The sequence below is a fragment of the Trachurus trachurus genome, assembly GCF_905171665.1.
Source record: "Trachurus trachurus genome assembly, chromosome: 24".
In the NCBI taxonomy this organism is placed as follows: domain Eukaryota; kingdom Metazoa; phylum Chordata; class Actinopteri; order Carangiformes; family Carangidae; genus Trachurus; species Trachurus trachurus.
In genome coordinates this window covers 28,889,337-29,027,678 of record NC_139910.1, presented here as the reverse complement: position 1 = coordinate 29,027,678, position 138,342 = coordinate 28,889,337, and the positions used below count along the sequence as shown (strand labels likewise).

At 42.1% G+C, this 138,342-nt stretch overlaps 3 protein-coding genes across 6 annotated transcripts in view; all 3 read right to left on the bottom strand.

Moving 5' to 3' along the window:
- Positions 1-19,295: 19,295 nt before the first annotated feature.
- On the bottom strand, positions 19,296-45,942 carry LOC311007293 (gamma-aminobutyric acid receptor subunit rho-2-like; the record flags this gene model as incomplete). The annotated part of the gene is made up of 9 exons (XM_084000419.1): positions 19,296-19,610; positions 19,704-19,912; positions 21,151-21,303; positions 26,334-26,474; positions 27,896-27,978; positions 28,125-28,348; positions 32,520-32,587; positions 42,866-42,972; positions 45,821-45,942. The coding sequence occupies 9 exons, from the start codon at positions 45,940-45,942 to the stop codon at positions 19,296-19,298; spliced, it is 1,422 nt and encodes a 473-aa protein (XP_083856545.1).
- A 6,207-nt stretch (positions 45,943-52,149) lies between these two features.
- On the bottom strand, positions 52,150-101,789 carry ube2j1 (ubiquitin-conjugating enzyme E2, J1). Its single transcript, XM_084001122.1, has 8 exons — positions 101,301-101,789; positions 80,995-81,068; positions 79,671-79,802; positions 79,038-79,122; positions 70,237-70,342; positions 61,222-61,351; positions 60,752-60,883; positions 52,150-54,281 (listed from the first exon to the last, which is right to left on the bottom strand). The coding sequence occupies exons 1-8, from the start codon at positions 101,329-101,331 to the stop codon at positions 53,994-53,996; spliced, it is 978 nt and encodes a 325-aa protein (XP_083857248.1). The 5' UTR covers positions 101,332-101,789; the 3' UTR covers positions 52,150-53,993.
- Positions 101,790-123,275: 21,486 nt separating this feature from the next.
- Positions 123,276-138,342, bottom strand: part of lbr (lamin B receptor) — a 16,321-nt gene continuing 1,254 nt past the window's right edge. For 3 of the 4 annotated variants that reach the window (XM_084001012.1, XM_084001011.1, XM_084001013.1), the window contains 13 exons: positions 132,502-132,676; positions 132,195-132,410; positions 129,890-129,988; positions 129,573-129,759; positions 129,019-129,215; positions 128,243-128,297; positions 127,642-127,836; positions 127,409-127,512; positions 125,295-125,420; positions 125,020-125,188; positions 124,727-124,807; positions 124,168-124,290; positions 123,276-123,724 (listed from right to left, as the gene is read on the bottom strand). In XM_084001012.1, the coding sequence (XP_083857138.1) occupies positions 123,564-123,724; positions 124,168-124,290; positions 124,727-124,807; positions 125,020-125,188; positions 125,295-125,420; positions 127,409-127,512; positions 127,642-127,836; positions 128,243-128,297; positions 129,019-129,215; positions 129,573-129,759; positions 129,890-129,988; positions 132,195-132,410; positions 132,502-132,672 (1,884 nt within the window). In that variant the 5' untranslated portion in view covers positions 132,673-132,676 and the 3' untranslated portion in view covers positions 123,276-123,563. Of the gene's footprint in view, positions 123,725-124,167; positions 124,291-124,726; positions 124,808-125,019; positions 125,189-125,294; positions 125,421-127,408; positions 127,513-127,641; positions 127,837-128,242; positions 128,298-129,018; positions 129,216-129,572; positions 129,760-129,889; positions 129,989-132,194; positions 132,411-132,501; positions 132,677-137,241 lie in introns of all 4 variants that reach the window. The other variant, XM_084001010.1, reaches the window with a different exon arrangement.

Sequence of the window (138,342 nt, the reverse complement as noted above, 5' to 3'; positions counted from 1 at the left end):
TTTTCAGAACAATAAAAAAACAGACACTAGCCTGCTAACGGGCGGCAGTGGCTCAGGTGGTAGAGCGGGTCGTCCAATGATCAGAGGGTTGGCGGTTCGAATCCCGCTCTGTCCCGGTTGCTGCCGTAGTGTCCTTGGGCAAGACACCTTACCCACCTTGCTCCTGATGGGTCGTGGTTCGCGCCTTGCATGGCAGCTTCCGCCGTCAGTGTGTGAATGTGTGTGTGAATGGGTGAATGTGATGTACTGTAAAGCGCTTTGGGTATCGTTACAGGTATAGTAAAGCGCTATATAAATACAGGCCATTTACCATTTAAATTTGTCACTTTTAAAGCCTACACCACTTAAAATTACAATGCAACAAGACGTTTAAACACATGATTTTCAAACTTCACACCCAGTCTTAACGCATATTTTCCATTACAATTATCTCTCCCTGATCAAGCATAGATAACCCCTGAAAGTAGGCTGGGACAAGAATCTGGACAAGAGGACGCCTCCACTCCCACTTTAAAGAATCTTGGCTTGAGACCACCAGAACCCGGGGGCAAAGCCAGAAAAAGAGCAACAACCCAAACTGGGCCTTTGGGGCATCCAGAAAGTTCTTGCAGGGTGAAGAAAGGCATCACAGGCTAGGTTTGTGAGATGGAACGTAATGAAAGGCCTTGTCAATTAGCTGTTTCTTAAAAAAGGGTATGCGCTTTGAACTGATGTCAACAAATTGTTTTAGTGTGACCGTTACATGCCTGAGATAGGTGTCTGTCTTTTTATAATTTGTTTAAACCTGCTGCTGTCATTTGTCATGTGTGCCTATTTGTCAGATTTTGTTTATATTTTTATGTTGTCAGACACAATAATTGAATTGATTTTTGATCCAAGAATGGTGACATCTGAGTAAGTCCGTGACTCTCTCTGCTCCTACAGCTGCATCCCCCAAGCCACAGGGATCAGATTGGGCCCTCGTCCTGAGGAAAAAAAAGGTGTGTCTGCAGCAACCTGGATGTTTCATTCCTCTTCTCTTTGTGCTCTTCCTAAGATAATGGCTTTCCATAGAGTGGAACTAGATATTGGAGAAGGGCAGAATACTGTATATGCAGCGAACCTGTCACATCACGATTCTGTTGATATTCCTCTGCAAACACTAACACACTTTATTCAGCCATATAGAAAACAAAAGCATTGTCTCATCCTGTGAGTCAGTGGAATGAGAGCTGATCTAAATTGTGTCACGCTCACCTTAGGGCTTGTTCTGATCTACAAAGCAAAGAGCCATGAAAAACCCATATAATATGGTTACCAGTATTGATTTCAGAGTGAGAGGATAAAGCAGAGACTGGAGGATGGTATATGTGGAGGGTACAGTATGGGAGAAATGTAGATTCTGATAATAGATGAAGATATTGTGTCAGAGTATGGAGTCTTCAATATGCCATGTGTTATAGTGGTAAGGTATGGAGTCTGAAATGTGCCATAATTATTGACTTGACTGTTTAATTCTAACCAAGGAATTGTTTTAATCATTAATAAAAAATTAATTAATTAATGAACCAAACTCATGAATAAAATTGTAATTTAAGGAATGCATTACAAGCTTACACAACTGTCACCAACTGATGACAGCTGGCCAGGCAGGCTCCTGCTGCTATTTTCTGCGCATTTGACAATACCGAGAGCTAGTCTTTATGCCACATCCTGAGTTTACCACCATACTTACTGCCAGCAGGGCATTAATGGAAAGAAAGGAAGGGAAAGAAAACAAAGCTTCTAAAATGTTGAGTATTTCTTACACTGGCTTATTCATATGAAAATAGCTGCCTTAAATTTAAAGCAACCACAAAAAGGCAAATACAGAATGAACCATGGACTTAAGTAAATAAGTAAATAGAAAAATAAAATATTTAGTTCAAAAGACTTTCTTTGACTAAAAAGAACAACAACAAAAAAACATAATTTAAATGTAGACTTACAGCTGCCAATATCTGTAAACACAAAAATATGCTGCCCCAATGCAATACTGTATATGGGTTTCAACTCCACAAATATTCAAGCAGAGACAAGTGAAACCTGATCAGTGTTGTCTTTAACCTGGTGATCCCACGTAAAACCCAGAGTCATTTGTCAGCTGATGTCAACAGCTTTAGTTGGGCCATAGTAACCTCGCTGAGGTAAAAGTGCTCATCTTGGCCACTTCACTGGCTCCGATCTCTGATGATCAGCTGACAACTTGTGAACAAAAGTAGTGAAGATGTTTTTGTTTCTCTTGTCTCAAATTGCAGAGCAGAAATCTGATTCTACATTAGTTACTACAAAACCTTCTGGTTTGGACGCTTGAGTTTTGCAAGAGGAAACTTTCAAAATAACGTCACCTTCTTCTGAATGTGATACTTCGCATCTGACCTGCTAGTCAACAAAACCCTCACAAATTTAGATAAAGCTTGAAACTTGAGGACGGGCAGTCATCAATGAGGAGGGCATGCAAAATCATACAAGCAGGCAACATTTGAGTCGTGATTTTGGCTTTGTATAATGAGAAGAATATGATATATTATATAATGGCTTCTGACACGGGCCAAACAAAATAATTTGGGTTGATCTTTGGGGAGCTGCGGTGTTGCTACATGTGCACTCTGTAGAAACAGTTCAGAGCTGAAGAGGAACAACAGAGAGAAATTTAAGACACCTGGCCAGAAGGCGAAGAGCTAATTGCTCAAAATGGATCGTCACCTCGGGAAGTGATGTCAAGACAATCACGTGTCTGCTGCACCACAAAGCAGTAGTTCAACCACCTGAAAGAAAACCACATACTGCAGTATACGTGAATTGTACACAGTCAGCTCTGAGTCCTCCTGTGTCTCACAACAGCTTCACACTTGGCCATGGAGCGATGTGTCTTGCAAAGTTTCCTGCAGTAGCACTTGACCTGTAACATCCCTCTCCACCCACTTTTTTTTCCTGGCGGTCATTTGTTTTTCCAGAGTCACCAAAATTCAATTAAAATGTACTGCGTGATGGGGTGTTTCTTTGGTTCATGGGTTGTTGTGTCTCTTTCTTCTTTATATTCTGGCATTTTCTACCATAAGTATCTAATTAAGACACATTAAAGCATAAGACTGAGGGCTAAATTATAATTTTAAGTGAAACAGGCTTGAAAACAGCTGACACAGAAGTTCCAAAATGCCTTTGCTGCTTGGTTGCTGCGGGGCTTAATTGGCCACTTAGTTTGCCTCTGCCAGCTAATGCCTGCATGACGACATCCCATAAATCTGACAGAGCTGTATTTTCTCTTTGAGCAGAGGAATGTCCAGATGTTGAGTTCATGGGAGACCCAGTCAGCAGCACTCTCTTACAGTAAGTCTGCTCTGGTGTTTGCTCATACACATGTCAATAAATAACATATTTATTTTAATATTTAGTGTACAAGCAAAGATAGATTGAAGCATAGCTAACTTGTTGTGATGGGGTGGAATTAATGTTAGAGTTATAAGTAGCAAAATATCTCACAAAGGTAGAAAGGTTTAATTTACCAGAGAATGTGTCACAATTGCATCAGTCTCAAATAGTGTGGTAACCACACGGTGCCATCATGTGGTGAGACAAGTGAATAACAATGCTGCAATCAGATGCTGTGCAAGGATTACATGTAGCACTTACACCGAGACACTTTATGTTTATCTATTCTTATTCAAATTGTATTGAATGTTACGGGAAATATTTCTTCTTCAGTTGCGTTTTAAACCCCAATGCTGTTCTTATCTGTGAACAAGCTGACACACTCATCTAGCATTTAGACTGCCCTTCTGCACCCATTCTCCTTCCACTTAGCGGGGACACTAGGGTGTCTTACTGCATTGAAGGGTCAGTGATGTCCCTCACTATTAAAGCAGAAGTGAGTGATCCGGTCGTTTTCGCTAATGCTGCGTTCCAGGCAGGCTTTTGAAATCGTAAATTACAGCTTCAAGTCACAACTTACGATTTTGTAAGGCAAGGCAAGGCAATTTTATTTGTATAGCCCGTTTTTACAAACAGTTTGTCTCAAAGGGCTTTACATGGCATCGTAACAACATCCTCTGTCCTTAGACCCGCACATCGACTGAGGAAAAACTCCATGGAAACCCTTTTAACAGGGAAAAACAGGAGAAACCTCAGGGTGAGCAACAGAGGAGGGATCCCTCACCCAGGACGGACAGACGTGCAATAGATGTTGTTACAGACAAGAAAACAGTTTACAGTTTGTCACAGAATGTGCGGAATATGGAAATGTTAGCAGGGGTTGATGAAGGCAGTCTCTAGTGAGGGGAGGGGGGGGGGCAGGGAGAGCCGGTCAGCTCGATGGGAGGACTGGGTGGCAGACTGGTCCATGGGAAGGGAGGGGAGGCCGGTCTAACGGCAGGGGAAGGGGTGGGATGGGGGCGATGTAGGCGGCGGCTGGTGCAGAGAGATGGAGCTCCGGTGGATCTGCGGAAACACAGAGAGAGTGCGAGACACCAAGGCCAAACTACAAAGTACAACAGAAAATGACAGTTCAAAAATATACTGAGGAGAGGAGAGGAGAGGAGAGGAGGGGAGGGGAGGGGAGAGGAGAGGAGAGGAGAGGAGAGGAGAGGAGAGGAGAGGAGAGGAGAGGAGAGGAGAGGAGAGGAGAGGAGAGGAGAGGGCTCTGAGTAACCAGATGTGTCCCCAGCAGTCTAAGCCTATAGCAGCGTAGCTATAAAATGGTTCAGAGCTACCTGAACCAGCCCTAACTAAAAGCCCTGTCATAAAGGAAGGTCTTAAGTCTAGACTTAAATGTAGTTAGAGTGTCTGCCTCTTTGACCCATGGAGAGAGCTGGTTCCACAGTAAAGGAGCCCGGTAACTGAAGGCTCTACCTCCCAGTCTGTTTTTAGAGATACTGGGAGTCACTAACAGACCTGCATTCTGGGAGCGGAGTGCTCTGGTAGGACAGTAAGGAATGATTAGTTCTTTCAGATAGGTTGGAGCTTTATCATTAAGAGCCTTGTAAGTCAGCAGAAGGATTTTGAAGTCTATTCTAAATCCTACAGGAAGCCAGTGGAGAGAAGCTAAGGTGGGAGAGATGTGCTCTCTCTTCCTAACTCCTGTCAAAACTCTCGCTGCGGCATTCTGGACCAGCTGGAGACTCTTTAGAGAGTTTTTCGGACATCCTGACAGGAGAGAGTTGCAGTAGTCTAGCCTAGAAGTGATAAATGCATGCACTAGTTTCTCAGCATCACTCTGGGAGAGAATATTCCTAATCTTAGTGATACTGCGCAGATGGAAGAAGGCGGTCCTAGTCACATGTTTTATGTGGGAGCTAAAGGAAAGGTCCTGGTCAAAAATGACTCCAAGGTTCCGCGCGGTTGTACTCGGGGTCAGGGTGATGCCATCTAGAGTAGCGATCTGATCAGAGAAAGTGTCCCTGAGATGTTTAGGTCCAAACACAATGACCTCAGTTTTATCTGAATTCAGTAGCAAGAAGTTAGAGGACATCCAGGATCTAATGTCTTTCAGACAGTCTTGCAGATTGATGAGCCGGCTTCTGTCATCTGGCTCCATGGACAAGTAGAGTTGCGTATCATCCGCATAACAGTGAAAATTGATTGAATGCTTCCGGATGATGCCACCTAATGGGAGCATGTAAAGAATGAAGAGGATTGGCCCTAAGACTGAACCCTGCGGTACACCATGCGTAACTCTGCTATACTCTGAATGGTCGTTATTAACATTAACAAATTGAAACCTGTCAGATAAGTATGACTTAAACCATTTCAGGGCGGGCCCTTTAATCCCTATTTCATGATCTAGTCTCTGCAGCAGGATGCTGTGGTCGATGGTGTCGAATGCAGCACTGAGGTCCAAAAGTACAAGAACAGAGACGAGACCTCTGTCTGAAGCTATAAGAAGATCATTAGAGACTTTGACAAGTGCTGTTTCAGTGCTATGGTGTTCTCTGAATCCAGATTGGAAAGCTTCAAAGAGCTCGTTGCTGTGCAGATGTTCATGTAGCTGCTCCAGGACAATCTTCTCAAGGATCTTAGAGATGTAAGGAAGGTTGGATATAGGCCGATAGTTGGCGAGGACATCTGGGTCAAGAGAAGGTTTTTTAAGTAAAGGGTTAATGACAGCCACCTTGAAGGCCTGTGGCACGTAGCCTGTGGCTAAGGAAAGATTGATTTGGTTCAGAAAAGAAATGTTAATTAAGGGAAAGACATCCTTAAGTAGTTTTGTCGGGACTGGATCCAGCAGACATGTGGCTGACTTGGAAGAAGTAATTGCAGAAGTTAAGTCTGACAGGTCGATGGGAGAGAAGCTGTCCAAGTGTGTACCAAGTCTGCGAGGTGCTTCTATAGGTACCGTAATCTGTGGTCCATTACTAGCAATTTTCGTTCTAATATTAACTATCTTTTCGGTAAAGAAAGTTAGGAAGTCGTTACTGCTGAGAGTTGGAGGGATGGATGGCTCAACGACACTATGGTTCTTGGTTAGCCTGGCCACAGTGTTGAAAAGGAACCTGGGGTTGTTCTTATTCTTTTCTATTAAAGATGAATAGTAATTGCTTCTAGCATTACGGAGTTCTTTTTTATATATTAATAAACTATCCTTCCAGGCTTGACGGTCTTCCTCATGTTGGCTGGAATGTGTTTTCCTTTCCAGCTGTCTGGTCTTCTGTTTCAGAGCGCGCAGATTTGGGCTGTACCAGGGAGCTATTCTTTTCTGATTGTAGCGTTCCAGGCAACCCACTCGTGTTTTTCCGACCTGTTTTACCGGTGAAAGTCACTATAACGGCCACTCGTAACTTCCGACCGGTGAACTCGTACCAGATCGAACTGGTACCACTTCACGGTCGGAAAAATACGAGTTTCCTTGAACGCACCATAACAGTCCTCGTCGCTACGTCACCACATTCACGGCGTTCCTTGGCTGCACACACAGCCCTGCATGCCGTTCTCTCTCCTCATTGGATAAAAACTGTAGGATACGATAAATGTTTTCTCTTCGGCTCAGAGCAGAGCAGAGGGACTGAGAGACCCGTGTTTCAGACCAAACACTCTATGTAAGTGATTGCTGTCGGAAGATATAACTATTTAAGACTTATATTAACACAAATATATCACTCACTTCTGCTTTAAGTCTCTTTGGATAAAAGCATCTGCCAATTTTTGTTGTGTTTTGCACTGCACATTGACAACAGAAGCGTTCTCCTCCATCTCTAAGTAGATAAAACCTGTACTTTAATGCAGTACTTGACAATATATTACCAAGGATGGTTGTAACATGGATCAGTTTTAACACCAATTCCAGAGTTATGGTCGACTCTATAGCCTGCTGATTTTTAATCTTTATTTCACATGTGAGGAAGTATAGCACCCTGTGGCAGATAGCCTACAGTTTTAGAAGAAATAAAGAGTTTGAAGGAAGAAAGTTCTTTTTTTAATGAATTTTATTTTGTCACAGTACCATCTGCTTGTAGTAAAACTACTTAAACTGGGTCATGTTTGTTGTGAATCTATGTTCACAACTGCCAGTGCTGCCAGTGCTAAATGTTTCACCCATAGACTGTATATAAAATAGCAAGGAAAGCTACTTGGCTACAAAAGAGGCCACAACACATGTGCAGGCACACATATGATGACCATGTAAACATGTTTTGTTCTGTTTTTACATAATGTCACATTTTGCCCCAAGATATAGGCTACAACTAACCCAGACTATGGAGTAAATAGTCACATTTCAGTCCTTGTTGTTTGAAACTAAACTGTGCATTTGCAGTTGTTTCAGAGATAATGTCTACACAATCTAACAACTAGTTTTTATTAACTTTTGTATAAACTGGTCTAAAAGAGTGCCAAGATAGATACAGACTGCTGTGTCTAAAAATGCTATCTGCGGTCTCCCTCACTCTGAAATTTAAAGAAACTGAGAATAACCTTTGGCATTTCTATTATTCTCCACAGTTTTGTTTCATATGTTTAACTTTTATTTATTCACAAAACATTGGCTTGAGTCGACACATTTGCCACAAGGCATAATGCTTGCTATTGTGAGGTGCGAAGGGAGCAAAAGCACAATATCAGTGATTTTTTCTACCCCGAGTCATTTGGATCCAAACCAGCATCGCCTTTGTCAAAAAAAAAAAGATTTTACTGAAAACAACCTGAAAGCATGACTCATAATCTGACATCCTGAATCATTTGAAACCGCCCGCAGAGGTCTTGCCACTGACAGATACACTGATGTTTTTTTTATTGCATCACTCCACCGCGTCTTTCTTCATCAGTGTTTCTCAGCGCATGCAACGGTAACTGATTGGATGCTTGATGTGGAGTGACAGTTTTTTTCCCCCATTATGCTTTGTGTGTCACACAGCACACGCTCAGGGACAGAGGCTGTCTGCAAAATGTTAGAGAATGTAGTTCTTCAGTCAGCTGTGACATTCCACTTTAAGACTTCCTCTCTCTTTTCTCACCGACAGGTTTTCTTTTGTACGCCTTTTAAATCATTAAGTGGATGTCAAGGGGAAAATAAAGGTATGATGAAGGAGTCTTTTTCATCTGCTTTTCTGTTTTTCTACAGACTATGAATTAGTGACTGACTCTGCTTCTTTGACTGACATTTAAAAAAAAAAATTGATTCAGGGTTCCAACTGTGAAAGTGAAAATGTGCCCAGACTTTGGTTAAATCATCATGTCACTAGTCTGTCTGCCTCTGCTGTTCATGTGAAATTGATTGCACAAGAGGATTTAGAGAGGGCGCAGCTATAAATACTTCAGCAAAACCAGCAGATGTCAGCAGAATACTACACCAAAGCCAGTAGGCTATAACCTGTCAGTAAAGTCCCCCCCTCACATACAGTAGTTTAGGTCATAAATTGAATTGATTGGTTGCTTGGTTTATGACATGTGATATGTAGCTGTAGATACAACAATCAGTGTTTTGTATATTAAATTTGTCATGTAAATTTAACTGTCACACCCTTCAGCATTTGATGCAAGTTTGAAGTGGTTGTATTTCTGTAGTCTGATGTGAACATCCTCTGTGGTCTTTCTCCAGTTGTACTGGTTGATGATATTTGAGTCCTTCCTGGTCAAAACCATTGAACTATTCACCATGTTAAAGCTCCAAGGACCACTGCAAACACATTATTATGATGACCCTGATTATTAAGGTCCCCTATTTTAATCCACACATCAAACCTCAACCATGGTCTTTTAGTGCATTCACTTAACCACTGCTATGTAACATCACAAACAGTTTTATGTCTGAAACAATGTTGAAGCAATGCTGTCTCCTTGATAGTGCTGTCAAATCGCAACAACGCACATTTTGTTGTATAATTTAGAGAAACTGTCAAACAGAGAATCATTGTGAATAATTATTATGCCCTAAAACCCACACCTGCAGTCTGTAGAAGACAGGTACCTGTCTACCTGTCTTCTACAGACTGCAGGTGTGGGGTAGACAGGTGTGTCCCCCGTCTTAAAAATGCTAACACACACACACACACACACACACACACACACACACACACACACACACACACACACACACACACACACACACACACACACACACACACACACACACACACACACACACACCTGACTCAGACGAAGCAGCATTCAGAGATAAGTATATAAGATATGTTACCACTCTCTAAAAGTCCAATTTACTGCAGTCTACAAGTAAAGTTGGTGGAGTGGATTTTAGTGATAGAATCTCTGTGGTGATCATTATCACTAAATATCAGCAAATTATTTTTCTTGAAGTGGCAATCTCTTAAATATTTCAGACCTGATTGATTTGGTGACTGTAATTACAGGTGGTTTACAGTTGTGATTTAATACCGTAGGTCACAGAACTGTGAGGGCAGCGAAACAAACTGTTGTTTTAATAAAGAAGTCAAGCAATATTGTTTGCTCTCTTACAGTAATAAGAGCCCTAGGCTGCAGATATACATGCCAATATGCAGTTACAATCATGATACCACCTACAGTCAACAGGAAATTACATGCTTTACACTTGATTGATTGATTGATTTATTCGTCCATTCCACAAAACATTAACATACACAAACAAGTCAAAATTTCATGATCAATATGGGCGAAAGGGCGAAGGCAGAAGCAAAGCTTATTAATGCCTACCCTGTTTACAGGAAGAAAAATTACAATAACAAAACAAAACAAAATTTGTAGGAAAATTACACTGGAAGAGATTAAGCAAAGTGAATAGTATCAAAACGAAACAAACAGAACCACCATTTAGTAATACTAATTTTCTTACTTTATGCTAGTGTTAAATATTTATTCAATACATTGATTTTAAACATCATTTTAAATTGTGCATGATTTTAATTCATTGTCAAGGCTATTCCATAATTTTACTCCAATAACAGAAATGCATTTGGCTTTGGTATTTGTCCTTGCTTTAGGTTTGTTTAAAATGCAGGTCCCCCTGAGGTCATAATGGGACTCTAGTTGAGAACAGCTTTTGTATGCAGGGTGGAAGTAGGTTGTTTATTGCTTTATAAGTTACAGCAGTGTTTAAATTAACCAGGTCTTCGAATTTCAATGTTTTGGTACTGATGAAGAGCGGATTGGTTGGTGCTAAAATCCTTTTGGTGTATGATTCTAATGGCTTTCTTTTGCAGTATGAAGATAGGATTTGTGATTGTTTTGTATGTGTTACCCCATACCTCCACACAATATGTTAAGTAAGGACACTTTGTCGTACTCCTTTTATAGCTGGTTCACCAGATTCACCTCTGGTTTGGTCAGAAAATCCTCTGACCAAAATAGACAGAAAAATCTTAAGATCCATTCATCCATTCAATCTTCACAGCTCATGGAGGATCATAGGAGGAAAGCAACAAACAAACAAAAAGGAATTCCATATCAAATCAAGCCAAACAGTAAAACCACAATACTCATTTGCATTTGCATACAGGCTGCAGTGATGGTGGTTCCACATTCAAAATGAGAGTCTGATTAGCTCAGTGTTGGTTTGGGCTGAAATAATACCATTTACAGGATCAGATACGTACATACATCTGTATATGACATTTCCTATTACAGATGAACATTTGGCTGGTGTTGCAACATCTTGGGATTTCATGCAGCAGCCTCATACCGTCATTATAAGTCACAGTGAGTCTTTGTATCAGTTCTTTTAATGCCACAGGTGGTGCACACACACTCACACTATCTAGCCACCTGGCCACAGAGCAAATCTGGATGGTTTCACACACAAAAAAACATGTTGTAATCCAAAACCATGTAATTAAATCTTTTGAAAATTTCCCACTGGGTAGAAGGTCAGCGTGAGGTAATAGTGCCACCTAACTGTATACTTGATACTTATATCTATACTTACAAATCAGACTACTTCTGTTAAATTAGTAAAATCCATAACATTATGCATGTTTGCATGCTCTGTAGTGCCACATGTGGAGACAGGAAGGGATACAAGATATGCGGTACACGTTTCATGCAGGTAATAACCCCCATTTTCAAAGCAAAAATAATATTCTACTTTTTTTTTTTTTGAGTGTTCTACAATCTCCTGTAGCTGACTGTAATACTGCATGGATGAGTCTACTGTATGTTTTTGCTTGTTATGTTGACATTAAGTAAAACAGCATAACACTTGAGCTCAGTCAAGAGACATCTATTTGTATTTGCAAGAGCCAAAGGACATGCTTATTAAACCTGCAACACAAACACAGTCTTATCAGACTCTTGATAACCACAAATACGAGAGTAGAAACTTTGCAAATACAAGTGTGGATATCTCATCTCATTAAAAAGCCCAGATGAACCCAGTGTACTCTACACATGTCCATCACCATGCCCATCTGTCTCAGGAGCTGGTGAAATTCAAAGCAAACACCAATCAGCTGGACACAAACACAACCCCAAAGGAATGATAATGCTGTTAACACACCAACATGTTAACCATTAGTAAGTGGATAGTTTTGAGCTTATTGCTGTAGTTCACCATAAGGACTGGACTGCTGCTGAGAAGAAGAAGACATCATTATGAAATCATATGTGACACTTGTGGGGAAAACCATATCAGTGAAAGACCCTGGACTGTCACGGATTCGAGGGGGAATGCAGGACGCAAATGTACACAACAAAACAAAACAAAAATCCATGAAAAAAAAATCACAAACAGGGAAAACAAATGGGCCTCCAACCAAAAGCACTAAGACAACTAAAGGAACACCAAAAAAAAAACATAAGGAACTCAAAAGATAAGAAAACCTAAGACTTCAGAGGGGGCAACGAGGTGGAAGAGACAAATTGGCAACAGGTGAGTGGAATAGGAGGAGTATACAGAGACAGGGGGAGGACAACGAGACACAGGTGACAGATTAGGGCGGGGTAGGTGGTGATTGCAGGTGGGTAACAGGGTAACACAAGAGGGCAGGAAGAAGACACAGGGGATTTTCAAAATAAAGCGGGAAAACTCAAACTAAACAGGGGAACACATGGAGCATGCCGAAGATGGCTGTTTGTTAACACCAGACCAAACATTCACTACATTCATGAGAGTTCAGTTCAGTGCAGTTCAGTTCAGTTTTATTCATATCCCGAGGGAAACTGGATTTGCAGCAAGCATTACAGACACAAGACAAACAAACAGCATCCAAGACATCGACATGTCACTAGCCACAACATAGTGCAGTAATACATTAAAAAACAGTACGAGTAATAAAAACATACTACTAATAAATTACTGTTGATAATAATAATAATAATAATAATACATAATACATAATGCTCTGTGCAAGTAAGAATGTAAACAGTCTACACAATGCATTAAAGTGCATAGTGCTGCAAGAATTGAAAATTAAAAAAAAATAAGATAAACAACACTTAAAGCAGAAGTAAGTGATATATTTGTGTTAATATAAGTCTTAAATAGTTATATCTTCCGACAGCAATCACTTACATAGGGTGTTTGGACCGAAACACGGGTCTCTCAGTCCCTCTGCTCTGCTCTGAGCTGAGGAGAAAACATTTCTCGTATCCTACAGTTTTTATCCAATGAGGAGAGAGAACGGCATGCAGGGCTGTGTGTGCAGCCAAGGAACGCCGTGAATGTGGTGACGTAGGGACGAGGACTGTTATGGTGCGTTCAAGGAAACTCGTATTTTTCCGACCGTGAAGTGGTACCAGTTCGATCTGGTACGAGTTCACCGGTCGGAAGTTACGAGTGGCCGTTATAGTGACTTTCACCGGTAAAACAGGTCGGAAAAACACGAGTGGGTTGCCTGAAACGCTACAAAGTCGTAAGTTGTGACTTGAAGCTGTAATTTACGATTTCAAAAGCCTGCCTGGAACGCAGCATTAGCGAAAACGACCGGATCACTTACTTCTGCTTTAACACACAAGTGCATTTAAGTGCAGAGGCCTGAGAGTATAGTATTCAAAGGTCATAATGACAGGAGGAGGATGAAGGAGGGCAGTCTATCTTTAAACAGACATACAAATTCAATTACCCTAGCTGTAAAAATCTATGTGATACAATCCAATAAAAAAAATTCTCATATTTTGCATGGACTTTTCTTTAAGGTGATAAGTTGATTTTAATGGAGTTTTAGTGAGAGTCTTAAAGTCTGTGTTGCTGACCTCAGTCAATATTATAATATACTTCTAAATGATTTCTCCTTAGTGAAACAGTGGGACGTGACATGAGTAATGACTAAATTACAGAAACCATTCTTTTTTAGTGGACCGGTGAAGGCAAAGTAGAGACATTTATTAATGACAAAACTACTGAGCAAGCAAAAAAAATCCCAAATCAAGCTGTGATTAGTCGGCACGTCCACATTTGGGCTGGGTTTGTATGCACAGAACAAATTTTCAGAGCAAATGAGGACATCACGAACATAATCAAAGTTGTGAGGCCACAGGAGGAATTGTCTCACTAGATTTGAGCAGCACTAGGGCTCGATATGCTCGCAGTCTTCAAAGCTGCTGAATTTTCAGTTCTGGCAGTTTGGATCCCTCACACACAAACTCCAGCCGAGAGCAGAGTAGCCTATTGGATTTGGCCCATAATGAAGTGTCATTCTGTTAGGTTACATCAGACTACTTCCCACTTAAGCCCCATTGTCTTTTTCATGTGTCTAAAAGATTATGAAACAGATTTGACGGTGCGATCTGGGTATGGGAATCTCCTTTCAAAGTAAAAGCTGTTGCCAAACCCCCCCCCCCCCCTGTTCTCTGCTGACTTACACATTTGTATTTGCACATCAATTACAGTTTCAAATAACAGGTTGACATTTTGTGAGATGTGAAGATTGATGTCATTCTCACAACGGTGTGTTAATGTACAGAGAGCTGGAGTCAGGACATGCTGTCTTAGCTTAGCATAAGCAGGGGGCACAGCTACATCACAATGATGTAAGCCATGAAGTCACTGGTCATCTTTCCCTCACAAGACTTAACATTCAAATTGAGCTGCCATGCTGATGAAAGCCTGGATCAGGGCATCAAATGAGCATTGTCATTCATGTCTACTGAGCAATGATTTAAAATTAGATTTTTTTTTTCAACTGACCAAAAACCCAGATATGGGTCATGCTAAGTTCAAATCAGATCCTTTTTCCTTCCTGCTCAAATCCGACCAAACTACCCAGGAGCACTGGCTTTGCGCACGCAGGGATTTGTAAAACTATTTACATCCGTTTTGGCTTTTCAAAGAAATTTGTGTGAATAATTATTAATTCATCCCAGAAACAACAAATTACAAGTCACAGTGCTGACTCTGATTATGGACAAAGTCCTCAAGGATCTGCCAGTGGGTATAAACCGCAGCCAGACATATTAGAGCATGAGTCAGTGTATTACCTTACAGCAGCAGATGCATTAATAAACAACACAGATGATAGTGTGGGATCAGTTGCCTTACTACAACACTGAGTAGTGATGGCATAGGTAAATCTGACATGATTTGTTTATTTGGGGATTAGATGTGCCCAGTGTCCTCTCTAAAATCTGGATTAAAGATGGATGTGCGTCACACGGGAAGATTGTGTCTGATAGATTATTCTTGGAAGTTATGAGTGTTTTCAGTAAAGTTGTGTCTTAGCCATCGCTCTCATGACAATACAGAGTGGAGGGAGCTTTGTGACATTGCCGCAAGTCGTCGTCAGATTCTGTCGACTCAGAGTGTAGATATGTTAAATCTTCAAAGCAAGTAACTCAGGACTCATTTGAATGCATGAAAGAAAGACTTTATTTATGAAATTTGCTGTGAAAGCATTACATTCTGAACATTTTCTGAGGATGACGGTAAAAGTGATGTCTGTTTGGAAGCGGAAAGATTTGCAAACATGCTTCTTGTTTTATGATTTTTCACTGATAGATAATCTGATTTGCTAACCCCAAAATGATATGCATGATTAAACAAAAAACAAAAAACCCATCACATTTTCCCTGAAGCTAAAGCTCAATTGTGGATACTGAATGCATTTTGAATCACTATGAAACCTTGGTTTTAAAAGCGCACTAGGTAGCTACAGTTTAACATTTGAGATGGACATGAAAAGAGATACCACTCTCATAATGTGTAGGTATGAGGCTAGTGTTAGCCAAGCTCAGTGTTATCCTGGAGGCAGGGGGACACAGGCACCGCTACCCTATCAAATGTCTCTGCACAGTGATGCCGCCTCTCCTGGTCAGAGAAACATTGCACTATAATATATAGTAGAAGTTCATTACGTCAGAATGTAGTATTTAGTTTTCCTTTCTTTTTCAAGACAAGAAACTGTTAACAAACAAGGTATGAGAAACAACTTCTTGTCTTGATAAAGAAAGGAAAACTAAATTGCACTATAATCAAACCTAATCTGTAGATGCTGTTGTAAATCATTAACATATATAATTTAACTTAAAGGCCCCATGCTGTGCACTTTTCTCTGGGTTTATTTACCTGCTGATATCCTTAACAAGATGTATAATTGGTTTTGAGTACCTGTGATCTGCTTAATATCGTTTATACGGCCCCTTTCTGTTGCCTCTTTCTGGAGATCTAGCAGGCACAGGTCATTTGGCCAATCAGAAGAGAGAATGAGAACCTCTCCTCTGATTGGCTCACTGTTTTTGAGTGGCATGTGGTCGGGCCAATCACAGGCAAGTAACTGAAACCTAAGCTGCATTCATAAGAATTGAAAAAAAACAACTGGTCACGGTGGGCGGAGTTACCTTGTGTGTGACATCACAGAAAGGAGGAAGTGCTATCCGCTCGTCTTAAAGAGAATGTTCCTACAAATGGGCGGTGTGCGTTTCTCCGTTTATGACCAGTTTGATGCATGGGGCAGTATATACGTGGCCCAGAGACCTCCCCAAGCACAAAAAAATAACCAAAATCACATTTTTCATGCCATGGGGCCTTTAAAGCAGAAGTAAGCGGAATGTTTGTGTTAATATAAGTCTTAAATAGTTATATCTTCTGACAGCAATCACTTCTATAGAGTGTTTGGTCTGAAACACGGGTCTGTCAGTCACTCAAACTTTCCTTGTATCCTACAACCTTTATCCAATGAGGAGAGAGAACGGCATAAAGGGGCGGTCCTCTCTGTGTGTGCAGCCAAGGGATGCGCGTGAATGTGGTGACGTAGGGACGAGGACCAATAGATCCATGACGAGGGCGGGGACTGCTAACTCCATCGGCTGACAAGAAGTTAGCCAAAACCACCGGATCACTTACTGAAGCTTTAAACTGATGTTTTTATATAAATGTAAAACATATTACCTGCAGTTTGTTGAATTCAACATAAGGCATAACTAAGCCTAAAACTACTCTCTCCCCAAGCGTTGTTCTCACGTTGCTGACTGAGTGCTGATTTTTTTTTTTAAACAATATATGTGATGTGCTAATTAGTGAGCTAATTAGGAAGCATTAAAAAGTCTGGTTGGTGCCATTTCCCCCTGCATCCTGTGTTTTTAGATAAGCTTAGCTAATTGCCCCTGGTCCAGCCTCTGTATTTCATATGAATAGACAAGAATTTGGATACATACTTGCGTGCAAGGGGCTAATCCGCGTCCCAGAGCCTACACATGAAGCTGCTGTGGGCTATGTCATATCACTTAATGCAAAAACATAAACGGGGCTTAATGCTTAGAAAGTAGGGGAATAAGCTGATTTTATAAAATTGATGTTTCTAAATGATTTTTGTAGTATCTGCTTTTGTATATTGTCATGTAAACCAGTGTTGAGGAATGAAACTGTAGCACTTGGGTAAAGTCATCAAGTGCCTCTAGCTTACTATTTACCCAGATGATTAAATAAATTGCTGAACTGTATACTGCTTAGAAAACTCCAATACAACTATGCAGTCACTCATGGAACTCAAGCAAACAAATGAACAAAAAAAAATACAGCCATTAAACCATGTTGGTGTATAAAAAAATGTTCACTTAAGGCGGTTCAAGTTGGTTACATCACTGGTAAAGCTTTCCATGATTTAAAGTCCTTTCTAAGAAATATACAACTAGAAAGATACACGTATTGCACGTCTCGCAGCATGCATCAAGCAGTTTTGTACAAGCCCTGTTTCGTGCATCTTTGCCAACTTAAGGTGTCATGGCACATGGATCCTATTGCTGCACTAAGATAAAGAAATAAATATTAAATAAAATATATTCAGTGAACAGAGAATCCTGTGAATTCATAAATAAATAAACTATTCTCAGAAACAGTGATATATGGTGCATTAAAACCCACAGATTAGTAGCGTCCTGTTTTGTCCTGGCTTTCTTTGTTGCTTTAATCTGGTGAATGTTGACAGCACACACTGAAGAATACAGGGAAGGACTGTCACTTGAAGTAAAATATTGTCGCTGTATTGGGAGGGCTATGGAGGGAAGAAAGCCTGGTATTTAGCTCCCTTACTGCCTCATTAGCCATCTGTTCTGGACGCATTCAGTTATGTGACTCAGTCAGCTCCAAAGGTTACAGAGGCAAAAGCAGCCAAATTATATGCTCTTATTATTTTGACAGTTAGATCGAACACAGAGAGCTTCACAGAATAGAGAGTATCATTTAGGGAAGTCTGGGCAGGGGCTGGTTGCACAAAGACAGTGCAGAGTCTGACTATATGACTCAGATCAGAGCAGTCCAACACTTTCCTTGTACTTATCAAATGTAGGTCTCCTCCTGCCCTGAAGCTTTAATGATGCCCCTCATTTGTGGCTCTGGATAAAAATGTAAAAGTAAAAATAAACGTAAATGTTCTGTCCCAACAATCTGAAAGATCTGCCAGTCAATATTTCCTAGATAAACTGTAATGTTAGAAAAGTTGCAATAGTGACAAACCCTCATCAGAAAACTTTAGCTTCTCATTTCTAAGCTTTAACTTCTCTCCAGGCGTTTTTGGTTTCATTTCCAAGAGGTCAAGTTAGGAGGGTAGGACTGGGATAGAAGAAAAATAAGTAGTGGAATAACTATTAACTTTTCGTATAAATTATGTACTATGATAATGACTACTTTCATTTCAAGTTAAATAAGGGCTGAGAACGGAGTTTTTGAAAAATGTGCATTTTAATTAAATTGCTTAATTTTAGAAATATGAAATGACATACAGTAAATCTATCTTAAGTTCCGCCTTTTCTTTTTTTGTTATATCCACATTACATCCTTACAGATTTTCATCACACACAGTCTTGACACAACCTAAAAACTAAACAGCTTTGATGCATCCTGATGGCTTTCTTTCCCTCTTATATCCCATTTTCTCACTTATTTCTCAGATACCATCTCCCCCTGTCGTGTACAGTATTTCTCACTCACTGACTCGCAGTGATTGGCCTCGTAGTTATTATGTTACAGGTCCGGGGTCTGGATCCGGACCACAGTCTGCTTAGTAACCACTGCTGTACTCTCATCAGCTTTGGTCTGAGCCAGTGCACTCTCCTAAAGAGCCAATTATTTTTCTTAGTTGGTTGATGGTGAGACCAAAATAGGAAAAAATTAGAGTGAAAATTCTGACCAACAAAGGTTGTGTTGCCAGAAGCTCAGCAAAACTTGTGCAACCCGCCCCAACAGGTTGTTGGAATATGAATGTAGAGAAGGAGAAGTTGTGTAAGTGGTTCAGTCCGGTGGTGATGAGCCAGAGTTGTTGAAATTCACACCCTGGAGCCTATGATATTTTTCAGCCAACTTGTTGTTCCATTTGAACATGCAGTATGGGAACAACTGACCTCTTTTCAAAAGGTCAACAAAATGATTCTTCAGTTTATTTTTTTCCCCTTTCAGTGCTACAGTTTAGGCTCAAACAGTATCCACATACTCAGCAGTACACACACCAGTAGATCAGGTTAAACAGGATGTAGGCACCAGGGAAGATCATGCGAGAGTAGGTGTCGATGGCGTGGGTGTTCTGGATGATCCGGAAGCCGCGAATGCCCTTTTTCTTTGTCCCCGTGGACTCGTTGTCCAGGGAGAGATGCACCACCATTCGCTCCTGTTTTTCTGAAGCATCCTCGGCCATCATGGAGGCTCTGGTGTACCCTGCCAAGCTGTTGGCGTCCGCCTCGCTATATGTCCCATCCAGCATCATGGTCCTGGCATGCGACATGCCACAGGTGCAGGGGATGGCCTGGGACTTAGGGGAAAAAAGAAAGTGAGTGAGTGAAGGCTAACTAAAAAGTTAGAGACATCATGTGGAAACGTGCCATTGCTGAAAAGGTGCCTGTACCTGCTCCCTGGCTTTTTCCCGGAGCTTCCGCTCTTTACCGTCCCTCACTGTGGTCAGGTAGTTGACGGCGGCGTATTCAAGCACAGACAGGAACACGAAGACAAAACTGACCCAGAGGTAAATATCCACAGCTTTGATGTAGGAGACCCTGGGCATGGAGGCGTTGACTCCAGTGATGATGGTGGACATGGTGAGCACCGTGGTTATACCTGAAACACAGAGAAAATACAACTTCAGCAGGTTAGCACGCTGGTGAAAAAGAGGCTCAGAACTAATATCAGGACTTTGCTCTGTCTGATTCAAACTTTTCCCAGACAGACAACATCTTTTGAGCTGTGCCCCTCTGGCTTCACACCAGATCTCTTTGTTGCAATGTCTAGACTGCTCTGGCTGCTGTGGGTCAGGAAATATACAACAAAATGAAGCTAGTGATATTGGTAGTGCAGCAAAGCTCCACATGAGCGTATGTCCTGACCAAAAGGTTACAATCTATTCCCTCTGTCAGCAAAACACATCTTGTGTCAGCATGTGAAGCAGAGCTCTCATACACACCGCTACCTCAACATCTGTGTGGTTTATTCGCATCAATGCAGCAAAAAGGAACTTAAATGTTGCTACTTTACAGTTTTTGTCTACCTGCATTTTAGGAAATACAATACAATTGGTGTTTTATCTTAGTGTAAGATTAGAGTACTGATAACAGTACTGTATATTAATTACTGTGTTTAAGTACAGGGTCTTTGGTCGAAAGAGAATGAACACATATTGAATACCTCTAACACTTAATTATTAAACGGGTGATCTCAAGTCTTTGATCAATCTGTGTAGAAACAAGAGAAAAACTTTCTTTGTGAAAGTTTATTTATCCACTTAACTGACACAAAAGCTACTGAGATCATTTGTTTCCCTTGTGCCCAGTCACCACAGGAGTCTGAAAACCATAAACTGGGCATGTGTGTGGCATGCTGGCGTAAACAGGAAGCAGATTAGCCAGTCTGAGGTCGCTTAATTGCAGAAAATACAATGAATGAGAAATAGCAAAGGTAGAAACAGCTGCTAGCAAAGAAAACAAGGTCAGCAACACTTGTAATTCATGTGACATGTTGTATTCCCCACCGGCAGTCGAGGCTGGTCAGACCAATCAGGAGGGGAGGAGTGTGTCTACGTCATTGTTTCCAAAGGTCTCTGATTTTTTGTTTTCAAACCAAACAGCACCTATTTAAGTGTCTGAGTCCCAATTATAATGATCTTTTCATCTTAGAGAAAGCAAATGTGCAAATTTCCCACAACACTGAACTATCCCTTAACAGTACGATTCCCTACAGGGTGCTCCTGTCTGTGCTAACTGGGTTACGCTGTCAGGTCTCCCAGGTCACTGTAATGTGCTTTCAGACGCACTATAAAAACTGAACACACAACATAGTCGCTGCGTCGCATGTCCTCTTACCTAAAGAGACTCTGGCAGGGACGGCCCTGCGGTCAATCCAGAAAGACACCCAGGACAACATGACCATCAGAGTGGCGGGGAAGTAGGTCTGCAGCAAGAAGAAGAAGATGTGACGCCGTAGAGTGAAGTTGATGTACAGACGGTTGTACCAGCCTGGAGACAAGGAAGGAGTAAAAGATAATGATGTACTAAAGTGCCACGATAAACACAGAGCTGGGGTGAAAATACCAACTAATCCACACAGGGATGACAGGAATCTGGAGGGCATGAAAAACCAGACCAAACAAACCAATGAATAAAAAAAGCAGTGGCTAAACAGAAAGGAGGTCATTATGAAGATCTATGACAACAAAGCAGCACAAGGTAGAAAAACGGCTGAATAACAATGTGAATGTGAAGATATAAAAACGTAGCTAGTGGTGTGTTTTTTCAGCCGCAGTGAGTTTCAAACTGGAGGAAAATTTCAGTTTTTCTTTCTATACAGTGTTCATCCTAATAGTCGAACAGGACGCCATTCCCTTTGGTGGCTCTATTTTCTATGATAACTGTTGTCATTGTTAAGCAGTGAGTAACCTAAGATAGGTTCCTGCAGACTTCAAATGAAATTATTCAGTTAAGAATCTACTGCACAGTGAAACCCATACAGAGGGGCTTAGCCTTAGAGTGAGGCAGGACGTCTCGTCTCCCATCTGCCCAAAAGGGCACATGCCACTCCACTGCTCATCGACCTCCACACAAATCAAATTTAAGTCACTAATGTTTGACTTCAGAGTGACTTCTGGGTCTGCTCCCATATAGATGGACTCAATCATACAGCCTTATTCTCTGTGTTCCTCCAGGGGGGGGGGGGGGACTGTCTGGTATCACCATCCCTGTGCACAAGACAGTCTCAGTCCAGACTATTGTGATAGTGGAACAGGCTACTGAATGTTATCAGAGCAGGGGTGCACCTCTTCTCCTAACACCCTAACATATCTAACCAAAACTTGTGAGTGCACCTTCAGTGCACTTGTTTATACCTGATCTCTGTGCACTTATTGAATAGACGTAGCATTAGAGCTCACACCACAGCCTCCTACCACAGCCTGGTCCTCACGGGTATGTCAAATCAATCAAATCAAGTGATTTAATTCTATTAGGGAGTGTCCTCCTGTAAAAAAAAGAAAGAAAAAAAAAGAGCCCTAAGATCAGGCAAGGGGGTCCGGCTAGCAACGGATTTTCATATAATGGCGGCGGATAGTGCTCACTCGCATAGAGCTGCTGCTACAACAAGGATAAAAACAGAGATCAAATTAATTTAGACCGAACAACTTTTTCATGTGGCGGCTTCAGGACACTTGGGTCAGTACAGACGAGCAGTATGGAGGTATCTGGATGTTTCATAGTGTGTGTTTTGGATGATTCAAAAGTGAGCACCATCCGCCGCCATTATACTGTATGAAAATCTGACCCCCCCTGGAACTCCAAAAGAGTTTTGATGACTCTGAAAGTTCTCCTTCTCCAAACCCTTCCTTGGCATGACAGTGAGTAGATGATTGGTGAATTATCGATTTTGGGTGAAGTATCCCTTTAATCAACTGATCTCAGTCTTCAGAAAGTTGATTGGTCAAACTGTTGGTTGGAACAAAAACCTGCAGACAAACTGCCTTTTGAGGAATGGTTTGCCCATGCCTGCCTAGATCATTTGTGCAGCAGATCGTTAGGACCAATATTACATCATTAGTTGGAGTAATGATGACAGGAGCAAAGGAAAAGGTGCAGTGATCTAGTATAAAGAACGACGGGAATATGAAACAGCAGGGTGGTGTTCAACCTCCATGTGAAAGTCACAGCTATGTTTCTATTATCCCTGACCATGAAATGTCACTATTAATAGAACCATGACCCGGGGCGGTGCGTGGCGCAGTGGTTAAGGCGGCCGCCCCATGTAGAGGCTACAGTCCTCAACGCAGGCGTCCCCGGTTCAAATCCCACGTTGGGCAGACCTTTCCTGCATGTCATTCCCCCTCTCTCTGCCTCCCCCTTTCCTGTCTATCTCACTATGTACTATCAAATAAAGGCAAAAACGCCAAAAAAAATATATAAAAAAAATAAAACCATGACCCCAAACAATGTCTGATGTTGAGTTTGTAGTTATTTTAACTAAGATCACGATCTTTTCCTGAACATAGTTACAATGGTTATCATAGTAACCATGGCAATGAAAGTCTGTTGTAATCCACATGTTTCTTATTAAACCCATGACAACAAAAGCACATGTGTTAGTTAGTAATAAGGTTAAATGTGGCTCTGTGCCAAGGAGCCATTACACAAAACAGGGGCTTTGAAGGTGAAGCAGCTAAATGGAATTCGACCATCATTTCATTTGTTTTCTGTACTTGTGCTTCACATCTTAAGATGTCTGTCAGTTGCTGTTGTTCTTGGGGAAAAACTTCTAACCAATAATCATGACACCAAACCATCTGCATTTCGGATTCAACACCACAGATGGGGGGAAAAAAATCATATATAAAAGTTGAGGCTGTTTGCAGCTGCCTGAACAATAATATTAACTTGTCACTCAGGCAGCAGAGGCTCCACTAACAAACAAGAAAAAAAGGAGGGTTACCTGGGTTGGGTTCAAAGCATTAAAAAGAAAGAAAAAATAATTCATGTATTCACACAGACACAAGAAAAGTTAGAGACTGAATCAACTCGGCTTTAAACTTCTTGAGTCAGAGACAAGTTCAAGTTTGGGTCATTTGGATATTGAGTTTAACAAAGACACATACATAGGCTACATACAATTTGCAGTATATGAGTACACAAACAGTGGCTGCCCTTGTGTGTAAGTCTGCTTCACAACACTTCACAAATATACTCATAATAATAAAAATAAGAGTAGAACAAAATAAATACTCAATTCTGTATAGTAGTTATTTTCCAACTGATCCAACACTGGGTCAACAAAACAAATGTGCTGAACACTTGATCAATCAGCTTGCTTCAAAAACACTGTCAACAAGGCTGCTTTTAGTGCAGGGCCAACAGTGACTGAACAGTGACTGAACAGTGACTGAACTCAACACATCAGCTCACTGAGGTGTTAGAAATCTAGGAAATCAAGAATGCTTTCAACTGTGGCGCTCGGTGGGCATTTCATCCCCAGACAGCTGTCGATACTGTCAACTCTGGGGCTGATAAAAGCAGCCGTAGCGGCCGCCTGTTGCTCCAAAACATCAGCCCGGTCTATAGCATAGAAGAGCCTGTTCTAACATCCGTGATGAGTTTGTGTCTGTAGCACAGAAAAGTCTGCGCCGCTGCCAGCAGTGTAAAGGCTGCAGAGCTCCTGTGGAAGACACCTATCGCTCTTTGCACCTGGCCTGACAGGTGTCTGGGTGGTTACAGACAGTGTGTGCTGAACACGTTTTGTAGGGGCCAGGTCTTCAGTCACAGCAGTGTTGCGACACGGCCTGCTGTCCAACTCCCACTCCCTTAAAGCCACTTTAAACACTTCTGCAACATTGTCTCCATGTGTGATCCAAACAGGAGTTTGCAAGAGGTTCTGCAGCTATAGCAGCCTCTCACAAATAGAGCTTGTTGTTGTGATAGAGCTCTGAGCAGCGAGGCCACCTGTGTCATGGGGAACCAAAGACGGTTAAAGGGATAGTTCAACATTTTGGCAAATTGGTCCATTGTCATAATCCCTATCGTTTTAGGGGTAGGTTCGTTACCTTTAATTGTTGGTGCAAGCTATTTTTAGAACGGTGGAGCAGAGCCGTGAGCTGCTCAGAGCTACGCTACGGAGGCTAATGGGATTTCTTGGTTTCCCTCATCAAACTCATCAAATACACAATCCAACAACTCTAAAACTGTCTGGTGGACAAGTTGTGACCTGCACATTCACCAAGTTATGAGATAAGAACGGAACGTTATGAGACAGAGTTGTTTTCGAGGCAAATGCAGAGACAGCTTGTCAAAAAACTACCCCAGATGGGAACGCGCATCAGCGGTTTTGCATGAATTTACCTCGAAAACAACTCTGTCTCGTAACGTTCCGTTATTATCTCATAGCGTGGAGTTGTTGGATTGTGTATTTGATTAGTTTTGTTGAGGGAAACCAAGAAATCCAATGAGCCTCCGTAGCGTAGCTCTGAGCAGCTCACGGCTCTGCTCCGCTGTTCTAAAAATAGCTTGCACCGACAATTAAAGATAATGAACTTGGAACACTTTTGTGTATTTTGGCTCCAGCACTGTGAATAACTGTCTAAATCCCTCGTTTTCACAGAAAACAGCTGTACGTTGGCTGCAGTGAAGTTGCCAATTGCTTCAGCTATTTCTTTACACTGCCTTGTGGAGGAGGGATGAAGAAAGGTTTCAACAATGCTGCTTGGTGTCATGGGTGGTTAACTTCTTTCATGTGTCCTTTTCCTTTGTCGTGTCTTTATGTTAGCGGTGGAAATGAGCGCTAAGGTTGTGAGTGGCTGTGTATTGTTGGCATCATTGTCTGCTCAGCCACTCTTTCATTATTTTCTCCAGAAAAAGTGAAATGGTGCCACACTCGTGATTTCAGCAAAAGTGGAGAATTTCCAAACTCTGCATTACGGGTGTAGCATTGCACTGCTATCATCTTTAAGGAGTGGAGGTCCCAGGAGATTGTGTTGTATAATAAAGCTGTTAGTTCCCCTTGAAGCACAAAAGAACGGAACAGGCAATACAAACACATCACCAAATGTTTCACTTGCTCTCTTGTGTGGTCTCATAACACCACCTACATTTTCATTTTTGCCATTGTGAACAAAACAGACATCAGTTGCCTTCCATAAACCATCAAAGATATTTTTCCTAGTCAGTTCTGTTGGGTTTCACATTTCCCTATGCCTAATAATTATAGGGGAAATAAATATCTCGGTACAATGCAAACACACGCTATGAAAAATAGGCATTACCTGCACAGAGAACAGGTTGTATTAAAAATATATAAGGCCTTTAATATTAAAAGTAGATTTTGACCCCGCCACAGAACAAGACCCCAAGATAGCATTAACATTAAGGTTATTTCTATTTCAATTTATATTAATGAATTAAGCAAATGACTCCATACCACACATTGAAATTGGGGACTGTAATTTTTCACTGAGCAATTCAGCCTTAAAGAAAGTCTCTATATAAGACTCAGCTCAGCCTGAGTGTTGCTGCTGTACCTGTGCTGCTGTAGAAAGCCAGCCTAGAGGTAGTGTGAAACTTCTGGATGAGAAACTGTGACAGAGAAATCCTGTCGTCGGTGCTCAGAGACTCATCGCCGCTTTTCCAGTACAGCATCAGGTCCTCGTCCGTGTACGCATCTGATGGACGGAAAGCATCAGTTCATGTACAGCTGAGTCAGAGTCAGTATCAGAGACAGGGCTGGGTATCAGAGTGGAATTCTTTCATGGACTGACTGAATTGGTTTGATCATATTGAAGATCAAAACATGGAAGACAAAAAAATGTCATCAGGTTAGATAAATAAGGACTGAAGTTAAGGCAATGCAGGCAACACATGTAGCAATAAGTACTAAATAATTGCAGCAATGCCTAAATAAACACCAATTGTTCATTTATTAATTCATTCCATGTCATTTTTTTTTACCCTCCATTAGAAAAATCTTTTGTCATTCCATATCTAATGAGTAAATGAGGATGTCTCATCAGTGCTGTAACTTAAAGGGATAGTTCACTCAAAATTGAAATTTCACTCATTATCTACTCACCCTCATGTGGACTAAGGGCTGGGAGAAGTTTCAGAGTCCTCCGTGGCTTCTCTGAGTGGGGGGGTCCGTGCAGCACTGCATGTCCATATGATGATTGTTTGTTATAGACTTATTTAATTTTTTTCGGAACAATTTAGCATTTCGGGGCTTCAATACAAGACGGACATTACATACGAGCAGCATGGAGGTATTTGGATGTTTTTTGGTGTGTCTTTTTGTTACGAAGACAGTTGGTATCCATTTGCAACCGTTATATGGACATGCACTGCTACGCCGAGACCCCCTGTAACTCAGAGAAGCCACGGAGGACTCTGAAACTTCTCCCAGCCCTTAGTCCACATGAGGGTGAGTAGATAATGAGTGAAATTTGAATTTTGGGTGAACTATTCTTTTAACTGAGCTTAAAAAGTAAAACTAATCTTTTCAGTTGATAAAATCTGTATCAAAAAAGTGACATAAATGTTCAGTAATAAACTCAAGGGATATGCATCAGACACAATGTCAACATTGTTGATTATCAAATAAAAGGTGAATCAATGACGGCCAGCTGCTAACTACTGTCTGAGAAACATCACTTTAAATACTACATAGTGATACTTAGGGTGTTTGTGCAGCGGAAATGTAGATTGCACTGATATTACAGGTAAAGATGAAGACAGTAGCACTATAGCACGATGACATCTACCTCTAAGACAGACAGACTGTAAAGAGAAACCTTCTAACATTAAGTTGTTGGATTAAACTCTCTGCAGTCAAGGTAAATAAAACAACCATTTTCTAATTTCCGGTAACCAGTGCTATCAAATCAGAGTCCCACTGATATGAAATCCTAATGGAATAACACTGTTGTTCTGCACCAACTTCCCCACTAATAAATCACAGTTTAGCATTTCTTGTCAGTGTGGTGCTGCTTCAGGCAGCACGCTGCTAAATTGTTTCGGGCCTTTCATAATTAGGAGCAAAATATCTGAAAAGTCTTTTGAGCAAAAAGAGCGGAGGCACGTGAATACTTACAGCTCTCCAGCTCCAGTGTGCACGTCTGCGAGTCCAAAGGGAAACGGCTGAAATCCATGTTACATGCAGCGGTAACTGTAACCCTGGGGAATTAAAGCCAGAGTAAATCTCACCGGCTTTGCAGACGCTACACCAGGGCCTGCCAAGTCTCATTCAGTTGGTGTGTTAAAAGCCTATGGAGGCAGATGCGTGTGTGTGCGTGTGTATATGTGTGTGTTACTGTCCTCACCTCAGGCTGTAGAGGACATGACCATCTGGGAAGACCCGCAGCATGATGTTGTCGGTGGTGGTGTCGTGGATAAAGGACCTCTTGGAGTGGACAAAGAAGACGTCAGGTACCCAGATCTTCTTCACCAGCCGCCCGTCGAAGGTCATGCTCTTGTTGGTGGTGCTGGGGAAGGCCAGCCTCTCGTCCTTCCAGTAGTGCCTCAGATACAGGGTCATGGTGAAGTCCTGAGGGAGACAGAAACAGTCACTGGATTAAGTCACACCACAAGGACTCTGAACCTGGTTTATTACATCCCCCCCGTGGGATTACACCGCTGGATTATATGGATTGTTTATAACTAAACATCGATGGTCAACAGAAGTGGTGAACATATGTTGACTAAGCACAGTCGGTGGCAAAACAACGCTGCTCTCGATTTCTCACCCTCCTCCTTCCCCCCTGTTGCTACGCAGGCCGGAGTGGGCCTGCGTTGTCTGCCCCACTCCCTGCCACAGGAGATCATCCTCTATCCCCATTCTCCTCGTGGCATTACATAAGACCAGATCAGTTCAGAATAATGGCTGCGGCAACACATTGTACTCCTGGCACTCACCACAAAAGTACCTTTGATGTTGCATAAGAAGAGTTCAGGGGCATGCCTGAATCCCTCAGATGAGTAATAACTGTAATGTAATATAAATCTACTAATGAGAGGTGATTTCAAGTGGTGTGTACTTGAACATTTTGATCTTAGGCTATTCATAGCTACAAATACATTGATGCATCCCTTGAAGATGTATCGTATTTAGAGTAAGTGAAAATAAATGCTGACCTAAATTAAAAGAGGTGGTGTAGCTGACTAATAAGTTAAAGAGCAGATGATTTCAAAATCAGCTCAGATGGTGCAGAAGGCTGGGAGGGAGGGGGAAGGAGGGGTGGGAAGTGTAATGCCTGCACTAGTTTGATTTCCTGGACTTGAATATTTTAAAACAATAAAACCTATTCTGTTCACAACACTCACTGTTTTGTTGATACAAACGCTCTCAGTGTTGTATGACCAGTGGCCTTTGGTCAATAATTTTAGGTGAGCATTTACTATTCATGTCCTCATTGCTCCAAAATGTAAAGCGGAACTCATTTGCAATAAAAAAACCCCCCACAAAAATAACATGATACACTATAAATAAAACACTCAATTAAAAAAAAAAAAAAGAATCTACAGCCTCATGTATCTGTGTGACCATGTTGCCAAAACGTACATGGACAGGCTTTAAAGGAACTATCTGCTAAATCTATTCTACATTTTCCTTATTGAATTTTGTCATTGAAGTACAAGTGTGTTACTGACAGGTATTGTGTGTGTGTGTGTGTGTGTGTGTATCCAAGGCCTGATAGATAATCTTCATTATTGTCCACACATTATTAAACAGAAGAAGTCACTCTGTTGCACTGGGCGACATGTTTTCTTAATACAATGTCCTGCTGCTGCAAATTCTATAGTTCCCAGCCTGTAGGATGCTATTGCAAGTGGGATGACTTTGGTGTTAAAAAAATAATAATAATTTGAATAAAATAAAAAAACAATAAGGGTTGCAAATATTTCATAAGGGCTGTCAGCATTTTTGAGATTTGGGGTTAGGCTTTGCCATGCCCACATACTCACCTTTTCGAAAACACACTGTAGGCTATATAAATGTGTAATACCTGAACACAAAACAACACAGAACAAACTTTATTCCCCTGATGACTGTTTAGTTTTTTTCATTTTTTATTTTGCACTCATAAGTCTGTTAATATTGTTTGTCTCAGGCATTTAAAATACATAATAGTTATGAAATAAAACAGATGTTGTGTATATTTGATGGTGATGATGTAAATCTTTGAGTGCACATTGCTACAACTGACTGTGTGAATAAAACTTTTAGTAGAATCTGGTCTCAGATCAGTGGTGAAATTAATTGATCATTAGTCAGTCAAGCCATGTATCCAGCAAGATTTTTTTCTTTCATATGGCATTAGACTATTATATTATATATTATTAGAATAACTGATTTCCTGTTATTCCTGAAAATGTGTTATTTTTCTTTTACGATGAATTACTTTTTGTGACCTCTTGTGATACAAGTCATTCATGTCTTCTGTCAGCTGTCACTGGGCCTGACAGACAGACAGATGTGTCTGGTTTTGGACTCTTCGTGGAAGAAAAATACATAGAAAAATATTTTTTGTGAAAGATTATTCGCTGTGTAACTGTTAAACATCCTCACGCTTTGTAATATGACATCATTAAAAACAGCTGTCATTTAGAATTTTTTTTTTTTTTTACCCCAGCCCCCATCGCCCCTCCTTCTGCTCCAACACAAATAAATACGCAAAACCTCAGAATGAAGTGTAATCCTTGGTCGTCCTTGCAAACAGGCGCTTACACAATATGACGATGACAGTTTTGGATCCAATTTATGGTTCCAGAACAGAAGGTTGATTTAATTACATTACTCAACGTGCATTTAGTCTGACTTTGAGTAAAATAAACAGCCCCTACCACCGAGCTTTCATAATCTCATTCTGAGTATCCGACTGAAAACGGCTTAATGACTACAACTAACAGGATCCAATCATCTGTCGTTTCAAAAAAGGACATAATCCTTCAAATGCCAGTGGCAGCAGTGATGCACGTTTATTATTACGCATTATTTAGTACTCTATGGGCCGGATTTACTAAAGGTTTGCGTGTATTAAAACGTGTGCAAACGTGATTCCACGCGCAAACACATGTGGAACCTGAACTACTAACCGGACGCACCGAGGATTGCGTCTCTCAAATGGGCAAAATAGCACGTGCGATCCATTTAGCGTGTTTGCCTTGATGAATATGTAAATATGGGCGTTTCAGCCAGAACGTGCAGAATACTGGGAGGAGTAGATGCAAATCGATTTATTTAGCGCGTGCAATGTGATTTACCAAACCAGGAAGAGATTGCGGTGGCTGTTTTTGCGTCTTTATTCACCACGTCTGAAAACCATGTACTAACTGATACAACTTTGCCAAAACGTACACATGCGTTTATTGATTTGATACCTGTCAGAGCCCCATGATCTTACATCTCTGCATTTCCTCACGTCTGGGTAATTCTGTAACAGTTTTTCAGCCGTGTTAAAAGTCTTTTACGCGCCGTTACGCACGGGGCACGTCTGTCCTGCAGTGCGCTCCTCTCCTCTCCTTTCCTCTCCTCTCACCTGGCTGCTCAGCTCCGTCTCTCAGTCCCGGTCCCGGACTGAGACACGTCACCGCTGCCTTCACCCGTCTTTGATCCCTCTGGTCCATGGTCAGAGCGTTTAGATCCGTGTGTCCCACCTGAGCTCTCTATTAATCCACTGGATCATGGGCGGCACACACATATTATAGGTGCGTGATTGTCGCTGCAGCTGCTGCCCGTTCATCAGTATATGACGAGTTGGGCCCTGTAGCGATTTGTGTTTATTTATCTAAACAGAGCGCGAGAGATCATCATCAAATGTCATTCTGTCCCTTCGTCCATCCAGCTCTCTGTCCACTCTCTCCATGGCGGAAACGATTACCACGCGCAAAACCCTCATTTACATATTGCGGTTTGCACGTGTTTTCATTTAGCGGGTTACTCTTAGTAGATCACCTGTTTTGCGTGCACTAACCAAACTCGCAATATTATAGCGGCCGCAAACAATATAGCGCCCGCTATCTGGGATCTTAGTAAATCCGGCCCTATGTTTTGGGCTCGGATCTAATGGAGACAAGTGCTACACAGCCTTCCTCACTGTGGCACTCGTGTGTGGATTCTCATGCTGTTCATGAAGGATGTTCCTGTAAAGCCCCATTAACTGCTGTGTCTGACTGGAGCTTCTTCCCCATGTGCTGAAGCACTTTCATTTGTTAAATCAGGCAGCATCATGCCTGAAAGCTGAATGTGTGATGGACTCACCAGTTAAAGCTGCTACCAGTATTCCCCATAATCCACTGGAATAACAGCAACAATGACATTTTATATCAAAAAAATATTATTACTATAAATGTAATAGCTAATGTTATGTTAAATGATGATGAGTGGCGAGGTCTACATCGAGTCTATTCTAACTCCTATTTGTCAATAGTCTTAAAGGAAGTGCCAGAGGTGCTGAGCAGTTGTTGTCCCTTCACTTGGTCCAACTCATGCCAAACCATCTCATTTGGGGTTAGGTCAGGTGACAGATAACACTTTTATATGAATTAATACTTTTGTGTCTATGTGTTCCTTCATGGTTGTAATGTCTTCAGTATGAATCTACAATGTAGATATTAAAGAAAAACCATTGAATGAGAAGGTGTGTCCTGGTACTGTATATATGATGTATGTAATAGAGGTACATGATGTGAAAATTTGGCATGTTGTAGTCACTCACCATGTCGACCTCTGATATGCTGTCCAAGCTCTCCACCTGAACATCCACTCCAACGGGGACAGCAGGACCTGCAGGTTCAGAGCAGTTCAGCAGATTAGAGTTATCTATTCATTCATATCTGTGACACTGTTTTAATATCTGGTGAGTGTAGTTTGATCCAACATGATACAAACATGATCATTTCAGGTTCTTTTGTAATTCCATCATAACGCAAAGCTGAAACCAAGCCTTAAGATCCTAAACTACAGTGCTACCTGTAAAGATTCAACACTCTGACGTTTTCCATCATTGATTCCACATATGGAAGCACTGAGTATACTAACCATGTCCCAGCAAAAGGTCAAATTACACAACCCCACATTATGTCTTATTCCTTTAAGCTGAGGCTTACATAGATTGACTGGGTAACTATCCATCTATTCATCATCCATTAAAGATATATCCTAATAATGGCCCAGTTACATCAATAACAGGTCAAAATGACTCACAGGGAATGTTAGTTTCTTTTATTCATCATTATAGTCAATTTCTAAACCAAGGGGTTTCAGTTAACCAAGCCAAACCAAACCAAACCAAACATACAGTAAGCTCATTTATCTTTTCAATAGCTTTCCCTTTTAAAGGTGTACAGAAATGGCCGTTTGTCCTGTTTGTCGCGCCGAGTTGTTCACGAGCTGCAACACGAGTTTACCCGAGTAAGGAAAACGAATTTGATTGGTCGTTATCGAGCGGGCGGGATATTCAAAGCTTGGGGCGAGCCCGAGCTCCGTGTGTGTGTGCGTGTCTCAGACGTTTGAATGACGGATGACGGATCCAATATCAGTGGCTGATGAATCGTGTACAGGCTGACGTATAATCCGTGCGCCTGCGTTATCCAATGTGGAAAAAAAAAAAAACACACTTGAAACTTTACTCAAAAATAGAATTTTGCGCAAAGTTTGGCCTACAACGTCTGATGAGTTATTACACTAATTTTATGACCCAGAGTGGGCTCAAATTCAGTTTTCTTTTCTGTACACCTGGACTCCTTGGGATGAAAGGTCAACATAATGCACAAGATATTTCTCATCTCTGTGGTAGAGTTTAATGGGACTTATGACACAGGATATGAGCATGTCAGTATATTTTAATGTACAACAGACATGGGTTGACTGAAGCCACACAAAAAGTGAGACACAGACATTATTTCTCCAATTCATCAATGTATGGAAGATGAAGAGAAGGAAGTGCGGAGTCTGAGCTGTCACAGACACTGCACACACAACCAATGGCACATCCATTGCTACCAAGTTACAGCTTTTCGTGAGGGTGATAAATTGGTGGTTAGGGGGCAAATAAACACAGAGCGCAAAAAGACTGAGTGTGCTGTGATGTGTGCAAATAAAGGGAAGTGAAAATTTTTCCTTCTTCACTCTGCCTCAATCTTTTAATTTTTTTTTACTGATTTTATGGGACATTTGCTTTCAGCAGAAACAAGAAGTGAACACAACACTGCTGTATCATCTCCTGGTAATTGAGGTGAATACTGTATGTTGAGATCCAGCTGCTTATTCGTGTAACATTTGAGGGATTGTTGGTATGAAGGCAAAAAGGGAATTGGTGCAAATCAGTGCATGTAGTAACAAACATGACTTACAGTCTATACTCTCTGTGCTGAATACAGGTAAAACACATGAGGGTGGAGTAGACAATCAACAGGGAAGGAAACACAAGACAAAGAAAGGAAGTCAAGGAACAGCACTACCCTACCCTACCCTTGTGTTTCTGTCCAACTGAATGTAAGTCCAGTATTCAGTCAGTTTTTAATAATGAAATAAATATATTAGTGAAGACATATTTGATTTTTATTTAAAGGGATTGTAACGCCCTGGTCGTTGTGTTGGTTGTTGTTTGATTGTTGTTGTTTATATCTACTAATAGCCTACTGACCGTGCAAAATCCAGCTGCTGACTCTCCGCTCCACCATCACGGAGAGCCCACCTCCACTCTCTCTCTCTCGTGTCATAAACCAGATGACAAAAATGTACAGAAACAGGAAAGCTGCTGGTCAGTAGGCTATTAGGTAAACAACAACAACAATCAAACAACAACCAACACAACGACCATTATTCATTGCGTTATTACATTTTATTACAACATTGAAAATTGAAGATTTTCACTTCCCCACAAACGTAATAAATCTCTGCAAACGTAATAGTTATTACATTTGTGGGAAATCGCGTGTTACCTTTGTAGTAGGCAGCGGCTATTACGTTTGTGGAAAATGTATTACGTTTGCAGGATTATAACATTAAAAGCTGCATATTTTTATAACGTTTGTGGTTTATCACGTTTGTGGGCATTATTACACTGGCGGGCGTTACAGGGATACTTCACCCAAAATCAATAATTCACCAATTTTCTACTTCTACTTTCAGAGTTATCAAAACACTTTTGGAGTATGGTGGCATTTCGCTGTTTCATACAGTAGTGTGTGTTTTGGACGATTGAAAAGTGAGCACTATCCGCCGCCATTATATGAAAATCCGTTGCTAGCCGAACCCCCCAAAAGCGTTTTGATGACTCCGAAAGTTCTCCAAACCCTTCCTTGGCATGACGGTGAGTAGAAAATTGGTGAATTATCGATTTTGGGTGAAGTATCCCTTTAAATAAGAAGCCAGTTTTGATGCAGTCATTGACACAGAGCCCAAAAGATAACAATATCCACACGGTATACTCATTTGATAAACAAATCATAACACCTTCGTATTTGAAGATGTGTCTAGCTGATTGAAAGGCCCTCTTGAGATTTGGAGGAGTATCCTGTAGCCCTATCATGAATAGCAAAACAAATTCACACACCCTTCTGTTATTCGTGTATTAAAGTCACATTGGCCGCTGTAGTATTTTTAATCTGAGCAGCAGTAATAGTGCCAGCCTTACATAACCAGTGGCACGGCAAAGCTGCTACCTGGAAGAGGGGATTTGAACTCACAGCTGTTAGCAGCGAGACCTCTCTACTCTTTCTCACACCATATGCCACACGTCACGTGCCAGACTCAGTAAAGCATGAGCTCCCGGTGACACCAGGGCAACGGACGTGACACCAGACACCTGCTGAGGAGAAATAACAAAAGCCTCCATCAAAGGTGGAATCGTGTGGGATTTTTCTCTCCATCTCCGCAGCTCCAAGTCACACGAGGCCACGGCCCGGAGCCCCATCACGGCTGAACTGCACTGCAAAGACACGAGAGCGAGGAGACCTATAATAGATGAACATAGCAGTGTATGTTCCCTACAGGATATTGTAAGCTTGTGCTGTACTGCAGTACAAAAACGGAGGCTGAAAAAGCGAGGGTTATGCATTCAGACGGGACAGTAGCTCACAGATGAAATGTCCTGCGTGTGGTTTTGCGAGAAGATTTCCTTTTTCTTTTTTTTTTTTGCTATTTTGGGCTTTTGAACATCAGCAAATTATTCTACGTCACTGATTATCAGATGAGACCCATGGATGCGTCACAGAGACGCTCCACTTCATCATTCGGGTTGGGTCTTGTAGCCCGCAGTCGCACTTCTATGTGGGCTGCTTTCAAATAGGGCATGAAGGGAGAGTCTCACCCACCCATCCACTAACATTAAACAAGAACGCCACAACTACTGTAGGAGCACCAACATACAGCACAGAGGAGCACGGTTCAAATGCACTACAGCCTGTTAATGGGCCTGTGCAGCCTGAGCAGTATTGACAGCTTCACTTCGTACCACGTCTTAGTCTTTAAAGTGGAATTATGGGAGAGAAAACAAAAGCACATAATCCATATGCATTTATGCCATGACATAAAAGGAAATGTTTTTTTTTTGAGCCATGTGAGGGTGGTCATCCGGCAGCTGAATTTTTTATCAGGCTAATTATTTCAGTGACTCTGTATGACTTTAAATTCTCCCTATGGATGAAATTTCATATTGTCTATAATTAAAGAATTTACACTACACAAGCTGTGTAATGATCATTAATCTATGGGTGTTGAGGAGGGACTTTTATTTTGATGTGTGCCAGCAAGGGTTCAGGGACATAAAAGTTTAAAGTCTGAACTAGTCGAATGGGGGATGAGGCAGTTTGCTGAGTTTTGGTAGAAAGTTTCTTTCAGACATGTCACCTCTGCCTGCGCATTAAAGGTCTCATATCTAATGAAAAAGAAAATCTGTATATATTTTTTGATTATAAAGCAGCTATAGGTTTTATTTAAATACTGTAAAAGTACAAAAGCTTCAGTCCATAGAGAAATGCACACAGCCTCAGACACTCAGCCTTGAAAGAAGTTATCAGGACTTCTGTAACTTTGTGATGTCACAAGAAAACAGTTACTGCTTACAGTCACACCCCCAAGTCCCACCCATCATCCAACCTTGCAGAATTATCTGAGTGTACACCTGCAATCTGTTGTATTTTTATATTATTACTAAGAAAATAATAAGCCATTCTGAAGACTCAGAGCCTCCTTTCCTTCGATTGACTGATTGACAAGTGATTACGAGAGTCTCATGCCTGCGAGAGATATAAAACTACATATTTCTGTTTTTTGGAGGTAAACCCCAGAAAGACATCTTGTAGATCAAAACTTCAAATAAAACACAAGACAGCAGTAAAATAGGGTGCAGGCTGGGGTTTGACATGCTCTGCAGGGGGAAACAGTTAGCCTGGCTTGTTGTCACTGTGTCTGTCCAAAGATATCAAAATAAAATGTTGTTGGTACATTTTTCTTTTTTTGCAAGTTAGCTGTTTCCCTAAGATCACACTCTTTACAGAACACATCCAGACTCAAGCCCTGTAGCAAAATTAAACTTTTACATATGTCTCCTATACATGTATGTCATTGGGGCGAGTCTGACACATGCAGGCTACATGTGAGTCTGGCTGTCATTCTGCAGTATGGGCTGACAACTGGAACATTTTCTCTCTGTGCTAGTACTGGTTCAGCTGTTGAAGTAGCATTTAACATATATACTCTATGGTTATATACAAGTGTTTGTTGCAGATTTATTTTCATAACTGGGATAAAATAATGATTTTATTGATTCAGTGAAGTTCTGTGTGACAGGTGCCCAACAGAAAACAGAGCAGAACAGAACAGTAACACCTCTTAAACATCAATGTGGAACAACATCAGTTTAGGAAATAACCACAAAAATGTAATTGTCCACATGGACACACATTTTTTGCTTTTTTCATGACACTTTCGAACCTCTCTAACACAGCGGAAAATGTTTTTTAGATTAACAGCTGCTGACTCGGAGGAAAGTGGTTGGGATGGATGGTGGGTGTGCAGTGCACTCCACTGTCACTACCACAGTTTTCAATGAGTTTGCATCCCATCTGTGGCTAGGTAGGCAACAAAACCACTACGGTCAAGGTCAGTGAAAGATTGTAGTTAATGTGAATAAACGCATTATGTGTGCAGTCTAACTTTTTCTTTGTTAAAGGTGTGTAGGAATTCCTCCCATCTAGCGTTGTGGTTGTATATCACAAGCAACTCAATCGTACTTTTCATGCTGCATTCAGGTGAAATTGGGCAGACGGCAGACGGACGACAGCCGCTGCACGTAACGGCATAAACAAGCCTCTATGTAAACAAGTGGTCTGTCAGCACGAGGCAAAACAATACACGTGACAATATGTTGTCATGGCGATGTGGTATTGTTTACCTGACCCGCGTTTTACCGTCTTTCTCTGGACTTCTGTGACTAAAATGACATCTGGTTTGTTAGCGACGGCCGTCTGCCCGACTGCAGGTGAATGCAGCATCAGTGTAACGCTCCATTCCTCCTCACTGCGTTACCACGGTGACTTTTCACAGACGCCACCTCCACCTGAGCCGACAGCTCCGGTGTCTCCGCTGAGTTTCCGTGGTTTCCTACCGTCACGCTGCCACTGAACGTAAAAACATGGAGACACCACATGGCAGCAGCACCGAGCTTACCCGCTCCATGGAGATATGAATGATATGAACGGCTCATTGAGAGCTGAAAGGAACACTTCACTTTGTTGATGGGGGGATGACTGATTAATGAGTTTAGTTTAGTTTAGTTTATTAGTTTATTAAGGGACAGTTTACAATTACATTAATCATTTGCAGAAAAAAATGAAGAGATGGTTGCACCAGATTTAGCTCACATTTCCATCTGTAATGAAAAACATACTTTTGAATGAAATAATCAATTTTCATGAATAGATAACAGGAGAAGTTACACAATGTGAGGAATCTCTGAGTGTTTTGAATGTTCAATTGCTCAGTGATTCAACTTGTTTTTTTCAAATTCACATAATTTGATAACTCTGATCCTCTTCATTCACACCACAGGTGATCATGAAACATGAATTCACTGTAAATTGCTCAGCTTTCTGAAATTCACAGAATTTCAGAAAGCAAGATTACAGCTGTTGTTAGTCAGAAATCTCATTTCCTCAGTCATGCTTCGAGGGATCCCATTTTCTTTGTGTCATTTCCACAGATGTGTTTAGAAAAAACAGGAGTTTGTGAGAAATGAGACATTGAGGTGAGAAGCTAGCTGGAGTATTGTTTCCTACTTTGACTTGATGACAGGAGTGGGACCAGAGGGAACTCAGGGTTCACTGTGAGCACTCAGTGAATGAATTACTGAACATGTAGCCTACTGCCCCTTCACAGTGAGGCAAGGCAAGGCAAGGCAAGGCAAGGCGAGGCAAGGCAATTTTATTTGTATAGCCCGTTTTTACAAACAGTTTGTCTCAAAGGACTTTACATGGCATCGTAGCAACATCCTCTGTCCTTAGACCCTCACATCCACTGAGGAAAAACTCCATGGAAAACCCTTTTAACAGGGAAAAACAGGAGAAACCTCAGGGTGAGCAACAGAGGAGGGATCCCTCACCCAGGACGGACAGACGTGCAATAGATGTTGTTACAGACAAGAGGGCATCTAACACTGTCTGAAGCTCCGCCACATGTTTCCTACAGCAGGTTTCTCCGTGCATCATAACCCACAAACAACTCACTCATATTTTGTTCTCTTCCTATTTGTTTCTGTTGTTCTCTCTCTCTCTCTCTGTGTGTGTGTGTGTGTGTGTGTGTGTGTGTGTGTGTGTGTGTTGCTGTGGATAAGTATTTTCTCTAAAGTACCAATAATACAAACCAGTATATTTTTGAACTGTCATTTTCTGTTGTACTTTGTAGTTTGGCCTTGGTGTCTCGCACTCTCTCTGTGTTTCCGCAGATCCACCGGAGCTCCATCTCTCTGCACCAGCCGCCGCCTGCATCGCCCCCCTCCCACCCTTTTCCCTGCTGTTAGACCGGCCTCCCCTCCCTTCCCATGGTCCAGTCTACCACCCAGTCCTCCCATCGAGCTGACCGGCTCTCCCTGCCCCCCCCCCTCCCCTCACTAGAGACTGCCCTCATCAACCCCTGCTAACATTTCCATATTCCGCACATTCTGTGACAAACTGTAAACTGTTTTCTTGTCTGTAACAACATCTATTGCACGTCTGTCCGTCCTGGGTGAGGGATCCCTCCTCTGTTGCTCACCCTGAGGTTTCTCCTGTTTTTCCCTGTTAAAAGGGTTTTCATGGAGTTTTTCCTCAGTGGATGTGAGGGTCTAAGGACAGAGGATGTTGCTACGATGCCATGTAAAGCCCTTTGAGACAAACTGTTTGTAAAAACGGGCTATACAAATAAAATTGCCTTGCCTTGCCTTGCCTTCACTATAAGTTCACAAAGCCTGAAGCAGAAAAATGACCGTGCTGACACTGGTGAGTGGTTTACTGCCCTGTTCAAGGCGTATACATATATGAAAACATCCTCGACTGTCTTAGTGTGTGTGTGTGTGTGTGTGAGAGAGAGAGAGAGAGAGAGAGAGAGAGAGAGAGAGAGAGAGAGAGAGGCACTGTACACAGTCTTGTTAGATGTTTAGGAGTTCATCTGCATATAATATATACTGTAGCTAGTATCTAGGCTGCTCTACTTGACCAATGTCATTTAACTCAGACCATCTTTCTATTTGCTGTGTTGAATGAACCACATTCCTCCTGTGAACCAATGACCTGGATCTCTCTCACTGAGTGTTTCCCTGTTTGTTCACTCACGACTGACTGCAGTGGTGATGCTACAGGCTGGGGCTTCCCCAGCCCAGATCACAGACCACTGCCAGACGTTACCATTTACACATGTCCCCAAAATGACGCACATGCATGCATACATGCTTAGTCATCAGGGCTACTGCAGCAGCAGTGGGAGGTTTAAGGGGTTTCGTTCCTTAATGTGCTGATATGAGGGCCCATAGGACGCCTCTCTAACATCCGCCTGCTTAGCCACTGTCCTGCACCTCTGGCGGGCGGAGAATGGACCGTCCCAGGAAGTGATTCAGCTCAGTTTGTTCCCCCAAAAGATTTGTTCTTTGAATGAAACGCTGGTGAACGACACAACACTGACAGGGAGCTGCTCCTCTGTTCATGGATTAGCAGCTGTAAATCCACTCCCGTTTCACCCCGACTAGATTACACAGCTCGGCCCGTCCATTACGCGCCGCGCATGCCGAGGCCGGAGAAATCCCGGCGAGACCATCCATCCGAAGGAGGCTTTCTTCAGAATCCACAGGGGTGCCGTCTCTTTAAGACTAATGTGACTGATGCGTGGCAGGTCTGTCCTTCTCACTGAGCGTCTCTATAAACCTGAGGCAGACAGGGAGGTGGAGCTCCCCGTGGAAATCCAAACTTGACATGGTTTCAAATACTCCACCCAAACATCCGCCCTGTAATTCTCTTCAGCTTCCTGGATGCGTTTGATTTGTCAGGGCCGCAGCAGGGGGACCACCCAATGGGAGCAGAGCCAGGTGCTCCAATTAGAAAACACAACTTCATCAACATCCACCATCCAGCTCCACCTGCTAAATCCGAGCTGCTGTTGCTCTCTGAGCCATAATGTAGCCGCAGAAGAGTCTCGACCAAACACAACTCTTTGAGTTATCAGTTTGGTGTGTGCACTTTATTTTGGACAATGTAATTTTCCACAGTCAGGATTTGTCTGATTGTGACTTGTGACAGAATTTGCTCCCATCTTCTCTCTGATCCCCGATGGCACATAAGCGCATCACTCTCCATATCGTTCCACCAAGCAAACAGGAAGTGGCTGCGTAAGAGGCTTTCATTAGTAACACTGCAATCGAAGCCTGGAGGAACCGCAGGCAGCTGCTGCACACACACACACACACACACACACACACACACACACACACACACACACACACACACACACACACACACACACACACACACACACACACACACACACACACACACACACACACACTTCTTTCCTCAGCCAAATGAGCACGCACAGCCTCACAGGCAGCAGCAGGACGCTCACACACGTCAGCTTTTGAAGATCTTTGACTGAGACGATCATCTTCTTCTTCTTCTTCTTCTTCTTCTTCTTCTTCTTCTTCTTCTTCTTCTTCTTCTTCAGCAGCAGAGGAAGAAGAAGAAGAAGATACTGACATGAGACAAAAAAAAAAAAAGTGACTCTCCGTGGGATCCCACTCCCATCTGCGGCTGCAACCGCCATCCCAGAGGAGCATGAAATTGACTGTGGGAGGTTTCATTCAACTCAACCACCTCCTCCTCTACGTATGCAGGGACCTGTTTATGCTAAATACCACAGAACGGGAATAAGCTTCTTATTTTTAATTGCCTTCTCAAATCCCAGAAGCAGTAGTATTGTCCTGACATTCAGGGTGTACAACAAGGGCACAGAAGACACTGCTTAGGTTGATGTCTGTCAGTGCACAGCAATCAGAGTTGACAAAAAGCGGTTTTTGAAACATCTGGCAGAGATTTGGACTCATTAGCAGCTATAAGTCTGAAGCAGGAGGGGAAGAGAGGACTATCTTCCCATTTTGTTTTGTTTTTTCTATAAGGTGCTGCAGGTCCTCTGCTCAGCTCTCTGTCAGTTTGTATTTAGAACACAACCCGTTGAGTATTCCTGTGTTTCCTCCTTTTTTTTTTTTGCTCCCGCTTGGAGCTGCAAGCTCAACATGTCACCTATTTCTGTCCTCTTAAAGGTTTGGCAGCTGTGTGAGAAAGGAGGAGACAGGTGGGAAGAATAAACCTGCTTCTTTCTTTTTCCAGTCATAAAGGTATTAACAGTCACACTTAGGTTCAGCAGAGGGTGAGCACCGATGTTCGCAGCGAGAGAGGCAGAGACGGTGTCAGCGGACTGCTGAGCTGGAACGTCTAATCCAGTCAGTGTGTGATATATATACAGATATAAAGAGTCAAGAACAATGGGTGAATATCTGCTCAATGATCACTGAATAGAAGCAGCTCTCTGGGTGCTTACCTGCGAAGGCGGGCCTCATGGTGAAGTCATGTTCATCGATACGTAGAAGGTGGGTGGTCTTCACCTTTCGGGTTTTAGTTCCATCCGCAACCTTCTTTGACAGCGGACTGGCAATAGATGAGTGGACAGGGAGAGAAGATTTTAGAATTACAGAAAAGTTTTCTTTCTGATCTTGGTTTTTTATTACTGTCAACCTTTTGTGTCTCAGTTCTTTCTTATGTCTTTATTTCATCACCTGTTATGACAAATAAAATAGGGTTGGGGTTAAAGGTCACATACAGTGTAAAAGTAAAGTTCAATGTCTTCAGTCCACAAAGAAATACACACAGTCTGTAATTCACAAATTTAGTCTTAAAACAAGTCATCAGGACTTCTGTAACTTGTGATGTCACAACGAAGCAGTCACCACGCTCAGCCATGCATCAAGTCCCACCCACCATCCAACTTTACAGGATTTAGTTTCTCTGAACGTTTACCTGAAATCTGATGTGTTTTTATTGGATCACTCAGAAAACAGTCAGAGGCTCCGATCCTCACTTGTGATTGGCTCAAGAACCAGTTGGTACTGAATTTATATATAATGCAACTGTGTGGGAGAAAGCAAATACTTGACCTGCTATCAACCTTCCCAGCAGAGCGCTGCAGGACTGAGTCCTGAACCTGGAAATGGATTAGCGTCTCAGCACCTCTGGTTCCTTTGTCCCAAAATCTTTGTTCTTTTTAAGTGGGCTTTTGGTTAGATGGATGAAGTCAGGCAAGCTTAAGACATTTTCACCTTTTATTCCTGTGACTTAAAATACATCAGTAATTACCCGTGTCCTGATTTCTTTAAGTTGCCATGACCCTTAAAAAAAGGCTGGCTGCTAACACGTGTCTTCTGACTGGTCCACCTTCACAGTGTGGATGAATCCAGTACTGCTCACTTTGTAAGTGGAGAAGTTGTTGTAGAAGAGGTCAGAGTTACATCCAACTACAAGTTGAGGTTCAGAGGTGGTGACGTTGAAGTTGTGTTTGTTGGTTTAAGATTTGCTTTTTACTTCTAATTGTATAAATTTGTTTCTTGCTGTTGCTGTTGTGTGTCAGGGCTTTTTTCTCTTCTTCATCATCCTATATTTATTAGGATATTATCGTAACACTAATCAAACACACAGATTTATCTTTAACTATATATTTTGCATAACAGCTGAGAAACCGTGCAGTCCTCTTTATGCGGGTGTGAGATCAGAATATACATGGACAAATGATGTTGTCATTTCATTTGAAGGACTTATTGTGACCTATGTAACCTCCAGGGCAAACGCACACCAGCATCATGTGACCTAGAGGAGACATCTGCACCCATCATTTTCTGTATCAGCCTGCATGTTGTTGACATCTTGACACATGCCAAATCTCCAGTGAGACAGCAACAGTTGAATCAATCAACAGCTCTCCACCTCTCTCCTTCCTGCACAGGAGCTACATGTTTACTGAAGCAGCTAAATGAAACAATAGAAACAGTGAAACAGTGTTTGTTCAGATACTGAGCTGGACTGGACTGTGCTGAACTCATTGTTCCTAGTGAATAAGTAAACCTTTAAAACACTTTACTTAAAACAGCTCATCATTCAGCTATAAGCTCCAAAATGGGCACAGATGGAAATATTGCAACAGTTGGGGGGGGGGGGGGGGGGGACTATTTTCAGTGGCGGATTAATCCATGTTTGGTGCTTTCGTGACTATTTCTGGCAGTAGGATGTGCGATTGATTCAACATAACCTACAGTGTGTGTGTGTGTGTGTGTGTGTGTCCATGGTGATGACAGAACATCATCACAGTACGACAGTGAGCTCTGGCACAGAGGAGTGCGACGTCTCAGATTTTGGATACACGCACTGTGGAATTGATTTCTCTCAGCATCGAGGAAAATGATATAAGAGGTCCAGACTTTAACTTCACACTTAACAGAATGAAAGGTGGGGACAGTGTGAGGGAGATAAGCTGCAGCCCAAAGCTGTGTGGAGCCTCCTACATTTTTATTCACCTTACGTCTTGTATTTTCTTTCTTTTTTTTTGCTTTGCACCTCCTTGTGAAAGCAAACACTGAACAGGTTGCATTAAAGATGCCTCCAGGCTGAAGGAATTTCCTTTGTCCCAAGATTGTAACCATACGTGACAGTCGTTCTGCACATTTGCATGCAGAACATTTCACAGCCAGCTGTTTTTTGGACTTTAATTAATCAGTTAATCAATCAACATCAGCAACTTGGACAACTTTGATTACTCCTTCATCATTTTTCAAATGAATGCTCAACCTTCTATGAATATACTATATATAGTATGAATATATTAGAGATAAAACAATCACAGGAGGAAACTATGAAGTATGGAAACACATTTGCAGCCGCACTGAAACTGAAAATGAGTCCAAGTTTAGTCAGCGCTGTGACAACAGACCTGAGGAGGAGGCTGGAAATGAGACCAGACAAGAGGCTTCAAATCCTTCTCTCCTCACTCTCTCATGTTCCCCTCAGCAGCTCTCATAAAGAACAGCAGCTCTCATAAAGAACAGCAGCTCTGTAGCAATGTGAGGAGCCAACATGCGTTAGGGTTTCTGCAGAGATGGCACAGAGAATGAGAGAGAGAGAGAGAGAGAGAGCCCGCGGAGCATCACTGTCAGCTCCCTCAGCCTCACACTGAAACGGGCTTTGGAGTAAGAGGCGCGCGGGGCTGCGTCCAGATGTTGAGCACCTGGATGACGCTGCTGGAGTCGCCGCGTCGCTTCTAATTCTCTCCTTCAGTGTGTCATTTTGTTTTTTCAGCTCGTCATGACTCTTGAGCGTCCCCTGCGCTGTCTGCTGTCAATCATTACTGTTCTTAGAAATAAAGCTCCTGTGCTTGTTCCAGTCTGGAAGTCAGAGTTCACCACCCTAAGTAATAACAATGAAATGAAGACGGGTTCAATCCCAGACTTACCTGCCGAGCTTGTGCGTCTCCGCCGGCGCCGACCATCGCTTTTTCCTACTTCTGTGCTTCCTGCACTCCCCGACCAGTATCAAACACAAGAACAGGAGCAGAAACCTGGCGTAACCCGGCATGATGAGTTGTTCTTTTTTTCAAAATTCCCGCAGCGAGTCGATCGGTGACGACTTTGGTCCGCGTGCAGGACGCGCTGTGCACGGTACCATCTTCCTTCCAGAGAGGCAGGAGGAGGAAGAGTGCGCGTGGCGAGCCGAGGGGACTAGTGGGGAACAAGTGCGCCGGCTGCTTAGCAGAGAGAGACAGGGTAGTGAAGTCCAATAAGCGCTCTGATTGGTTTTCAGACTCCAGAGGAGCTTTTTTTTTCTGGCTCAGGAGCGCACAGCATCAGCACCACCACCACCACCACACACAGCGCAGAGAAAACAAACAAGCAAACAAACACACAAACACACAAAGAACAAGCCCCTCCTGACTAGAGCCAGGCTCAGAGGAAGAGGAGGGAGGGGGGGGGATACAGTGATGAAAGAGTTGAGTGGTTCTCTATCTCTATCACTTGATTTGATATTATTATCTACACAAAGTGATTCGCATTTGAAAATTGGAAAATGTGAAATAATTTCATCTCATGTATAATAATGCTGTGCAGTGGAGGACAGAGTCAGAGCATCCTCATCCTCATCCTCATCCTCAGTTGAAGTCTGGGATGTCCTCATGTTTCTCGCTCTGGGCTCCTCCTCACATCTGCCTGGAGTCTGGATAGAAATGTTCTTGGAAGATGTGAAATTGCATTAGAAACCAGTGGAATTGCAATATCTCACCCGACTGGGCAGACGTTCAAATATCCTCCTCAGACTCACTGTATTTAGGATTAATACTCTTTTTTTTAAGGATTAAGGATCCTCTCTTCTTCTGAAGTGTGAGGATGCAGCTGCTGACTGCAGAGGAAACACGGCTTCTCATACCGCCGTGTTTACATGGGGCTTCCCACTTGATTGACCTTTAACCTCCATCCATCACAGTGTTAAGAATGACAGTGGTGTCGCCTCTGTCTCCTCACATTAGTCTTTGTGGATACTGATGAACTGTCTTCTGCTCCACCAGTGTGTGTGTGTGTGTGTGTAGTGTTTCTGCTCTGAAAAGATTAAAAGATATGATTGAGTCAGAATCATGTTTTCTAGACGACTACGTCCAGCCTGATTAATTCTGAGCATCCAGTGATGGAGGAGTTTCGCTCACAACAGCTCATTGGCTTTTAGTGGAGGGAGTCAGTGTTAGCCTTCAACTAACACATCAGAGCAGTTGCAACACTCCATGACCTCCATGATCATTCAATAAGCACAACTCTGTGGTTATTATTATTAGAACCATGACACTGAAAGTCAAAATGATTAGGGCCAGGACTCTATTGAAATTGTATGTTACTTCTTCATAGGAAAAAAGAGTATGAGGGTCACTCATAAAAAAGAAAATGACAGGAGGAATATTTCTTTTCATGATGCACACATAATATGATATCAATAAGTATGCAGTTGCATAACTTCAGAAACCTTACACTCCAAGGATGCGTGCAATTGTCAGTTGCGCTCCACTCCTAATTTGATGGACCAGAGAAGAAACTTTGACTTCACTCTCGACATTGTATTTCGACTTTATTCTTGACATTTTGAGGTTCTTTTTCTTTCATGAGTGGCCCTAATCCTCTTCCGTAGACAAATGAATCACTTTTTTGATGTCATGCATTAGGCCTGCTGAAAGTTTACCACGATCTACAACGCCACCTAGAATATTTCAATAACTGAGCTGCTGCATGAAAACCAGGAGTTTCAAAGATGTCCAGACAATGACATAGAAAAGTCTTTTGCAGCCATCATCTAAAACAAACAGTAAGTTGTGCAGTTTTTGCGATTTGGGACGGGAATTCATCTGATCCAACTTCCTGTTCAGTCAGCCTCATCCTAAATGTAATTAAAACATGAGTTTTCCTCAGAGGGTGTGGCCATGGTACTGTTGACAAATTTTGATCCTTCGCCAAAAGCATTAAAAATGACTCTCACTCCATCTTATACATTGTCTATATGGCTTCAGACGTTCTGTGTTGTGTAGTTGTGCGTTCTGGACTCTTGCACACATCTTGACTTTTAATCCTATTTTATATGTATGACGTTTTTAATGTATGATTTGTTCTGACTGGAAATGGGAGGAGAGTTTTTAAATTATGAAATGTGTTGAGTGGAAATGTGGGGATTGTTGAGCTGCTGTGCAGGACAAATTTCCGTTAAGGACAATAAAGGTATTTTAAGTTCTAAGTTAAGTGTTGGATAAGAGTCCAAAATGTATTATTATTATTAAATTGTATATTTTTGGAGGTCTGGTCCTGTTGAGACAGGTCATAAAGGTGTCAGAAAGAATACACATGGACAAAGACAAAATACTGTCATTCAGTCTGGGGAACTTGTTGTACCCTCAACATCCTTCAGGGCAAACACACGCCAGCATCATGTGAGATGTCTGCACTCATTACCCTCTGTGTCAGCCTTCATGTTGTTGATGTCTTGACACATGTCAACCCTCCAGAAAACACTTGGACTTTTATTTAAAACAGTGGGAGAAGGGGACGGTGGGAGCTACACTGCCTTCCATGTGTAAAGTGTCTGAGTTCAGTTTTAATTTTGAAGTTTTTTTGCTTCGCACCTCCTGAGAAAGAAAATGCTAAACAGGTCGTATCAAACCACCTGGCTGGATTCACATCTTTTGTTTTATGATTTTAATGAATGTTGTTGGAATTGATGTGAATACCAGCTGTTCCTTCCTCCAACTGTTATTGGTCATTTCATTATGAATGTTCTTATTTATTCTAATCTAACTTCATTTAATCTAATCTTCTAATTTAATTTTAACTGCTTAAAAGAATATTAGATTTTTTTTTTAAATCATGTTTTCTAGACAATCACCTGATGATTTTTCAGTATCCAGTGACTGAGGACAAGATGAGATTTCTCTCTTACCAAAAAAAGAGACAGGAAATTTTTTTTTTTAAAGTTCGGAAGTTTTGAGGTTGACTAACGGATTATTTAATTAAGTTTTACCACCTTCATTTTATGCCTTTTGAGCCTGATAATTTCATCCCAAATTTACTCAGACTTTACAGAAGACCTCAAACTTGCAGGATGTAGGCTACTTACAATGTCTTGAAGGACTGAACAGGGGAAATGCTGTAGGCTAATCTGTAATTAAAATGTTTCTTCTGTTTCAGCTTGGGTACTAGTTCATTTACAGACAAATATTTTAAATAAATGATATAAGGGTAATCAGTTTTAACATTAACTGCTCAACTGAACTGAAACCCAATAATGATGCGAAGCCTGCGAAGCTAGTTCAGGCAGACGACTCAAGCCGCGCCCATCCTGATCAGCTGATCAGTCACATGCTCTCCTCGCCCAGATAGGGCGGGCTATTTAAATCTCCCAGCTCACCTGCTCGCTCCTGGCTATGCTTCTGCTGCTACGCCGCTGCTCTGCTTTCGCCGCTGCTGCTTCTGCTGCCCTGCTGCCCATGAGGTTTTGCAAACCCACCACCTCCCCAGCATCCACCTGTGGGCTCTGTCTCTTGATCCCTTGTGGGGGGTCAGCTTCATTCCCTGTAAATGTCTGGCAAGGCAGATCATTCAGGGAACGAATATGAGTCAGAGCCTGACGCCAAACCTGCTGCAACCATGCTCAAGAATATGCTATCCATGCTGTGCTTCAGCTTGCTATGCTTATGCTCAATAAATGATTTCTTCTCATTCCAGAGTTGTCTGATTGAACTTACATTTACAGGTGTAGTCCACAGGATCTTCGCTGGTTTCGTTTGCTTTCATGGCTCACACACACTGAATCTTGGGGAAGGTTATGCAACAGATCCATCACTGCCCAGGAAAAGAAGGTGGCATTTCATGGCTACAATAGAATGAGCCTCTGAAAAGAGACAGAATGGCTTTTCAAGAGCAGCCTCTGAGCTGGAGCACAGTGAGTCACGATTGGAAAGTGATGAGACCAGGCCAGGCTAGCTGGCTATATGCTCACTTCGGAGGGAAGACGAAGCAAGACAGAGACAATAGCTGATGTTGACATTGGGTAAAAGAGTTAAGTCTGATGCTGAATTTACAACATTTCTCATTGTAAGTAAATAGCTGCCAATGCTAACGTTAGATATAGCAATAGCAAAACTTCTTCAGCAACCATCATCACTGCACAGGCATCTGTTTAGATTATTACTCCGAACACATTAGTAACCAATCAGCCGTCGGGATTATTTATAGGTAACAACAATGCTACAGTAATGTTCCCTGAAGCTGTAGTAAGGAATCATTAAACCTCACACATGGCAGACACATTCTTTCATTCAAGTCATTTATTTTCTGTTTATACGCCAGTACACCAGCCCTGGGCACAATAACTGAGGAGGCAGATACGGAGAGATTCAGAGAAAATGAATATTTGAAGAACATGAATATTCAGACAGAATCTCTGCTGCCTTCAAGTCAAACCTGGACACATGCAGGTATAAGATGTTGCTTGAATAAGTGAAAGACTATACCAACATAGATTTGTTCCACTCGACAGGCAGGCTGCTACGACTACCTCTGGCTATTCGAATGCTGCTAAATTGCCGTACACATCAAAAAGCCACCAGAATGAATTTACATTGTTTCCCAGTTGCTCTGAGTCTCATCAGAGTGATAAACCTCTACTTATAGTATATCAAAGAAGGTAAATGTTCGACAGTGTTTGGGTCTATTTATACAAGCAAGGGGAGTGGGGTGGACCGTTTGCATACAGCTTCAGAGAGTGTAAGCCAAATGAGATTAATGCACAGGGATGTGGTGTGAATACCATGAAACAGCAGGGCAGACAGGGAGAGAGGCGGGGAGGGAGGAAAGATACAAATGAATGGAATTACACTGTCCACAGCAAAGAAAATGACTTCCTGATTCAGATAAAATGAGTAAAAATTGTTGAAGATGTGGTGGGGGGAAAGAATCATGCCACAGTTACATCTCCTGGTGCACATAATCCCTAAAAATGACCAGTGAATGTTGATATGGCAACACCAGTACAAAGCAGCATCATGCTATATACTTCAGTGAGTTAGCCAAACAGCCAGCGGTTCTCGTCACAGGGCTGCTGGGAAGTATCACGCCGTGTGCTGGGGTTTTAGTGGCATAATGACCAGCACAGGCTGCTCACTTCATATCTCTTACTCTGTAAAACTCTGTTTCTTGCCTTCGGGGTCTGTCGTGGCCCGGCTCAGGTGGGTGTTTTGTTCAAGGGCAGAGTGAATTAGGCGGTTGGTGTTTTGGAACACACTCTAGCAATTTGGGAATTTTGTCAAGAAAGAACAGACTGATGAATTATGAAAAAAAAAAAGGCTAAAATATTGCGGGTAAAACATTTTAATTAATAAGCTCAACCAGATGCATTTAAATCACCTTCGAAAATGAAAGTGTCAAGTGATTGTAGCAGGTGTTACACCATATTCTGTCACGGTAACAGCAAGCACAACAGTACACGCTGTAACATTAACCCCACTCATTAAAACCTACATTCCCCACAATGCAACTTTCAAAAGCTTCATTTTTTTCCTTCTTTACAGTAGAATTATACATTTTTACAGCCTGGTACAAAAAACTGTTTTGGAATTTAAAGCGAATGTGCCAACTGTGTGACTCTCCTGTTGACGTTTTATTTCTTATTTCATTAATTTCATTCATTAGCTTCTCTCCACTGGCTTCCTGTAGGATTTAGAATAGACTTCAAAATCCTTCTGCTGACTTATAAGGCTCTTAATGATAAAGCTCCAACCTATCTGAAAGAACTAATCATTCCTTACTGTCCTACCAGAGCACTCCGCTCCCAGAACGCAGGTCTGTTAGTGACTCCCAGTATCTCTAAAAACAGACTGGGAGGTAGAGCCTTCAGTTACCGGGCTCCTTTACTGTGGAACCAGCTCTCTCCATGGGTCAAAGAGGCAGACACTCTAGCTACATTTAAGTCTAGACTTAAGACCTTCCTTTATGACAGGGCTTTTAGCCGTGGGGACACATCTGGTTACACAGAGCCCTCTCCTCTCCTCTCCTCTCCTCTCCTCTCCTCTCCTCTCCTCTCCTCTCCTCTCCTCTCCTCTCCTCTCTTCTCCTCTCCTCTCCTCTCCTCTCCCCACCTCTCCTCTCTTCTCCTCTCCTCTCCTCTCCTCTCCCCACCTCTCCTCTCTTCTCCTCTCCTCTCCTCTCCTCTCCTCTCCCCACCTCTCCTCTCTTCTCCCCTCCTCTCCTCTCCTCTCCCCTCCTCTCCTCTCCTCTCCCCTCCTCTCCTCTCCTCTCCCCTCCTCTCCTCTCCGTACATTTTTGAACTGTCATTTTCTGTTGTACTTTGTAGTTTGGCCTTGGTGTCTCGCACTCTCTCTGTGTTTCCGCAGATCCACCGGAGCTCCATCTCTCTGCACCAGCCGCCTGCATCGCCCCCCCTCCCACCACACCAGAGGCTGCCTTCATCAACTCTTGTTAACATTTCCATGTTTCCCACATTCTGTCATAAACTATAAACTGTTTTCTTGTCTGTAACAACATCTATTGTACGGTGAGGGATCCCTCCTCTGTTGCTCACCCTGAGGTTTCTCCAATTTTAACCCTAGTTGTTAAATATACCTGCCACAAACACCGCAGTCTCAGCTCCACATGCCCCCCCCACCCCCTCTTTACCCATTTTTGGATTAGGGGCGGAGTCAGGCTCTGCCAAGAAAGCAGCAGAGCAGCAGCTCACTCTGAGCTTCAAAACAGCTTTCCAGAAACCTGTGGGTGACATCACAAAGCCTACACCACCCAGCTTGATATATATGGTTACATTACATTAGTCAATGTAGCTCTAACCTGCAGATTTTGTTTTCACAGCTCCCCCACACCTGAAGAAACACTTTGATGTGTAAGAACAGAAATGTTTCTCTTTCATGTGCGACTGCAGGAGCTGCCGTGGCGAGGAACTGTCACACTGGCGGCAAGCGGCCGTTTGTAATCAAGTGCTGTTCATGTTATTCACTCTCTAAAAACGAGGTGAGAGAAAGGTCAGCCACCTGACAGTAACTTGATGCTCTGCACTTTTCTTACATTTTTCTCCTGCTGAAAACTTAGTGACCCTTCTTCTGCTGCGGTGCTGCTGACTCTTGGCAGTTTTGTTTTGATGTTGTCACTTGTTATAAAAAGGTGAGAAGACAGTTGCGCTGGGATGCAACGTGTTTTTATTTCTAGGTATTTCCTGATGGCCTGTGTCAGAAAACTGTGACCTTGAGGCACGTTGGGCTGCTCGCTGGTGTGGAAACATCCCTGCAACAGAATATGGTGTAACACACATGTTGGTAAATCAGTCTGCATGGATCAATACATGACAGATCCTTACAGTATCTATAGATGCTTTAAACTGGATCAAAAACTTTCTTCAGTTCCTGCCCATTTGTGTTGAAGATGTCAGATCTCCAGCCTCATCGATTACTCCTCCCTCCCTTATACTTACACATCTCTGCCACATCACATCAGCTACACGTGATGATGACGTCAGCACTTACAGCATCCGATCCAGCACTGAAGGACCAACTGCATCTGTATAAACTAAAACAGTCAGAGCTCTTTTGTTTTTGCACGGGTTGTTTCACTTCGCTGTTGAAAACAGAGCACTGTGGTAAAAAAAAAAAAAAAAGGACATGCACAAAAATCCCCCACAATTCCATGTTGCTGACATGTTATATTATAATTTTAATGAAATAGTGGGAGTAAGCAGCAGCCCCAGGATAGACAACAATTACAAGGAGGAGGGGGACATGTGGTGTATGTGGCTGCTGAGCTGATCACAAACAACAAAGCTTCCCGTTCTTAAAAATGCATGACACGCAGGAGAGTAAAATTCACATTGATTAAAAGACACCCTGGAGGTGTTGTGGTGAGTGGTGAGTGGAGCCCCTCCTCCCCCGCTCCTGCAGGAATGAAAGTTCCTCCGCGGTGGAGACCGAAGCCCTCCGCTGATGAGCAGGATGCCGGGAAGCGTCCTCCACTCTGCTCCCACTTTGTTGGTCATAGTTGGATGGGGGTGGAGGCAGGAGGGGCTGACTCAGGGGTGAGGAGAGGATGGGGGGTGCGTGGTCACAGCTCGTAGTCAAACTTGTACTCTTGAGCCAGGTAGATCCTGCGGAAGATGAGCGCGGCCAGAGCCAGAGTGAGCACCACGATGAGGACGGCCGAGCCGGCGTGGCCGTCGTCCTGGGGCTGGCGGGGGGGCGGGCCGAAGGCCGGCCTGTTGCTGGCCTCTCTGCTGTCTCTCTGAGCCTGGTGGCTGTGCTGCTGGGTGCGACGCTGCCGGGGGCTGAGGGGCCGACCGGTGGCGGGGGCCGTGTGGGGCTGGGATCCATCGCTGGCCGGAGACGCCTCTGGCTGCGGAGGAGGAGGAGGAAAGGCAGAGAGAGTCAAACAACTAGGCTGTCTTAGTGTCTTTACACTACAAGGTTCAAGTGGCCCAACTCCGGAGTTATGGAGTTTTTCCTCAGTGGATGTGAGGGTCTAAGGACAGAGGATGTTGTTATGATGGGATATAAAGCCCTTTGAGACAAACTGCTTGTAAAAAACAGGCTATACAAATAAAGTTGCCTTGCCTTTTTTCCTCTCAAGTGGCACAGATGGGATCTGTATGACCGAGTATTAGGGCCACAATGATTTTTTTTTCATCTGCTTTTAATACCATCCAACCTCACATTTGGGCCAAACACCTTATTTTTTTTAAAGCATATTTCTTTGGGCTTTTATTGCCTTTTAATTGATAGTGCAGTCGAGAGAGAGACAGGAAATGGGGAGGCAGAGAGTGGGGGAATGACACGCAGGAAAGGGCCGTCCGACGCGGGACTCGAACCGGGGCCCGAACCGGGGCCGCCTGCACCGAGGACTGAGCCTCAACATGGGGCAGCAGCTCTACCCAGTGAGCTAAACGCCGCCCCGGGCCAAACACCTTTTAGAACAATGCAATTTTAATTCTAATCTTGTGGCCTGGATTTTGGATTTCTTAACCAACAGGACACAGAGTACGGTGGTCTGGTCAGCTTTACAGCTCCACACGCTCCCCACAAAGATGCATACTGTCACCGCTTCTGTTCATCCTTTACACAAACGTGCCAGAGCAAATATCAAAATAGGACAATTATTAAGTATGCGGATGATTCTGTTATTGTGCGTCTGCTCCAGAAAAATGAAAGAGGCCATGGCCCTATAGTTGTTGACTTTGTGCAGTGGTGTAAAGAGTCACATCTTCAACTATCATATCCAAAACAAAGGATATGTTAAACAAACAAACCCACACACTTGATGCCACAACCATAAAAGGTCAGTCAGTGGAATTTTATTTAAACTGAACTTTCAAGAAAACTGTGAAGCTGTGTGTAAAAAAGGACAACGTTTGCACTGTTTGAAAAAAATGTCCTATTTTCATGTAGACAAAACCATGATGATCCTATTTTATCATGCTTTGGTTGAATCCATTTTTACTTTTCTTTGATGTCATAGATCGGAGCCTCTTCTGGAATCAAATAGTGAAATGGTCAGGTAAGCTGATCGGTGAGTCCCAGCTGAACCCTGTATACCTAACGGTTACAGCGGATAGCCACGACCATTTTAAATGACAGTTTGCATCCCCTGCACAGTTCCAGCTTCTTCCTTCTGGACCGAGGTTTTTAGTCCCAAGCTATAAAAGCTACAAAAACAGCTTTGTTCCAGCTGCAATCACACTGGTACACAAGTCACTTTGGAGCATACGTTATCTATTGATTGATTTTTATCTCATTGTTTTATTCTCATTTCATTGAACTGTTTTTATATATATTTTTAAAACTATATCTGTAGGAAATTTGCTCTTGGCGTTTTTAATTATTTCAATTATTTGTTTTTGTTTCATGCTTTTATTTCATGGATTGCAGCACTTTCTGTCGATTGTAATTTGTTTCTTGTTTTATGTTTTATGTCTTGTTTTGATTGTTCGAATTGTGATGGATGCTTCAACTCTTGACTGTGAAACTAGTTCACCCTTGGGTATCAATAAAGTAACCTGAACCTGAACCTAAATGCAGAAATCAGATATGGGTCAAAAATCGGATATAGGCAACAAATGGGAATTGGGCATCTAGAGGCGTGTTTCCACTGCAGGAGTTCCTGGTAAAGGGAGGGGGGAGGAACTCTCACTCGGCCCTCTCAGTGGCCGTGTCTCCACAGCAGAGTCGGACCCCGCGGCGACGTCATGAGTTTCCATCGTCGCTTAATCGTTGTGCGACAGTTTGGACCGTGACGTCACCCAGGCAGGTCACAAGCACATGCACAAAAATCATAACAACAACGAAGAAGGATGGAAGGAGCTGAGGCGGTAGGCGCGTTTCTGGTTTGTGCGTTTGTGCACATGGCGGTTGATTGTAATCCTGCTTGAGTTTTTAATTTTTTTATTTTTAACTTTTCACGGCATTGTTTTGTGGCGTGATGGATCCCCGGTGTGTCGAGGTGCGCTGATATTTTCATTTCGCAGCGATGACTCAAACCCCCTCTGAATCTCCTCGGTGCTGTAGACTGCATCAATGTCTGCACCTCATCATCGGTCCATTTGTGTACATCTTCCTGCTGTTTTCTAGTTGTTTACAGCGGTGTCTGCTAGGCTAATGCCCCTTCTGCTCCCCCTTTTAAAAATGCCGGTTGTTTTGGTGCTTTCTGGTGGCGTCAGAGCCTGCTCTAGCTTTAGCCAATCAGGGCCGGGTTAACCTCGAGCCCCACCCAGGAGCTTTTCAGGGCCGAACAGAGTACCTACCCTGGAGTAGGTACTCTGTTGGCCCCCGTAAAAGTTCCTGTAAACGGCCCTGTGGGGGAGGTTCCTGCAGTGGAAACACGCACCAACGGGGCTGGCCCCGTAAAATTACCCCAAAGTTCCTGCAGTGGAAATGCGCCTTAGGTCTGTAGTGTAAAGACCTTTAGCCTTAGTCCACTACACTTGATGTCCAGTGGATCTGGCTGCTGCAGCTCAGTTAGACACCTCTGATGTTCAATAAAAACATCTCATCTGTTTCCTCAGCAGTCATACCTCTCACACAGTTTACAGTTCATTTGACAGCTTTCATGTACAAGTGTAATTATAGTTTAGATGCTAATTAGATGTGCGCTAAGGGTCCTGCAAATAAACTTGGGTTAGCGTTGCAGAGGCTTCACATGCCTCCACATGGACTTAAGTTTTCCATAATCCTCAGCTAATCAACTTCCTGCCTGAACAGTCATGGCAGCCTAAACCAGCGACCCGTCACGTCGTCTTATCAATAAATCCTGCAGCCAAGTTCAAACAACACAACATATTTTCTGACATTCAAACAGGCCACAGTGTTAATTTGTTAGATAATGTGCTAATTAGTTGTTGTAACCTATTCATTTATAATACAAGCTTTTCGACAGTTAGAAGACAATCGTTTCCTTCTGTTTCTGACTGACAGCTCTCCAGTCCCTCCATCTCTTTGCTTGTGATGGACCAAGACAGAGATGCAGGGCCTGGCACGCAGCTGCTGGATCTGCTCAATGCTTCTCAGTGGAAAAGATGCACAAACACACAGCTGTCTGCTCACAAGTGTGAACGCCAAGTTAGAAAACCTAGTTACAACACCCACTGCTTACACAGTCCTCCAGTCATCTACATTACTGGGTGAAATGTAATTAAACCTAAATGTAAACACTAATCGTTACACTGGAGCTTCCATTTATTTCTTAAATTTAGTAATGAATTACAACTCCAAAGTTAAGGTTAATCGTTATGAGACATAATATGACATGGTAAGTCCTGGGTGACTTTTATTTTGACAGTTTTTCCAGTCTGATCAATCAGCTTCACAACAGTTCCCACATTCAGGGAATGGAACCACCAACCTTCTGGCCAGTGGATGATGAGCCACAGCCACCTACATGCGGCTGGGCTTTTGCTTGGATACATATCGTCAGTGGTGACATGAAGGTCAATGACGTGACGCAACCCAGTGTCAAGTGGTGTAACCAGTATTTTCTCATAAAAATCTGACTATAAACAGGAAAATAAATCTGGACTCGAATGTGGAATCATCAATGTGACTTTTGTAATGCAACAATATGTTTCTTGGCAAATTTTACATTATTTGTCATATTCTTTAGAAAGAAAAGCAGTGTTTTGAGGATATTTCCGGCCCCGTGTGCTAAAATGTATTAAAATTCAAATATAGAAATACAGCAAAAACTCTATTTCAATTGAATGTTTTCAGAAGAAAGTAGACTTTTTATAAGTACACTTAAATATTTCATATTCATCATTCTTCTGTGGTTACACCATTTGACATTTTCAAGGCATTCAGCCTTACTTTTGTTAAAAAAGGTGTAAATGCCATCTCAAATGACCTAAAACCAACATGAAAAAGAATCTGGTGCGTGCTTTCAAAACAATTTTTTTATTTAATTATTTTCATTTATTTAAAAAAAAAAAGTTAAGTTCTTAACTTAAGTTCTAAAAGTTTTCTTTTGTAAAAAAAAAAGATAAATAAATAAAAAATCTGCACACATTTCTAAAGTTCTGTTTACGTGGCTGTTATGCAACAAAATGTGAAAAGAGTGATGGGCTCTGACTACTTTCTGAATGCACTGTAAAATGAACCTTGCAAGCAAATATTCCTTGTGTGTGAGGCAGTTTTCCTCCTTTTAATGGTCCTTAGCAGAAATGATGTGTAATTCACGTATTTCCTAGATCAGCACAATTACAACCGCTCCCCGTCTCAGCAGAAATGCTCTTAAGTATATCAGAGTTAAGTTAAAGATATAATTACAACGCCCGTGTCCATTTACAGTGACCAGTGCGGACAGAATGAGTCCTCCGTGGTGAATGGGATGCTGTGAGGAGGATGACTAACAAGTGAGCTGTGCTGATGGCTCAGCTTTTACATAGAAAACTGAAATTTCGCCCCAATTAGCGGATGGCTGGAGGGAGCCTGGAGAAAGTGGGGGAGGCAATAAACAGTCCACAGTCAAGCTTCCATCCACCGCTGCAGCAGCACAGCAGAGCGGGACACCGTGGGCAGCCTGTCTCATGCTGGACCAGTTCAAAGTCTCTTCCCTCAGACTTCAGTCATAGATGGTGAGCCGTCTTCAGTTTACTCAAACTCAAACACACTCATCTAAGTTCACCCCTCTGCTCTGCTGCTTTCAGACTGCGGCTGTGTTTTCTGTGGGCACCAAAAAAAAAAAAAAATCAATCCTCTTAGGCAAACTGAGCTTTGCCCACATCATCTGAAGTGGTGAAAAAGACGCTGTGGAAACACAGGCTTGGAGCTCTCATGACACATTCGCAGTGATGTTAAGGGAGAGTGCCGATGTCTCGCTGCTTGATTTCACACACAAACTCGGTGCAACACACACAGCTGGCAGGACACAGTAATGCATGTGGCATCACTTCCTGCCATACAAACGCACAAATGGTTTTGGAGCTCAGTGGGCTGTCAGCAGGTGATGAAGCATGCCGCCAATTAGAAGGAACAATGTGAAAGATGAGTAATTGACTACAGGCAGACAGCACATAATCCTTTTGATTGTCCACTGTGGAGCCTCAGAGCAGCCCACCGCTGTGACCAATACTTTGCTGCGTAAATGGGTTGAAAAAACAAATCAACTGCAGAATGCTAAACGACAGGTCTGGTTTTTAATCACGCCAGACATCAGGTGAGGGAATGAGCGAAGCCCGGAGACAAATGGAGATGTGCGGGACGTGTCATATTCTCATTATGCCTCACGTCATCCCCTGTAAACCAGTGATCCCCCACCCTTACACCTTTATCCTCAGGCGACAACACTGAGGAGACTGTTAACAATAGATGCAAAACAGAATGTTATTCACAAATGTTATCTGGAACGTCGGCAGCATGTTGCTTCACATGAGGGAAAATGGAAAATTCAGCTTAAACGGTGTATTTCACTGTGTGATCCGTGACTCAGACTGTGATGTCATGTCACAGTGTAGTGACACACACACACACATACACACACACAGTATATCACTGTAAGATAGTAAGAAGTCAAATGAATGGAGAAAATATATATATATATAAAAAAGGAGGGAAGTTAAATCATATACAGTATAGTCAAATTACATACATGTGTTTGTTAGCTATATCCCATCATTAGATCTGCTTGTATTAAGACACTACTGGTAATGCCGTGAAGTAAATAAAAAGGACTGCTCGATGGCAAGACTGGATTTTTATATGGTTTTTATATCGATGTGATGCTTTGTTGATTGGACATTTTAATTGAACATTTTTATCCACAGCTTTAATCACCTCGTTGAGTAAAATTCTATCATAATTGACGGAAATGATTTGATGATGAAGATGGAAATAGAAAGTTTTTAGGCGGATTTCCTGAGATTTCATTGTGAGATTTATTTTGATCCCTGCTGGAGTGAGCTGAGCTGCAGTGACGGCGTCGGTACAGAGCTCTACGTTACAACAGCACTCTGCCAGTGAGGCTGGGGAAATGATTTACCGGTGGGTGATTTATCCAGCAGAGTGAATATTTCAGGAGGCAAACTCAGTCGCTCTTTGTTGTACTTTATCATAATGATGCATGTTTGTCAAGGTTATAATTTTCTTGTTTTTAAACTATTTACGGTTTTGTTATTCTAATATGCAAGGCCATTACTGTAGCATGATGGGATTAACTGAAGTTGTAGATAGTAAAAACAGAATAACAGTGTTAGAGGGATGTTGTAGCTGATGAGCTAAAAACTTAAAACCACAGGGATGTTGCTGCCTGGAAGTGGTGGGCGGCTGTAGGCAGGTTATCTGACTTCCTGTTTAACCTCACATTTGCAGTCTAACACCTACCTGCTGGGCCGGGGGCTGGTCAGCAGCTTCCTGGCTGCTGGACGTGGAGGCTTCTCCCTGGGTGAGCGTGGACGGATTGCTCTCTGCTCCTCCGCTGCTCTCACTCGCCTGTCTGGATAAACTGGACTCTGCCTGCGTGGACACACAGAGGATTTCAGTCACTGACTCATCTAATTCATCCATAATGACATTAAATCATGATTTCTGTTTGTTTCCATAGATCGGTGAATGACATTTCTTTTCTTGTGTTCTTCCCTTTTGGCAGTTGAGTTTTAAGCTGTGGTTTGTTGGCTAATCTTTGACACAGAGATCAAAAGTGTAACAGGTTATTATTAGCATGAAATTCTGTTTTCACTCACTAATTTTCATCACTTTGCCCAACACTGTTGAGCTACTGTCAGTGCAGTACAGACACACATAAAGTACAAGTATAAGCCAATGAAAAAAGGTGATCAGCTGTAACCGCCAACCTTGAAGTTGATTTGCTGAGCCAGTTCTTTGGCCTTGTGGTCCTCGGCACTGGGGTGACTGTTGGGGGTCAGCGTCAGGAGGGCGGAGCGCATGGAGCAGCCACACGCCTCGCAGCAGAAGTCCTGGGACCTGCCGGAGAACAGGCGCTACATGGTGAGGTCATCCCGCTGCAAGAGCACCTCTGGCTCTACACCTGAAACTCTTAGCAATTTCTTTTATTCCAGTTACACAAGAAGTTAACTAGGTTCTGATTACACTGCATAAGCCCCAACACCAGACACACAATATTACAGCGATGTGCTTATAGGAATTCTATATTTCAACATTTGCCTTCCTCTCCTCCTGGGCCTGTTAACTTTTCTCTCACCACCTCTGCAGCAGAGATGTGGGATAGGTGCCTCCAGCAAAACTAAATAGACAGGAGCAAGCAGAACTTTCAGAGGCTTTTTTAAATTAACTTCCTATGAAATCATTTCAAATTCTTGTTTCTGAGGGAGTGAAACGCAGAGCAAACGTTTGCCGTTGCACAAGTACCTACTGTCCAACAGAATTTGCCACATGGTGCAGTGCCAACTCAACTCTGCTCCAACCTGCAAGGTACTTCGCCAATGCCAATGCAAAGTACCCACTCAATGTATAACACTATAACAACTTTGCACATGTCATCGTCAACACACACATGTGGATACCAAAGGGGGGAAACTGACCACAGGACTACCATACTTTAAGTATAGAATTATAACCAATTGATTGATTGATTTACTTTAATATCCCCAAGGGGGCAATTTAGTATACAACAGCAGTTGGCACAATAAACACACCAGATGCAACACATAGGTAGCAATAAATAGATAGAAATACATTGTATATTAAAACATAACGATACAAGAAATAGAAATACCAGGATACATCATAAAAATTATTACCTGCAAGTCACATCAAATCATCAGCTACAGCTGGTTCAAATATTTAACAGCTAGCGGGACGAATGATCTCAAGTATCTATTTGACCTGGCCTTCCTAGTAAAAGACATCCTCCTTCCTGAGTGTAACAATCTAAACTCCTTGTTCAGAGGATGATCAGGATCTGCCAGTATGACCTTTGCCCCAATAGAAACACAACAGGCTACAGTTCGTAGTGTACAGGTGCTTTGCTATTAAAAGATAGCAGGTTTCTTCAGAACGATGTCTCATACAACGATGATGCAGTAGTGAAACCAGAGGTTTATATATATTTCAATACATAAAAAAGTATCGGGTACCCTCTATAACTTGGGTTGGAAAATCAAAAAGAAGTGAATAGAGTCAAGTTGGTACCAAGCAGTGGAAAAGGACTGTAAGCTTCCTCTTCATTTGCTCATGTTTATGGTTACATGTGAACCTGTCACCTGTCTGCCTCAGTATATATTATATGCAGAGGTATAAACTTAGCATTCGCCATTGTCAGAATAATAAACCCAAGCATCAATAAATCATAATGGGTTGTAGTTTTATCGCCGATTTTGTTTTGTTCCCTTCTAAAAAGTTTGTTTACAACCTTACAACCTGTTGTTTCTTTCTGGGCAAAGACATTTTCAGTCAACACAGAACTGGAGGTAGTATCTGCGAAAAGGTGTTAAGTTGATGCCGTGACGAGCACACATACAATTATTTTTTCTGTAAACTGACTTTTGACCATTTGTAACAGAAAAACCTTAATGTGTGATCGTTTCTCAAGCTGCAGCAGAATATGTCAAGTGAAAAAACTGATCCATTTGAATATCTGGAACAAACCCAAGTGTTACTTTAACACTAAAATGAAGTACTACTCCTCAGAACAGCCCCTCAGAGAGGTGATGATTACCTAAACATATCTTCACTGTGGCACTATAAACATGAACGGACACACATACACAATTATTTTGGAGCAGTGAAGTGGGCATCCAGTCAACAGTGTGTTTGACACAGAGCCACAGTTTAGATTAATTGGCTGACAGCAGAGTTGTGTGCTGTGGTCGATGTGAACGGAGAAAGAACCCAGACAAAAGAACTCTGGCATTTAAATCCATTTAATTGTGTAATCACACAAAGCTAGTGGCTAGTGTTCTTCTCATTGGCTGTGTGGTTGCACTGCTGGCACTGCTGAGGGGTTCAGACTGTTGAACGCACCTTTCGGCCTTCTTGTCAGCTCAGGAAGTGAGGTTCGGTGTGATGTTGCTGAGAGAAGGATCAACACAGCTGCTTAGTGCAGTGATGTGGAAAAATGCTAAAAACATGTATCAAATGAAAAAGGTTCGATGTGGATTTGTCTTCTAGAAACTAATCATCCCTTGCAGCAGCTAACGGGGCTGATGGTAGAGCTATGAAGAGGACTGTGTAGCTCCTCAGGTTAAAGGAGGCGTGGACAGGCGTGGATACATGGCAGTATTAAAGCAACACTATGTCATTTTTCAATCTTAAAATAATGTTTTTTAAATTCACTGAAGTGGGAGAAAAACGGTTAATGGGATGAATCACCACTGCAGCTTGAGCAGGGTCGGGTAGGAACACAGCGCCACCGTGGTCCTGGTACACCGCAGTTCCGTTAAAGGGATAGTTCAACATTTTGGCAAGTTGGTCCATTGCCATAATCCTTATAGTTTTAGGAGTAGGTTCGTTACCTTTAATTGTCGGTGCAAGCTATTTTAAACGGCAGAGCAGAGCCGCGAGCTGGTCAGAGATATGCTACTGAGGCTCATGGGATTTCTTGTTTCCCTTATCAAACTCATCAAATACACAATCCAACAACTCCAAAGCGCTCTGGTGGACAAGTTGTGACCTGCACATTCACCACGCTATGAGATAATACCAGAACATTACGAGACAGAGTTGTTTTGAACTATCCCTTTAGGCTCCAGAGACCAAACTCAAGTCTAGTCTCCCTGCTCTTCTCACCCACAAACGAGCGCCCTGTGATGGGCTGCATGGCCGACCGGCCTCCCCTCCAGAGCTCCGGCGACACACAAAACCCTCTTTGCTCGGCTACAGCACCAGCATTGGTACCGGCAATGGCACCGTCAACAAATTCACGTAGGCTACTGCGCTTCTCTGGGTACACAGTATGTATCTCTGTATTGGGGATAGGTGTCCTTCTCCTGTGTGGTGGGAGGCGCTGTTTCCTTCCAGGTCAGGTCCAATCCAGGTGCACATGGTTGGGTCTGATTGGCTGGGAGAGTATTTAAGGAGAGGATTCCAGGGCCGCCTCTCTTTCTCCCTCCCTGCCTGCGATGACAACTGCCAACCATTCTTCTTAGTTGTCCATACCACACTACACATAGTTAGCTGCCATTTACACTGATCTTTAGTTTCTTTGTAATTAAGGGCCTTACACCTTTTAATAAATATATTGAAATGGTTTATCTTTGTAGTATCTTCTTGTTGTGGTCTGCCGTGAGCCAGGTGGTCATAACAACAGCATACAGTCCTATTTACGACACAGGTAGCAGACAACCCTTCTCAACCAGAGTGTTGTGTGTTGTGTTGCTTAAATGATCCAAACCAGTCTTTCTCTGGAGCAAAAATGGGAACTGGATTGGGAACTGGATTCTATTCAAGTGAAGTTGGGGTGTAAATGAGGGTGATGCTGGGCTTATTAGGCATCAGGCATTTCATGAAGGATCGCAAATGTTCTCTTACGCCCGCAGTCATCGTGCCACTGGACTATGACAGCTTTAAAACAGGCAGTTTGTGTCTCCTAAAGTGGGTGTCAAGCAGAGGAGCGCCGTGGTTGTTTGATAGATGACTGTTAGAACCCTTTTAGGCACAAGCGCTGATCGTTTAGGGAGCACATCGCAGCACGGAGAGATGCCGAAACTGGCGATATGGTTTGTAAAATCTGAGGCATGCTGGGAGGACAGCAGCAAGTTTGACGATGTGGTGTCAATCACCAGTTCATGAATCATTAGGTTTTAAGGCCTCAGTATTCTGACACAGTTTGTTTGTCAATTTGAGTCGAATAAATGACTGTTTAATGAATCTGTGTGTGGACTCCTTTACTGATGCCTGCTCCGAGCCAGGCGGCGACAGTGGAGTGGAAATATTGATCTAACAATGACGTGAGCAAACGTCGAGGTGTCGGGGTGGTTACCACACCCGTCATGTTTTTGCCTAGTGTCCTTGTATCGAGTCGAGATTTCACTGATGTAGAGTAAAGGACAGTTCTTGTGGAGATGCTGTGGAGGCAGTAGGATGCAGCCAGAAGGATGTTATGATAACAGGCTTTCCATCAGCCTTTCACAGACGCAATTCAGAGCAATTTTTCCCTTGGATTCGGGCCATATCCGCTCATCCATTTCATTTACACCACTCTAGGAATAGAGGCAAGCAAAAAGTGGGATCTTCTATAAAATGCGGTGCAACACATTCAAATGTATGCAAAACACATATGCACAACAGATACTCCTGGTAGATTTTGTGAGTGGGGAAAGTCTTGTTTATCTTGTGATCATCAAGTTGGATGAAAAACATATGCATTTGCAATGAGTTATAAGATCTTTTCTCACAGACTTTTCAGCTGCTGTGCTGTCTGCTGCCTGAAAAACCGTCCCTCTCTGCAGGCTGTATCCGTAGCAAATTCAGTACAGTGCCAGTTATGTTATGTTATGGACACCTGCTATGTAGAAGAGTGAAAACATGCAGAAACGCACATGAACACACTTGCAGAAAGCTAAATATATAGGACATAAGGACTCTCCAAACTGCTTGATCAAACACTTCCTACTTGACCCCAAATTGAACAGCTGCTTTGCGTTTGAAAAAAAAGAAAAAAAAAGCACTTGAATTGTGTTGTCAAATATTAATGCAAGCTGTGACAGCTGTCCCCCTCTGGCTCACCACAAGCCAGTCACAGTAGTCTACGGCTACACAATTATTTACACAGCTTGAAGCAACAGGAAATGTTGGCACCCTGCTCCAAGGGTAGAAGAAAATGATTACTGTGCTAAAGTACCGTACCCGAAAAAAACATATTGTAACGTGACATCATTTAAACCCTGACAGGTGGAGGTCACAGCATTTGGGACGTATGGGAAAAACATTTTGAGGATGGGGTGCACACAAACTATTACATAATGTTATAGCAGTTCCTCATCTCCGTTTTCTATAAAATACATTCCATGTATTTTTGTAAGACTGAATATGACATACAGTATGCAACTAATATGTACAGTTCTGGGTCAATGCCTTATAACAACAGTTAACTCTTTCAGAGTTCCCACATCAACCTACAATGTAGAATAATAGGTCTCCTGACCATGTATGCTCTGTGTTGTCAGAGAAATCCTTCACTCAGTGACCTGTTCCTGATACGTCACGTTCACAAGAATGGGACGGATGTCTGTCACAGTGAGTGACCTTACAGTACATTCTTCTGCAAGGCCACTTTTCCCAATGAAAAGCTAATAAACATCAACCTGAATAGAGTGCACTTTCTATCTGTATCTATCGTCCTGTGTTTACTTGAACCGTGCTCTGTCCATAACATGATCCTTTGGTGAAATCATGACTAAGTTGGATCACTATCCCTTTGCACTATAAATGACCTTTTAAAAACAACACCACAACATGTGATGACAGCTGGTCTCCTGTTTATGATGCATTCACTCAGGCATCATGGATGACTCATGTTTTTCATATTTATTTCTGCGACGTCCCGGTCCTCCGCTGAGGCCCATGTGTTGGTCCTGCCGCATCTCAAGCATGCCAACTTCATTGCAGTTTACTTGTCACTCATAAACTTGACAAACTCTGAAAGCAGGAGCCTTGTCCTGAAGTGCCTTCACTGATTGACAGGTCTCATCACCAGCAGGAGCAGGGAGACAGGAGATCAGAATGAGAAAAATGTTCCCTGCAGGGAAATCACTTTGTTACAATGAACCGGCAGGAAAGAGGAACTAAAGAAGTAAAAACTACTTCAACTAGAAGCAGTAATAAAGAAAATACACAGCAAATGAAGGGTAGGATGGGATGACATTAGCATATAACAGGTGCTTGGTCCTGTTTCCTGCAGTGCATTAATAGTGTTCCAGTAACAGAGTGGACGACTTCACATGTCGTTGACAGGTTTCCCTGGTGATGTGGTATGGACGCTTCAATGTCTTGGCTGCAGAAATGTGAACATGTAAACATGGTAGCAGTGGGATCTGTAGTTTCTCTCTCTTTATATATACACAGTATCTCACAGAAATGAGTACATGCCTCACATTTCAGCAACCATTTCATTATCTTCTCAAGGGACAACACTAGAGAAATGAAACTCGGATGTAACTTCTAGTTGGTGCACAGCTTGTATAGCAGTATAGATTTACTATCCACTGAAAATAACTCAACACACAGCCATTATTGTCTAAATAGGTGGCAACACAAGTGAGTATACCTCACAGTGAACATACACACTGACTTGATGCAGAGAGCAAGGACTCAACTTCTTTGGTCGGCCCTGGCAACTCTTAGAAAACGGTATGACCTAGGTTCAGTGCTGTAGCTCAGTTTCAGGGGGTTACTAATCTTCTTCTACCCTAGGCCATCTTCATGGAGAGCAACAACTCTATTTCTCAGATCCTCAGAGAGTTCTTTGCCATGAGGTTCCATCCATGTTGAACATCCAGTGGCCAGTATGAGAGAATTGTACCCAAGGTACTAAATTTAGCAGCTCATTTTCCAGTCAAGCAGGTAAAAACATGGAGCGGTGGATTTGCATGTTTGAACATGTACACGTATCACTAGGGGTGTACTCACTTGTGTTGCCAGCTATCTAGACAAAAATGGCTGTGTTGACTGTTGCGTAGTTTTCAGTGGATAGCTAATCTACTGTATGCTGCTAAACAAGCTGTACACTGACTACTCTAAAGTATATCCACATTTCATTTCTGTAGTATTTTCCCATGAGAAGATGTAATAAAATAGTTGCTGAGATGTGAAAGGTGTACTCACCTTTGTGGGATACTGTGTGTGTATACTGTACAAACACATGTGTATGTGCAACCATGTCCCTTGTATGACAATTCAAGAGGGAGGGGCATCCTTTCAGAGTACCTAGTGCTGCAGACAGAAGGCTGAACCAAAGCCTTTCACTCTAAGTCACTGTGCCCGTTTTAACCTTTGAATCACAAAATACCATCCTGCACCTAGCAGCCTTGACAACACATCACTTCTTTTTCCACAGAAGCTCTCAACAGTTGTACAGTAAGCTGCTCATTACCGGCTGCATCCAGCTCTCTTCTCTTGTTGCCTCCTTCTGCTTCTTCATCTGTGTGTCTATCCATCCAGTGTGTGGATGTCTGATGTTCTGGTTGCCATGCTGGGGTGGACTTAAAGCAGAAGTAAGTGATCCGGTGGTTTTGGCTAACTTCTTGTCAGCAGATGGAGTTAGCAGTCCCCGCCCTCGTCCCTACGTCACCACATTCACGCGCATCCCTTGGCTGCACACACAGAGAGGACCGCCCCTTTATGCCGTTCTCTCTCCTCATTGGATAAAGGTTGTAGGATACAAGGAAAGTTTTCTCCTCGGCTCAGAGCAGAGCAGAGTGACTGACAGACCCGTGTTTCAGACCAAACACTCTATAGAAGTGATTGCCGTCGGAAGATATAATTATTTAAGACTTATATTAACACAAACATTCCACTTACTTCTGCATGATCAGCATGCCCCAAGTGTAAATAATGTGACTGTGGAGTTGATACACAATGGTAGCATAGCTGATAGCGTTCAAAACGAAGGCGTAATTACACGGTGAACTCTCTCTACTAAACCTGATTGTAGAGAGGGCACAGCTTAAAGAGGAAGTCTGGTTGCTAACCCTCCTCTCTGCAATGTGCATTTGTTTTTAACGAAGCCGGTGAGAAATCAATCCATGGAGTGGTAGATAACGTTATATAACATATACAATGTTACAATGTGTATATTTGTGCAGTCTTAACTGTCATAAACAAAAATAAATACGGGATACGAAGCCCTTTGTGTGGCGGTGTGCAGAGACAGAGCTGGGACACCGGGGCAACGGCTAAGTACTACACTGATGTTGCAAAGATGATTTTCAGCCATGAGACACCAGGTGGAAGACACAGAGCCTCCAATCCCACTCGTAGAAAGTTACAAGTCATGTATTTAACTATCACAATTACTCTGGAGCTTTTTAATTATGGTAGAAATGTAGCATAGCCACAGGAAAAATCCATCCTGCTTAGTTCCTCTTTAAATAAGTCACTGGGAAAAACTACAAGTATGACCAAAGGAAAAACTTAAAAAGTTAGTAAAGTAAGAGAACAAACAGAAGCAAAGCAACAGGCCCCGTGCGACATCAGTACGTGCACGCGCACAAAAAGAAGATGAGAAATCCAATGAGAAGTCCTGCCTCAGGATTGAAAAAAAAAAAGGGTTTCCATCAGGGAGATAAGCAGCCACGTATTTATAGCAAAGTGCGTCTTAGTGTCTATCTCATCTCCATGTGCTAATGAAACAGCCGGCTGATCAGGACCCCGTCTCCTCTTCTAATAGAAGAGCGACTTTAGTTGGATTCTATCCCTCTCTGGCTTTGTACCATTTTCTCCGGAGGGGAGATGGACTGCGAAACAAAGAGCAATGTGCCCACTCATGCTCCCTCCCGGGACCGGATATTTTGGCGATAATTAATTTGTCATCTTGCAAGACCAGGACCGGCTTGGGCGGCCCTCCTTTCCCTTTGTCATTAGGCAGTTATTAGCAGGAGCCATGTCCACCGGGGGCTCAGGTGCTGATTACATTTACATGCTCGTAGGGAGTTCTGCTGTATTGGTGCCACTGAACCAGCATCATGCGTCTGACACCGGCGCTGATATCATCACCTACCTGTGTGTTTGTCAATCCCACTGGCAAGATCATATCGTCCTATGATACACACACTGCTCCACATCGCTCCACACATTTCTCTCATTATCATTCTCTATCCATAACACTGTATGCACAACACATGCTCTGCAGAGGGTAAACATTGGAAAGATTTTCATCCACCAAATCTTACTTTTTGGCAAGGGCCCTCCTCTCCTCCGGGGTATAATCAAGAGATCCTATCGCTCCTTCTCCTTTCGTTGGCATGAATCCGATGATGGCTATTAGCGCAGTTCGGACTGGAAGAGACAAGAAAGGAAATTAAAGAAAAACACAGCATGTTAAACACTGCTTGTTAAAACAGAAGAAAGTCATATTACATGACAGGTTGCACATGTCGTCATGTTCAGAACCCTGGTTACGTAAGTGGGAATGATGCTTTGTTTTGGGAGCGTAAGCCCGGATTTACCCCGGCGTCTGTGAGGACATCTACCATGAGTCTGTACTCACATATTCTCCAGCTGGCAGGAGACACGTTTTACAATATGGTCAGGGTCAGGGGTTTGTTTGTGTCTATGTTATGACTGGCTGTGTTTCATCTGTGCTCTGGTTGATCCAATATACTGAATGAAGCATCTGGAAGCCCTTTATAGCTGTCTTTGACAGATAAGCCTACTTTGAAGGTTTGTCTACGTTGGGAGTTTATCTTAATAACTAGCAAACACTCACACTGACATTACAAGCATAGTAGCATTTTAGGTTTGAATGTTAAAGGGCCGTTCTGGTGGTACTGCTGTGCATCAGTCCTTTTACAATTAACCTGGCACCAAAACTATCAGATTTTTCCTGCCTTCCGGGGGACCATTCATTTCAGTTCACTTCATCAACTCACACAGACTTACTGAACACATCTAATGCCTCATAATAAGGTAAACACCCACATTGATTTTTATCTAACACTCTTAATTAAAGCAGAAGTAAGTGATATATTTGTGTTAATATAAGTCTTAAATAGTTATATCTTCCGACAGCAATCACTTACATAGAGTGTTTGGACTGAAACACGGGTCTGTCAGTCCCTCTGCTCTGCTCTGAGTCGAGGAGAAAACATTTATCGTATCCTACAGTTTTTATCCAATGAGGAGAGAGAATGGCATGCAGGGCTGTGTGTGCAGCCAAGGAACGCCGTGAATGTGGTGACGTAGGGACGAGGACTGTTATGATGCGTTCAAGGCAGCCCGTAACTCGTGTTTTTCCGACCTGTGAAGTGGTACCAGTTCGATCTGGTACGAGTTCACGGGTCAGAAGTTACGAGTGGCCGTTATAGTGACTTTCACCGGTAAAACAGGTCGGAAAAACACGAGTGGGTTGCCTGGAACGCTACAAAGTCGTAAGTTGTGACTTGAAGCTGTAATTTACGATTTCAAAAGCCGTAATGAGACATGAGAATTTGTTCCGAAAAAAATTAAATAAGTCTATTTAAGCTTGTTTGTAGCGGAAGCTCCCAGTGTCTCAGTTCACTGCTCTTCCTGTGTTCCGATGGAACAATTTCTCATGTCGGGGCTTCAATACAAGAGGGACATTACAGACGAGCAGCATGGAGGTATTTGGATGTTTTTTGGTGTGTCTTTTTGGACGAAGAAAAGTGAGCCCCATTCACAACCATTATATGGACAAATACTGCTGCGTGGACCCCCCCGTAACTCAGAGAAGGCACGGAGGACTCTGAAAATTCTCACAGCTCTTAGTCGACATGAAGGTGAGTAGATAATGAGTGAAATTTGAATTTTGGGTGAACTATCCCTTTAATATGTCCATATCATGTTTTTATGACACACAGCACAACTAACAAACCATAGCTATAAAGTATAACTATATGACAAGCACAAATATTGATCTGACTGATGAAGTAAGAGCAGAAGAGCTTCCAGAACTAGTTTTCCTAAATCATGTTGAATAAAATATGAATCATAGCAGAGTATCATGCAGTTTAACACAAATCTAGAGAGGAACTTTTGCACTGAATGTTGTAGGATGTTTCATTCGGCTGCATAACGCACCAGTCCTCTATGTTAACACCAGCTGGTTGATCAGACCTTGAAATTCTGCATATTACTTAGCAAACAAACAGCAGTTAGCGAAGAGGTAACTCTGCAAGTAGTGACACTTTGGAAAGAAAAGGTCAGGCAGCGAATATGCTGATGAGAAGACAGTTAGACTCTCACTGTCGTACCACATCAGTTTGGGCCAGAGTAAACTGAGGACGGGACTGTGCCGAGGTAAGCACAGAGAGAGAGAGAGAGGTCTAGAAGAGGAGACAGACACTGCTGCTACATCACCGGATCAACTAGAACACTGGATTCTCAAACAAACAGATGGCAAGAGATAGGCCTGTGTGTTCACAGCACAATGTTTTAGCTGTAATGAATGGTACATTGTGGAACCACTGTTGGAGGAGTGAGGCAGTGATCCTGTGGATGTGTGACCCTGATTTAAGCTTTCACCTGTTTCCTGGTGTGTTGGACAAGGTTTTTTCTTTTCATAGAGAGACAGAAATTAGATGAAGGGTACCCTGTCTGATGAGTAAGTTAGTTTACTTTCACCATAATAAACCTCTGGCAAATGTTATGTAGCCTGAGTGAGATTAAAAAAAAAATATATATATATATATTATGCTGCTTTCTGTTTCACAACTAAATTAATTTCATACACCCAACAAAAACCATCCCTCAATCCGCTCCTGGACTATGTTTTTGGCAGAAACACACAGAAACACATCTCAAGCAGTTCGCTGGTTCAAAGACTTTCTATTTATAGTCAGAAGAGAGACTGCGCGCTGTTTGTCTGCTATCCCTCACTCAGATATCTTTAACTTTTATCATGTATAACTACACAGTCACCACATAAATCATGGTCATGATTTTCTGCCATTATCGAGCAGCGTCGTACTAAAGCTCGGATGTAATTTACAGTCCAGCCTTTGCATTGCAACTAGACTTGACATTTATATATGCCTGTTGTTAATGATCGATAAATTCCCTCCTTTATAATAAAGATCTGTTGTACATGAGCAGCTTTTGGAATAAAAACTTTTAAGATTATATTGTGTCATAATTGTTACTGAAGAACAAAAAAAGGCTCGCGCACATCCAGAAATGCAGCCAGGTGCTGAGTCCAAGGAAACGATAATCAAAAACAGAAAAGGACTCGCAACACTGTATAAGCTCCCCAAAGTACAAAAATTTATTAGAGGACTAAAAATGACAACGTTTCGAGCAGTGCGCTCTTCGTCAGGTCAATGGCCATTGACCTGACGAAGAGCGCACTGCTCGAAACGTTGTCATTTTTAGTCCTCTAATAAATTTTTGTACTTTGGGGAGCTTATACAGTGTTGCGAGTCCTTTTCTGTTTTTGGTCATAATTGTTACTGCAATAGGCACTAAGTTACAAAAACAGAAAATGAACTTAGTCTCAGTAGCAACAACAACTGACACTGAAACAATAGAAACCTTCAGTGTTTGATACACACACAAGCACTCTATCGCCTCATGGTGTGATCTCTACTGTGACTCTTTAACAAGTTTGTCTTTTTGTGGCCTCTCCACAGAAGCCTTGGATTGTTTTGTTTATATTAAAGACTAAATGATTATGATAATGATTATTGCAACAAAATGATTATTGTGACCACAGTGTGTGATACATTCTACTATATGTTAAGATTGTATTGTGAATGCTGGACTGCAATGAGGCAGAACCTGTTCTGGTTGGCAAACAAGTACGAATGTGTTTATACTGATGTATATAAAACACCCAGGAACCACAGGCGTCACTGTTTGCGTTTTCTTGCTAAATATGCAGTAAGCGGACTAAGTTGTGTGTGCTACTTGGCTAAATGTTTTGGTCAGGAATGTGGTTTTCTTCATGAAGCAAAGTCTCCTCAATCAGAGCTACTCATAGGACGGCTGGGAAAGGAGTGAGTTTGTTTTGTTTAGGCAAAGGTGAAGGCAATTGTGGAGGAATTGTTCACATTTGTCATTCTACAATACATTACAAGTGTCATTGAATGCTGTGTTATTTTGAACACCAACCTGAATGTGTTGCTGATTAAAACTATTTTGTGAGTCATTAGATGAACTGAGTTGATGAGACTGACAGTGGACACCAGCACTATATACACACCTTGTCAAATGATGTAAAGTGCTTTGAGATGAAAATTCATTACATAAAGTGGAGTACACTGTGATTTGAATTAAGTAACTGGGAAGTAATAGTGGAGAGTTAAACAAAGCAGCAGCACATCATGCTTTAAGAGCAGCAGAGTGTTTGTTACAATACATCTCTTCAGTGGCAACTTTCAAACTGTTGAATTTTCTTGAAAGAGTTCAGACCCTTTCATTTGTTACGATTTCATTTCCCTCATTAGTCAGTGCTCCGTGCCTCAAAATGACAAAGTGAAAACATTATTTTAAAAGTTTTAAAACTTTTAGTATTTAGACACTTGAAATTAAGCTCAGGTTACTCCCAATTTCTCTTGATCATCTTCGATATGATTCTACACCTGGGCTGGAGTCCATCTGTGGTCAATTCAGTCGATTGGACGTGTTTTGGAAAAGGTGCAGACCTGTCTATAAAAGGTCTCACAGCTGAAAATGCAGATCAGAGGCAAAGATGGCAGATGGACTTACTTTACTAGAGTTAACAACCACTGCAAGTCACATTCACTCAATCAGCTCACTCTTTATCACACCTGGACGGTACATCAGGGGCAATAAGGGGCTCAGTAACTTGCCCAGGGACACTCTGACCTGCAGACTAGAGGAGATGGGAGTCAACGTGTAGTGGGCTGAGCCATGAGGTGGAGGGAAGTGCCTGCTGTGTCTGAATATATTGTTTTCAGTTTGTCCTTATGGAATACTGAGGGTACACTGATGAGGGGGAAACATTGTATATTTTAGCATAAGACTGGTCTGGAGCATGAAAAAATGTAAACAAAATTGAAGCTGAACTATCCATAATGATTGTGTTCACTACTTGTTCTATTTGGCAGCCTATGTAAATGTAAATCAAAATTGAGAATTGTAGACTACACATTAAGGTACTGTCGGTCTTATTTTCAGACACAACAGTATTGAGTACAAACACACCAAGAAAACAACTTGAGGAAAAATCTATAAACATATTCATAAGTATATGTATATATTTATCTAAATAAATAGGAATATGTAAAATGTGAAGTTCTAAATCTTCTCCAAAGTGGCATCAGAGGGAATGTTTGAATTACTTGGATACACTTAGTTAAATATGTAGGCGTATCATATGAACTAAAGCAGCAGCCAACGGTAATGAGCATAACCAGGGCATCGCTACAGCTGGCCTGCCTGTAACGCTCAAAACCCGGTGTAATTATAGAGCTGGGCCTCCTGCAGTCATTCCAAGCAGGATGAGACGCAACTTGTTCACAACATTTTAAGAACACAGCAGGGAAAGAGAAAGGCATGGGCAACCATGTGACATGCAGCACGTTGGAAAATGAAAAAAAAAAAAATGGATTGGAGAAACCTTCATCTTTGATTTAATTGTGTTATTAGTTTAGACCTTTTTTGAGAGGAACCAGTAGAGAGAAGTGCTTTGAGGAAGATGCACCGTGCCACACTGAGTTCCCACTGATTAGAGTCTCATGCTGAGAAGGAACATGAAAGCAGAACTCAGCAAAAAAAGAAAAGACGGACCGCCAGAAGAGAACTAAAATGAGTTCTTGGTAGAAACAGATTATCAACTTGGACTTGGAACATGTCCCTCTGACTAAAAACAGCCTTGCCATTAGGAAGATATTCAATAATTTCCCAGTTAAAGAAGGATTTAAAGGAGCTATTTATAAGTTTTGCCAATGCTACGTAGCCAAAGTGAGGATTAACACCAGTCTAGAGGAAACATGCAGCATTAAACTATTTGTTTGTTTACCCTTGACAGGTCATCAGTTTGTAAAACATCAAATATGTCATGATTGCCATCCTGACCTCGATTCACCACCTGAGGAGATGGTGAATCAACAAGTGACCCTCCCACCCATCAGACTTCCCACACATTTCCTCTGATTTCAGTACAGTCCTGAAAGTTGGTTTCTCATCATTAGCATAAAAAGAACACATTATTTGGGAACACAGTCCTCAGGCTCTATAGTGATACCTGGTCCAATGTGGGTGTCAAATTGACAAGTAAAGACTTTGTTTATTTAATACAGCCTTAACTTCTCTTGGTTTATAAATATGTCCTAGTCAGAGGCCGACCTGTTTACTGACAGGCTCCTGTTTTAATTTGCTGTTGATACTGTCAGAATAAACCCAGCATTTTCTCTGTTTGCTTGTTGTCCCTGTTTTAATGACTACAGTACAGTTCCAATTCCTGTTTCTCTGATTGCTGACATACTTCTATCAATGAAACTCAGCACTTACAGACAATATAGGCCTATTAATAACTCTTTTGCTTCTTATTTTGCTTAAAAATAACATTCAACATTCAATTTTGGCCCCTGCTCTTTGGTGCAACTGCCCACGCCCCTATCCATGCTGTTCACATGGAACCCTTCTCCATTTTGGTCTTCAAAGTTCACTATGAATATTTGTTTATAACACTAACATGGTTGTGTATACACAGTTAGCGAAGAAAAGGAAATCCAGCCTGAGTGAGATGCTGACCATACTCTGTGTCACTGTCTCACATGAGTAGAAGCCCATAAGTGATGATTAAGCAGGATTTATTTTGTATAAGTCTATATTTTATTTTTTATGAAAATCCTATAGACTCACTCTACCTTTAACTGTATGTAAAAGTGGAGAAAAAAAGGGAAAGAAATACATTTGTGTTAAAAAAACGCAGCAGCAGACCAGTAAGTGTGATGCGAGTTGTAGTTGTAGCGATAAAAGTGTTGCAGAGATGTACATCATGCTGTATTTACCAAGTGAGTCTTGCTGACTGACCTACACTGGCCCCCATGGACACCTGAGTCTCAGTCACTAATGTTTGCCTTCAGAGTGACCTGATGCTCTCATCTAGGTACAGCCTTATGCTTCTTCACAGCCACTGTGTTCCTCTGAGGAGCGCTGTCTGGCATCAGTCTCTCAGTACAGACTGTTCTGGTCTGTGGTTCCCTACTAAAACAGAGCAGAAGTGTTCCTCTCCATCTTCCACAGTCTCTGGAGGAGGTTTCTCTTCTGAGAGCGCTTCCTCTCATGTCCAACCAGCTGTTACTTTGTATGTACCATTGCACTTCATTACTTGATCTGCACATCAAACACATGTAGAAATTAGTGCTTACACCAAGGTCTCTAAGTGCACCGAAGCCTCAGTGATCTCCCTGACTTGTTTCTGGATTTGGATTTGTTTTTGGGTAAATGTAAATGAGTGATTTAAGTACAAAAATATCACTCCTAATCAGTGTCTTGTCTTCTACCTTGGGATAGCAATTGAGAAACCACCTCCAAACTGAGTTTAACTGATCAATTACAGGGCTCCACCTCCACCTCCACCTCCCCCTCCAATCAATGATCATTGTTTACAACTGAAGGATGAAGAGGAACTATCCTTCTTCTTCCACCCAGAGGGAAAAGCCCATTACGGTGAACTGAGGGAATAGCAACCAGGTAACAGCAAACATGTTATCCCCTCCTTAAATGTGATTTCAGCAGGTTAACAACATGAAGTTCATCTGCATCTCTCTGTCTGTCTGTGTGTTGTTTGCTTTGTAGCCTCTTCCAAAGCCATTTTGTGCCTTTGTCAGATAAAAATTAGAGTGAAATATAACTATTTGTTATGTTTGATAGGTATAAATTGGCGCTTTGGAGAACAACCACATTGCAGGTGAACGCGCGTGCATTCGTGTTTTTCAGAAGCAGCATCATCTGTGGAGACCAGTCCAAATAACATATGGTGCAGACACGACAATGGTTATATAGTCTCCCAGCCAAGGTGCAGTTACTCCACCCACACGCGCCAATGCAAGGTGGATTGACATTGATGACTGATTAAATTCTGGACAATATGAAGTATTCATCTGAGCCACAGAAAAAAAAAGAAATTTTAATATTGGAAAAATGTAAAGAAATCTGAGCCTGTTTGAATGGACCCGATACAGCCAATACAATTAATTACAAAGCCGCAGCCATAGGCTACAGGCTTAGGTTTACATTGAATCAATAAAGCTAACTGAATAATACTGTCTGGACCAGACTGATTACCAGACACCAAACCAAAGCTCTAAGTTACACTTTATATTCTCAGAAGTTTTTTCTTATTTACAGTATGTTAATGTTTATATTCAGTTGTCTCATTATTCAACAGAAAATGTTCCGTTCAATAAATGTTGTTTATTGATAGCTTAGATAGAGGGTTCTGTGAAGGTCTATTTATTCTTAGGCCAGATCAGATTGAGGTAGACTGTAGTGGATCGGGAATCATGAAGGGAAATGATAAAGAACCAATAAGCACAACTGATACAGTACAATGAAGACATTTAAAACAAAAACGAATCAATTCCCATCCCAACACCACTTTTATTTGCAACTCATTATGTAATTTTTCATGGTCACTTCCCCATCTATCATTTACATATGTATATATTGATTTATTTATTGATTTATATCAGTGCTCACTGTTAGTTTGGGGTGAGACTCTTTTGTTTTGTTCTGTATATTTTGTTGTCTGGTTTTCTATTGTTAGTGCTCATAAAACTGAAAAACAAAACAAAACAATAAAAAGAGTATTACAAAAAAACAAACAAAAAAATAGCAGCTGTATACGTATGTACTGACAAATGAAAAGCTGTAAATGAAAGTACATCTGCAGAGGTCATCAATGTGTTTTATCCAAATGTTTGCTGGAATTTTATGTGACTCTCCAAACTCCACCAAAACACAGACATATAACTGTATAAAAAACTAAGTTGAGCAACTCGAGGGACTGTGGAGAAACTTGAGGATTGTCACAGAGGATACTTACTGCTCCAAGAGGGCTGCCAGGTCTCTGGATGGTGGCCAGAGATACTCAGGCAAATCTTCTTCCCAACTTCGAACCTCCCATTTGGCTAGAAAGGAATGGCAATAAAGAAGAGGGTGGAGATGACTACAGTATGTGGTTGGAGAGAAAAATGAATAAAACATACATTCTCACAAGTTATGACAGACTGACAAGTAAGTTTGAAAGAGTTTGAGAGTAAAGAATGAGGAAATTCAGGCTGCTATTCTCCAAAAGTTTCCAAATGACAAATGCAAACACAAAAAAAATGTTTAACAAGTAGCTGGACACAATGAAATAGTGTCTATCAAACATTTCAAGAGAACTCTAGCTTTTATCAGGGTGCCATTAGTGCAGGTGTCACACAGCTGTCTGAATATAATCAGTCAATCACATATTCTCACAAAAGCAGTGCAGTTCCCTCTGACAGTGCGGTGACAGCCCGGGCTTTATTCTGACAACTGCCTCTACCTATGATGCAACTAGAAATGGCTGAGGGTTAAATGACACGCTGTCCATTTTCCACCCTTTGATCATCTGATCTCATGTCTCCCCGTTCCCGCTTCAGCAGGAGAATAATGGCATGCAAGTGAGACGTGGCCTTTGTCCGCTTCTTACTGTGAGGAGGATGATGCTGGGGGGCTTCATGGGGTACTCCGGGGGGAGCACGATCCTGCCGTGGTAAACCCCGCCATCGAAATCCGAGTCTGGGGGCCCGCGTACAGAGAAGTGCCACTCAAAGAGGTTGTCCTGCGGAGAGGAGCGGAGGGGAAAGTGTCACACGGAGCACACGCTACAGACATGACAACACTAAGACTCATCATCTCTGGTCTGACACTGACAACACTGACGCTGATTTCAGCTGTGAACAGATGCTGTTGGTTGTGATCATTCTGAGCAACCGCAGGCACAAGATTTATATGAATGTAAAAATACACAGATAGTGGACACACACAACCAGACACTCATTATTTATTGATTTAGCATGGATATTAACAGTGGGGATCTGCAATCAACTCTGTTTTTATGAAGCTAAAAATGATCATTTATGGGACACTATCAGAAAGGTGATGATTCTACTTCATTAGAGGTTCTAGTGGGTGCTGGGGTTTTACTATACAGTAGATGTTAATAATATTCTGCACCTCTCATGCATGTACAATTTGATGGAGAGAATATTAAACAATTCAATAGAATGCAGCCCTATTAAAAATATATGAACAAAAGTCAGTATGAAATATTGTGTGTGTGAAAATGTGGTTGTGGCAATTGTAACTGCTGTGTTTGTTGAATGATGTTTCGTTTTCATGTTTATTTGCATTATATGTGAGGAGCCCATTGTAAATGTTTAGGGAATAAACTTTTATTTTGTAGTGTCACCATGTCCTCACGCCTAATTATGTTGATGAGTATTTTTGTTTTGTTTTTCAGTTATCTTTAGTGACTATAACTAGGGCTGACCCCAAAAAATCAAAGCTTCGAAGCTTCGTTCGTTGCTATGGTAATCGATCATGAAGTCCGTGATCGATTGTTTTTTTTTCTTCCTTTTTTCCTTTTTGACACCGGTTCTCATCGGCAATTGTTACATTAAAAAGAGTAGGCGACCTGTCATCCTGGAAACCTGCCTGGTTTTGGAGATATGCAGTGTTTGTTTGCCATTACTTTCATTATTTTCGCCCCCCCTCCGGTCAGACGTTACGATCGCGCACACCTCCTGGCCGTCGATCGTCGATTTCATGTCCGCGAAGCTTCGATTATCATAATATGATAATCGGGTCAGCCCTAACTATAACTGATAACAATGACAAGACTAAAGACAGAGTTTTAGAAACAGATTTCTTTTTGCATTCACTGTAGATGCTCGCTGTCTTTTTGTTGTGTTGCAGTACAAATACTGACAGGTACTGCTGTGCTGCTGCGTGCGGTGTTGCGGTGGACTTACTTCCAGTGGTTGGGCGTGGTAGTGTTCTGTGGGGTCCCTCAGTTCGGCAGCCTCTTTCATTAGCCTCTTTACCGCTGGTTATTCAAGAGAAACACAAACACAAAAACGCTGAGGTTAGTGCCTGCAGGCCAAAACTGTTCACATCTTCTTCATGATCATTACTGATTCCATCACTGTTCTTAAACGGGAGCCTCTCTGGCAGAACTCAGTCTGATAGGAGAGCCACTGTTTTTCACTGCAAACACCAATCACTGTGTGTGATTAGGAAACTCTGCTCCCAGCCATTTAGCCTGAAACCAGAAACATTGGTTGCATATTAAACACAAAAAGGTTGGCTCCGTGGAGGACAAACAAACAATTATCTGCGCTCCTTTTAACTTCCTCTGCTCATCTTGCACGGCTCGTAGCTTTCCTTTTTTTTACTCTGACCACCTAGAGTTCGTCTATTCCCCTCTGTGCCGTCTCCTTCTTGATTTTCGGCTGCTTCATGCTCTGACTCCTCATTTTTTCCGCAACATCCCAGGCAGCCTTGTTTCTCTCTATCTGGCATATGACTGTGTTTCACTCGGAATCGATCCAGTTTCATTGTTCGTGCCCTGCTTTGACAAGTGAGAGACCCCGCTACAGCTGGATTGATGCTACTATATGAGTGAGCAGCAGTGCCAGATTGGCTTTGCTGTTTACTTAAGTAGCAACATTAACATATTTAAAAGTCCAGGTGTACATTAATAAGGTGCACATAGTGCAGTGAACTTTATATGAATGGCCACAAAATCTGGCTCCACCACAGTCAGACAGGATTCTGTGCCATGCCTCCGCCTTGTGTGTGAATACTTTAGAAAGTACATGGAGTGGCTTCCTTGTCATTGTCATTACTAGAGTTACTTTCTCCAGCAGTCCATCAGCATATCTAGTGAGTGAAACCCAAATGTCTGAATACAACTGCAGCAGCTCCACAGGCCAAGACCCTGATATCCCAGTTCAGAGAGCTGTGAATGTGCTGTTCTCCTGGATAACAGGATGCTAACACAGATGGACAGATGAGAGGGGTATGCAGAGGGACAGGGCTGCATGCACTGGTTGTGCACAGAGTCTGCTATAAATGTGACTGTCACGGTCAGTCACACAAGTCGGAGTTAAAGTTTCTGACAACAATGTGCGCGCCAAAAACACTTGGGCTCAGTCGTACCACCTTTTGGAGCTGCTGCTTCTTCACAACTATTCAATTATACACTTTTCTCCCACTAAGACATTGGTGTGAGGTCTGGTACAATGAATGATTAAATCATGAGGTTTTAACACCCGACGGGTCTACCCACAGCCCAGCTCTGCTCCAGGTTAAAGGGATGGTTCAACATTTTGGCAAATTCGCCTATTGCCATAATACCTATAGTCATAGGGGTAGGTTCATTACCTTTAATTGTCCGTGCATGTTGTTTTGAGATCGGCAGGGCAGAGACGTGAGCTGCTCAGTGAACACAATGGAGGTGAATGGTACAGGTCCCCTGTCCCTCATCAAACTCATCAAATACACAATCCAACAACTCCACAACGCTCTGGTGGACTCTGTGACCTGCACATTCACCACGCTATGAAATAATCATGTATAATTATATAACATTATGACATACGAATACGGTATACCCCATGAGAGAGCACTTGGTGAAAGTCTTTATTATATACTATAGTATATAATACACAATAGTGTCTGCTGTATGGTAATGTAAAAAAGGACCTTCTAGACCTGCTCTATATCAAATGTGCTTTAAGATGACTGCTGCCACAATGAAGTATAAATTATGAATAAACTTGAATTGAGAGGTAGACCTTCTAGTACAACACTGTGGATAGATATTTCACCATATTTCAGAAACACATCTGAATCCCTGATTTCTGATCTGTTCATTTACTTTGCTGTTGATGAGAACTCAACACCTCCTCTGTGTTTCTCTTTCATAAACTCTGTATAATGTACATTTCCACTAATTCCATCAACACAACATCAGATTCATCTCATACTCAATATGTGGCTGCTTATGTTCTCGTTTCCCGGACTAGTTAATTATGGTCTATTCATTTTGGGGTTGTTTTTTTCATTTTCTGTCACAATAAAAGCTTTTCAGCATCTCAAAAACAGCTCTCTTTCCTGGTATGCTTTCACTGTGACAGACTGAACTAAATGGTCTTCCTCATATTATGGTGATGAGCACTCACTGTAAGTTACATTTTGTATGTGTTGATAATAGCAGTGGGGGGAAAATTGATGCAGCATATGATATTTTATTGATATACGGGTCGGACGCCCATGAACAGACTAAGATGTTTATCTTATTAGAAAAACAGATGTTAACAAAGTTTTCATACATAATTTTATAATGTGTATGTGTAATTAATAAATTGCAATCACAGCACATCACACTATTTTTTATATTGCAATAATATCACATCGAGACACAGGTATGGTGATAATATCGTATAGCAGGGCCTCTGGTGATTCCCACCCCTAGTTGATAATGATAAAGAAGATAATAACTCTCAACCTGTATATTGTAAAAGGGATAGGAGGAGTAAGTATGCTGCCTTATCGGTGCAATGCAATGTGCAAATGTCTAGACACACTCTGTGTCAAGTGGAGAGATTGCTTATCAGTTGCTTATTAAAGATGAGCAGATGATTAGCAGATGTAATGATGCTGTTGCGTGCTACGAACACAGCTTGACTCTTAACTCAGGCTCAAGGCAGAAAGAAAGTAAACATGTTTCTGTTGTTGTTGTTGTCTTTTTGCTGCGTTTAAAGGGTCAATAACGGCCCATGGCGGTGTTTTTTTTTTCGCTTCATGTGTAGGCGCAACTTGATCTCGGAATGAGGCGCCGCACAAACATCTGCCTACATTAACCCTTGTGTGCTGCTGACCTAGCCTGAAACACACTCAGACCTTGTGTGTTAATCTAAATAACCTCAGCGCTCTAGGACCGATAGTTACACAAGTCCAACTGACAATGATGGTGATGATGAGTGTTGGGAGGGTTACAGCTAGTCCCATCTGGGTTCATTGTCTTTTGTGTGTCCCCCTGCAAACACTTCCATTGTATTGTGTGAATTTGCAGTCAAATTAATGACAATGTTTTCTGAATCTGTAGTGCCTCTGTGTATTTCCATGTATTTATTTATAAGTTTCAGTGCGTTGAGCTCTCAGGGCCACCTTGTAGCAGAGCTCCAGCTATCAGCTACCAGCACGCTGCGAGAGGAAACAGGATGGGGCTGGAAATTGTTAAGTAATTGTGAAAAGGGAAAGCAGAACTAAGAGCTATTCATGGAGGTAAAATTGATTTGGAAGCCAATCGAGCGTAGACTGCAAGGATGTTTGGAGATTGTGAAATGAGCACAGAAGAAGACGACAAGGGGGCAAATGGTGGGGAGGGAGGGAGGGCAAATAGCGATGGAGGAAGCCCCGGCAGAGCAGAGAGGATGTGCAGGCTGCGGGGGGCTGAAGCGAGGCAGCGGAGCAGAGAAATGGCCCGACACCACGCGGCTTTCAGGGCACGTGTTCCATCGTACTCCACCCGAGGACAGACGCTCACTCGCTGCAGTCAACCTATCAGAGTGAGCCCACACTGGACACACATACAGTGGGTACGGAAAGTATTCAGACCCCTTTAAATTTTTCACTCTTTGTTTCATTGCAGCCATTTGCTAAAATCAAAAAAGTTCATTTTATTTCTCATTAATGTACACTCCATCTTGACAGAAAAAAACAGAAATGTAGAATTTTTTGCAAATTTATTAAAAAAGAAAAACTGAAATATCACATGGTCATAAGTATTCAGACCCTTTGCTCAGTATTGAGTAGAAGCACCCTTTTGTGCTAGTACAGCCATGAGTCTTCTTGGGAATGATGCAAGTTCAAGTTTTTCACACCTGGATTTGGGGATCCTCTGCCATTCTTCCTTGCAGATCCTCTCCAGTTCCGTCAGGTTGGATGGTGAATGATGGTGAAAATTTTCAGGTCTCTCCAGAGATGCTCAATTGGGTTTAGGTCAGGGCTCTGGCTGGGCCAGTCAAGAATGGTCACAGAGTTGTTCCGAAGCCACTCCTTTGTTATTTTAGCTGTGTGCTTAGGGTCATTGTCTTGTTGGAAGGTGAACCTTCGGCCCAGTCTGAGGTCCTGAGCACTCTGGAAGAGGTTTTCTTCCAGGATATCTCTGTACTTGGCCGCATTCATCTTTCCTGCAACCAGTCGTCCTGTCCCTGCAGCTGAAAAACACCCCCATAGCAGGATGCTGCCACCACCATGCTTCACTGTTGGGATTGTATTGGGCAGGTGATGAGCAGTGCCTGGTTTTCTCCACACATACCGCTTAGAATTAATGCCAAAAAGTTCAATCTTCGTCTCATCAGACCAGAGAATCCTATTTCTCATAGTCTGGGAGTCCTTCATGTGTTTTTTGGCAAACTCTATGCGGGCTTTCATATGTCTTGCACTGACCCGACTGGTGGAGGGCTGCAGTGATAGTTGACTTTGCGGAACTTTCTCCCATCTCCCCACTGCATCTCTGGAGCTCAGCCACAGTGATCTTTGGGTTCTTCTTTACCTCTCTCACCAAGGCTCTTCTCCCGCGATTGCTCAGTTTGGCTGGACGGCCAGGTCTAGGAAGAGTTCTGGTCGTCCCAAACTTCTTCCATTTAAGGATTATGGAGGCCACTGTGCTCTTAGGAACCTTGAGTGCTGCAGAAATTCTTTTGTAACCTCCAATGAAGGAGTAGAACCATCTCAAGGAGGTCAGAAGAAATGGACAGCATGTGAGTTAAATATGAGTGTCACAGCAAAGGGTCTGAATACTTATGACCATGTGATATTTCTGTTTTTCTTTTTTAATAAATTTGCAAAGATTTCTACATTTCAGTTTTTTTCTGTCAAGATGGGGTGCTGAGTGTACATTAATGAGAAATAAAATGAACTTTTTTTCCCGTACCCACTGTATAGAGGTGGTGGTGGTGGTGGTGGTGGTGGTGGGGGGGGGGGGCATCTGCATACATTTTCAGTTAGACATGTCACTACTTGTTTTCACAATTAATCGTGGTATTAAACGCCAAAATGCTCAGATACTGGTCCATTTAACTAATGTAACATTGAATTGGTAGGAATTTAAATGTTAGCGTGCCACTTTATACTTTTATATATTATTTAAAAAAACAAAAAAACGTTACAATAAACGTAAACATTTGGTATAGATGACAATTTATGACCTGAATATTTCAAACACTTCCCCTGGGGGATTAAAAATTGTTCATATATTAATAGATACTTGAAATATTTTATGTAATGAGTAATCATTTTTTGACTATATTTGATTTTACACATTCATACTGTTGTGAAATTAATTAATGCATAATAATCGTGATAATCGTAACACCGTGATTATTTCTCTAATCGTACCAAGAACATTTATAATCATGGCATCCCTATTCTCAGTACATGGGGTCATAGAGTACTTACAATTTCACTCAAGCTTAAAGACATTAGGACGGAGAGGGCAGATGAGAAAGCGATCCTGTGGAAGTATCAGCCTCTGTGCATCAGCGCACTTAACCCAGAACTGATCAAAATACACCTCATGTTCAGGCGCTTCTGCATTGCAAAAATCGTTCAGACAACTCCCTGTACCCCAGGGTAATAAACTCAGCGGCAGGATTGCTTCCTTCTGTCTTAAATGCAAAACTGTACCCACATATTCCAGTAAATATACACAGAGAATGACAGCTCCAAAACAGTGGAGACCTGAGCTTAGCAGAATCATCTGTAGGGGGGGTGTCTGCTGTGGGTGTGATGGCCTGTGCTTTTCATGTTGTGGGTTTGATTCCACCTTCCGGTATCATTTTGGCTCTCGCTACACATATGCATGCATAATTCCACTTTCATTAACGCCAAGCTGTTGAGGTTCCTGGAAGTGCACAGCTTCAACGGCAAGCCCCAAATTATGACAAATGCGGCGCAGCACATGAAGCCAATAAATTCAATGACAGACAGGAAGTTTAAGTATGCGGTGAATCAGCCGTGCACCGAACTGTGCAGAAACGAACATGCTGCGGCGGTGTGAGCTCCATCCGTCGAGAGCCGCAGCGTAGAAGTTCAAATTCACCAAACGGCGAGGCAGCTGCAGGCCGGGCGGCCCGCTGCTGGCTCACAACCTGCAGAGGACGATTAACTTTCATCAAATGGAACTGACACATTAAATAAACACATAACTTTGCAGGTCTTATATGTCATGGGCAACTTGCTACAAATACAATATAATAATACAAAGGTTTCAATGCGCGTTAAGTAGAGAAGCTTAGAATACAATTGTAAGTGAGAGGTTCTCCTGAAAGTGAGATAACAGAAGATGAATCGCCTTTGTGTTGACAGCAGCCAAAAAAAACATTTGAGCTCCGGTTTTTGGATTTGATTTGATTTATTTGACAGTTAATGAAAGAAACACATCCAATCCCTCGTCCCACACACAGAAGGGATTGACAGCATGACATCCCAATAAAGACAGATGAGGATAAAAACAAGACTTTTTCCACTGTGGTAGGAGTTCATTAGCCTGACTCTCGCCAGACCCTTGTAGTTCCGCAAAGCTACGCTGAGCTCCACACAAGGGTCTGGGACTGCTCCATAGGCGATTCATTTCAGAAGGCGGGGCCTTGTAAAAAAATCTTGTATGTGATTGGATAAACCACTTGTCCGTTATCTTGAATGACGTGCTACTTCAGCCACTCACTGCGAGCCGCCATCGTTGTTTGACTCAAACAGTCGCTTCAGCGCTACGTCACACCTCAGAAAGTCCCGCCCGGCGATCCTGATTGGTTCATTATTTTTTGCTCCGGGGAAGAAGTTTGCATTGGCCTCGAGTCCAGACCCTTGTGTGAAGCTGAGCGTAGCGCCTCTGGTGGAGCTTTGCGGAACTACAAGGGTCTGGCGAGAGCCAGGCTAGGAGTTCATATTATAATACAGAAAACACTCGCTCCTTGGCGGCTGTCATTCCCCCCAGTCTCTCCTCCTGCTTTCCTGTCTATCTGCACTGTCCTATCAAAAAAAGGCAGGAAATCCCCCACCAAAAAAATCTTTAAAAAAAAGAAAGAAAAAAAAACTTTCACACATTAAACTTAGTTAGCAGCTGTCACTTCCAGTTTCAGATGATTTGTGAAATTCCTCCAACATATCTGACGCTCCACTTTTTGAAGGTCATCTTCACAAATTAGGCTCTTTCGACATCCTGCTAAGATTTAATTAACTAAGATTAATGTACATATCTTGGAACAAGTTATTACTATTAATGCAGATGCATAATGAATGATGTTGGATTACTACATCTTACTTCATGTGCTATTTGGGATTTTTGTGGTAATGCATATATGATAATAATAAGCTTCAAGGCAATTGGGTCAGTCTTTGTAAATAGTTCCCAAAGGATTGAATAAATAATGTAAAGATAAATAAAACCAGTAAAAATGTTAATTAAAATGTCAAGCCTCCTCTCCATATCCCTGTTCCCTGTTCCCAGTACTCGCTTAGTTCTCCAGCAGCAAGAAGGACAGTAGTTATAAAGTAGTGTTTTTCTAAACTCTCTGTGACTTCACTAAAAACACTCAGTTGGTGCGGAGGAGGGTGGTGAGCATGGAGCAACATCAGTCTACACTACAGCCTTACCATGCACCCCCATAAGAAAAAGGGCAAAAAAAGGGCAATTCTTGCTTTTGTAGAGAGTGTATCTCTCTGTTCATCTTCCTTCCAACAAATACAGACAGAAGTGCAGACATATAATAAATCTGATAAAGCTGCGGGTGGCACAGACTACAAGCTGTAACCTTTTCAGCTGCATCAGAGCCAAGGCAGAAAAATTCGTAATGTGTTTAACTGACAGCCGGATCAGACGACTGAGCATCTGATCACATTCTCCATCCCTTATCCACCAAGGAAATAAAATCACTATATATATGCATTAAAGCAGAAGTAAGTGATCCGGTGGTTTTGACTAACTTCTTGTCAGCAGATGGAGTTAGCAGTCCCCACCCTCGTCCCTACGTCACCACATTCACGTGCATCCCTTGGCTGCACACACAGAGAGGACCGCCCCTTTATGCCGTTCTCTCTCCTCATTGGATAAAGGTTGTAGGATACAAGGAAAGTTTTCTCCTGGGCTCAGAGCAGAGCAGAGTGACTGACAGACCCGTGTTTCAGACCAAACACTCTATAGAAGTGATTGCTGTCGGAAGATACAACTATTTAAGACTTATATTAACACAAACATTCCGCTTACTTCTGTTTTAATATCCAGGAAAAATACTATAACTTTTTTATAACATTTTTGACACCACCCCCTCTTACACTACACTTCCTGTTGTGAACCAGATGCCAGAAGTCGCTCAAGCATTGCATGTCTGTAATATGCAATCATGTCTGAATGAGGCTGAGAGGATCATTATTATAAAATTACAAATATCTGAATAAACAGAGAAGTTATCAGTGATGTTACATATTCAATCTTTCAAAAATATCTCTACTTTTTTTCTTTTTTGTAAATGATTGATTCTTCTCCACCTCTAAACTGAATGAGATGTTTTCCCTGAAATAACGCTTATCTCTGGAAACACACAGCCCTGGGTGTGTGGACACCAGCTGTGTGTCTCTGCCCCTCTGCCTCTCCACTTAGAGTTGCAATTTTATTAATTATTGGATTTCTCTTCATTAAAATTCAGACAGAACCTGTCACTAAAATGTTTTAAAGACACATTTATAGACTCAGCCTAGATATTGACAACCATAGTGTAAGGTGACAGTTTTATCTGTCGCTGGTATTATGTCAATATAACAACAGCTCTTTTTTTTGTATCTAGTTCTGCTGCATTCATTCACAGTTCACTGCACTGGACATCAATCCGATACTTTTGTATGTGATTTTATGAATACTGACAATGGGAAAATATTCATATTCAATTCAATATAATATTAATATATTCATATTAATATTTCTGTCATATTCCCCAGCCCCAATTTACACATAAAGCACAAACATTAGCAGATATGAGGAAGAGACCCAGTGCAGCGATGTATAACAGTCCTGTCATTAGTCACTGTTCAGTTAAAGGCCAGACAAAGATATGATTAAGACATTAACATATTCTCCTCTGCTCTAAAGGATATGAAATCTAATATGGCAATATCAAGACCAAATCAAAGTAAGCAACCAGTCTCGTCATGGTCACAGTATTTCAACAACTTAAAAAGTAAAACAACAATATACCAGAAACCCTTTAGGTTAAAAAAAAAAAAAAAGAGGCAAGTTTCCAGTTCAAACTAACAAAGCTGCCTGGAGTCTGGGGGAGGTTTTCAAAAATAAAAATAAAAGATTTAAGTGGTGGATGTTCACAGGAGGTAAGAAAATGAGCCTGGACATCCACAGCTATAAGCCGTGTGCAGACAGACCTAGAACACTGTAAAAGGAGTTGGGCACCTTTGATGTTTGGCACAAACATACAATTTCATCCTTAGAATTCCCATTAACGCCAAAAGCGCGAGTAGCCGGGAGCCCGAAGAGCAAGGATCACAACTGTAGTGTCCTCGAAATGTTCTTGACACCACACAATTGTTATGCAAGAGAGAGGAAGAGAGTGGCGCTCAGAAAGAAATAATCAAGGAGAGAGGAAGGGCTATTAGAATGAAAAGATGGGGAAGGGGGGAAGACTGCAGGACATGGGTTGCATTGCAGAGTGTGGGGAGAAACGTCTAATTCCAGTGTGTGTGTGTGTGTGTGTGTCTGTCTACTTTGTGGCTGTGTTTCCTTTCTTGTGGGCTTCCTAAATTTCACCCTTTTCATGATTCCAGACTTTATTTATGACCTTAAATCCTTGCTTGCATTTAAAGTCTTTACCCAGTATTCTTTGCTGATGGAAAAGTAGGTGGTATTATGGATAGTAACTAGGCCATATCACTGGACAGATTTTCCCAGCAGGCTGAATGATTTTTATTTTTTACTTTTCTATGAATAATACTCAGGCCTGTCTGAATCATTGATAAGATATACTTAAAAGTTAAGAGGCAGTTTGGACAACACTGTTTATGAGCATTGTCATTAACACTTAATGACCACCTGAATTGCCTCAGAAACGAGGTAATCACTCAGATAATTTATTTAGAGCATCCATCCCTCAGCCAATCATGATGAAGGCACACTCCCTTGTTAGAAATGCATCTCTCACCTTCCCAACAGTCAACAGCAATTTTTATTTTTCACATTAACACTTTATTCAGATTAAAATATTAAGCTTCGGGGAAAATAGGGAATGAGACAAGGAAAATAACCACCATCTATTAACTATAAAGCATCAGGCTGTGTGTGATTCATCTGGTGATGAACAGTCACACTGAGTGTTTGCTTTGTGGTGATCAGTCCCAGCAGCAGGTTGCATGTTGTTAAAAAAGACAACTCTGTTTTTAAAAGTTGGAGAAAGTGTCCACGTAATGGGTTTTATAGCAGAAAATGCTGGCTGGGCCCCAAAGAGCGCCTCATCTCAGCACTCTGTTCAAGCGGTGCCTTGTGTGTGAGTTTTGTTCCTATGGCAACAATATCGTCTGGCCAATCTAGTCCAACAACTGGGGAGTCTTTGCTGTGTCCAAAATCACTCACTCACTATATAGTGTGAGAATGTTTAGCAATTATTACTGTTCACTAGTGCACTCATTTTATCCCACAATGAAATGTAGTGGACATGTGATGGTCACTAACCAAAGCAAGATATCCCATCATGCACTGCGGTCACGGTTCATGGTTACGATCTAGAATGTTTTAATTATGCGGTGTAATACGTAATTAACTGTGCGGCGGAATGTGTCCGAAAGTGTTTATTCATTTGACCAGTGAGTTCACTATATAGTCCACTATACTGAATTCCCTACAGGGAGTATTGAATGAGTGAGTGATTTCGGACGCAGCCTTTGTCGTGGGAGTTTCTATACGACTCATAAAGTTTGGGGCGAGGCTTGATGAAAAAAAAAAAAACTTCTACTCCATCTTCTAGGATACCAAGGTGATGATCGCTGCCCCGTCTGATTGGCTGCCAGAAAAGAAGCTGCTGTGACAACACAGTCAGAGGTGACAATACATCCTCTGGCCAGCGCTATTATTCAGAGCAGACTGGACACAATGAAAGTGAAGTGCTGTAACCTCAACAGAGGCAAAGAAGTCATAAAAATGGGGGTAAAACCTAAGTTAACATTGCCGCTGCTTTCCACCTCAGGAGACAGGTCTTTAGGGGTTTGATGCCGAACTCACAAAGTTTCTTAAGTAAACAGTTGTAATGTTGGTTATGTAGCAAAACAAAAGCATATCAAATCTTACAAATGTTATGGAACTAGTCTATTTTTATCCACACAATAAAGTTAGAAAGAGCATTGTCTTTTAGCTAAAGGAATATCTTTGTAAGCTGCACTGCCACCAGGCTGAAGGGAGCACAATGACCGTACAACTCACAGAATTAATGTAAACCGCTGATTAACAAACTTGTTTCTGACAACACTTCCAGATTGTTAAGAAATTGATAATTATTTGTCATTCAACTCTGGCAATTTCAATTTTACAATCACACTCTTTAAAATGATGGTGGTAGTATAAAAATGATGGCTCACACAGCTCTATCTATATTTTTCTCCCAGTCCCAAATGTGTAGGAAACCAGAACATACTGTACAGTGGCTCAGAGTTAATGTGTGTCTGCCTGCATGTATATACAGTAAGGTCAACTGCAGTGTATGGTGCAGGGCTCTTGCCGAAGGCGGCGACACGTTTGATGTGTAGTCTAAGTTGTCTTGACAGCACAGGGACTGTGGTCTCCTCTGCAACTAATCCAGCACGGTTGGCACAAGCCAGTGGCACTGGGCATCATTCCTATAGCAGCAGCAGCAGCAAATGAGGCATTAACCTACACATTATGGCTGTGTGGAGGAGGACTGAGTGTGTGTGAAAAGACTCAAGAGTGCAGTTATGAGCAGGCAAAAACTATTGTGCGATGCTCCTTCCCACAGTTATCTATCTGCACATACTGCATGCATATCATTTCATCCCCTAACTGAATATTGTACATTTTCTTCTTACCTCCTACAATTTTGTCTTTCTCTAAAGTTTAAGAAATCAAACCATTAGAAAATACTGGTGCTTTGGGTCAGAAAAAAAAGAGGACACCTTTCAGTGGTGAGTAGATGAAGAGGAATGGAAAGAATGAAAGCGCTGTAGCTAAAAGCTCTTCAGGTTAAATCGTCCTCTCCAGTTAGTCATGATTTCCCACTCAGGGAATCCATCAGTGGCGTTCGGAGTGGAATCAAGCGGCTCTCGGAGGTGTGATAGGCTATCAGGGTGGGACAGGCTCCTCAGAATGAGAGATGAGCCTGGTCGGCTCAGAAACCACATCCACCAGGATCTTCTGGGATGGCGGCTGGCAGCTCCAGCTTTGATGATGGGGCGAGCTCAACCATGGCTTGGGATTTTATTAGTGTTTTTCCACCTCGTGGCACTGACTCAACTTGACTACAGGCTTTTACATGGTTTTTTTTCTCCTCCCAGTGCAGATAGTAAATCCTAAATGTTATTATCTTGGCAGCGACTGAGCGATATGACTTCAAACTGCTGTCATAATTTTAACAAACTTTGGTAAACCTTTAATTTGCAGGCCGTTGATTACATGATAATGTCAAGAAATAACAATTAATTAGGGGTGGGCAAAAATATCGATATGGCAATACTTTATGTCGCGATACGATATCGATATTCAATATTTAAATATCGATTTAAAAAAATTCAAATAAAATAAAATTCTAAAAAAAAAAATTCAAATAAATCATGTTTCAGACGTAAATCCAGTCCGCGAGGTGTCACTGTACTGCTACCTCAGACAGTGTGTTGTACATGCAAATATGTTGTTGTAACTTGCACTTGTATAAAATGGCATGGATAATTTGAATTACATTGTTTTGACTCAGTTTGTCCCATAAATTATCACTATCATCTGATGTACATACAACTAGGATTTTAAGATGCATACTAATGCCTTTTACATTTTTCAGTGAACTATGTAGAATATCGCAATATATCGCAAAATTTGGATATCGCAATATCGTATCGTATCGTGACTCAAGTATCGTGATGCGTATCGTATCGTGAGGTCCTTGGCAATACCCACCCCTACAATTAATTGTATCGTAATGTCTAAAAATAGCCTAGAAATTAGGGGTGCAACGGATCAAAAAACTCACGGATCGGATCATTTTTCGGATCAGCAAAAAAAAAAAAAAACACGAGACAAATAAACATAACTTTGTCTTCCCTTTATTATGTAAAACACTTACAGTAGAGTTAGTGACGGTGTTACTACATGGTAAAAGTAATGTCAAATTACTTCTCTCCCTAACCCCCTTCATCTGCAGTTAACCAACTTGCTCAGTTACTGTAGCCTACTCCTCCACACAGGCAGGCTCCACAAAGTGCTGTATTACTCCGCCATCAGTTGTTTGGATCAGCGGCGTGTGTAAGAGAGACGGAGTGATAAAAGGCTTTTTTCCCCCATGACTACTACTACTACTACTACTACTACTACATGACTTGTGACTTGTTACAGTGAGAACAGAGGCTCTCTGCCTTCCATCAGTGTAGCAGGCTACCTGGCCGCCGGCCCGTTGTCCCAGCTCTTGTCTCTGTGGCACCGCCACACAAACGCGCTGCGTAACGTCATCCCCCGCTCCATTTATTGATTTCTCGTCGGCTTCGTTGTAAACAAATGCACGTGGAACATGCACACAACTTTTTTTTTTTCATAAATCAATCCGCGGATCACGTGTGTGCCGAACCGAAGATATTGATCCGAACGGATCACGGATCAATGATGACTAGAAATAATGGGCAACTTCATAATAATGTCGAGAAATATAGGCAAGAAATAACGATTGATTGCGTAGAAATAGCCCAGAAATATCAGTCAATTGCAAGGACTTGGTGGATAAAAATTCTGGCCTTTCCCAAAAAATTCAAAGCATGAAAGTACAATCTTTTGCCTTTAAGAAAAACATGACATTACTATGAAATTGATGGTTATTTCTAGGCTATTTCTTGACATTATCACATAATTAACGGCCTGTAAATTAAAGAGATAGTTTGGATTTATTCGCATGAAGTTGTATGACATCCCCATTAGCAGTAGGGCTGCACAATTAATCGAATTTTAATCACGATCACGATTTTGGCTGCCACAGAAAAAGCAAAGCAAAAAAAGAGAGAAAAGGCCAGTGCAGAGGGGCAGAGCAGCCTCGATTCTTGACACAGTTTCCTTTAAAGGGACAACGAGGAGTTTCTATTCGGTTATAAAAAAGTCTCACGTTAATGTGGATGAATCTCCGCTACCCACACTTGTTAATGGGCCCATTTTCGATAAATATATCGTTCTGTCTCTATCGTTATTTTGTTATTATTAGTGGTGGCGGAAATGCTGGTCGAGCCGACCAGCGTTTTTTACTTTCGGTTTCGCAACGAGTCATGAGAATAACGCAGCTGAATCGCCGTTTATGGTCGGAACTCCGACGGTATGTGAACCTCTTTGAACCTCTGACTTTAATTCTTGATGAATGAAAACATGAGTCTGTCTTGCGCCGGTCAAAAGAATTTTACGGTGCGCGCGGAGGCTCATAAATGTAGTGTGAAAACGCTTTGCTTTTCCAAAACTCCTCGTTGTCCCTTTAAAGGAAAGCTTTCATTGTGTGTTTTCTTCATATTGCATTGCAATATCCTGTTTAAAGTGATCATATAATAAAACAACTAATCAATACTGTATAGATAAAGGAGTGATAATAACCTACAGTAAATGCTTTGAATCTCTTAGCTATAGCTGTGCAGTATCCTTAGTAGAACGGAGAGCAGCAGATCATGGTCATTACAACCAGAAGAGACAGGAGACTTTTATTTTTTAGAGTCTTGAGACTTGACTTGGACTCGTGACCAAAGACTTGAGACTTGATGAAGTCTCACCCCTCAAAGACTTGAGACTTGACTCAGACTCGTGACCAAAGACTTGAGACTTGACTTGGACTTGCAAAAAAAGACTTGTGGACATCTCTGCCCCAGCCAACTAGCAGGAACTACCTTCGTCAACACCAAAACCAGGCCCAACTCTGCTCACAGGACGGAGTAGGGGAAAAGTCACTGTTGATGCACGACACTGCTAATGGGGATGTCATAGAAATTCATGTAAAAAAAAATCCAAACTATCCCTTTAAAAGGTTACCCAAATGACTTTAGCACTAAGTATAAAAGTGCAATAGCTAAATATGACAGTCTGCAGTGAGGGCATACACTGGCTTGGCTGTGTTTGTTCAGGACATCCCGGTGTTCCAGTACTATGATGACACAGTAATGATGACAGTTCTCTCTGACCAATCCCTCAGCTCACTCGGGGCCTGAGTGGAGGGAAATAATAATAATAATAATAATCAGAAGAAAAACCAGGCAGCTACTGTACACAATTTCTGCACAATGAAAAACCCAAAAAAGGCAAGTAGAGTAAAGTAGAGCCTGGTACCATGCAGTGGGAAGGACTGTACTTCCTGGATTAACACCAGATATTGAGAGGGAACATAGATAATGCATTGCAAATCTGTACAGTATGAATGGACTGTAATTCCTAGGGATGCTGAGTCGTTGGAGGAGAGGAGAAGGCATTTTAAGATTTTAGCATGGCATTCTTTTCACACCGCTATCCCTGCCAGCGTCTGGGCGCACTGTGACGGACGCCTCAGTGCTCCGCATCCCCCTGCTGAGTTTCATTTCCATGACCATTTTTGGTCCTCGCTTTGGGTAACAGTGAGCAGAGATGACAAGGAAAAGCCCTTTCCAACACAAGTGTCTCTGACCTCTGTTGGGTTTGCAGAGGTCCAGTCACTAGCTCAAGGCAGAAGGGTGATAATCCTGGTATGCCACATCGTCTTATATAACACACATTTTGAGTGTTCGCCACTGGGAATGATTCATAGCTGGTCCAGAGGGGGTGAGCAGCTATACTTTTGCGTAATAACAAGCCAACTCCAGAGATGTGAAAGGCACTGAGCACAAGGGGAGGGTGTGGGGAGAGAGACTCTTCAGAAGTCTAAGGATTTTTTTATTTTTATTATTGCTCTTCAGCTGCTCCTGCCTGCGGTACATTCAGCTAAAAGGTAAAACCGGGAGTAGAAAAAAAAAAAAAAAAACTAATCCCACTCTTTGAGCCAGTGCTTGAATTCTGTGAAAATGGAGGGGGGGTGATAAGGTACAGTGAGGAAGGCTGGGATGACGTTAATTTTACACACCACACAGTGCACTGACTGCAGACATTGAAATAAAAAATTGCACAACACTGTGAATGTGGTCATCCGGAACAAAAAGGCTAACCAGGAGTTAAAAAGGAAACCGCTGGCAATCTTAGGAGTTGTAAGGGGGGTAAAAAAAAAAGTAGCATCAGGTTACGTCTGTTTAAAAAAAATATTAATTTTCCTTCTAGCCTGAGAACACTCTCTGTACTTCTCAGTGACCCTACTAGCTTCAAGCTACAACCGCCCTCCTCTATAGCCAGAATCTAAGAGATTTTCTCTTACCCTCACCTCACAAATGCGTCAGGGCCACTGATTACTTTTTTTTTTTTTTTTTTACTTTTGAGTGGAGAGAACCCTGTCTTAACACTTCTGTGACTGCAGCAGTAACGTTACAGCAGATGCACTAATATAAAACAAAAAAGAAATCTGTGAAATAAACAAGATATGAAGATCCATCTTGATATGTGCTGACATGCAGCGAATGTTATCATCTTCCTGGAGATCAACCTTACTCTGCACAAGGGTCTACATGATGCACATCAATCTTAAAGACAACCCACAGAATAACAGTCCCTGTTATCTGAGTGGGGTTACCCTTAAAAGGGATAGTTCAACATTTTTATGGCCCATTACCATTATCCCTATAGTTTTAGGTTCATTACCTTAAATTGTCGATGTAAGCTATTTTTAGAATGGCGGAGCAGAGCTGCTACGGAGGCTCATGGAATTTCTTGGTTTCCCTCATCAAACTCATCAAATACACAATCCAACTCCACAACGCTCTGGAGTTGAAGTTGTGACCTGCACATTCACCACGCTATGAGATAATAATGGAACGTTACCAGACGGAGTTGTTTTTGAGGCAAATGCAGAGACTGCTTGCCGAAAAACTGCCCCCGACGGGAACGCGTATCAGCGGTTTTGCATGAATTTACCTCGCACTCGCAGTACCATGGCGTCTTCCAACTGGCCCGTTTGGGCACATGCAAAAGAGTAAAGCAATCAATTAAGGGAGCAGACAGACTTTTTTCCACCTCCAGGCGTCATAGAAAGACCACGGGAACAGCCGTTACAAAACCAGTATGAAGTGGATTTCGCATAATATGGGCCCTTTAAAGGGATAGTTCAGTTTCTTTTGAAGTGGGGTTGTATGAGGTACGAATGGCCCCCTAACCCCACTTAAAAAAAAACAACCTGAACTATCCCTTTAATGAAATACCGTAAATGTAAGTACATTTTATCATTGAAACTAAGCAAACAACAGTGTGGTAAGTATGCAAGGCTATTCTGGATAGATGATCAAAGGAGGAAAGAGAAGTGATGCCAGTGGTTAAGTAAGGTATCATTTTCTGTGGTTTAACATGTTGCCAGATACAGTTTTATTGACTGCGACTGGATGTGGAGGCCAGGGCAGAGGAAGTGAATGAGAGGCAGGACAGAAGCACAGAGCAGAGGGCCAAAGAGCAGCTGCTGTTGCTGCTGTACCAGGAGAAGCAGATGCAGAGGACCAGAAGAGCAGGGCCAATGAGAGCAATAACAGTCCTTTTTCCTAAACCTTGAGACATATCATGTGTAAGATAGACAGATATTTCTCTGGCTCATTAGCGTGCACAAATGCAGTGTAGGTACTTAGGCCTCAAGAGCCCGTCTGGTGCCGGCAGATACATAAAAACCTCCAGGCAGGGCACGCTTTGCAAGCAAAGAAAAATTAATAGATTAACTGAAACGTTGGAATTAAATTCATGATTTTTTTTAACACAAAACTGCTGCTGGGCCCAGTGACAACGAGACAAAAAATAAATCGCTTCACACTGTCACTATCATAAAGTACTGGATGCTATTTCCCACTGTCCCAGTTGTGCTCTCACTGCTATCCCACGCATCAATATCATCATCATCGTTGTTACACAAAAAGGTCCGAGGTCATCACTGAGGAGACAACACGGACCTGTGTTTTCATTTGCAAGCTGCTGATATTTAATAGAGCTGAAATGATGATTCAAATAACTGATTGGCCAAATTAATTATTCAAGTCATTTTTCAAGGAAAAGGCTAAAAACCCACTGGTTCCATGATTTGAATTGGGAACATTTACTGCTTTTACTTCATTTTGTGAGATACTAAATTGAATATCCCTGGGCTCATGGGCGAACAGTTGGGTGTATTATCAAATACTTTAAGTTTGATCAAACATTTGAGTACAGACTCATACATGCATTTTCTTTGCATTTTCATTTTTTATCTAATTATTTTGAGAAAATTGACATAAATTTTGTATTTTGGAGCAGATGACCAGTGGTTCTAGCAACTCGGTTGCTTAGCAGACAAATAAGTAGTTACTGTTCTTTAACAGGTATGTACGATGTCCACATTTTGTTCTTTATGAGACAAAAACTAACCATACCAAGAGTACACTCATTCTGAAACTCTGAATATGAAAATAGAAACTGAAAGCTGGACACAGCAGTTCCAGGCCGATGGCTTTAAACAAATAATATATGCCAGTGGGTGGTTACTACCTGCATGAGTGTGTCTGTCCTTGGAGCAATGACTGTACTGGTGTAGAGCAAACAATAAGCTTGCACGATACACTGGCCCCTACTTGGTGATACGTGGCATGAGCTCAGTGCTCCCTTCATGTTACCACCTATTTATCTATTTCTAGATTTCAAGTTTCACATCACCTCAGTAAAGAATAATGTATAATAACTCCACTAGACTTTATACTAAGTGGATAACAACTTGCATGGCATGCCATGTTTGCCTTGTAGGCTAAAGACCTGTGCAAAGACACATGTACTCAGATATAAGTAACACAATGACGACCTAAAATAACAAATAAAGAAACAGACCATCCACATGCCCGAATGTCAAACAATTTAAAGTCACTTGCACAAGCCTACAGTCAGTGTGGTTGTGTGCGGCGGGTAAACTAAGTTATTTCCTGGTTCTAATTGATGACGCTGACTCAGAACATGAGAAACTAGATTACTTGGTTGCCTTTATGAGTTCAACATTATTTGATCTAAAGTAGTTTGTTGTGTAGGATCAGGTGTCTCTGTGAGGTCTTACAGTTCCACAACAGTATATTTGGTTATCATGATAATAACATAACATTTCAATCCACCGTGTCTACTATATTCTCTCCTTTCATGCAGTCATTCAGTAATCTATTTTTAGTTTTTGGCCTCATCACTGGGGCAAATCTTTCACACACACACCACCACCTAGCAAAAATCACAAGTTTAATAACTTACCATGACAGAAATACACACAAAAATCAAGCCCCACTGCCTGATTGTCATGTATTATTCAATAACTTACACTGTTCAACAGTAACTTCACCTCTGTTAAGCTAATCATTCATGAGTAGGATACCCTGTGGCTGAGGAGCAGTTTTGTCATCATCATCATGTCAAAAATCGTTACAAATGAGAACTATGACCCTGACGCCACCTTGATCATCCTCTGTGTTAAAAACAAACAAACAAAAAAAACACTCCTCTGCCCAGTGCTCCAGCTACAGTGCAGGACAACACACTTCATAGCTGATAATGACTGAGGCTACACTGACAGACGTGTCCTAAACAAACTGTAGCGTGACACAGCCGTGAGCTATCCCAGTGCAGGAAGCTGAATGTATTTGGATGTTTTTGTCCTGAATATACTGCCTGGTGCAAAACACCATGTCAAGTACAGAAGTCGAGTTAGCTAGCAAACACTAGTCCTTAGAAACAGTGAATACACTCAGCACACGGCTCGTGTCTGAGTAGTAGCCTCATTTGCTTCTGTCAGACGTCGCTAACCGTCATTGTTTATCACTTAATTCCTGTCAGTACAGTGAAGTAACTGTTAGCGGCTTTCAGGTGTGTGTGTCGTGTTAGCACAGCTCGCTGACGGCTGCAGCTCAGTACAAAGACAACATTTGAAGAAAAGCTTACCTGGACTCTTGAGGTTATATTTGTTCTCCATGGTGACAGACTCAGTTGAAACGATGAAGTGCTGCTCAGTTTCACTTGCTAACTGGCTAACTAGCTACCAGCTACCTGCTTAACGTCAGCTAAACTCAGCAGCCCCGGTTAGCTTTCTGAAACGGGAGCAGGACAGGTGAAACCGGAGCTCGTCCTGTCTCCGGTGCCCCGGTAGCTAGGGTAAAGGCTGGTTGAATCCGGTCGCCACAAAATCTTGTGAAGAGTTGTTTTTCCAAGTTATCCGTTGTTTCGGGTTTGAAACTAGTTTGTTAAACGTTACTGCGTGACGTCATTTAAGGGAACGTAAACAGGAAGTGAGTGAGCTGTTGGCTGCTCGGGAATAGGCTACGTTTGAATCGTAAACACAAAATCCTCTCCATAAACACTTTTAGTTGTCCTCGAGGGGAAAACGTCATGAAATCAAGGGCAGATGTGAAGCAGAAATCATTAGGAAAAGACAATCGCGCTGTTGACTGAATCCAGCTGCACTTTCACTACGTTTTTTTTAATCCAACTTTATTTATAACACACGGAGGACAGTGCTGTAGCTCACAGTTTACTGTCCAAAGCTGAACCATCAGTTTCTCTTACGAAGAAACACCAAAGATATTGATGAAAATAAAAACAAGATAAACGTGACTAAACTGTTGAAATAACATTTTATTTAGAAAGAAAGCAACATACAAGTAGAAAAAGTTGAGATGTTAGAATAATAATTAAATACACTTTCTAATTATTTGTGGAGGCAGTTAATAGACTCTGACACTGAACACTTAAAAGACCACTGAATCCCACACAAATACAACACATTTTAATTTGAAAACAAATGTATGTAGCCTAGTTTACATTACGGTCCGTGTACGAAGTATAATTCAATTGCGTTGTTCACTTCGAACCATGAGAAATGTCATTTTTAGGGGTATTTCCTATTTCATTGACGTAAGACGTACAACGCAATTCAGCGCACCGAAGTGCCCGCTTGTTCCTTTCTCCAACTTGTACAATGAAAATTGAAAAAGGAAGTCGAGAGCCGGAACCAGCCTTCAAAATAAAAGCTCCGCGTTTTGAAGCATGTTGGCTACAGCGCCGGACAATTTAAAAGAAAAAAAAAACCCGAAACGAATTAAATACAAACTCACAACAAATCGCCTAAACGATTATCATTTCATAAATGTTATAAAGTGATATTTCGGCTACTTTCCCCACAACTGTCAGGATCCCTGGGGATTTTCACAATAAGGGCACCGGATCGCACTGAGATGCTGTCAACGACGTGAGGTGAGTGAGTCAAACTTTGTTGTGGTTGATGACTTCATCACTGCTTCACTCATGAAGTAGGTCACACGTTATGTTGTTTTTAATTTTTTCGACCTAACTTCTCCAACCAGTGTTTAAATTGTTGACCTGTAGCTGGTTAGCTCCAGAAGATAATCAACGCTAGCAATGCTAATTGTTTACAGGTAAACTAGCTAGCGGTTGTAGCTAAGTAACAGCTGTTGGATGCTAACGTAACGTTACGTCTTTTGTTATTATCAGCTCTTTAACTCCACCTCATTTGAATATTTTCTTCTCTAAGTCTGTGAGAAATGTCCTCATTTATGGTAGAAGTGAATAAATACGCGTTTTTGATTTATTAAATGCTAGTTGTGTTCACAACTGTGTAACATAACTTATTACCAGCATCATGTTTGTCCACGCAGACTACAGAGCAGTCTAAACTACGTCTAAATGAAATATGAAATGTCATGTGTGTGTCTCTATTTGGCAGATGTGGGTCCACCGTGAGCTGATGCATGAACTCATCCTATGACAGCACCAGGATCAGCTTGAAAACAGCTGGTAAGTTGAGAGTAACCAGTGAGTAGAGTCCATCATTTACACACATTTAGGGCATTCTGATCATCACATTTCCACGGACATGACTCCCTGTCATCATTTCATCAATTTATAATGTTTAAAGTTTGAATTCAGTGGGGAAGCTTCCCGTCTTCTTCTTTGATGTGGTGCATTTGTATGGCAGCGTTATAGCGCCACGCCAGCTCCACACAGGCCTGGCACAATACTACAGTATTTTGAGTCGTGTATACACAGTCTGAAAGACCTCATCATTCCTTACTGTCCTACCAGAGTACTCTGCTCCCAGAACGCAGGTCTGTTAGTGACTTCCAGTATCTCTAAAACAGACTGGGAGGTAGAGCCTTCAGTTACCGGACTCCTTTACTGTGGAACCAGCTCTCTCCATGGGTCAAAGAGGCAGTCAGACACTCTAGCTACATTTAAGTCTAGGCTTAAGACCTTCCTTTATGACAGAGCTTGTAGTTAGAGCTGGTTCAGGTAGCTCTGAACCATTTTATAGCTACACAGCTACAGTATAGGCTTAGACTGCTGGGGGACACATCACGTTACAGGAAGCCCTCTCCTCTCCTCTCTTTTTGTGTTGTCATTTGGCCTTGGTCTTACACCCTCTCTGTGTTTTCCACAGATTTCTCTAGAGCTCCACCTGCAGCGCCTCCTTTCCTCTGCCCCTACACCAACCAGCCTGCCCATCAGTACTCCTGCTCTCCTGTGGATGGAGTGTCACTCACCTCAGATGCTTTTGAAGGAGCTTCAACATGTCTGCTTTCTGAGTCCCAAACTGTACCTACTCAGAATGGCTTTCACAGCAAAACACAGCCTGCTTTCTAGTGCAAAGGATAGTACTAAGACACAGACATGCTGGGTGCTAGGATTTTACAAATGTTGAACAATTAATAAATTAATTTGGAATTTATATTACCTCCAGAACTTCCATTGGCTCACAACTCCTTATCACATTCAGTTCAAAGTCCTTCTCCTCACCTTCAAAGCCCTCCAGAACCAGGCCCCATCCTACCTCACTGACCTTGTTGGACCATCACACCCCTCCCACTGCCTCCGCTCCTCCTCCCAGTACCAAGCACAAAACCTGGGGTTACAAAGCCTTCTCCATCGCTGCCCCCTCCCTTTTGAACTCTCTCCCCAACACATCCGTGACTGTACAGACTGAAATGCTCTCAAATATTTGCTCAAAACCCACCTTTTCAAACTTGCTTTTTATTTTTAAGTGTAATAAGCTTCTGTGTTTCATTGTTCATGTATTGATCATCTTCTTTGTTGTATTTATGTCATGTATTCTTTTATCTTGTTTGTTTTACTATGTAAAGGTGACTTTGAGTAAATAAATAAATAGAATGTTTTTATTATTTTTATTAATCAGTGATTGACACAGTGCTTCAGACAAGAGGCTCATGAGGTCAGCAGAAACAATCATAGGGTCACACTACCCATCTACTTCAGAGTTGGCACAACAATGCTGTTTGTCAAGTGCAGAAGCATCATTGGAGACTCCTCTGACCTTTTGAACAGCCTCTCCCAACTCCTTCCAACAGGTCAGAGATATTGCAGTTGGAGACGCAGTACTGTAAGACTCAAGTCACAGTATGTAAAGTGTCTGATGACAATAAAGAGAACCTTCACTTTAACCATAACACATCATAACTTAATTCTTCTGTAGCAAAAGAGTTCGAGACAGGCACCACACAGTTTAAAGCATGACAAGATATCTCATATGTGTGAACAATTGTAAAAAAAAAAAAGTAAGAAATCCAATGCATTTTGAGTGTACAGCAATATGAACAAAGGCTCCCGCACACTGTCTTTACTTGCATAGGTTTATTAAACAACGTTTCGGTCCTGAGACCTTCGTCAGGTTCACAAGGACGGTCTCAGGACCAAATGTTGTTTAATGAACCTATGCAAGTTAAGACAGTGTGCGGGAGCCTTTGTTCATGTTTCTCAACCACACAGGTCTTCTCCGACGCACCTGTCCGTATGTGCCGGTGTGCATGAGTTTCAGCTCAGCTTTGAGTGTACAGCAATAGAAGTTATAGTTGTAGTAGGGTACATTGATTCATTTTCATATGTAAACACTGCCTTTTAATTTACTGGATGATGAGAAGAGATGGTTATTCTTTGTCCAGTGCCCAGATGAAACATGCACAGTAGCTCATACGGGTCACAAAATTTTTTGTTGTTTGTATTCATCAGTGATGGTGTACACAACATGGCCTAATTCTGTCAGTAAAGCAATGCAACAGTTCTTGAAGATGAGATCATTTTACTTGTGCAATTGTCCCCTTTCTTGCCACACTCAAAAGCCTATCATAATGCTAAATGTCTCCAATAATTGGAGGGTGCTATAAAATATCCACTAACCTAAAGAAATGGTGTGTTGTAGGATGGGTACATACTGTTATGAATCATAGGTGGTAATTAAATGAAATACATTTACAGTAAATTGATGTATAAATGTATTACAATAAGTGACAAGATGCTACGAAATCTGAATAATAAGTCTGTTATACAGCCTCTCCAGTGCAGGTCAGTGAGGTTAGGACTGAGCAAAGTTTCATGCTTCATACTGTAGTTGTAAAAAATAAAATGTCAGTACAATGCAGTTAACAAACACATCAGAGTCAGGTTCTGAGTTCCAACTTACAACATTTAATTCATGAACACAATGCATCAAAACAATAGAAAGTAACTCATTTCCAAAAACAAGAAGAAGAAGAAGAAAAAAAGAGAAAGATTCAGTAAGTTCCCCTGATGACTTGCATTGCTTCTGACAGCCAGGAGGGGTGTGATGGTCCAACAAGGTCAGTGAGGTAGGATGGGGCCTGGTTCTGGAGGGCTTTGAAGGTGAGGAGAAGGACTTTGAACTGAATGTGATAAGGAGTTGTGAGCCAATGGAAGTTCTGGAGGTAATATAAATTCCAAGTTAATTTATTAATTGTTCAACATTTGTAAAATCCTAGCACCCAGCATGTCTGTGTCTTAGTACTATCCTTTGCACTAGAAAGCAGGCTGTGTTTTGCTGTGAAAGCCATTCTGAGTAGGTACAGTTTGGGACTCAGAAAGCAGACATGTTGAAGCTCCTTCAAAAGCATCTGAGGTGAGTGACACTCCATCCACAGGAGAGCAGGAGTACTGATGGGCAGGCTGGTTGGTGTAGGGGCAGAGGAAAGGAGGCGCTGCAGGTGGAGCTCTAGAGAAATCTGTGGAAAACACAGAGAGGGTGTAAGACCAAGGCCAAATGACAACACAAAAAGAGAGGAGAGGAGAGGGCTTCCTGTAACGTGATGTGTCCCCCAGCAGCCTAAGCCTATACTGTAGCTGTGTAGCTATAAAATGGTTCAGAGCTACCTGAACCAGCTCTAACTACAAGCTCTGTCATAGAGGAGGGTCTTAAGCCTAGACTTAAATGTAGCTAGAGTGTCTGACTGCCTCTTTGACCCATGGAGAGAGCTGGTTCCACAGTAAAGGAGCCCGGTAACTGAAGGCTCTACCTCCCAGTCTGTTTTAGAGATACTGGAAGTCACTAACAGACCTGCATTCTGGGAGCAGAGTACTCTGGTAGGACAGTAAGGAATGATGAGGTCTTTCAGACTGTGTATACACGACTCAAAATACTGTAGTATTGTGCCAGGCCTGTGTGGAGCTGGCGTGGCGCTATAACGCTGCCACACAAATGCACCACATCAAAGAAGAAGACTAAAAGCTTCCCCACTGAATTCAAACTTTAAACATTATAAATTGATGAAATGATGACAGGGAGTCATGTCCGTGGAAATGTGATGATCAAAATGCCCTAAAAATGTGTCTAAATGATGGACTCTACTCACTGGTTACTCTCAACTTACCAGCTGTTTTCAAGCTGATCCTGGTGCTGTCATAGGATGAGTTCATGCATCAGCTCACGGTGGACCCACATCTGCCAAATAGAGACACACATGACATTTCATATTTCATTTAGACTTAGTTTAGACTGCTCTGTAGTCTGCGTGGACAAACATGATGCTGGTAATAAGTTATGTTACACAGTTGTGAACACAATTAGCATTTAATAAATCAAAAACGCGTATGTATTCACTTCTACCATAAATGAGGACATTTCTCACAGACTTAGAGAAGAAAATATTCAAATGAGGTGGAGTTAAAGAGCTGATAATAACAAAAGACGTAACGTTACGTTAGCATCCAACAGCTGTTACTTAGCTACAACCGCTAGCTAGTTTACCTGTAAACAATTAGCATTGCTAGCGTTGATTATCTTCTGGAGCTAACCAGCTACAGGTCAACAATTTAAACACTGGTTGGAGAAGTTAGGTCGAAAAAATGAAAAACAACATAACGTGTGACCTACTTCATGAGTGAAGCAGTGATGAAGTTGTCAACCACAACAAAGTTTGACTCACTCACCTCACGTCGTTGACAGCATCTCAGTGCGATCCGGTGCCCTTATTGTGAAAATCCCCAGGGATCCTGACAGTTGTGGGGAAAGTAGCCGAAATATCACTTTATATCATTTATGAAATGATAATCGTTTAGGCGATTTGTTGTGAGTTTGTATTTAATTCGTTTCGGGTTTTTTTTTTCTTTTAAATTGTCCGGCGCTGTAGCCAACATGCTTCAAAACGCGGAGCTTTTATTTTGAAGGCTGGTTCCGGCTCTCGACTTCCTTTTTCAATTTTCATTGTACAAGTTGGAGAAAGGAACAAGCGGGCACTTCGGTGCGCTGAATTGCGTTGTACGTCTTACGTCAATGAAATAGGAAATACCCCTAAAAATGACATTTCTCATGGTTCGAAGTGAACAACGTAATTGAATTATACTTCGTACACGGACCCCCCCATTACCCCCTTTTTCTGTAGTCCGTTTCAGTACAGTACACCCCCCATAATTTAAAGGGATAGTTCACCCTAGAATGATATTTCGCTCATTATCTACTCACCCTCATGTTGACTAAGGGCTGGAAGAATTTCCAGAGTCCACCGTCCCTTCTCTGAGTTACAGGGGGTCTTGGCATGTTTTTTTAAGCTGTAAAATCGGCTATTTTAACATGGGGCTCGATTGGAGTTGCTCCCTTCTGGAGCCAGCCCCCAGCGACAGCCGGGGGGATTGCAGCTTTTTGAATGCGGAAGTGAGCTTCACTTCTCAGACTGACAACTGCCCCCTTGAGTCAAACACATGAGATGCCGTCGGAACGCAAGTGTTAAAAAAAAAAAAAGTAAATTAACACACGTGGACAGAGAGAGCTCCGCCGCTCTCTTTATTGTTAATGGACAGGAGCAACAACCAAAAAAAAAAAAAAAAGAGTAAGTTTACTGTCAGTATTAACATGTGCAGTTTGTGATTATTGATGATGATTTGATCAGATCTGATCCGGGAACATTTTGTTTTGAGTCCGTCCGCCTCACACACCTTGGGTCTCATTCATGAAACATGAGTAAATCTGTGTGTAGATTTGCACATAAAAGCTCACTCTACTAAAACTCTACTCCGGATTCATGAACGGTGCGGGAAACTCAGATTTGATCGTAAACACGTGTGTAACTTCATGAATGCCAACCCATCGTAAACTAACAACACGCCCCCGGTGATCAGCAATTAGCATAGATCTCCATACATGAATAGCCATATAAGGAGATCCTGACCACCATATTAGGAGGTAGGTGCATCCTGCTCACCTGCGGCCATGACGCAAACGAGGAAAGAGGGAGAGAGAAAAAAAGAGAGATCACGGATCGAAGTCATTTTGGGTGAAGTGGAGTCCAGAAAAAATATTTAATTCTCTTCTGTTGGTAGTGATGTGACTGGGACAGGTCAAAGGCGTGGAGGGAAGAAACAGATTTAGTGAATTAAGTAGGCCTATCCTTGGTTGATTAAAGAACCGTTTAAGAAGTAAAGCCAGAATAGTTCGATATGAAACATGAAAAAAAAAAAAAATACACACAACTACAGAGCTACAGCAGTGACGGGAGGAGGAGGCTCTTCACAGCCTCAGCTGTAGAGGAGCATGGTTGTATCAACACATGAAGTTATATAGGCAGGTTATATTGTTACAGAAGCACCAGCCGTCTGTCACAGCTCCATCCAAACCGGTGCCGACTGCGCTGTTGCGCAGGGTGAAGTGTGCGCCCGCTGAGCGTATACTGTAGCAACACAAAAAAGTTTTTTCCGGTTTTATATCAGATTATTATCATCATTAGATGGAGCCTTGGCGTGTTTGTGCGTGTCCGATCCCTAAAACGTCTCTCTCTCCAAATATTTCTAATTGTTTGTCATGTTTAAATTACGTGTTTCAAAGGCGTCGGCATATTTTGAACATGAGAGAGAGTAATACGGATTAAAATTGTAATTTTCAACAGTGACAAGCAGTATTTATTTGCATTCCTACATTTACACAAGCGCTACACACAGTCCGGAGCAGGTGTAGATTTTGTGAGTAGCTACGAAAAAATCAGCACTACTAAAAGATTGATGAATGCGGAAATCCACGTAAATTTGCGCTGCACAGGGTTTACACACAAATCCGTGCTGCTCACGTTTCATGAATGAGACCCCTTGTGCGTGTTGAAAGTACGTAAATTATCGGTCCAAGACCGGAGTCAACAACATTTTGTTGTCAAGGTAACATGTCGTGAGAGTGTGTAAGTGCTGTTCCATTCATGTTTACAGCATCTGGACCCTCACAGACTCTCACACTCTGTCACTTACAGCTGACGTCACTTTAGTCAGTGAGGGTTCAGGGCCTGAGTCTTTAGGGGGCGGATTGGAATTGGGGGTCAGTGCCCGATCCGTACCCGGAACACGATCCGTTCCAGCGCTTCTGCGCATGCGCCGTTTTACGGCATTAGCTTCAAAGCTATGCTAACTGATAGCCTAGCAGTACAGCAGCTAAAAGTCCGCCGTAGCGTTGTTTAAACGTCACTTTATTAATTTTAAATATTTTTTCATGCGAGAAAGTCACAGTTTAGAGTCCTAATCTGTGGTCAGTTTATCCAACTGACGTCTGTTTGGAAGTTTGCTCCGGTTTTGGGAGAAGTGCAGAGCTAGCTGGGAGCAGAGCTGGGAGAAGCCACCGGGAGCTAACGTTAGCTCGCTGCTCGGCTCATCTCAGAGGCAGCAGCCGGTCGGCTGAGGTGATCGACCGGTCACCCAGACGTCGTCATGCCGGTGGAGAAAGGAGCAGATTAATTTATGGTCTCATTGATTAGTTTGTGTAAATGAAAAGTGAAGCTTCAGGAGGAGCTGGTCAGAGGAGCAGTGCTGACTTGCTGCTGTCTGTATGTGCAGAAATCACCACATTTACATCAATAAATAAATGTTTTACAATTAACTGATCGGTCTACATTACATTTAATATAGAGAGGGGAATTCGTTGCGACATGCTTGTGTTTTTCCTCATAGAACGTCTCTGTTTTCATGCATATCCGCGGTGTCTGCCGTAAACTAAAAGAAGGGGGAAGTGCGCATGTGCGTGCGCATGCGCAGAAGCGTCCTGGAACGGATCGTGTTCCGGGTACGGATCAGGCACTGACACAGAGTTGTCAGTTCTTGGGCGCTTTTGCAATTCCCATATTCCTCCATCAGGAGGCGCTTCCATTGGACCAATGCGTGTTGTTACTCTCTTTTCCAGTGCTCTAGCAGTCCCCGCCCTCGGCCCTACGTCACCACATTCACGCGCATCCCTTGGCTGCACACACAGAGAGGACCGCCCCTTTATGCCGTTCTCTCTCCTCATTGGATAAAGGTTGTAGGATACAAGGAAAGTTTTCTCCTCGGCTTACAGCAGAGCAGAGTGACTGACAGACCCGTGTTTCAGACCAAACACTCTATAGAAGTGATTGCTGTCGGAAGATATAACTAAGACTTATATTGAACAGTCCGCTTACTTCTGCTTTAAAGTTTGTGACGTCACGTGTGACGTGTCTGTTTGGAGCAGCTGCTGACAGATGTGCAGCTGACAGTGACAGTTTCCTCATCACTAAACCTGGGCCACCATCCGATCCTTCCTCGGGACAAAGTCTCTTATTGTAGCCTATCTGTGTTTTTCCTCTCTTAACCGTCTCATTTCAGTTTTTGCCGGTTGGCAATCATCTGGTGCACCCGCTGTTTCTCTCTGGCGCACTCACTCACTCTCGATGCGTCTAAACGTTATAAAAATAAAAATAAATAGCCTAATGAAAAAAAGGAAAAAACCACAGATGCGCAAATTGAAATGACCTATAGTGTAGTCTATTCAATGACCACAGCTGATGACCAGCTTGTCATGCCACACCTGTCACGTCTCTATGAACACTACGTAACTACGGGCTTCTTTTATTTATTTATTTATTAATTTATTTATTTTTTGCCGTGGTCCGACCGCATCGGGTCCAGGGTCCAGGCTTCAACACTGGTCGGACCTTGTCGGGTCTCTGCTCATTTATTTGCATTTGCAAATAATAAATACTGTATAAAATATCAAAGCCAATGTATTTAATGTCTTAGGCACAGTTAAAACAAGTTTCTCTGAATTTCCTCGTTTGCCTTCTGCTTTAAATGCTGTTTATCAAAGAACGATGAGGTATAAAAAAGAAGAAAATAAAATATTAGGAAAGATCAAACAAAATAAGAGTGAGGCTCCCTGTAGCCTATGGTGAGGTGGTTTTAGATGGGACCTGAGGCAGTGCATCTGGTGATTGCCTGAGGACAAAACTATCCTTTGGCCAAGAGGTCCTACTTCTCACTTCTGTAGGCCTACCTCTTGCCTGAGGGTACAAGAGTGAAATGTCTGTATTGAGGGTGGGTGGTGCCTTTGATGATGCCGCAAGCTCTTCTATGGATTCACCAGCCGAGATGTAAGGGGCACCCTGATGATTTTCACACTCATTGTTTATGGTTCTATTTCAGATAGATTAAAGTATTATTACATTAAAGTACCTAGTAAGCAGAGACATAGTCCACAGTGATTCATCTTTATTATATATATATATATCATATATTTTACTTCTTTATGTCCTTTGGCACATACAATGACCCTTGTATTCAGCAGCAGAGGACCATTTCACTGTTATGCAACGTTAACTATAGATGAGTCTTGGATTTTAAAACTCTTTACATCATTGTTTCACACCAACCACAAGGCAAAATGAACGTCAGCTCTCCAGATCACATTGCAAAAGCAACAAAGGGATGCTTGACCACTGACTCATGCCGCAACACATCAAGTGCAGTCAAGTTATTCTGCATGTGTGCCCACGCACTTCAACCATCGCAGTTGATTGCTCTGGTCATATACTGGTGCCGAGGGCGTTTGAAACACACCACAGCAATGTCAAAACCCACTGGAGTCATGAGCGTGCCATATAGCCCAACAACCTTTGGGTGCAAGGTGCGATATTCAGCGCTGCTCAAATGAAATAAAGAAGCTGGTTAGAGATATTCATTCCAATAAGGAGAACCCTATTACAGTTTTTTTTTTTACCTTGTTGCTTTCTTATCTGTTCTGCATCTTGTCGTCTCTTAGCAAATGAAACTGGCTCAAGGGTTCTTCTCTGAAGGAGGGTCTGGCGAGCGAGACTAGCTCAAGGGTGGTCATATGACGAAAGTCCAGGACGAGTGGTCACATGTTTTAACTTTTTTATTATTTTTTTATTTTTTAACCTTTATTTAACCAGGCGAAATCAATTAAGAACATGTTCTTATTTACAATGATGTTATTTACAACTTCTTATGTGCTTTCTTATGTGCTTTGACTAGGGCAGCAACAGTGTTAATCCATAGAGGAATAAGTAAACAGGCTAAAGGTGGTAATCTACTATCACTCAACACATAATGCAGAGAAACCTCTCAAAAACAGATTACATCATTACTTACAGCATCAAAGCCCAGTGGTTGAGGGCCCATAATCCTTGAACTCTAACCCTACACACAGCACAGAGTCTTATCAGTGGAGTAGTTGGATGAGGGAACAAGGAGTGGATGATGAGCATCCTGCCCTGCCTAAGGCCACGGTGCATTATAGTCCTCAGTACTTACCCAAGACTGAATGGACACCAGACCAAAACCATTCAAAGTGTAGTGGTATGAGGCACCACTGCCACAAGGTTCTGCTTCACCAGGCCCTCTCGGCTTATTAGCCAATGGTTGCTGGAGCCGAGGGTATAAAAGTAGGCCGTGTCCCTCCTCCTGACCTCTCGCTTCCTGTCTCTTCGGCCCGCCCACTTCCGGGTCGTTGCACCTTAGCGTGCTGTTTGTGTACATATTATGGAAATATCACTTTTTGAAGGCTCTATAACATATATTTGGGATTTTGTCTTGTCTTCCGGCCCCCAAAATGTGAGAATTGACAAAAAAAAACCTGTAATTTGCAGGCTCCTTAGTTTGAAATCCATGTGGTTTGGCGAGCTGTTCCCTCGGTTTTCTGATAATGATGTCATTAGTTTTCGAATTTGCATAATACAACCCCTACCTGTGCATACTGGTACCGGTAGAAGGGGCGGGGTGGAGTGAGCAGTGGTTCATTTGCATTTAAAGGGACAGGCACTGAAAGCAGCCGTTCTGAACAGGGCTGTTTAGAGAGGATGAAAAGAGCTGTGATGTTTGATCCTTAGAGATTTTGACTGAAGCATGTCACAGACATGTCTTTAAGACGATTGGGAACTATTTTAATTTGTGGAAAAGGGGCACAATGTGTCTCCTTTAAAGTTAAAGGTACAGTATGTAAGAAATCTAAAGCAACTGCCCGTAAAATCCTCCTAATATGACACAGAGACTCAGGAATAATGTTCATATAACATGATGAACCCACCAACAACAATAGTACAGCCAGAGTATTATCTTTTTTTGCAGACTGCAAATCATGTTTATGTTTTGAATTTACGTGTTTACATGTTGCGCCACCTAGCCCTCTCTCCCAGTCACGGCAGCGTCAGTGGCATTCAGCCTGCGGTCTGCTTCCACTGAGCTGCCGCTACGGCTGGGAGAAAAAAACAGATTGCTGTGTTTTGAATTTGACTGCAGTAACCGTTTTTGGCCACATTCTTACATATGGCACCTTTAATAATTGGAGTTTCAGTCACACAACTTCTTTGTCTTTGAGAAATGTAATTAAATATAGCATATGTAAGTCATTTCTTGTTTGGTGTATTGCACTTCCTGTATAAAATGGAGAGTGTAGCATGAAAATAAATAAGTGTTTAGTACTGGACTGGATTAGATGATATTTGATTGGAGTTTGGAGTTTGTGACCAAAAATTAATTGTCAGGACAACATCTACACAAGTCTGTCGTGGAATACTGAGCAGCAGATGTTGATATTTTGTTGGATTTGAATGAGCAAAACTCAGCATCTGCTAAATGCTGCAGTGCCAATTAGCAGATGCTGGATTTTGACATGAACCTAATTTTCATTTTCCAAACCAAATATAATGAATCAAGGATGATTTGTTATGTTGCTTTGTACTGTTGTTGTATGTTGAATGACATGAAAAGTCTTTCTTATGTCACATCGATGCCCGGTTCCTCAAGGGCTCAAGGACACTTCAGTAGGGTAGGGGGGGTCAGCTACCCTCAAATCTGAGTTACCTCAAGAGTGCAGCACCCATAACAATGTCACAAAGAAACTGCAGCTTATTATTTAAATGCTCACTCACCCTGAAACGGTCTCATTCTCTCTGCTCTGAGTGACACATCCTGAAGAAATATCCTGATTTAAGAGCTCAACTATCGGAGTGTCAGGCAAACTTCTTACCTGTGCATCAACCTTAGTGTCATGCTGCTGACAGATTCACAGCGTAAACAAGTCACCTGCCAAGTCCTGGAAGAATCTGCACTCACCATCAGCTGCTACTTCAGTTCTTTTATTATGTCTGCTTCTCCAGACAGTGAGGAGGAGTGACATGCAATATGGATGTAAAGTAAGAGCCAACAATAAACCCTGGAAATAAGCTGCGCATTAGCATGCAGGACCCCATGTTAAACTGCCAGTTCCTTTTTTAATGTGTGACATGTGCAGACAAGCATGTATTTCACACACACACACACACACACACACACACACACACACACACACACACACACACACACACACACACACACACACACACACACACACACACACACACACACACACACACACACACACACACGCTGTCTCATACACACACATCACCCAAAGGACTTAACACATCTTACTCACTCTTCTGAACAAAATGGATGTGGTGGTAAAGGACAGAAGGGGAATTGATACAGCCGGTCGCAGTCTGTTTACATTTCAAAATAAAAGAAAGCACACCCAACGAACTGCAAATGATTAATTCCACTGAAATACCTAAAAATCCAAGCTGCGCATCCAACCAAGTGTAAAGTTGATGCTGTGCTTGTGTCATGCGGGGAAGACATTGCCATGTTCGGAGCACGGTGTGATGGCTGCATCTGTCAAATTTGCATTTTTTTTAGGAGTCTCCAGTAACTCCTGAGAAAAAAATATTTGGATCCCTACCTCGCCGCTTCATCATGTTCACAAGCCAGTCTCTAACAGTGTGTGTCTTTTGTTTGGTGTTGGACAGATAGTGTACACAGGGTTTATCTGAGCTTATTCACTGAAAACAGCTGCTTCCTGCTGTCGGAAGCAACCAACGCAGAACCAACATAGTAAATGTGCTGGGGGGAAAAAAAGCTAAACAATGAGCTAAAAGAAACTAAAAGATGCTGGAATTAGGAGGAGACTGCTGCCGTGCCACAATCCTCCACATTCTGCACAATGCTGTTTCTCATGTGTTCATTCTGTTTTCAGAGCTGCTCCACCGCTCATGGAGCCTGCTGTGGTCGCCCCACTGAGGTGAGGAGCATGAAAGGAAGGTGGTGACTGTGTGATGTTCTCTTACCTTTCATCTTTGTGTTTGCCATGACCTCACACTCACCGTGTGTCCATGAGCAGTGAGTTTACTGTCACTACACTCGTCTCAGGCTGTTCTGCAGGTGTAATGCACATTTTGATGAGATGCCCCCCGGCCCTGACCCAGCCGGGGTGAACAGAGAAGAAGCAGTGTGTGATGCACATGTGGTCACTGCTTAGACTGTAAATAAAGATGGATGTGGTCTCTGTGACATCACTCACAGGTTTCTGAAGAGCAGTGAGCGGCACCATTCTTGGCAGTGCCTCAATTGTACCTATAATATTTATATGCGTAAGATATGTGTATATATATAAACGGAAAACGACACAACAAAAAGGTACGCTGATTAAGAAAAAGATGAATGAACCAAAAAGGTGGGGAAGTCACTGAGCCAGCTCTCTCCCCAAACTGAACTGCCTAACAAAGTCAAAACCAGCAGACAAACCAAAACCCAGGTGGCTGTGTTCCCAGTGCCACTCCCTTTCCCTTTCCCTTTATAGAAAACTAAGACCAAAACTAGAAACTAGTGGTGAAAAAAATATTTGGTGGTTAACTTTTTGTATAAAAACAAAAATGACGATTAAAAAAAAAGAAAACTAAATAAAAACTACAATGAACAATGCAAAACTAACTAAACTTAAAACAGCTCAATATGGGACTAATTAATGTACGACGCCGCAGGTAGATGAAGTAAATTTATTGTGATGGAAACATTTGAGGGATGCCAAACAACAGAACACCTACATGTTAAATCCATGATGGTTGTGATCACCAAGATGTTGTGCCTCCTGTGTGAGGACAAACACATGAGCACACATGAGGTCATTACTTGAGCTGAGTTGACATCAATACATCATCTGGTCATCTAGACTGTTTCTAGTCAGTGTGTCTTGGTGTGACAGTCACTTCACATGCTATTGGTGCATGTTTTATTTTCTTCCGTGGGATGGATTGGCTGACAATTACAGGAGTGGAGCTATTTTAAATCTCCCACTGTGCCGATCCGCCACTCTCCTCCATTCTTCTGTCATGCAAACTCCACGACAAATCAGCATCACTCTGCAGCATGGTCCATGTATCACTACTCATTGTTGATGTGACGCAGTGGTTAACCCTCTTCCTGTTACATTATTCCGTTTCTGGCCTTTAAGGCATTCAGACAGTGGCCCTGAGAGATCAAAAAGCACGGAAGAAAACAGGAGAAAATTTGTTGCGTGATTTATTACACACAAGACAATGAAATACACAAATGTGTCAGGAGAAGCACAACAAGAATGGAAAAGTTTTCAAGGGAGACCAAAATTGATGAACCTGGCAGGGACACATTTCAATTCTTTTTGACTTTTGAAGTTAAAAGCACTAAACTTATATATATATTTAAAATTCTATCTAAGTGCATGTGTTTTCTTTAGCTACAGAGTATTGGGCCCTCAGAGCCACCGTACATTCAGCTTCTGATTCAACAGACACCGTTCTGGGGCATCTTATACCTCCTTCTCCAGCTCTTCTGCAGTGACGCTGCCACTGGAAGAAGAAATGAGGAAAGCAGCCGTCACGACGCTCTCTTCCTCATATGGATGCGCAAATTCATCTGATTTTCTGGTTCATGGAATGTATGTTTTGCCGGGAGGTTTTCAGCAGCGTCACCGCCTCCCTGTTTTTTTTTTTTTTTGGCTATTCACATGCATACGTTCTCCAAGTGTGTGCAAAGTGTGGGTGAGAGTTCAACGCTGTTAAGATGATTACTGACACTTTGCCTCGACACTTAATTGAACCAAGCCCAACCAAGTTCCTCTGGTGAAATCCACATCATGTGTCATCACACTGAAAGGGAGTTCACTCTGCCTGGATTAATGCACTGTGTACATGTTTGTCAGATGAATGCACAGCGGGGAATGAGGAGCTTCTGGGGTCACGGCGGAGATGGTGACACCTCTGGAATAATGTCGACTGCTCTGTCGGTGAAACGCTCCAGGTCGACACAAGGGGAATCCCAGCCTTGGCTTTGTCGCAGCTGGAATTTTGCTGCTGGAACGTGACAGCAGTGCAGACTCCACACATCTCGTCTCCGGCCCCCAGTCATGTTGTCTTCAGGAGTGCATCTGCTTATCTAAGCAAGGGAGATCATTTTAGAGCGCGTCCTCCTTTATTTTCCAGAGTGCTGCTTCCTTCCTTCACTCCAATAAAGCAATATGAATGACCTTAATACAATTCTCCCCCACACTAAAAGACCCTTACTGAAGTTTTATTGAGCGATCAGCAATCCAGCTTCTTCAGGTTCACTCCATTAACTGTTCACGTTCAAGTATTACAAACATACATGATACAAGATATATAATATAGAGCAAGTGACCAAGAAATTGCTTTTTTTTTAAAGGTAATTTGGCCCCATAGGGAAAGAGGAGCCACAGAGAGACAGCCATACAAAATGTGTATAGTTGACTACTGCCATAAAGTGTGTAAATAGCCTACAGTATGTGTATTCTTGTAGCTCTGTATTGTTGGTCACTTACCTCTATGTTACAGTTGTGCTAATAAGTTTACATACCCTGGCAGAAATTGTGAAACATTGGCCATATTTCAGAATTGTTCATGCAAAAAAAAAAAAAAAAAAAAAAATTCAGAGTAAGTGGATGGGTAGAGCCATTTATTATCACACAATTGTGTTTGCTCTTTTTACATTATAATGATAAGTGCAACCACCCAAATGGCCCTGATCAAAGGTTTCCATACCCATTGCTTGTTATTTTGTGTCTGTGTATAAAAAGTCAGTGAGATTCTGGGCTCTTGACAAACACCTGCACATTTCATCCACTGCTGCACTGACTTTGCTGGATTCTGAGCCATCGAGAAAGCAAAAGAACTGTCAAAGGACCTGACGGAGAAGGTTGTTGAACTTTATAAAACAGAAAAAGGATATAAAAAGATATCCAAAGATTTGAGAATGCCAATCAGCAGTGTCCAAACTTTCATAAAAGTGGAAATTGAGGGGTTCTGTTACCCAGCCATGGTCAGGTAGAATCAGACTCTCTGATGATTAAAGCAGAAGTAAGGTGAATGTTTGTGTTAATATAAGTCTTAAATAGTTATTTCTTCCGACAGCAATCACTTCTATAGAGTGTTTGGTCTGAAACTCAGGTCTGTCAGTCACTCTGCTCTGCTGTAAGCCGAGGAGAAAACTTTCCTTGTATCCTACAACCTTTATCCAATGAGGAGAGAGAACGGCATAAAGGGGCGGTCCTCTCTGTGTGTGCAGCCAAGGGATGCGCGTGAATGTGGTGACGTAGGGACGAGGACCAATCATAGACTGTAAAAAGAATGGATGTAGCGTCCGTGACGTCACCCATTGGTTTGGGGGAGTCTGTTTTGTGCCGCTACTACGGGGGTTTGAACCGCGCCATGTTGGATTTGACTTGCCATATTTGGAGAGGTGCGGCCGTTAGCCGGCCGAGGGCCCGCCCACTGGCCTCGAAGCAGCGGTCTCCGGACCTGTCACTCAACGTTTCCGCGCCCTAATTGGCCAGAGTTTTAACCTAATAACAGTAAAACGGTAGAGTTAAAAAATTCACCCCCCTCAGAGTGTGTGCGGGGGTAGAAACTATCGGTTGAGACCAAAAAACGTAATGGTACCAGGCTTTTAACATGTTTACTGAGGACGTAAAGTCGGCTATTTTAACATGGGGGTCTATGGAGAATGCTCCCTTCCGGTACCAGCCCCCAGAGGAAGCTGGGGGGATTGCAGTTTTTTGAACGCGGAAGTGAACTATTACTCAAATTTCTTTAGGTTTTTAATCTGAGATTAATAGAGTGTTTCGTGACGGTCAAAAAACAGTGTCAGAGGCTTTTCCATTCTGCCAAGAACAGTATTAGAGTTTTAAAACAGTCTTTTAAAATCCACATTGGTCGATGTCTGATGTAAAGACAGATATTTATGTTTCACACAAAGCTTTTTGTCAAAATAAAAAAGGGGAAAAAAAGGAAACTCTCTTAAATGTTATAGTTAATCTGACTTGATTTTATCGGCTTATTCTTCAGTTTCGTGCATCATGTTCACAGTGGAGACTTTTCTCTCTGTGGCTCTGCCCAGAGTTTTTTTTTTTCTCCTCTATCTGTCAAATGATTAAATTTATGGACATCAACTTAAACTGCTTTTCATGGTCTGTGATAATGAGCTAAAACTTTTGCAACAGTTTTTCCCCCCTTTTTTTTCTAAACGATGGTGTTTGATTTTGACACATCTGGACCATGGGCTGACAGCTGGTGTGTGTATAGACGAATCTCTAATGAAGAGAGACGGATAAAAAGCTTTATGTAATGTCATGAGGTTGGCTCACCATCAAGTGCAGCAATCTTCCACCCACCAAATCCAGATTAACTCTGCGTGTGTTTGTGCATGTGCATGAACGTGTGTGTGTATGTGTGTGTGACAGGGGTAAATCTGCCAGTTGCAAAGAGAAACTGTCAGACAGTTTATGATAATCATTAGTGCTGTGTGGTTCACACTGCAGTGGTTTTTGAATTTAAGATGACAAACAACACATTTCATCACACAAATATATATTGATCACATCAAATACAGCACCTTGTGTGCTTTGGTTATTTAAAATGTTTTTTTTTTTTTTTTTAAAGATGGCAGATTGTCTCTCAGTATTAGGACTCCAGATACGGGTCAATCAAGGTTTAGCATCTGCTGCCCTCTATTGGTTTTAAAAACGAAATGCACATAAGGTTTTTTTTGACTATGACATCATTTCTCTCTCAAATAAAAATCAGTTTACTATTCCACAGATAGTAACATCAGTAATTGATAAGTGATTTTATTTTGTATGTCTTTTATTTTTTACTCATGTTGTCTATCTTTCAATTTTGTATTTTAGATGTAATTTTATGCCTTATGTGAGCTGTTACTGTATTCTTTTATTTTTGATGTCCTCTTTTTATTATTCTGTGCAGCACTTTGGTCCACTGCTTTAAAGTGCTTAACAAATAAAGTTGGATTGGATTATGTCTACAACTAATAATGTAACCTTTAGTGGAAACCAAAGAATTCCTTAATGCAATAAAATATGAAATTACAAATTGAATTCTTTGCCAACGCTCCAGTTTTCACAGGTTTGGAGTATTAATGTGGCCATTTTCTCTGATGCAAGAGATCAGGATGCAGTTTGTAGAGCGTGGTGAGGAGGCTCAGCTTTACTCCACAACAGGAGATGCTGCCACCTGGGAGGTGTGTTGTTGGCCCTCTTCACAGCTGTGTGCCGGCAGCATGAACAGCAGCAGACAAACCTCTCTGTGTGGTGGTGGTGGAGGAGGTGTTGGGTCTTTCTGATTGTTTTGGGAGGGGTGTAAACTGAGCCTAAGTCAGTAAACACCACTTTGCCTTTCCCAGTGGAGCGATAACTAAACCGCAGGGTCATCCTGGTTGACTATATATTCTGCAGGACAAACCTCTCAGATCACTAGATGATGATAGGTTAGTGCTCTGAGGTGGCAATCATGCAATTATCATCCATCACATTACAGGCAATCACTTTTCAGTGAGGGTACAGTCAGTCTCCAACGATAAATTCCTACAGTACAAATAAACACAGTCCACACAGAGCAGAAAACGAAATACTGTAAATCTTTATTTTTTTGCTGCAAAATTTGTACAGATAAGCCTTTTTTTCCAGCCACTGCTGCAGATTTGATTCATCTTCACTGACAGCCTGATGGAGCCGAACACTTCTCATTCACTGTTGTCATATCAAAAATACATCCAACTTATTATTGCTCTCCACTCACAGACTCTCAGCTGAACCCCAGAGAGAAGTTCACCACCGTCATATTAAAAACACATCACCAAAATGATGTAAACAGGATGATGGCAAAAGTTTTTTTTCTTTTTCCCGTGGCTAGGAAATGAGGGTGGCAGACCATTCTACATGTGTAATGCATTTTGAAGAACTGCTCACAAACATGGCAAATCTAGGTGTAAACATAACTACAGTGGTCAAAAATGAGCAGTTAACTTAAAAAATAAAATAAAAATAAAAAGCAACATTAAATATCTACTGAAAACATCACTACTTTAATCTTTTACTCAAATTAACATGATTAAAAAATATATATTTACAGAGTATTCAGTCAGCACAGCATAAAAATGCTACCTAAATAATGATACTATATTGCTACTTATGTACTCATCTACAGCTGCACAGGCAGAAAAGTGTTTTTTTTTTTTTGGGCTCTCAAATGTACAGGTGTGTAAAAGCTAACAGTCAACAGACCTGCATGCTGTCACAGTCTAAACTTCATGAAAACGGTGTGTGTCGTATGAGCTGGGTAGTTAAAGCTTAAATATGTCATCAAAAAACTAAATCAAATTCATGTCGCAGTGGCGGGAAATCTACAACCAGTTCATGATACAGAGTACGCTCCAGGAACTAGCAGGACGAGATACAGATTGTTTCATCATTGGAGTGACAGATATAGAGACAAGAATAAAAAGCAGTCGGGGGGGAATTTCATTTGAAAAAAAGATGTCACATATGTGGGTGTGGATAATGGATGCTCACATTACCGGTGAAATAATTAACAAGTCAAACTCTTTTCCCTCTCTGCAGCAGTGACGTCACACTCATAATTACACACACTGCCTGAGACCAGAGGACACGGAGGAGAGAGGAGAAGTGGACAGTGAGTGAACCTGAGGTAGCAAAGCCAAATCGAATCCACTTTGGAACTGATGAAAGAAAAATAAAAATATATAAAATGCCTTCACGCATTAGTGCATTTTCCTTGAAACCTCTGAAGATAATTTTACACTCTCAAGTCAAAACTAGATATCTATAAAACTATACAAAAAAAATATTAAAGACAAAATTTTTCCTAATTCAACTTTCTTACAAAATCCTGGGTCCTGAGAAAGAACATGAGTCCTACCGTCCAGCTTAGTGAAAAAAATACGGAGCATCCTTCACAACATAAACAAGCTGGAAATTATAGTAGGAAGGTGTACAAACAATTATTCATAAGAGTCAAGATGATATTGTAATTCTGGATATGGGAGCAAAGAGTAAAACTTAGCAGAAAGTATGCAAGTGGTGCGTTATTCTTTGAGTATCAAAACAAATGTTTATGTACAATAATATACATCCTAACAAGACATTCCTAGCAGAGGCGTTTATTTTGTTTTCCCCGTTTTGTAAGATTTTAGAGCTTCTTCTTTTTTTTTAAGAATTTAAAAATTCTTGAAACAGTCCATAATAACAATAACAGTCCTTTTTTCCACATCTAAAACTTGTAGCTTCGTCAGTCCAGACATCCAGACCGTTTAAAAAAATTCTTGGTTTAAAAGTCAGTTTGAAAAAGTTAAAAGTGGTTTAAAAGTCAATTCAGTCTGTCTAATCTGTACACATTTGGGTTTTTCTGCTTGTTTTCGAGCCTTCACAGCCATTATACTGGGTGAAAAAATGAAAGGCCTCAGCTCGAGCGTCCGGCGTCAGCTTCCTCAGTAGACGCGGGGAATGATCCGGTAGCGAACAGTCCGGCAGTACTCGTCCCACGCCGAGCCGTACTTCCTCCTGCACTCGCTCATGTCGCGCGAGTCTCGGTGCACCAGCAGGATGATGAAGTAGATCATGTAGTACCACGGCAGCAGGTGGCTGAAGCCTGCAGAACAACATGGTGAAAGGACAGGACAAGAAAAATATCAGTCTGTTAGTTTATTTGCAGTTAATCTATTCAGTCCAGAGTTTGTTTGTTTTTTTGGTTGAGTTGAATAAATATATTCATGGACCAATAGATCCATGACGAGGGCGGGGACTGCTGTGGTGGTTCACTGCAAAATCATCAACGCATCTGAATAATCTAAATGCACAAAGATTTAGCTAAGTAAGGGCAAGACAGGAATATTTAGTTTGTGCATGTAACACAGTCAATGATCTGCACAATGATCACATCACAAAGTAAATACACACACCTCTCTGTCAACATGCTGCTTTTGAAGGAGGTTACAGCTGCTGATGTGCTACCAAACCCTTGAATACTCTGGTTGCTAATAAACTCCTTACTGCACTAGGTTTCTAATCTAAAATGCATCAAGTGCCACTCACCGCAGGGTAGGGACCAGGCCAGAGCCATGATGAGGTCTCCCAGATAGTTAGGGTGACGGACCACACCCCACCATCCGGACACCAGGAGACTCTTCCCTGTAGCCGTGTGGATCGTCTTCAGGTCTGGAGACGACAGACAGTCGGAGGTTAGACTCACAAGAAGGACCAACAAACAGTCTGATCATTAAACAGTGTTTATACTATTTATACGTTTACATTAAAAGTACGACTATTTGTTCTGTTTATCAAACATCATGTTTTGGTTGATGCTCAGTATTTTGGAAGATGTTGTAGTTATTGGGAGCATCAGAACCTGTAAATGTTCAATTAGCAGACCCTCATTCATTCTTAGATTTGTGACAGAATCTCAGGTTCACACACAGACTTCAAAACTGAGTGTTACTTAGAGCTACTACTAATGGAAACTAGTAATGCTTTAACCAACTAGCCATTTCCTTTGAAATGAAAGTTACTGAGCTGGAACACAGACGTGCACGGGGTTAAGAGTCACCTAATCACATAACGACATGATTAGCTCTAAGGCTGCAGGAGAACTTACAGGAGAGGCTTGGGTCGGATGGGTTCCTCCTGAAGGCGTTCTTCTCAGAGTTGGATTTCCTGAAGATGTAGAAGCCAACGACTGAGAGAGAAAGAGAGACCAAGAGAGACATCAGAAACACCACACGTCCATTTAGAAACAATAATCACTTCTCTAAAATGATCTTTAGTTTTAAGTCCTGTGAGTCAATGCATGACATGAAGATAAAGCAACAATGATGCCCAGCACATGAAGCTATACATAAACTCAATAATCCAGATCCTGAATTCAGCTGATCAGTAAATCCCACTCACGTTTGAGTGTGACGATGGCTGCGACTGCTGGGAGGCTCAGGGGGTTGGGATGGCCCACCAAGTAATAAGCCTGCAGGGTGTAGGTGAAGGGAACCCACACCAGATCACCGAAAGCCAGCATGAAGCCAAAGCCGTCGTGCATCAGGTCCATGGTGGTCAGAATGGCCTCCTAAAGGGAAAGGCACACATTCAGTCTCTTCATAGCTTTTATACTGAGCATTATTTAATTTCATCTAACTCCCTTTGAGGAAATGTTTGGCCCTGAGGTCTGTTACCTCGTTCCAGAGGCCGTCCACCACGTAGAGCAGCTGAAAGAGGTTCACAAGGATCATGCTGTTTGATGGAGCATCCAGACCGTGTTGCTTCATCTCAGCCAGCGCCATCGCAAAGTTGATCAAACACTGAACAATCAGAGAGGAAACCATCAATCGTCAGTATGAATTCTGATTAAGGACAACAGTGAGTATCAGTCTGAGGAGGTACAGGTAGGTTAGAACTAGCCTCGTAAACCAGCCGCTCCCGGAAATGCAATTCATTAAATTTCTGAGGGAGAGTCTGGCCTCATCCCCGCTCTAAGCGTTTGGCCTGAAACCCTCAGAAGGCCGAGCCAATCAGCGACGCCGCTGTGATTGACACAGCACGTTGGCCAATCAGGGACCGACTGGTGCAAAGCCCCGTCACTACACCAACTTGCTGATTGGCTGAATGGGGTTGTCTGTCAACGCTACTACTCCCGCCCAGCTCCCACCCAGCCCAAACGCTTACAGGGGGAATGAGGCCAGACTCTCCATGGAAATGAAATGAACTGCATTTCCGCCAGAGGCTGGTTTACGAGGCTAGGTTAGAACAGCACTGGGCCAGCAACTTGTTTTGTTGACTGGTGAAGTCAAAATTTAACATAACCTCTGCAGCAAACAGACATTACATCAATGCTTTCTAAAATGTTAATGTGGTCAGTGAGTTAAAGCAGAAGTAAGCGGAATATTTGTGTTAATATAAGTCTTAAATAGTTAAGATATATCTTCCGACAGCAATCACTTATAGAGTGTTTGGTCTGAAACACGGGTCTGTCAGTCACTCTGCTCTGCTGTAAGCCGAGGAGAAAACTTTCCTTGTATCCTACAAGCTTTATCCAATGAGGAGAGAGAGAACAGCATAAAGGGGCGGTCCTCTCTGTGTGTGCAGCCAAGGGATGTGCGTGAATGTGGTGACGTAGGGACGAGGACCAATAGATCCATGACGAGGGCGGGGACTGCTAACTCCATCGGCTGACAGGAAGTTAGCCAAAACCACCGGATCGCTTACTTCTGCTTTAATGCCACATGAGTTGGAAACTAGCATTAGCTATAATCTCTGTATGCAGAACATCAGTCACATTGACTTGTTTGTAACGAGTGGAAGTGTTACTATGTTAATTGTCCCTATCAAATAAACTAAATTCAATTAAATGTCTGAGGCTAAACCTGTAGTGCAGTGTGTTGAGAAATGGCTTTTGATTTGTTTCAAGGCAGTCTATCATGTTCATCAGCTCCACTATGGCAGATTACAGATACATTTCTAAAATGAAAGGTTAATGTTTGTTGTGTGAACATGTTTGTTTGCATAAAAATGTTTGACGCATTGATACCCAAGTCAGTTAAAGCAACATTGCGGAGTTTCAGCTCAGTGCTTCCACCATCTGGTTGAGAAGCGCTATCTTCCGGGGGGAAAAACGAAAACGAAACTTATCAGCGAGCGCATCCAGCGTTTATTCCCAATTTCCCATTAATAAACGACAGTATTTCCCACATGTTTGCAAGGAGACTGTGTGGCGGGTGGTCGGGGGAGGGGGGGCGGCGGCGACGACCAGAGGGGAACCGTAAGTTTCGCTTTTACCCACCACGTCTCTCCCTCGACGCAGAGGGGAGGGGGAGGAGGGGGGAAGTTCCATAGTGCAGTTTCAGCCGACGCGACCCGGCTCAGGCTGCAGCGGCAGCACCATTCATCCTACTAACCATTTTTCTACCATTGCAATGAGTCTGGAAACATTATTTTAAGGCCGAAAAACTCTGCTATATCTCTTTAAAGTAACATTGCAAACGAAAAAAAATCGTCAAAAAAAGTGTCACAAAATGCATCAAACCTCTTTGATAATGTGGGTGTTCTCCATCACATTTGTTAACTTGTCGCTCTTTGAATTGTTTGCACAGGTTGAGATGTCTGATACTTTGTTAGATGTGTGATTGTGGTGTCTGTGTTCTTGTCACTTTGATAGTAAACAGCAGAGCACTGCAAACACAAACAGCCCTGCCCCTTTTTAGCATCAGTCCACCATGCAACATCTTCTTACTTTAGGTGCTTTGTAAATATATATTTGAAACAAATATTTTGGTTTCCTATGAAATCTCACCCAGCCAATCAGTCCAGGACGCATCTCACAGAAGAATTTCAGATCAAAGTTTTTGACGCGGGGGTTCAGTTCACGTCCTTTGAAAAAGTCATAAACCACATTTCCTGGAGAAACAGAGGGAAAGAGAAGAAATCAGACAAAGTGCATATTTAAAGCAGACCTCAATAGATAAATAGAGACAAAACAGAATTTGGGTGGTTGGTGAGTCAGTGACTCAGGATCTTTGTGCCTACCAGAGTTTCCTCCCAGCGCCAGCTGCTCTGTGGGAGCGTAGCGAGAGCGGACATACAGGTAGATGCTCAGCAGGACGGAGATGAGAAAGGTGGCGGTGGCAAGCTGCAGGAAGTGGCTGTGGATGTAGGTGAGGTCAACATCCTGATACACTGCCAACGCTGCTGCTACAGCACTGACCACGACAGCAAAGAAACCTGTTGGGACACAGAGAGGAGAGAGACAGAGGTAAGAGATACGACTAAGAAAGACAAAAGACAAACTGTTTTTCGTTTTAGTCTGCTTTTATGTCGGAGTACAATGAGACATGAGACTATGTACATTTCAGCATCTATTAGTAAAATTCAGGTGTTCTATAATATACAGAGAGGGGTTTCACTTATGGGTTGGCTACAATTACAGACCCACTTGTAAATATGACACAAGCACCAAAAACTACAGCCATTTCAGTAAGCAGAATTTTAAATCAACATTTCTCTGACAAAGTTTGAAAAACTGAGAACTGTAATCTTCTTGAACGTTGCTTAGGTCTTCTTTAACACATGAGTTTTGTATTCAACTGTATTAGCCTGCCAATGGAGTGCATGCTTAACACAGACTCACCATTGGTTCTGTACTTTAGCCTCTCTCCAGACCTCAGCGGCATGCCCTCGCTCAACTAGAGGGAAAAGGGAAAAGAAATGGGATTAATGGGATCACTGTGGATGAAGACATCATGACGCGGCCGAGGGTCTCTCAGTCACAAGTTAACACAAGCATACTTAAACATATGGGCGCTCTGGATAATAGCATATTAATGCAGAGGGGCGACTGCTCCAAACGAGCCAACAAGAGGGACAGGGGGGAGTTTTTCTTGGAAAGATTAACAAGTGTACCGTCCTCACTTTACGAGACTCAAGATGAAAGACACACATCAGTTTTTCCATCTACATTAGGAAAAAAACGTCAACTGAAAAACTCAACACACATGTACGTACAGGGTTCATCAAAGTAGTAAGAGTCATCTCAGTTAGCCTTACTTCACGTAAACTAACACTAGCCCTATCTCATTGGCTGTCAGTCCTGATCATTAATCCAATTATGTGTCTCATGCCAGAGCCATTACACAGACAGTCATGTGCCAACTCACATGTGTCTTTCTTGTACACATAGTAATATAAAGTGAGTACACAGAGCCAACCAGCTACCACATGACTTAAGACCAGTTTTTTCTTGGACTGAGGCTGACAGCACACATGGACATTCATGATACAAAGTGGGTTATGCATGTGTGGACACGCAGCCCACTACACACAGACATCTGCACAGGGTCCATGTGAACATGCAGACTGCAGCAGCACGGGGGTCATAGAAACCACGTGTACACAGATCTCACTCACCCTTCCAACAGGCAGGGTGTAGAGCACGGCCTGGAACGCAATCCAGAGGACGACGAAGCCGAGGGCCTGGGCGTCCCAGAAGGCTTCCAGAGGGGGCAGAGGAGGAGGGAAGTTGGTTAGGCTGGGGTCCTCCAGGTTGACCTGGAGAGCCACGAAGAGAACCCAGGCCGGCAGAAAGAGCAGCCAGAAGTAGCCTCCTGAAGGGAGGAAAACACACGTCAACAACACTGATGCTGTCAGTCGGGTCAGGTCACATATTGTGAGGCTGAAGCATAACGGCCAAAAGGAGAGAAAACTAAACTCAGCTGGACTCTCAGTGTTTCATTCTCTGAGTAGTTTAGGTTTGGTCTGTCTAGTTCTCCCAGTGATTGAATGAAAAAGTGAACATACATAAATTAACTGGAATGTGACTAATTACACTTCTGTGCGCTTTCACAGCAGTAGATTTACACATACACAGAGATTAATCCATCTGGCCAGTAATTACATTTAGCAAGACTTTGCTCCCTAAGCTACCAGCTGCATATGACACAGAGCTACATCCCATCACCCACCTATCTTTCCTCCAAAGTCAAGTGGGGTGGAGAGGCTGGCAGCAGGAGCCGCTGCCTTCTTGGCCACCTCCTCCTCCAGCTGTTCTGGTTTGGCTGCGACTTCTCTGGTGGCTCCGTCGTCCTTCCTGCGGCGCAGATTGTAACGGCTCTGGTTCTTCTCAGGATCCGCCTCCACCTTTGCCTCAGACTTTTGGATTTTGAGTAATTAAAAAAACAAACAAACATGCAAATCAAACTCAGAAGTTGCACAAGAGGTGGAGTCGCGACTTCATCAAAGTTCTCAAACATTTTCCAAACAGATCAAAGATAAAACTCACCTCATTCACTTTGTTAGCTGTGTTGTTCTCCTCTTTCTGTTTCTCCTCTACATTTTCATGTTTATTGTTGCTGTTGTTCTCGGCTGCCTTTGTCTGGTCCTGCCCATCAAACAGTGGAGGGGAGATTGATAGAGATGAAAATAAAAAAAGGTGAGATAATGCGAGTACCACACACAGGTACTGTGACTGTGTTATGCTCAAAATTCAAAATCAAAGACAAAAAGTGACAGGCCCCACAACAAGTTACTAGTGACTTAGGACAATTGATAATTGTTGGATCTTTCCAGAAAACTGTACACCTCCCTAAAGTCATTTCATCGTACTGTCTGTTTTTGGTTGTAGCTGATCAATTCCCCTTTTCCACTGAAATCAGAGAAAGGTTTTTAAATGCAGGGTTCGACATTAACGGTTGCCTGATTGCCCGGGGCAAGTAAAAATTGCCAGCGGGCCAGTAGAACCTGTGCGGACTTGCCCGGTCGGGCAAGCACCGACTCAGATTTTCTTATTTTTTATTTTTGGACTTTTTATGCATTTACTTTGAAAGGAGAGCTGGAGAGAGACGGGGGACAGAGAGAGAGAGAGTGGGGGGAATGACGCGGAGCAAAGGGACTGTCAGGTGGGATCAAACTGGGTCGCTGTGCTCTACCAGGTGAGACAGGCTATACGTCGTTCGCGGCTCGCCGTATTTAATCGGCGATTTCACCAAGCGTTTCACTGACGGTGAGCGGCCTGACGCTGCTTCATTAACGCCACCAATGGGGGGGGGGGCTTCGACGGTAATGTAGTCTGTCCATGGTTACTTAAAAGTCTCTTGACATATTAAAAAAGAGAACCATGGACTATGAAGTTTTAATGGTCAAAATACAGACGTTATCATGACGTGAGCACATGTTGCTGTAAACAAAAATACGTCTTTGCTGTAAAAAAAAAAAAACATTGTTGAATTGGAGGATAGCCGGCGTTACAGGCGGGGCGGGGCCCTACGGTATGCGGGGGCTGTGGGGGTATAGGCTACTTAACGGCCCAGTGTCCACCACATAAACAGATACAGTAATTAACACAGAAACCAGAAACTACTGAAAGAATGACTGAAAACAAACCTCGGTTCAGAGCACCGCCATGTTGGACTGCATGGAGCGGTCATAGAATTCTGATTGGTCGAGAGAGATGTCGCATTTTGGCTAAAAATAGATTTGGCGCTTATCGCGGTTTGGAGGGGAACTGCATCTTGCGGTGCCTTTTAAACAGGGAAATGTAGCGATTTAACATGATACGTTGATGGAGCAGTGAATAGGTTCAGTACACAGCAAAATGGCGTGACAAACACTTTTTTCGTTTTCGTTTTGGAAAAGAGCTCTTCATATAGATGGACATGAACATTGTCATATTAAAAATGCTTTTAAATAAATTTTAAATTGGTCTTTTCTAATATAATTTTTTTTTTTAGATACTGCATTCCTACTGAAGCTAAATTGTCCACTGTCCACTGCAGCATGTGAATGCAATGAAAAGAATTAAATCTGATTGGAGGAGCCAGCTATCTGTTAAAATGTTGTCCAGGTTAATGTTTTTATTAAAAGGCCCTTCAGTTCAAGATTTCAACTGTGATCGGGCATTAAACAGGTGGCTCACCTGTTCAGATAGGGGACGGAGGGTGTAACTGCTACTGGTCAAATGATGTGAAATAGCAGTTAATTTTACATGTCTGTAATGATTGCCATTTAAATGCAATTATAGATAATAATAAATACCGCTTTCTGAAGAAATAAGTGTTGTGTAGTGTTGTATATAGTCAACAGAAAGGATTTTAGTAAGATATAAGTCATGAGCGAAAGTATGCACCGCACAACCAGAAAAAAAAACCCTAGGCAGGGCAAGTAAGAATTTAGATGGGGCAAGTAGATTTGAGAAGTACTTGCCCAACAGGGCAAGTAGGAAAAAAACCTTAACGTCGGACCCTGAAATGTAGTTACACTCACCTATAAAAGCTAACTGACCCATGTGGAATCACATGCACTGACTGTGCTCTGAAGCATTATAACATCTGTCTACTGCAGACAGAGTCATTGGACCTTGGTGTGAAATCAGATTAAAACACCCATTGCCAACAAAAGCTGTGTTAGTGGGTCTCTCGACATAACAAGAAACTGGTTGTTACATCATTTAAAGTAGGCTTATGGTGATATTACCCACACCCACACATAAAAGTGCAAATATACGCACTGATGACATCCCATTTCTTTTTCTACATCACCTCCTCCATTACCTCAACTGCTATAATAAGAGAATGAGAAGTGGCAATTACCAGGGGGGTGAGCGTGACTTCCACGTTATCCTTCAACCTCGAGTCTCTACGAGAGGCTGGTGCGCTGTCTGTTATGGCGGCAGCAGCAACAGCTGCCGCTGTTCGAGACGACGAGCGCCGTGTTGTTCTTGCTGGAGAGCGTGAGCGGCTGCGACGACGGCCTGGTGATCGAGAACGAGAGCGGGAACGGGAGCGGGTCTGAAAACCAGCAGCACTCTGAAGGAGAAAAAAACAATTGAAAGTAATCAAACACAGAAGTGAGAAAAGAGGTGAGAAAGAAACAGGACAGGAATCTCTGTGGCTCTACCTTGATGTCCTGCTCCTTGAGCTCCAGCTCAGTCCCGTCCTTGTAGATGACTGTGTAGAGCTGATTTTTGGTGTCGAAACTCAGCACCTGAACCTCATAGTACAGGCTGCTGCCGGGCCAGCGGCCCATCACCTTGTCCCCTCTCTGGTACTTCACCACAGGCATCTTCATTGACCTGAGGGAGAGTGAAACACAGGAGGTTATGAGTAAGAGCAGAAGAAAGTATAAAGAGTGTAGGAGGGAAAACAAACAAGAATAGACAGAAATAAGAGAAAATAACAGGTAGGAGACAGGGGAAAGGAGAGGCGAGGCGAGGCGAGGCGAGGCAAGGCAATTTTATTTGTATAGCCCGTTTTTACAAACAATTTGTCTCAAAGGGCTTTACATGGCATCACAACAACATCCTCTGCCCTTAGACCCTCACATCCACTGAGGAAAAACTCCATGGAAAACCCTTTAACGGGAAAATTGGAGAAACCTCAGGGTGAGCAACAGAGGAGGGATCCCTCACCCAGGACGGACAGATAACACAGTACTGATTGGGTCTTTCATACACCTCTCCTAAACCGTAGTTTATTTCTAGCAAAATCACAATACAATACTGAATACTCTATAAAGTCCACTACAACATGATCTCAAACCAACAATTTGCTTGAGGGACAATGGTGGCATCTCAAAATCTCAGACACAGGACAGGGGAGTGAGCCCATACAGAAGACAGGGCTTCATATCTTTCTCTGAGCTAAAACAGGAAAAATGAGCAGATGAGAAAAAACAAGTACCGATTATGATCACAGCATGGCCAGAGATGAGTGAGCTGCTCTGGCCAAAACACAACACACAGCCAAAATCCCAGAGAGAAACACACAACACTACAGAAAAAAGTCAGCTGCACCCACTCTAGTTGTTTGTTGATATGTGAAAGTGAGTTAACATGTGCTGCAGCATGGGGAAATCATACCGTCTCCCAACAACATTTAAATAAATATTTATCTTTCTTTATCTTAACCTGTTTCAAAGATGTTCAAAGTCAGAAACGCAGTACTACATACACCTTGTTTGTTTACCCTTTGGTGCCCTTGTTATTTGTATTTTTAATTTTAAATGTCTCTTTTTTTAATTTGTTCTATTAATTTGCTTATTTGCTCTTATTGGATTTTGATGTTTATTTTGAAATGGACACCTTTTGTTTTTTTTAGTTTTCTCTTTGGAAAATCTACTCTTGATTACAGTTTCCTGTACATTCAGGGCTGATGAATACACTGTATTGTTTTGCATGATAAATTCAATTCTGTAATATTTTACTGTAACACAGGCTGTTTTATGAAGCTTGAATGGGTGATGTGATTTATGCTTTGATGGTTAATGCTAAAACAATAATCTGTGTCTGCTTCATTAATACCAATTAAAACAAATATGAGATAAACTACAGCATCAACCACTACTTGTGTCTGTTCTGTTTGTTTTTAGGTTGACAGACAGTGTCTGTGGTGATCAAACTGCTCATCATCTTGATTCACAACTTTGAAACCATTCAAACATTTTGAGAGGCTGAACATCCTACACCAGCTAACACTTTAGAATGGCAAAATCCTTGTACTACTGTGCACCGCTGCAGACAAAGAGGTGGGCCAGGCAAGGTCAGCATTATGGAACATTAGTGACCAGGGAGCCTCAGTGTCTAGAAAACCACCACACTGCTGCAGAACTGCTGACAGGTCTGTCCCTGCTAGGTTTACCCAAAGCTGTCTGAAAGCGTTGGGCCATTCAAGTCACAGCCAACCAGGCAGGGGCTTTTACACCAGCTCCTGTACACATGACACTATCCTCCTCTGTGCTTGTGGCTGTGAAGTTTGCCAACTCTTCAGCCAGTTTGAGAGCAGCTATGAAATTTAACTGGGCCACTAAAATGGTGATAAGAGCTAGTCAGTTTGACTATTGTAAAGGTTGTGTGGACTGATGTGAACTCTGGAGAAACCGACATATAAATAACTGCCAGCTGAAAGGTAATAACATCAAGTCAACCCAAACTTAGTTTTGTGTTAAACACAGCTCATTCACAAAAATAAGATATAGATAATTGGACACAGGTGCATTTTTCTGTTGCCCATCTGATTATACCACTGTTAGCAAGAAAACGCAACTGAAGCCTGATAACATGTTTGATTAGTAGCACTTATAAACAATAAAATTTGTTTTCTGGAGATTGAAAAATATTCAGGAGAAGAAAAGCCATGACATGCCACACTGACAACCCCCTGTCAGCAGGCATGCTAATTAAAATTCCAGCTGTCAACACAGCATCATGCTTCAGTAAATGATAGGCAGCACACAGAAAATACTTAAGATTAGGATTAGTTGTGTGGGATGTGTTTTTTCTCCTTCATTGTGCATTTGATGGAAAGTAAGCTCAAAGAAGCCTTTAATGCTAAAGCTGACAATGAGTTTATTTACAACAAAACCACTCTGATGTTTGCATCAATCTCTAAGCCTTATAAACCTTTTTAAACACACTGATTTACAGCCAAAAATGATCCATACGGAGTGGGCTCACCAGGTTTACAGACAGGCAGGTAAAGTCAGACATATGCAGCCAACCCCTAGTCCACCAGTAACTGATACAATCCTGAAAAGCACAAAAATCCAAAACATCTGAGGGGGAACCACCTCAGTAAGACACACCCAGCGTACAGTAAGTCCCTGTGCTGCTCTCCTGGCTCGTCTGCCGAGTTCCATATGTGTGAAAGTCAGGACTGAATCGTGATGAGAGTTTCCACTCAGATCTCTGGCTCAACTGATGACAGGATCCAGCCATAGTGTGGGTGGGGTTTTACACACAGAAGTCAGGCAGACCTCCCCCTCTTTGTACTGAAAACTTCTATGAAGCTCAAACTGGTATGCAGTCCCTTTGAAATGCAACGTGTGAACCTCCCACCACAGAGACGATAACATGTTTTGTTAACACAACAGAATGCTTTATCTAGGCTAACTTTCCTAGGAGTAAAACAATCAGCAGGGTTTCCTTGAGTTTGCAAAAAAATGTGTATAACTCACTACAACACAAACTTTACAGGGCTCCAGACTGCCACTAAATGGGGACATTTTGCCCCCAAAATTTGAGACAGCACAAGTTAATTTTTCATCTACTTGCACATGTGCAACCAATAAAAGTTATTTCTTTTTTTAAAAATTTTCTCTCTTCTTAACACTGGTGAAACGTGGAAGGGACAACTCAGAGAATCTATAATTTGTCATTACAGGGCAATGTGTGTGAGGATCATGAATGAAAAGGAAATGTGAATATTTGCTTTGCAAGTTGATTAAGGGTGTGCGCCCCTAAATGTTCTGCTTGTGCTCCTAAAATGTTAGGTTATGGGCCATTGGCTCCTAGTAAAATAAAAAAAGATGGAGCCTTGCTTTATTATATGAAATAATGCAAATACCTCAAGAGTTAAGGCACTGGATTACACTATAGTCTCGTTGGGAACTGCCCCCCACACACCCCTAGACTTCCATTGAGAAGTGCTGGGGGTTGAGGAAGTTAACTCGACGAACATTCATCTTTCTTATTCTTGCAAGTAAACGATAAGCAATACAACTGTTACCATATAAAACACCCCCGTTAAGCATGGGGCTCATGTGTCTGTCGCTTGACTCTGTGTATGCCGGTGTTGTGTCTTCTTCGCTGTGGCTCAGCCTTCGTGGACCCATTACTGACCCTTGAGGCCGGAGGCTTCGCGGACACTTGACGGTTAGCGACAGTCGCAGTTGACGTCGGTGTAGTTTACCTCACTGGCCACACGGGGCAACAATGACCCCTTTGTACGGTGGAAAACAAACGTCGATAAGTTACACAAAAATGAGTTTTATGTTATACCGGAGGTTTACGTGTAGTTTTATCACACAACAAAAGGAGCCGTTGGGATGAGGACTAACTGGTTTTTTGCTTTTTTTCAAATTCCAAACCTAACGGTTGCTCCCGGCAGAGGCAGAGTCTCTGCACACAGCCGCTTCCTGGACCATTAACCTTTCACTCTTTAACGTCTTATAAAGTTACAATATGTCCCTGCTTGACAAACACGCGGCTACAGCTGTGGTTTACGCTTCAGAATAGCGACATATTCGCTGCCACACAATCCAGTTATAATGTGCAAGAGCTGTTTCTTTAACTAAGTTAACGCTAGCGTTGTTAACTCCCGAGGAGGGAAAACGTCATGCGTTCAAACGTTGGGGAAGAAACCAAACACATCCGCCAACGAATCCACCCATGAGCACAAATGAATAATTACGGCAACATTGGATTTGCTGACTGTATCCCTGCAAAACAGTTTTAAAGTTATAGTGCGGGGGAAACTGCAGAAGTGACCAGGCTAATGTTAGCGATACAGTCTCATAAAGACGGACTTGATTAACGAGACTTGCACCGTCGAGTTTAGAGTTGGTTGGGTTGCCTATCATTTCATGAATGTTGACGAATAACACGCCCAACCGCACATTTAACATCGCAACTAAGTTAAAGCAGTCAGCCATAACATGCATTTCTGATAAAATCATGAGACATGAAGGGGAAAAGTTGCTTCACTACACTAGTTGAGATTCCAGGAAATAGTCGGAGCCTACAGCACCGTTATTCACCAGCTTGAGTTAGCTTTGGCTAAGCACCAGTTTCCTAACAAAGAGAAACATAAAGCGATTTGCTCTTTTGCATCATAAACACAGGCGTTTGACCGATGCACTTACCTGAGTATGGCGTACACAATCCCGAGTGCGTAAAAGTGACAATATATCCCTTCAAATTATGCGAAATAATCTAAATTTTACTCAATAATTTAAATCGGACTCTGCTAAGGCTTGACGTAGAGCTGGTTCTCCCTCCCTCTCTGAGCAAAATCCACCAGTGACGAGGAAGGCGCGAAGGCTGCTGATTGGATAGCTCAGCGTTCATTTCAAACTGTTCTGCAATCTCATTGGTTGTTGGTGGATTTTAGCTCGGTCAGGATTGGTTTGAAAGGAGTCACGACTACTTTGTTTACCGGTGTCAAATTACCCTCAGACAAAATGGTAGGCACATAGCGCACAGGGCAGAGACTTATAAATAGAGACAGATACTTTACTTTATCAACCCCGAGGGAAATCCAGTCTCTTACATGCTACTTACAAAAGTCATCACATTAAAATATGAAGTATATTATTGTACATGTTAGCCTATATAGATTATATACATAGATATTTTTGTGTGTGTAATGTGATGTATATTGTAGGCTATTATTGTTTATCATTCATAATTAAGAACGAAAAGAACATAAAATATGATAATGCAATAATTAATATTGAAATGAGCATAATGAGTTTAGTTGGGTTTTTTTTGTAGTTTTTATTTTCTACTGTATTTTTTTATAGCCTATTGTATTCTGTGTTTTGTATCTTCTTTGTATTTGCTATGTTTTACCTCTATGTAGGCTACCTCAACCTGTGAAGCACTTTGAGAGCCCTCTCTGTAAGAAGTAAAAAAAATAAATAAAAATACTTACTTGTTTGTTTACATCCATTCTTACTCTATTAAGTTGCCCCAAAGATTACCATACATAACAGAAGAGAGTGTATTTTTAGGCCCAGACAATCAAACTTCTTTCCTCAAATGGGTCCTCTGTCTGAGTCTGGCCCATATACTTCGGCTATAGATCAAGATCAAGATTTCTTTAGGCTACTTTGTCATTTCTCGTGCACAAATGTAGGCCTAGATAAAAAATTAAATACTGTCCCCCCAGCAGGTAGGCTACCAGCGCCACGAAACAATTAACAGAACAAAGTCACTTAAAAACAATAGCAAAGCAACATAAG

Bases quoted from the DNA above. Each gene is read 5' to 3' on its own strand.
- ube2j1 (XM_084001122.1), bottom strand. From the start codon at position 101,331: ATGGAGAACAAATATAACCTCAAGAGTCCAG. The intron at 79,123-79,670 runs GTAAGAAGCGGA...ATTCCTTTCTAG, and splicing joins CCAGCATCATCCTCCTCACA to CCAAATGGGAGGTTCGAAGT. The intron at 61,352-70,236 runs GTAAGATTTGGT...GTTCTCCGGCAG, and splicing joins AGGAGGGCCCTTGCCAAAAA to GTCCCAGGACTTCTGCTGCG.